At 36.9% G+C, this 136,459-nt stretch overlaps 25 protein-coding genes, 1 long non-coding RNA gene, 6 other non-coding genes and 1 pseudogene across 34 annotated transcripts in view; 21 read left to right on the top strand and 12 right to left on the bottom strand.

Moving 5' to 3' along the window:
- Nucleotides 1-1,272, top strand: part of LOC111811276 (wax ester synthase/diacylglycerol acyltransferase 11) — a 5,056-nt gene extending 3,784 nt beyond the window's left edge. Inside the window, exons 2-6 of the mRNA XM_023698045.2 lie at nt 42-114; nt 309-376; nt 465-677; nt 775-912; nt 995-1,272. Of these exons, the coding sequence (XP_023553813.2) occupies nt 42-114; nt 309-376; nt 465-677; nt 775-912; nt 995-1,150 (648 nt within the window). The 3' untranslated portion in view covers nt 1,151-1,272. The remainder of the gene's footprint in view (nt 1-41; nt 115-308; nt 377-464; nt 678-774; nt 913-994) is intronic.
- Nucleotides 1,273-1,716: 444 nt separating this feature from the next.
- On the top strand, nt 1,717-6,985 carry LOC111811318 (putative E3 ubiquitin ligase SUD1). Its single transcript, XM_087118145.1, has 9 exons — nt 1,717-2,186; nt 2,776-3,465; nt 3,709-4,476; nt 4,568-4,779; nt 4,889-5,251; nt 5,524-5,684; nt 5,777-5,940; nt 6,060-6,206; nt 6,310-6,985. Exons 1-9 carry the CDS (start codon nt 1,872-1,874, stop codon nt 6,793-6,795), a joined length of 3,306 nt encoding a protein of 1,101 aa, XP_086974271.1. The 5' UTR covers nt 1,717-1,871; the 3' UTR covers nt 6,796-6,985.
- A 375-nt stretch (nt 6,986-7,360) lies between these two features.
- LOC111811258 (polyadenylate-binding protein 2) lies at nt 7,361-11,349 on the bottom strand. The gene is made up of 9 exons (XM_023698021.2): nt 10,663-11,349; nt 9,995-10,113; nt 9,252-9,908; nt 9,091-9,168; nt 8,883-8,972; nt 8,608-8,748; nt 8,293-8,466; nt 7,993-8,196; nt 7,361-7,832 (listed from the first exon to the last, which is right to left on the bottom strand). Exons 1-9 carry the CDS (start codon nt 10,907-10,909, stop codon nt 7,590-7,592), a joined length of 1,953 nt encoding a protein of 650 aa, XP_023553789.2. The 5' UTR covers nt 10,910-11,349; the 3' UTR covers nt 7,361-7,589.
- Nucleotides 11,350-16,060: 4,711 nt separating this feature from the next.
- Nucleotides 16,061-17,558, top strand: LOC111811270 (scopoletin glucosyltransferase-like). Its single transcript, XM_023698039.2, has one exon. It carries the CDS (start codon nt 16,102-16,104, stop codon nt 17,542-17,544), a length of 1,443 nt encoding a protein of 480 aa, XP_023553807.2. The 5' UTR covers nt 16,061-16,101; the 3' UTR covers nt 17,545-17,558.
- A 2,861-nt stretch (nt 17,559-20,419) lies between these two features.
- Nucleotides 20,420-21,929, top strand: LOC147789307 (putative UDP-glucosyl transferase 73B6). Its single transcript, XM_087117928.1, has one exon. It carries the CDS (start codon nt 20,430-20,432, stop codon nt 21,927-21,929), a length of 1,500 nt encoding a protein of 499 aa, XP_086974054.1. The 5' UTR covers nt 20,420-20,429.
- A 2,502-nt stretch (nt 21,930-24,431) lies between these two features.
- On the top strand, nt 24,432-25,912 carry LOC111811271 (scopoletin glucosyltransferase). Its single transcript, XM_023698040.2, has one exon. The coding sequence runs from the start codon at nt 24,464-24,466 to the stop codon at nt 25,904-25,906; it is 1,443 nt and encodes a 480-aa protein (XP_023553808.2). The 5' UTR covers nt 24,432-24,463; the 3' UTR covers nt 25,907-25,912.
- Nucleotides 25,913-30,323: 4,411 nt separating this feature from the next.
- Nucleotides 30,324-35,336, top strand: LOC111811269 (putative UDP-glucosyl transferase 73B6). The gene is made up of 2 exons (XM_087118083.1): nt 30,324-31,410; nt 34,776-35,336. The coding sequence occupies exons 1-2, from the start codon at nt 30,395-30,397 to the stop codon at nt 35,203-35,205; spliced, it is 1,446 nt and encodes a 481-aa protein (XP_086974209.1). The 5' UTR covers nt 30,324-30,394; the 3' UTR covers nt 35,206-35,336.
- A 740-nt stretch (nt 35,337-36,076) lies between these two features.
- LOC111811287 (putative UDP-glucosyl transferase 73B6) lies at nt 36,077-37,711 on the bottom strand. The gene has a single exon (XM_023698061.2). The coding sequence runs from the start codon at nt 37,645-37,647 to the stop codon at nt 36,208-36,210; it is 1,440 nt and encodes a 479-aa protein (XP_023553829.2). The 5' UTR covers nt 37,648-37,711; the 3' UTR covers nt 36,077-36,207.
- Nucleotides 37,712-38,520: 809 nt separating this feature from the next.
- Nucleotides 38,521-38,809, bottom strand: LOC147789306 (RNase MRP). The gene has a single exon (XR_015412021.1).
- Nucleotides 38,810-43,282: 4,473 nt separating this feature from the next.
- Nucleotides 43,283-44,475, top strand: LOC111811288 (protein IRREGULAR XYLEM 15). Its single transcript, XM_023698062.2, has one exon. The coding sequence runs from the start codon at nt 43,381-43,383 to the stop codon at nt 44,335-44,337; it is 957 nt and encodes a 318-aa protein (XP_023553830.1). The 5' UTR covers nt 43,283-43,380; the 3' UTR covers nt 44,338-44,475.
- A 4,549-nt stretch (nt 44,476-49,024) lies between these two features.
- On the bottom strand, nt 49,025-51,844 carry LOC111811264 (uncharacterized protein At4g06744). The gene is made up of 2 exons (XM_087117839.1): nt 50,828-51,844; nt 49,025-49,834 (listed from the first exon to the last, which is right to left on the bottom strand). Exons 1-2 carry the CDS (start codon nt 51,808-51,810, stop codon nt 49,240-49,242), a joined length of 1,578 nt encoding a protein of 525 aa, XP_086973965.1. The 5' UTR covers nt 51,811-51,844; the 3' UTR covers nt 49,025-49,239.
- A 1,318-nt stretch (nt 51,845-53,162) lies between these two features.
- Nucleotides 53,163-55,271, bottom strand: LOC111811274 (uncharacterized protein At4g06744). The gene is made up of 2 exons (XM_023698042.2): nt 54,425-55,271; nt 53,163-53,908 (listed from the first exon to the last, which is right to left on the bottom strand). Exons 1-2 carry the CDS (start codon nt 55,246-55,248, stop codon nt 53,314-53,316), a joined length of 1,419 nt encoding a protein of 472 aa, XP_023553810.2. The 5' UTR covers nt 55,249-55,271; the 3' UTR covers nt 53,163-53,313.
- Nucleotides 55,272-59,153: 3,882 nt separating this feature from the next.
- LOC111776405 (cysteine proteinase mucunain-like) lies at nt 59,154-68,096 on the top strand. Its single transcript, XM_087117927.1, has 4 exons — nt 59,154-59,728; nt 66,510-66,751; nt 66,839-66,979; nt 67,881-68,096. The coding sequence occupies exons 1-4, from the start codon at nt 59,239-59,241 to the stop codon at nt 68,094-68,096; spliced, it is 1,089 nt and encodes a 362-aa protein (XP_086974053.1). The 5' UTR covers nt 59,154-59,238.
- On the top strand, nt 60,022-61,997 carry LOC111776406 (putative cysteine protease RD21B). The gene is made up of 3 exons (XM_087118230.1): nt 60,022-60,493; nt 60,544-60,684; nt 61,533-61,997. The coding sequence occupies exons 1-3, from the start codon at nt 60,314-60,316 to the stop codon at nt 61,929-61,931; spliced, it is 720 nt and encodes a 239-aa protein (XP_086974356.1). The 5' UTR covers nt 60,022-60,313; the 3' UTR covers nt 61,932-61,997.
- On the top strand, nt 65,401-66,286 carry LOC147789305 (cysteine proteinase mucunain pseudogene; annotated as a pseudogene).
- Nucleotides 68,097-69,067: 971 nt separating the features above from the next.
- Nucleotides 69,068-74,172, top strand: LOC111811262 (phosphatidylinositol 3,4,5-trisphosphate 3-phosphatase and protein-tyrosine-phosphatase PTEN2A). Its single transcript, XM_023698029.2, has 13 exons — nt 69,068-69,257; nt 69,565-70,097; nt 70,284-70,385; nt 70,461-70,517; nt 70,680-70,745; nt 71,397-71,573; nt 71,687-71,773; nt 71,856-71,920; nt 72,017-72,093; nt 72,269-72,315; nt 72,465-72,595; nt 72,695-72,764; nt 73,444-74,172. The coding sequence occupies exons 2-13, from the start codon at nt 69,657-69,659 to the stop codon at nt 73,894-73,896; spliced, it is 1,773 nt and encodes a 590-aa protein (XP_023553797.2). The 5' UTR covers nt 69,068-69,257; nt 69,565-69,656; the 3' UTR covers nt 73,897-74,172.
- Nucleotides 74,173-75,749: 1,577 nt separating this feature from the next.
- LOC111811297 (uncharacterized) lies at nt 75,750-78,845 on the top strand. Its single transcript, XM_023698075.2, has 7 exons — nt 75,750-76,085; nt 76,166-76,270; nt 76,357-76,483; nt 76,560-76,631; nt 77,875-77,920; nt 77,991-78,297; nt 78,389-78,845. The coding sequence occupies exons 1-7, from the start codon at nt 76,043-76,045 to the stop codon at nt 78,424-78,426; spliced, it is 738 nt and encodes a 245-aa protein (XP_023553843.2). The 5' UTR covers nt 75,750-76,042; the 3' UTR covers nt 78,427-78,845.
- A 1,489-nt stretch (nt 78,846-80,334) lies between these two features.
- Nucleotides 80,335-82,841, top strand: LOC111811284 (cyclin-D3-3). The gene is made up of 4 exons (XM_023698057.2): nt 80,335-81,055; nt 81,150-81,357; nt 81,467-81,600; nt 82,350-82,841. Exons 1-4 carry the CDS (start codon nt 80,564-80,566, stop codon nt 82,614-82,616), a joined length of 1,101 nt encoding a protein of 366 aa, XP_023553825.2. The 5' UTR covers nt 80,335-80,563; the 3' UTR covers nt 82,617-82,841.
- A 243-nt stretch (nt 82,842-83,084) lies between these two features.
- On the bottom strand, nt 83,085-83,189 carry LOC111776526 (U6 spliceosomal RNA). The gene has a single exon (XR_002812262.2). It is a non-coding gene; the product is annotated as a U6 spliceosomal RNA (small nuclear RNA).
- A 4,762-nt stretch (nt 83,190-87,951) lies between these two features.
- On the bottom strand, nt 87,952-90,087 carry LOC111776404 (late embryogenesis abundant protein-related / LEA protein-like protein). The gene is made up of 2 exons (XM_023655842.2): nt 88,948-90,087; nt 87,952-88,817 (listed from the first exon to the last, which is right to left on the bottom strand). Exons 1-2 carry the CDS (start codon nt 90,083-90,085, stop codon nt 88,090-88,092), a joined length of 1,866 nt encoding a protein of 621 aa, XP_023511610.2. The 5' UTR covers nt 90,086-90,087; the 3' UTR covers nt 87,952-88,089.
- A 3,036-nt stretch (nt 90,088-93,123) lies between these two features.
- On the top strand, nt 93,124-94,654 carry LOC111811280 (uncharacterized). Its single transcript, XM_023698051.2, has one exon. It carries the CDS (start codon nt 93,328-93,330, stop codon nt 94,501-94,503), a length of 1,176 nt encoding a protein of 391 aa, XP_023553819.2. The 5' UTR covers nt 93,124-93,327; the 3' UTR covers nt 94,504-94,654.
- A 3,123-nt stretch (nt 94,655-97,777) lies between these two features.
- TRNAI-AAU (transfer RNA isoleucine (anticodon AAU)) lies at nt 97,778-97,851 on the top strand. Its single transcript has one exon. It is a non-coding gene; the product is annotated as a tRNA-Ile (tRNA).
- Nucleotides 97,852-98,079: 228 nt separating this feature from the next.
- Nucleotides 98,080-98,153, top strand: TRNAI-AAU (transfer RNA isoleucine (anticodon AAU)). The gene has a single exon. It is a non-coding gene; the product is annotated as a tRNA-Ile (tRNA).
- A 132-nt stretch (nt 98,154-98,285) lies between these two features.
- Nucleotides 98,286-98,359, top strand: TRNAI-AAU (transfer RNA isoleucine (anticodon AAU)). The gene has a single exon. It is a non-coding gene; the product is annotated as a tRNA-Ile (tRNA).
- A 461-nt stretch (nt 98,360-98,820) lies between these two features.
- LOC111811312 (ADP-ribosylation factor 1-like) lies at nt 98,821-101,737 on the bottom strand. Of its 3 annotated transcripts, none has more exons than XM_023698093.2 (6): nt 101,572-101,737; nt 101,282-101,430; nt 100,648-100,718; nt 99,832-99,951; nt 99,625-99,743; nt 98,821-99,134 (listed from the first exon to the last, which is right to left on the bottom strand). In XM_023698093.2, exons 2-6 carry the CDS (start codon nt 101,427-101,429, stop codon nt 99,041-99,043), a joined length of 552 nt encoding a protein of 183 aa, XP_023553861.2. In that variant the 5' UTR covers nt 101,430; nt 101,572-101,737; the 3' UTR covers nt 98,821-99,040. The 3 variants fall into 3 exon arrangements, 1 of the variants encoding a protein (XP_023553861.2); XR_015411960.1 differs by having other exon boundaries at nt 99,004-99,134; nt 99,625-99,759; XR_015411961.1 differs by having other exon boundaries at nt 99,004-99,134; nt 99,625-99,753.
- A 155-nt stretch (nt 101,738-101,892) lies between these two features.
- On the bottom strand, nt 101,893-103,835 carry LOC111811313 (stress enhanced protein 1, chloroplastic-like). Its single transcript, XM_023698094.2, has 4 exons — nt 103,677-103,835; nt 103,474-103,581; nt 102,858-103,036; nt 101,893-102,212 (listed from the first exon to the last, which is right to left on the bottom strand). The coding sequence occupies exons 1-4, from the start codon at nt 103,720-103,722 to the stop codon at nt 102,108-102,110; spliced, it is 438 nt and encodes a 145-aa protein (XP_023553862.2). The 5' UTR covers nt 103,723-103,835; the 3' UTR covers nt 101,893-102,107.
- Nucleotides 103,836-104,676: 841 nt separating this feature from the next.
- Nucleotides 104,677-107,310, bottom strand: LOC111811293 (carbohydrate esterase, putative (DUF303)). Its single transcript, XM_023698069.2, has 2 exons — nt 106,616-107,310; nt 104,677-105,248 (listed from the first exon to the last, which is right to left on the bottom strand). Exons 1-2 carry the CDS (start codon nt 107,180-107,182, stop codon nt 105,030-105,032), a joined length of 786 nt encoding a protein of 261 aa, XP_023553837.1. The 5' UTR covers nt 107,183-107,310; the 3' UTR covers nt 104,677-105,029.
- Nucleotides 107,311-109,071: 1,761 nt separating this feature from the next.
- Nucleotides 109,072-114,373, top strand: TIC21 (translocon at inner membrane of chloroplasts 21). Its single transcript, XM_023698067.2, has 4 exons — nt 109,072-109,485; nt 112,245-112,502; nt 112,893-113,096; nt 113,927-114,373. Exons 1-4 carry the CDS (start codon nt 109,165-109,167, stop codon nt 114,038-114,040), a joined length of 897 nt encoding a protein of 298 aa, XP_023553835.2. The 5' UTR covers nt 109,072-109,164; the 3' UTR covers nt 114,041-114,373.
- Nucleotides 114,374-115,670: 1,297 nt separating this feature from the next.
- LOC111811295 (uncharacterized) lies at nt 115,671-121,246 on the top strand. Its single transcript, XM_023698073.2, has 10 exons — nt 115,671-115,963; nt 116,668-116,735; nt 116,864-116,889; nt 118,086-118,176; nt 118,567-118,662; nt 119,384-119,452; nt 119,692-119,750; nt 119,830-119,952; nt 120,705-120,776; nt 120,860-121,246. Exons 1-10 carry the CDS (start codon nt 115,874-115,876, stop codon nt 120,922-120,924), a joined length of 759 nt encoding a protein of 252 aa, XP_023553841.1. The 5' UTR covers nt 115,671-115,873; the 3' UTR covers nt 120,925-121,246.
- LOC147789301 (uncharacterized) lies at nt 116,896-117,825 on the top strand. The gene is made up of 2 exons (XR_015412011.1): nt 116,896-117,109; nt 117,147-117,825. It is a non-coding gene; the product is annotated as an uncharacterized LOC147789301 (long non-coding RNA).
- A 1,141-nt stretch (nt 121,247-122,387) lies between the features above and the next one.
- On the bottom strand, nt 122,388-126,706 carry LOC111811275 (Pseudouridine synthase family protein). The gene is made up of 10 exons (XM_023698043.2): nt 126,299-126,706; nt 126,026-126,094; nt 125,717-125,854; nt 125,565-125,612; nt 125,393-125,473; nt 125,028-125,141; nt 124,794-124,901; nt 124,561-124,672; nt 123,539-123,585; nt 122,388-123,437 (listed from the first exon to the last, which is right to left on the bottom strand). Exons 1-10 carry the CDS (start codon nt 126,659-126,661, stop codon nt 123,099-123,101), a joined length of 1,419 nt encoding a protein of 472 aa, XP_023553811.2. The 5' UTR covers nt 126,662-126,706; the 3' UTR covers nt 122,388-123,098.
- Nucleotides 126,707-126,923: 217 nt separating this feature from the next.
- On the top strand, nt 126,924-127,120 carry LOC111776541 (U2 spliceosomal RNA). Its single transcript, XR_002812274.2, has one exon. It is a non-coding gene; the product is annotated as a U2 spliceosomal RNA (small nuclear RNA).
- Nucleotides 127,121-130,694: 3,574 nt separating this feature from the next.
- Nucleotides 130,695-132,572, bottom strand: LOC111811266 (putative UDP-glucose glucosyltransferase). Its single transcript, XM_023698034.2, has one exon. It carries the CDS (start codon nt 132,440-132,442, stop codon nt 130,964-130,966), a length of 1,479 nt encoding a protein of 492 aa, XP_023553802.2. The 5' UTR covers nt 132,443-132,572; the 3' UTR covers nt 130,695-130,963.
- Nucleotides 132,573-136,459: the final 3,887 nt, after the last annotated feature.

Below are 136,459 nucleotides of genomic sequence, written 5' to 3'. Positions count from 1 at the left end.
AAAAGGAAATTGCGTATGACGAGTTGAAGTTGTGGTTGCAGACAATGAACGATGTTCTTTTCAGCGTGATCGGAACAGGCTTATCGAGGTACTTGGAGCATAGGCAACCCAAGGGTAAGTTTCTCTTTGTCCTTCAAACTCCACAATTTTGCTCAAACTATTTAAACTCAACTATAATCATCGGTCTCCTATATGTTTAGTTAATTTTGTAACTTTTAAATTTGCCTCTGTTAAAATCTGAGTTTATAAAATATGGTTGCAATGATTAATTATCATCAAACAAGTTTGGGCAACTTTTACCTTTGTAGGTTTGAAAGAAGGGCTTCAGTTAACTGGAGTAGCTATGGTTAACCTTCGAGAACAACGGGGATTACAGGTTATGTAAAATATTTGTTAAAACTTCTTTCTAGGAAGATTTTCTATTCTTTCATAATTGTTAACTCGTTCTAATGTATATGATGTAGGAATTGACTCAAATGATGAAAGGAAATAGGGGATTTGGATGGGGTAATAAGTTAGGGATTCTTCTCCTTCCGGTGAACTACGAGAAGAAAACACTTGATCCTCTTCAATGTGTCATGAGAACAAAGAAGATGCTTGATCGAAAAAAACGTAGTTTTGAAGCTCATTTTTCATATGGAGTTGGCAAGCTCATAATGTCATGTTTGGGACCAAAAGTATGATCGTACGGATTAACTCGAAGAAACTTAGATTTCGTTACTATTATTTTGAATTATTTTGAGATGTTTAATTAAATGTATACAAATTTTGCAGGTAGCTTGCATCCTTAATTATAGGATTGTTTGCAATACAAGTTTCACCATCTCCAATGTGATTGGCCCAAGAGAAGAGATTACCATTGGAGGCAATCCCATTACATACATTAGAAGCACTTCAACAAGCTTGCCCCATGTACTAGCCCTTTATTTGGCTTGTTTTAATGGAAAAAAAAGTGTTTTCGAAGGGCTTAAAAACTCATTTTTTCTTGATGCAGACGATAACGATGCATATGGTGAGCTATGCTGGAAGAGCTGAAATGCAAATTCTAGTGGCTAAAGATATCATTCCCGATCCTGAATTTCTTGCTGAATGCCTTGAGAATGCCTTGCTCGAAATGAAAACAGCAGCGACAACGTTTGATACGAAATAGTATATGATAGTTGACTATTGACTATATTTAATTTTGTATTAATCGTTTCCTAAATGTCGGTGATTAATTATTTGATTTTGAAATCATGAGACTAATTTAATAAAATTACACATCTTAGGCACCCGAAGAATTTAATTTATTCTCATTTATATAGATATAGATTGAAACGAAAATGGCTTGAATACAATTAAATGGATATTATAAATAAATTTTAATTTTTTTTTTTTTTTTTTTTTTTTGGATAAAATGAATAATAATATAATTTAGTAATACCTTAATTTTTATTAATTTTTATATATTTTTTAGAATCATTTCAAATTAATAAAAAAAAGTAACAAAATTTAAAATTAGAAATTAAAAATTAAATGGTTTCAAAGAATAAGAACATCTAAAAAATTTATATAATTAAAACTAAAATTTTCTGTCTCTTGGCTTTTGGTCTTGGGTCTGACCATCTAAACGACGTAGTTTTACTCAACCGACCTTGTCTGAAATTAAATAAGTGAAGCAGGGGTAAAAGAGTAATAAAATCCTTTATTATGAGGGCAAGATTGGAATAAAGCAACCTTCACTTCTTCGAGACTTTCTTCTTCTCCCTTTCGGCGAGGCCCTGCGGAATACGGGGGAAGAAGTACGTCATCGGCTCCGACGACTTTTAAGCTGCCTTATTTCGGCGACTCGCGGTGGTCCTTCGTGCCTTCGTTTACACCGTCACCTAGCAATGGAGATTGCGCCGGTGGCCGCGTCTTCGATCGACAGAGATGCTGTTAACGATGCCGCCTCTGTTGATGCAGTTCAAGCATCGTCTTCGTCGCCGGATTCTGTACCAGGGAAAGAGGCAAACTTGTCCACGTCTTTTCCCGGACCTAAGTATGACGATGATGAAGAGGAAGAGGACGTCTGCCGGATCTGTAGGAACCCTAGAGATGCGGATAATCCGCTAAGTTATCCCTGCGCTTGCAGCGGCAGCATCAAGTTTGTTCACCAGGATTGTCTCCTTCAATGGCTGAATCACAGCAACGCTCGTCAGTGCGAGGTTCGTTTTCTTTTCTTCATGCCTGTTTCTTGTTTGGTTAGTTATTGGATTCAGTGACGTTTTTTGGGTGAGTTTTAGGGACCTTTCGAATTATCTATGTGGAGAAACCTTTGGGACTTCTTATATGGGAGCGATATTGGGGATGACATTAACGAGTTACTGAATGAACTTGGAACAGATTTAGACCTGTGGAAATTCGACCTGAATCTCTTAAACAAAGTTATTTGATCGTGGGTGAAAGAGTGATTTGTGAACTGTTTATAGATGGGTATATATGTTCTCCCAAAAGACTAAAAAAATTGTGCCCCTTTTATGGTTCATTTTCTGGAAAAATATGTGCTTAGTAGTTAGTGCTCCCTTCGCTAGGACTTCTAAGATGAAAAATACATCTGGAACTTTAATTGTTGTTTGATAATGTTTTGCCATAGAGTGATATGGGCTTAGTAGATAGCTGATTTTTGTGAGGTATTCATTTTTCTTTTGCATATTTTGTATCATACTAACTGTTGTTCTCGGTTTATATGATTCAAGAATAAGTTTTATATCTGCCTTTCTCATGGCAGTTTACATATATTTTCACATGTGGCAGGTTTGCAAACATGCATTTTCCTTCTCCCCTGTTTATGCTGAGAATGCTCCATCAAGGCTACCTTTTCAGGAATTTATTTTTGGAATAGCAATGAAAGCTTGCCATGTCCTGCAATTCTTTTTACGTCTCAGTTTTGTGCTTTCTGTTTGGCTCCTCATCATACCTTTCATTACGTTTTGGATATGGCGGCTGGCTTTCGTGAGGAGTTTTGGGGAAGCCCAGAGATTATTCTTGAGTCACTTGTCTGCTACCGTTGTTCTTACTGATTGTCTTCATGGCTTCCTACTTTCTGCTAGCATTGTATTTATATTCCTTGGAGCTACCTCCTTGAGAGATTACTTCAGGCATTTACGGGAGCTTGGAGGTCCGGAGGGAGAGCGAGAAGATGATGCAGATAGAAATGGAGCTCGTGCTGTAAGAAGACCTCCGGGACAAGCTAATAGAAATTTTGCTGGTGATGCAAATGGTGAAGATGAGGGTGGAGGCCAAGTCCTTGCTGGAGCAGGTCAAATAATTAGGAGGAATGCGGAAAATGTTGCTGCTCGGTGGGAGATGCAAGCTGCTCGTCTTGAGGCTCATGTCGAACAGATTTTTGATGTGGATGATGCTGATGGTGCAGAAGATGTGCCTTTCGATGAGCTTGTTGGCATGCAGGGTCCTGTGTTTCATTTAGTTGAGAACGCATTCACAGTTAAGTGTGCTGCAACATTTTTCTTTGGATCATTGGACAGTGAACGGTTATGTTTAAGTATTATTTCATATGTATATTTGTTCTCAACTCATGGTAACTACATGCATATTGGTTTTTTTCAGAGGTGATATCTTGTCCTTCTCGTTCAGAGAAATTAAAACATCATTCATTTCTCTCATATTTTTTCATTGACTTAAAACATTATCGAGTTGTAATATCTAATTGGTTCCACTTCTTTGCAGGTTTTAGCCAGCAATATGATATTTCTTGGTGTTGTTATCTTTGTGCCCTTTACATTAGGTCGGATCATACTTCATTACATATCATGGCTTTTCTCTTCAGCCAGTGGTCCAGTTTTCTCGACGGTGATGCCACTTACAGAGTCAGCTCTCTCCTTGGCAAATATCACTTTGAAAAATGCATTGACAGCTGTTGCAAATTTGTCATCAGATGGTAAAGAAAGTGGTATACTTGATCAGGTTGCAGAAATGTTGAAAGTCAACTCCAGTACACTAAACAATGTCTCAAACAACATAACTGCTCCACTTTCGGTGGATCTTTTGGAACGGGCAGCTACTGGAACATCGAGGCTTTCTGATGTTACAACTCTTGCTGTAGGCTACATATTTATATTTTCTTTAGTTTTCTTCTATCTTGGGACTATTGCTTTGATTCGATACACTCGAGGAGAGCCTTTGACTATGGGAAGGTTGTATGGCATTGCGTCTGTAGCCGAAGCCATCCCCTCTCTCCTTAGGCAGTTCATGGCAGCGATGAGGCATTTGATGACCATGGTTAAGGTTGCTTTCCTTTTGGTCATAGAACTTGGGGTATTCCCCTTGATGTGTGGTTGGTGGCTTGACATTTGTACTGTTAGGATGTTTGGGAAGTCAATGGCTCAGCGCGTTCAGTTCTTTTCAATTTCTCCTCTAGCAAGCTCATTGGTTCACTGGGCTGTTGGCATTGTATATATGCTACAAATAAGCATATTTGTCAATCTTCTTCGAGGGGTATTTATATCTTTTGTTCTTCTAATTTTGGTTATTTGTTCATCAATAATGGTTATGTCAGTTACTCATTATCTTGTGAACAATTTTATAGGTTTTGCGAAGTGGAGTTTTGTATTTTCTTCGTGATCCAGCTGATCCAAATTATAATCCTTTCCGAGATTTAATTGATGATCCAATGCACAAGCATGCTCGCAGGGTTCTTCTATCTGTTGCAGTGTATGGAAGTTTAATTGTAATGCTGGTGTTCTTACCTGTCAAACTTGCTATGAGGATGGTGCCCTCCATTTTTCCACTTGATATATCGTAAGATTATTGTAATACTTGAGCAATGCTTATTTGTAAGCTGCAGTTTTACGTTGTAACTTGGAATCTGTTGGCAGTTATCTTATTTTCATGACCATTTTCGTGGCAGGGTATCGGACCCCTTCACAGAGATTCCAGCTGACATGCTGCTCTTTCAAATCTGCATTCCTTTTGCTATTGAGCATTTTAAATTGAGAACAACAATCAAATCCCTTCTCCACTGCTGGTTTACTGTGGTTGGTTGGGCCCTTGGATTAACAGATTATTTACTTCCCAGAACTGAAGAAAACGTTGGCCAGGAAAATGGGAATGGAGAGCCTGGGTTGCAAGAAGAACTGCAGGTGGTACGTCTAGGTGCCCTGGAACAGGCTTTGGTGGCCCATGCCGCAGCTAACCAGCCAAACCAAGTTGTTCCTCCATCTGGGAACTTGACTAATGAGGAGTATGATAACGAAGAGCAGTCTGATTCAGAGTAAGTTAAAGTTCTTTGCTCCAAGCATGAACATTATAATTGTAGGAGAGCTGGGCACTGTGATTGCAGTCTTGCTCATTTTTCTCTCTCCTGTTTGTTGCATGGGCTTTTCATTTCTACTTAAAACCATGGTGAATCCATTGTCATAATTTAGTTTACTTCTTTTGAACCATTTCTTGTGCTTGATTTTTATATGCTGTTTTGCACATTTAGTTATTATCAGGTATATTCGTATTTCTAAGATTTAGTTATTTAACTTGTTTGGATTTTAGGAGGTATAGCTTCGCTCTCCGCATTGTCCTTTTGTTGGTTGTGGCATGGATGACTCTTCTTGTCTTCAACTCAGCATTGATAGTAGTACCAACATCACTTGGACGGGCACTTTTCAACGCCATTCCGCTTCTTCCCATCACACATGGCATCAAGTGCAATGGTGCGATTACCTACCGTTATTTTCCACGTTATGTTAATTACTAATCCTTTCAGGGGAAATTCTGACTTGTTGTATGTCTTTCCTTTACATAGATATGTATGCTTTTGTCATCGGGAGCTACGTTATTTGGACGGTGATAGCTGGTGCCAGATATTCCATTGAATATGTTAAAGCAAGGAGGGTGACTGTTTTATTGGGCCAGATATGGAAATGGTTTGCCATTGTCGTCAAGAGTTCTGCACTTCTGTCAATTTGGGTGAGATTGGCAGTAATATATACACGGAAAATGCAGAAAAAGATTGCTTTTATATCAATTTTGCTTGAACTTGTAAGGATTTCTTGATTCCATGAATCTGACATACTTGTGGTTTTCAGATCTTTCTCATTCCAGTATTGATTGGCTTGTTATTTGAGCTTCTGGTCATTGTGCCTATGCGAGTTCCAGTGGATGAAAGCCCAGTTTTCCTCTTGTATCAGGACTGGGCATTGGGCTTAATTTTTCTTAAGATCTGGACTAGACTGGTAAGGACCCCCAAGAACACAGAACGATACATGAAAATTTCTGTTCCGTCATTTTGATCCTACAAATATGTGCATTACAATTCCACTTCCCCTTCTTGAACAGGTAATGTTAGATCATATGATACCTCTGGTGGATGATAGTTGGAGAGTGAAGTTTGAAAGAGTTAGAGAAGATGGCTTCTCCAGGCTGCAAGGATTCTGGGTTTTGCGGGAAATAGTTGTTCCAATCATAATGAAGCTACTGACAGCACTATGCGTACCATACGTACTAGCTAGAGGAGTATTTCCCGTGCTCGGCTACCCGCTGATTGTCAACTCAGCTGTTTATCGATTTGCTTGGATTGGATGTCTTTGTGTTAGCATGTTGTGTTTTTGTGCCAAGAGATTTCATGTATGGTTCACCAACCTTCACAATTCCATTCGGGACGATCGCTATCTCATTGGTCGTCGACTCCATAACTTCGGTGAAGACTCTGGAGAGAAGCAAAGAGATGTGGGGACTTCGTCCGAGACACAAGATGTTCTGCTGGGCACTGTCCATGCAGCAGCAGCTGGGGAAGGATTGCGGCAGAGACATGTTGCTAACTGACACAATGTATATTTATTTCAATGTCTCGGCTGTGTTAGATGGTTTTGAGGCCCCAAATTGGGCTATAGTCAGTTTTTTGGTATGTGCATATGCTATCTCTCTTAAGATCCACACATTTCCATTCATTCGCCTTTCTAGCTACACGATGTTATGTCTATGAAATTTCGAATACAGGGCTTTCTATGACTTACGAGGGAGTGAAAGATGTAAATCTTTTAGAAAAGGCATATATATATTTTATGTTACATAAACTATGCCATTAAGAAGCTCACTACTATCCGATGTTGTATGTTTTGGTTTGCTGCATATTGTCGTCACAATTTTAAAACGTGTCTTAAAAATTTGGAGGGAGAGATCATTGTTAGCATCTTAATTACTTAGAAGAAAGGGTCAAAAGAAAGTCCAAAAGGAACAATAACTAAGACTTAGAACTACGACCATATTCTATATTTCTTTCATTTAATGAAATTATTAATTTAAAGACTATATAACTCAATCAACAACTTACACATAATATTATAATCATAAGAGTAAGATTTGAAGCATTCAATTCAAACGAAACTCATAAAAGGTAAGTTTGAACTTCCATAGTGCATTTGAAGTGTTAATGAAAGCAACATGCTTCATCATATCAAAACTTAGCAGCATAGGTTCCACAATCATTGCCAGCAGTAATAGAAATCACTCGGTTCGAACAAAAATAGTTGGAACTTCCCATCTCAAAGTCAATAATAAAAGCACCAAGTAGAAGAAAGGTTTGCAGCTCATTAAAAAACACAAGGGCAACATTCAGTTTAGGAATCAAGGTTGTCAGTCAGGGATAATGAAGCCAACTGATCAGCAGCTGCATTGCCCGTCTGCTGAGCAACAGTTCTTAAAACCTCCATGGCCTCGGCAACCTTCGCCTTCAGAGCTTCCGGTGACTCGAGCAAGTGCAGAACCTCAGTTTGGTCCATTTCCAATAGCATGCCTGTTACCTTGGCCGCATTATCAGGCTCTAGCTGTTCCACAAGTGGATAAAGGTTTTCCCCAAGCATCTGGAAACCAGCCAAACCAAGCATGTTATGACATGAAACACAACAGAGACCAGCCAACAGGATCAGAAAGTGGCTAAGTTATATAATTTCCATCTTAGACCCATATCTGTAGTTTCTACGTTCATGTGTTTAGTAGCGAGTGCATCGAAAGCAAAATTACCGTTCTCTGTTGGTCTGGAGTTGCATTTGCAAGGGCAGAAGCCAAAGCGCCAACAGGAACTGGTTGAGGGTGGACAGCATCCCGAGGTGGCATTCCACCCATCTCATATGGAACAGAGAACATACCTCCAGCAACACCAGGCATGGGAAGATCAGGCAGTCCACGCCCAGGAGGATAACGGTAGACACGTCCTCTTGGTAGCATCTTTTAGGTAAACAAACATACGCCATTAGTGACTTGATTAGAACAAGCAATCATGGTCATGAGGGGAAAAAATAAGGCAGAAAAAACAACACCAACCTGCTGCTGCATCATTGGAACAGGCTGCTGGGTTTGCTGAATAGCACCAGCCCGCCTTCCACCAGATCTTTGCCCTTGCTGGCCCTGCTGAACCATTGGTACAAAGAAATTTGGCATCGGACCTCCACCAGGCCTCATTCCAGGCATGAGTTGCTGCTGATAACCAAAGCCAGGCTGAAAGAATTCAAAGAATGATTAATATGCAGTCACAATTTACAACCCCTTCAACCGAACAAGACATATGACGAAGAAAATAATAGTTTTAATGCAAACCACAACGATCTAGGTTTCTTTTTGGAGAAAAAAATAAGTTACCTGTGATGAAATAATAGTAGGTGGAGCTTGTCCATAAAATATTTGTTGTCCGATACCTGGACCACCTGGAGGATACATTGGCATGCCACGAGGAGCAACTGAAGATGCCATTGCCATTGGCTGCATTTGGGAAAACTGTGCCTGAGGATGCACATAGATAAAGTACGGACAATGTCAACGGATAAATAAACATAGGCAAACGTCTTAATGTTTCGAAAATGAAAAAGAACAGCACTATTTCACACTTTAAAACAAAATAATTAGTACAGACATACCTGCAACCTAGCTCTTCTATCTTCCTTCCTCTGTGCAAGTGCCACATAAAGAGGTTTGCTCACAATCATTCTTCCATTCATCTCTCCAAGCTATCAGATGGCAGAAATCGATGAGAAGAATTTCGTGGATAATTAACAGTGATGCGACAGTCATCCATATATCAAGAATAATCTAAACAATATTCTTGTGCACAATAATGTAACTCACAGCTCTAGAAGCCTCTTCAGGAGTTGAGAACGCAACAAAGCCAGACCCTCTACTCAGTCCATTGGGATCACGCATAACCTGCAGGTACGTAAAGGATCAAGTCATTTCTTAACAGTCAACTGGAGGATTTAAGACTACAAAACATAGTTAGTCCTTACAACCTTGCATGAGGTAATGGTTCCAAACGCAGAGAATAACTCCTTCAGTTTATCATCGTCGATGGTATCATCTAAATTCTTAACATATAAGTTTGCACCTTGATACTTGTCAGCAGCTTCTTTTACACTCTGCTCAAATCGATTCTTCAGTTCAACTTCCCTTTCAGATTTCTTCTGGGCTTTTCCAACGTACCACTCTTTCCCATCAACCTTGTGTCCATTGAGAGCATCAACAGATCTAGCAGCATCGTCCGCATTTTCAAAGTTCACAAAGCCAAAGCATTTTGATTTTCCTTCCCCATCCCTCATGACCACAATGCTGGTAATTGGTCCAAACTCCCCAAACATATTCCTCAAATCTTCTTCAGATGTAGTTTCTGCTAAATTCTTAACAAAAACATTGTTAAATTTTGTTTTCTCACTGACACTTTCTCTTTCTTGCTTGCGAAGGAAAGGTCCCACGAACACCTGCTTGTCGTTGAGCAGCATACCATTCAACTTCTCTATAGCTTTTAAGGCAGCTTCCTCAGTATCAAATTGTACGAAACCAAAGCCTTTAGACTGCCCAGACGAATCTGTAGCAACCTTGCAGGAGAGAATGTTTCCAAATGCAGAGAATGTATCGTGCAACGCTTTGTGATCAATTGCCTTGTCCAAGTTCTATCATTTAAGAGTAGCATGTTGTCAAAACATCTAGCAACCATGCCATTGAGACAAGAAAACAAAGATCTTGCTACAGTACTTACCTTGATAAAAATATTTCCAGACCCACTCTTCCGCATGCTAGGGTCACGATGCGAATACATGACTCTAATAGGATTCCCATTCAAAGGGGTGAAGTTTAGCACATCCAATGCCCTTGAAGCTGACATGAAGTCGAGGAGGAAAGAAAAATGATACAATAACACATAATTCTTCAAATGATACAAGAGAAAACAAAACCAAGCAGAAGTTAAGAACGTGATAATATTGATTCAACCAAATAAACCAAAAAATCTTCTATTCCTTCAGCACCCAACATTACAATCAACATATCACAATAACTTCTGAATGATCCAAATTAAAAATCAAAGAAACGAGAAACAACAATTCAGATTCAACCACCATAGATCTCGCTAACAACAAGAATCCTGCAGCATCAATAATATGAAATTAAAGACTATTTACGAATTGTTTCCTCACATATGAATATAATTAAGACATCAACAAGCCAAGAAAAGCAGACATGCCGTGTTTTTCTCAAAATCAAGCAAGCAATAAGAGGTCATAATTCGTAAAATGTGGAGAAGGCTGTACAAAGAAGACTCCATAACAAAACAGAAAACGGGAACAAAGACCCAATATGTCAACACATATATTCAAAGGACAGAATGAACAACAATTAGGCAATACAGATTATAAGGCCATGACTAACCATCCACTGGGTTGCTGAAATTGACATAGCCATAACCAAGCGATCGACGGGTCGTCAAATCCCTGCAAACCCTAACAGAAACCACCTGCCCCACCTGATTAAAAAGATCATAAAGCTGGGAATCGGTGACGTTCACGTCAAGATCTCCGACATACAACGACGTCGTCACATGCTGATTTCCGCCTCCATTGGCAGCCGGGTCGGCGCCGGAGTTGGGAACTTGAGGTTGAGGTGGAACCTGAGCCATGCTGAGAAAACTTTTTCTATTCTTTTCTTGTTTATCAAATTTTTTTTAGAATTTTTTGATCATTGACTCGCTTCCCTCTCCTCTATTATTCAGAATCGAGCAGTAACACCAAGATTAAAGGAAAAAATGTAAGAACGGTGGTGGGATAATCCTACACGACAAGGAAAAGAAATTGATTTTGTAAGAAGAAGAAGAAGAACAATGTTTTTGTAAGAATTTTTGTGGGGGTAAAATACCTAACAACAACAACAACAACAACAACAACAAGAATTTGTTTTTGGGGTTTGTTGCGAAGGCGAAATGATAGTGGAGGAGAGGGAAGGTTAAAGAAGGGATAGATGGTCGGAGTCCGCGATCCGACGGCGGAGAACAAGACCGAGATTGGTATCAGAGGGTTCCGATTTGGAGGGCAGCTGAAACTGCACTGAAGAATGGAAAATGGATTTCGATGCTTCTGCGCTTTATATACCTCCGGTCCCTGTCCGTAAAAACCCTAAATCGGCGTCTTCATTTTCAAGCTCATCGCCACCGTACATCGTTTTTCTTTTTTTCTTCTGGTTTTTTCAATTCATCGGGCCGGCTCACCCCGGTCCAACTCTAAAAAACCTGAAACTCCAACCCCCAAATTCAGCGGCCTGTTTGGACCTGAATTGACTAAATTTTAATAAATTAAATTTTAAACATTTAAATTTATTACATTCTAATAAATGTAATAATAAATCTAATAATATTTCATAAAAATATATATTTTTACATAATTACTACAAAATTAAATTTTAATATTACCATACACTTTTTCATACTTAAAAAGTATATTTATTTATTAAATAAGTAAAAAAAATAAGAAATAAATAATTATATCTTAATTTTGATATATATGCACGTATATATTTATATCTATATATTATAAAAAATAAAAAAGAGGCCCATATCAATCATGATCCTCATTCCCATAAGCAACGTTGCATCTCAGTCATGATCCTGATTCCAAACAACATGGCCTACCTATCGTGATGACATTCTAAGTCTGGAGATGACTTCGACCATTGTAGCTTGCTTAGACGTGTCTATCGAGAATCGGCCAATGTATCAATATATCGACACACTTATGTCGTCCGACACTGTCCTCGAAAAATTCAATCAAAAGAAATCACTTGAGATCCCATTGCAATGCTCGCCCACATTGTGACGCATATGTGCCACAGGATAGCCCACTTGAGCCATAGCGCCCACGAATGTTGGAGAGATGACACCATGTCTCTCTCATACTACATTATAAGACATTTTTTTGTGTGGCAGGAGTAGACATGATTTGGGCTCATACAGTCTTGTGGAACATCCGTACAGTGTCCAATTGACACCAAATTTGACGAGCTTCCATCTTTCATATGGACGGACTTAACTCAAGAGCCGCATGTCCAAACTCCTTCCAGAACCCCAACTTTCGAGGTTAAGGCACAGGACCCTACCCAACCCTCATCAAGCCTATCTTTGACCTTCTTGTCTACTTGTTGCCTCCATATTGCTTATACCTTATCTTGGCTTCAATGCACGTTTTTCTTGGTGATGCATTGTCCTTCTCGATTGCATCATCACACTTGTCTATCATGACCCTCACTAGACTAAATGGGCACCACTTGACCGTCTCCACCTTATCTATAAACATGTGAAGGTCACAACCTACTCTCTTTTTAGTATGCTTGTGACATTTTCCCTAATTTAAACTAGTCATCGTCTTCGATAATTTTTTCGAGGACACAATCGCACCATGGATTATGACACACAGCAAATCGAACAAATTTTTGTCTTCTTCCTCTTTTCGAGTTCCTTTATATGTTTAAGAATCTCTGTGCTTTTATAAGAATATTAGAAAAATGAAGCTTTAAAAGAGTGGCATATGAATTCTACTATGAAGAATATGATTCTTCTCATAAGTTTTATAGGAATTATATTATATCTTTAAAAATTATAAACGTGAAAATAATTAACAAATTTATTTATTTTCATGTGTATATTTTAAAATTTTATAACAAAATGTTAAATGTATTATATATATATCAACAATAAACCAACGGCAAATACTATTTTTAAGGCCTCCAAACTGGGCCGAGTTGACCTAAAATGCAGGCCCATGGGTTTAGATGAGTGACCCAATCTCTAGAAATTAGGCCCATGGCCCAACACATGAACTTGGGTTGAGGTGGACGGACTTCAGCATGGCCCATGACAATTATTTATTTATTATTTTTTCTTTTTTGTAGTCTATTGACTTTTTTAAACTTTTTTTTTTTCCATTAATTTAATTTAATTTAATTTTAATAAATAAATTTATATTTACTTTTTTAGAATATTGTATGATTATTTTAGAGAAAAAAAAATTGGGTATTGTTTCTATTAAAACCAAAAAGTAATATTATTATTACTTTGGAGTTTAGGAGAAATGGTTATTTTTAATTGATTTTGATTATATTAAAATTTAATTGTCTACCCGTGGATCAACTCCTAAATTAGCCCACGTGGGACTCCTTCTCAACAACCCCTCCCCTCAAACAAAGTACATTATAGAGCCTCTCTTGAGGCATATGGAGACCTCGAACAGCCTCCTCTTAATTGAGGCTCGACTCCTTTCTCTAGAGCCATTGAACAAAGTACACACTTTGTTCGACACTTAGTCACTTTTGATTACGCTTTCGAGGCTCACAATTTTTATTGACATGGCTAAGTTTATGGCATGTGACTTTTATCACGACAGTCTAATCTTAACTTTTATCCCTAATATCCCTTACAAATAAAAATAACACAAGAAATTATTTGTACAAAAAAAAAAAGCTTTTATGTGTATTAATCACATAATTATCAATTAACTTATATGTTAATTATATATAATTACACGTAATTACTCATTAAGTTATTCAATTTTTTATATATTATAATTATTTTTTAACCACTATTTTATTTAATATTTGTTTATTTGCTATATATATATTTCCACTTCCCTCTACCTCTCTTCTCCATCTACTTCTTCTTCTGCAACTTTTCCTCTTCATTTCTATAGGCACCAAAATGGACTCTCAGCTCCACATGTTCTTATTCCCTTTCATGGAGCGCGGACACATGATTCCCATGGTCGACATAGCCAAGCTGCTCGCAGCTCGTGGCGTTAAGGTCACCATCGTCACGACCCTTTCCAGTTCCATTTCCAGATCCCTCTCGGCTTCGAACATTCACCTTCTCACCCTAGTGGGTATGCCAGAAAAAAGTTTGTCGAAAGCAATGTGTAATCTTTAAACATGGAGATGAAGGAGAAATGAGATGCCGAGGTAATATGTGTCATAGAGGAAGAAGAACTAGCGCTTAAGGCAATGACGAGAGAACATATCTAATACGAGGACGACTGGATCATTGTTTTAGGATGCTCAAACCTCATGATTGACGATCAGAGTGACGCAATGGAAGCTGGGTGGCTCTTGGAGAAAGAAGTATCATCAAACTTTGCTAACATTGAAGAAATTCTACCATAGAAAGCGGGGAACAAATTGTACACATTTTCTTAAGTGTTGATGCGCCTAAAGATCCAAGTGACACTGATGTTGGTGAACAAGTAGTGATTCAATCAAGTGAAGCTAACCTAGTGAAAAGCAAGTGTCAAGACCATGAGATATCAAATCCATATTTTGCAAGTGGATTTACAAAATAAGGTGTACCCCGGATGGATCAATCGTGAGATACTAAGCTCGGACTGTAGCTCCAAGGTTCTCTCGACAATATGAACTAGACTATGATGAAACATTTAGTTCAGTGGCGAAGATCATTATCGTGCAAGTTCCTCCAATCTTGTGGTAAATAAAGATTTGTAATTATGGCAGATGGATATGAAGAATGTTTTCTTGCATGGAGAGTTGGACCGAGAGATCTACATGAACCAACCAAATGGATTTTTGAAAATGAAGTAGAGGTCATTAGTCAATACATACAAAGTTCAAAGAAGCTTCATTTAGATGCGACTCGACAGATCTTGCGATTTGTCAAAAGTACAATCAATTATGATCTTTTGTACAAAAGAAGTAAGACTACAAGCTAGTTGGATATCGTGATGCTGACTATGCAGGATATCACGATACCTGAAGGTCAAGCACTCGGTATGTGTTCAAGCTCAGTTTGAGAACAATTTTTTGATGTAGCAAAAGACAACCAACAATATCATAATTTCTAACATGCTTACATCTTAAATGCATTCACGGTTGCTATGGTATAAATCCGTTCACGTATGTCTATTATCCGAGCTCCTAATCACATGCTTCATATATATATATATATATATATATTGGATCTACTTAATTACGAGTCCACCGAATTTTAAAAAAATTAGGTATCTTGTCAAATAAATTATTATTATTATTATTATTTATATAATGTATAAAACTTGGGATGACGCGTCCGTGGTCCTCAAGTTTTGGATTTTCAACTTTATTTGTCAACTGCTCTACTCCAAACACCTCAGCATCTGACAGCCTGCGTGGCTGGTGACGCAATCGCTTACGTCATTACATTTGACATTTAATAAAATAATAATGTTGGCTTTTCAATAACTAAATAAATAAAAAATAATGATAAGGAATTTTCTTTTTTTAATATTTCACCAAATTGACTAACATAAACGTACTTCCATTCTATTTATTTTTTAATTATCGTTTAAATTATATTCATCTTGGTAAATTATGTTTCTTATATATTATATGATTAATTTTTTATAATATAACAAAAACGTAGATTTAATGTGAGATAATTGTATTGGAGTTTTAGTTCCATTTTAATTATTGATTATTTTTTAATTATCATTAGAATTAATCAAATAATTATCATTTTTCTACTTTCATTTAACTTATATCCAATTTTTCTATATTATAGTTATTTTTTAACCACTATTTTATATAATGAGTGTTGTTACCCTATATAAATCCAAATTTCAATATTAAATGTTTGTTTTTGTAAAAAAAAAAAATAATAATAATAAACATAAAAATCACGTGGATGTAATAGAAAATAATAAGAATTTTTTTTTTTTTTTTCAGTTTCTTAATTTTTTAAAGGAAAGCTATGACATCAGTTATATATATATATATATATTATATATATACTCCATCTACCTTCTTCTTCTACAACTTTTCCTCTTCATTTCTACGGGCGACAAAATGGGCACTCAGCTCCAAATGTTCTTATTCCCTTTCATGGCGCGCGGACACATGATTCCCATGGTCGACATGGCCAAGTTGCTTGCAGCTCGGGGCGTCAAGGTCACCGTCATCACGACCCCTCTTAATTCCATCGCCATCTCTAACTCAATCCACACTTCCAAATCCCTCTCTGTTTCAAACATTCATCTTCTCATCCTCAAATTCCCCACTGCCGAAGTGGGTCTGCCGGAAGGTTGTGAAAATGGCGACTCCGTTATCGCTCCCGCCATGTTTCCCAAATTCATCAAAGCTTTGAATTTGCTTCAAACCCAATTTGAAGAGGCTGTAATGGAACACCGCCCCCATTGCATTGTCGCCGATATTCTCTTCCCTTGGGTCAACGATGTCGCTGCTAAATTTGGCATCCCCAAGCTGAGCTTCCATGGTACTTGTTTTTTCTCGTTCTGTGCTATGGAGTTCGTGAGGATTCACCAGCCTTATAACCAAGTTTCGTCCGATACGGAGCCTTTTCAAATTCCTTATCTTCCCGGGGAGATTTCTTTCACGAAATTGAAACTCCCCGACTTCATGCGGGAGGATATCAAAAGTGATGTAACAGATTTTTTTAAGAGAGCCCAAGAGTCTGATTCAACGTCTTATGGAGCTGTTATGAACAGTTTTTATGAGCTGGAAGCAGAGTATGCTGATTGCTATAGAAATGTGTTGGGAAGAAAGGCGTGGCATATTGGTCCACTTTCGTTGTGCAATCAGGAAACAAAAGAAAAAGCTCATAGAGGAAAGGAATCCGCCATTGATGAGAACGAGTGCTTGAAATGGCTCGACTCCAAAAAACCCAATTCGGTTGTGTATGTGTGTTTTGGAAGTATGGCGAAATTCAGCTCCGATCAGCTGAAGGAGATTGCAAATGGGCTTGAAGCTTCTGGGAAAGATTTCATATGGGTTGTCCGGAAAGTGAACGGAGAAGAGAAGGAAGAGGATCAAAATTGGCTGCCGGAGGGGTTCGAACAGAGGATGGAAGGAAAAGGGTTGATTATAAGAGGATGGGCGCCGCAAGTTCTGATATTGGATCATCCGGCGGTGGGTGGATTTGTGACACACTGCGGGTGGAATTCGACGCTGGAAGGGATAGCCGGTGGTGTTCCGATGGTGACGTGGCCGGTGGCAGGGGAGCAGTTTTACAACGAGAAATTAGTGACAGAGGTGTTGAGAATTGGAGTTGGGGTTGGGGTTGAGAAATGGGTGAGGATTTTGGGGGATTTCATCAAAGGGGAAGCTGTGGGGAAGGCGATAAGGAGAGTAATGGTGGGTGAAGAAGCAGAGGAGATGAGAAACAGAGTTAGAGAATTGGGAGAGATGGCGAGGAGAGCTGTTCTTGAAAATGGATCGTCGTATTCGGACTTAGATGCTTTGATTATGGAATTGAAATCCAAGTTTATTTAGTATGGTTATTAAGGGTTTGGCTGCTTGTCGAGTCATTGTTGGTGTTAGGAGTCCCGACTCTCATGGTATGATATTGTACACTCTGAGCAAAAGCTCTAATGACTGTGATGTATTATTTTAATTATAAAACTGATGATCATTTTACAAATTAACTAGCGTGCGACTCACCCACAGTGCTGTTGAACCGTTGCAATTGGTAAGATTTTTATTATAGGGAGATGACTCGTATGTGGCTCTCAAATTTAAGATTTTCCAAAAATATTTTCAAAAATTATAAGAATATGTTAAATATATATATATATATAAAGAATATGTTATTTTTTAAGGCCTCTGGGCTATTTGTTTGGGTTATTTATCCACACAGAAAGTATTTGAACAATGGACTAAACGACTGGGTCGAGTTGACCAAAATAGAGCAGGCCCAAAACACTTTTTGGGTTTAGATGAGTGGCCCAATCTCTAGAAGTAAGGCCCTATGGCCCAACATGTGAAGTTGGGTTGAGGTGGACGGACTTTGGCCCATGACAATTATTATTATTATTATTACTATTTTAATTTTTTTTTATTAATTTAATTTAATTTTGATTTTTTTATTAAATTTATATTTACTTTTATAAAATGATTTTTTAGAGAAAAAAACATTTATACCCAAAAATTTTGGAATAGTTTCTATTAAAATAAAAAAAGTAATATTATTACCCAAAAATATTATTACAAAAGTTATTATAGGCTAATGTTGATAGAAGTCAAAACTTGGAACAAACAGCATTCGAAACATGTGATTCACTCCACTTTCTCACACTCCTTCAACCTCGATACCGTCTTAAATTTCAGATCTTTTTCATTATTTTCTTCCATGTCCTTACATGATAACTCAAGTTAGGGTCCATATTTAATGAGTCGAACGGGACGAACCGGAACGCGAAATATACTCCTTACTCCACTTGTGCACGCTTCTTCAACCTCCTCAATACAACTTGAAATTTCATATATATATATATATATATATTTATTTATTTCCTTCCATGTCCTGATAACTCAAGTTAGGGTCCATATTTAATGAGTTGAACGGGACGAACCGGAACTCGAAACATGCTAGTCACTCCACTTGCACACGCTTCTTCAACCTCCTTGAGACAACCTGAAATTTCATATCTTTTTCATTATTTCCTTCGATGTCCCTTACATGATAACTCAACCTCGAGATAGCTTGAAATTCTAGATCTTTTCCATTATCTGCTTTCATGTCCCTTACATGATAACTCAAGTTAGGGTCGATATTTAAGGTGTCGAACAGGACAAACTACTCAAGTTAGGATCGATATTTAAGGTGTCGAATAGGACGGACTACTCAAGTTAGGGTCGATATTTAAGGTGTTGAACAGGACGGACTGGAACTCGAAACATGCGCCTCACTATACTTCTCACACTTCTTCAACCTCAAGACAGCCTAAAATTCCAGATCTTTTTCATTATTTCCTTCTATGTCAGTTACATGATAACTCAAAACTAGAGACAACTTGAAATTTCAGATCTTTTTATTATTTCTTCCATGTCCATAACTCAAAACTCGAGACAACTTGAAATTTCAGATTTTTTTAATTATTTCTCCATATGTCTCTTACATGATAACTCAAATTTTTTCCATTATTTCTTTCAATGTCCCTTACATGATAACCCAACCTCGAGACAGCTTGAAATTTCCTTTCATTGTCCGTTACAGCCTAACCTTAACTTTTACCATTATTTCCTTCCATGTCTCTTACATGATAACTCAAATTAGGGTTGATATTTAAGGAGTCAAAAACAGACAAAATGGAGCTTGAAACATGCGCTTCACTCCACTTCTCACGCTTCTTCAACCTCGAGACAACTTGAAATTTAAGATCTTTTTCATTATTTATTTTCATATCCCTTCATGATAAAACTCAAGTTAGGGTCGATTGCCTCACTCCACTTTCTCATGTTTCTTCAACCCGAGACAACTTGAAATTCCAGTTCTTTTCCATCATTTTCTTCCATTGTCTCTTACACAACAACTCAAATCTTTTCCATTATTTCGGTCCCTTGCATGATACACAATTAATTTCATTGATTCCTACGGATTGGATCAAAAACAATTCTTGAATGAGGTATTCAACTCCAGGGATGAATCGAAAAAGAAATATTGATTGGTTCTACCTCCTATTTTTTATTATGAAGAGAATGAATCTTTTTATCGAAGGATCAGAAAAAAATGGGTTCGGACCTCCCCGTGAATGAGATGTTCTTACAGTCCAATCTTAACTTTTTCCATTATTTTCTTTCACTCCAGTTACACCATCTTTTAACTTTTGCCATTTTTACTCCCATGATAACAAAACTGGAGACAAACTAAAATTTCTCCCTTACAACCTAATATTACCTTTTTACCATTATTCCCTTACAGGTCAATTACAGACTAATCTTTTAACTTTTTCCATGTCCATTACATGGTAACACAGTTTGGAGACAACCTAAAATTTCCTTTCATGTTCCTGCCTAATCTTAACTTTTATCATTATTTCCTTCCATGTCCGTTACATGATAACTCCATTATTTTCTATTATTTACTTCCATGTCCATTATGTTGAAGATTATTGAGAGTGAGTCTCACATGGATTAATTTAGTGGAAGATCATGATTTATAAGTGAGGAATACTATCTCCATCTATTTCCATCAGATTTGACAATATCATACTCTCGTTGAGATCCGTGATTCCTAACACATCATGGTAACACAATCTCGAGACACCTAAAATTTCCTTCCATGTCACTTATATATACATCTCCACTTCCCTCAACCTTTCCTCTCCTTTTACCTTCTTCTTCTACAACTTTCCCTCTTCATTTCTACAAGCAACAAAATGGGCACTCAGCTCCACATGTTCTTATTCCCTCTCATGGCGCGCGGACACATGATTCCCATGGTCGACATGGCCAAGTTGCTAGCATCTCGCGGTGTCAAGGTCACCGTCGTCACGACCCCTCTCAATTCCATCGCCATCTCTAACTCAATCCACACTTCCAAAGCCCTCTCTGTTTCAAACATTCACCTTCTCATCCTCAAATTCCCCACTGCCGAAGTTGGCCTACCAGCAGGTTGTGAAAATGGCGACTCCATTACCAGTCCCCCCATGCTTCCCAAATTCATCAAAGCTTTGAATTTGCTTCAAACCCAATTTGAGGGGGCTGTAATAGAACACCGCCCCCATTGCATTGTCGCCGATATTATCTTCCCTTGGGTCAACAATGTCGCTTCTAAATTTGGCATCCCCAAGCTGAGCTTCCATGCCACTTCTTTTTTCTCCTTCTGTGCAATGGAGTTCGTGAGGATTCACAAGCCTCATAACCATGTTTCCTCCGATACAGAGCCTTTTCTCATTCCTTATCTTCCCGGGGAGATTTCTTTCACGAAATCGAAACTCCCCGACTTCATACGGGACGATATCAAAAGTGATGTAACAGATTTTCTTAAGACGGCCCTAGAGTCGGATTCAACGTCTTATGGAGCTGTCATGAACAGTTTTTACGAGCTGGAAGCAGAGTATGCTGATTGCTATAGAAATGTGTTGGGAAGAAAGGCGTGGCATATTGGTCCACTTTCGTTGTCCAATCAGGAAGCTGAAGAAAAATCTCATAGAGGAAAGGAATCCGCCATTGATGAGACCGAGTGCTTGAAATGGCTCGACTCCAAAAAACCCAATTCGGTTGTTTATGTGTGTTTTGGAAGTATGGCGAAATTCAGCTCCGATCAGCTGAGGGAGATTGCAAATGGGCTTGAAGCTTCTGGGAAAGATTTCATATGGGTTGTCCGGAAAGTGAACGGAGAAGAGAAGGAAGAGGATCAAAAATGGCTGCCGGAGGGGTTCGAACAGAGGATGGAAGGAAAAAGGTTGATTATAAGAGGATGGGCGCCGCAGGTTCTGATATTGGATCATCCGGCAGTGGGTGGATTTGTGACACACTGCGGGTGGAATTCGACGCTGGAAGGGATAGCCGCCGGCGTTCCGATGGTGACATGGCCGGTGGCCGGCGAGCAGTTTTCGAACGAGAAACTAGTGACAGAGGTGTTGAAAATAGGAGCTGGTGTCGGGGTTGAGAAATGGGTGAGGATTTTGGGGGATTTCATCGAAGGGGAAGCTGTGGAGAAGGCGATAAGGAGAGTAATGGAGGGGGAAGAAGCAGAGGAGATGAGAAACAGAGCTAAAGAACTGGGAGAGATGGCGAAGAGAGCCGTTGCTGAAAATGGATCGTCGTATTCCGATGTAGATGCTTTGATTATGGAATTGAAATTGTTGGATGATGGAAGTCCCACATCGACTAATTTAGGGAATGATCATGGGTTTATAAGTGAGGAATGCTAACTCCATTGGTATGAGGCCTTTTGGGAAGCCCAAAGCAAAGCCATGAGAGCTTATGCTCAAAGTGGACAATATCATACCATTGTGGAGAGTCGTGTTCGTCTAACATGGTATCAGAGCCATGCCCTAAACTTAGTCGTGCCAATAAATTGGTAAATCCTCAAATCCTCAAATATCGAACAAAGAACTCCTAAAGAAAAGGAGTCAAGCCCCTCCTCGAAGGCAGTCAAAAATGACTAAGACTCCAAAGGAGTCGAGCCTCGATTAAGGGGAGGCGCGCTTTGTTCGAGGGGAGGTGTTGGATGATGGAAGTCCAGGAGTCAAGCCCCTCCTCGAAGGCAGTCAAAAATGACTAAGACTCCAAAGGAGTCGAGCCTCGATTAAGGGGAGGCGCGCTTTGTTCGAGGGGAGGTGTTGGATGATGGAAGTCCCACATCGACTAATTTAGGGAATGATCATGGGTTTATAAGTGAGGAATGCTAACTCCATTGGTATGAGGCCTTTTGGGAAGCCCAAAGCAAAGCCATGAGAGCTTATGCTCAAAGTGGACAATATCATACCATTGTGGAGAGTCGTGTTCGTCTAACATGATAACACAACCTCGAGACAGCTTGAAATTTCCTTTCATTGTCCCTTAGCAGCCTGCAGCCTGAAATTCTAGATCTTTTCTATTATTTCCTTCCATGTTCTGATGACTCAAGTTAGGGTCGATATTTACTGAGTCAAATGAGACGAACCGGAACTCGAAACATGCGCCTCACTCCATTTGCACATGTTTCTTCAACCTCCTCGAGACAATTTGAAATTTTATATCTTTTTCATTATTTTCTTCCATGTCCCTTACATGATAATTCAACCTTAAGTTAGTCTGAAATTCTAGATTTTTTCCATTATTTTCTTTCACGTCCCTTACATGATAACTCAAGTTAGTGTCGATATTTAAAGAGTTGAACTGGACAGACCGGAACTCGAAACATGCGCCTCACTCTAATTGCTCACACTTCTTCAACCTCGAGACAACCTAAAATTCAAGATCTTTTTCATTATTTCCTTCCATGTATCTTGCATGATGACTCAAATTTTTTCGAGTAAACTTCCATGCCCCTTGCATAATTACACAACCTCGGGACAGCTTGAAATTTTCTTTCATTGTCTCTTCACTCTTACCATTATTTCCTTACATGTCTCTTACATTATAACTCAAGTTAGGGTCGATATTTAAAGAGTTGAATAGGACGGACTGGAATTAGAAACATGCGCCTCACTCTACTCGTTCACACTTTTTCAACCTCAGTCTAAAATTACAGAATTTTTCATTATTTCCTTCCATGTTCCTTGCATGATAACTCATCGAGACAACCTGAAATTCCAAATCTTTTTCATTATTTGCTTTCATGTCTCTTGCATGATAACTTAAATCTTTTCCATTATTTACTTCCATGTCCCTTACATGATAACACAACCTCGAGACAGCTCGAAATTTCCTTTCATTGTCCCTTACCGTCTAACCTTACCTTTTACCATCATTTCTTTCCATGTCTCATACATGATAACTCAAGTTAGGGTTCATATTTAATAGTCGAATAGGACATAATGGAACTCAAAACATGCGCCTCACTCCACTTGCTTCTTCAACCTCGAGACAACTTGAAATTCAAGATTTTCTCGTTATTTATTTCCATGTCCCTTCATGATAAAACTCAAGTTAGGGTCGATATTTAAGAAGTCGAACAGGACGAACCGAAACTCCAAACATGTGTCTCACTCCACTTGCTCATGCTTGTTCAACCTCGAGACAACTTGAAATTCCAGTTCTTTTCCAATATTTTCTTCCAATGTCCTTACAAATAACTCAAATCTTTTCCATTATTCTTCTTTTTCCATATTCCTTACCTAATAACTCGAAACTTTTCCATTATTTACTTCCATGGTTCCTTACCTAATAACTCAAATTTTTTCTATTATTTCCTTCCAAGGTCCCTTACACGATAACACAATCAATTTCCTTACACGTCTTTTACCTAACCTTTCATGTCCCTAATCTAAACTTTTACCATTATTTCCTTCCATGTCAACGACAGCCTAATCTTTTAACTTTTACCATTATTTACTTTTACGTCCCTTACATAGTAACATAATCTCTAGACAACCTAAAATTTACTTTCATATCCCTGCTTAATTTTTACTTTTTACCATAATTTCCTTACATGGCAGTTACAGCTTAATCTTTTAACTTTTACCATTATTTACTAGTACCATGGTAACACATTCTCGAGACAACCTAAAATTTCCTTTCATGTCGGCCTAATTAACTTTTACCATTATTTACTTCCATATCCCTTACATGATAACTCAATTCTTTTCCATTGTTTACTCCACGTCCATTACATGGTAACACAATCTCGGCCTAAAATTTCCTTACATGCCCCTTGTATATAATCTCCACTTCCCTCTACCCTTCTTCTCCATCAACCTTCTTCTTCTCCAACAACTTTCTTCTTCTCCAACTTTTCCTCTTCATTTCTACAGGCAACAAAATGGACACTCAGCTCCACATGTTCTTGTTCCCTTTCATGGAGAGCGGACACATGATTCCCATGGTCGACATGGCCAAGTTGCTTGCATCTCGCGGCGTCAAGGTCACCGTCATCACGACCACTCTCAATTCCATAGCCATCTCTAACTCAATCCACACTTCCAAATCCCCCTCTGCTTCCAATATTCATCTTCTCAACCTCGAATTCCCCTCTGCCGAAGTGGGTATGCCAGAAGGGTTTGAAAAAGGCGACTCCATTGTCAGTCCCGCTATGTTTCCCAAATTTATCTCTGCTTCGAATTTGCTTCAAACCCCATTTGAGGAGGCTGTAATGGAACACCACCCCCATTGCATCATCGCCGATATTTTCTTCACTTGGGTCAATGACGTTGCTACTAAATTTGGCATCCCCAAGCTGAATTTCCATGGTACTTGTTTTTTCTCCTTCTGTGCTATGGAGTTATTGAGGATTCACAAGCCTTATAACCAGGTTTCCACCGATACAGAGCCGTTTGTCATTCCTCATCTTCCCGGGGAGATTACTTACACGAAATCTAAAATCCCCGTGTTCATACGGGACGATGTCAAAAATGATATAACAGAGTTTTTTAAGAGGGCCCAAGAGTCGGATTCCACGTCTTATGGGGTTGTTGTGAACAGTTTTTACGAGCTGGAAGCAGAGTATGCTGATTGCTATAGGAATGTGTTGGGAAGAAAGGCGTGGCATATTGGTCCACTTTCGTTGTGCAATCAGGAAATTGAAGAAAAAACTCAGAGAGGAAAGGAATCCGCCATTGATGAACACGAGTGCTTGAAATGGCTTGACTCCAAAAAACCCAATTCGGTTGTGTATGCGTGTTTTGGAAGTATGACGAAATTCAGCTCCGATCAGCTGAGGGAGATTGCAAATGGGCTTGAAGCTTCTGGGAAAGATTTCATATGGGTTGTCCCGAAATTGGACGGAGAAGACAAGGAAGAGAATCAAAATTGGCTGCCGGAGGGGTTCGAACAGAGGATGGAAGGAAAAGGGTTGATTATAAGAGGATGGGCGCCGCAAGTTCTGATATTGGATCATCCGGCGATGGGTGGATTTGTGACACACTGCGGGTGGAATTCGACGCTGGAAGGGGTAGCCGCCGGCGTTCCGATGGTGACATGGCCGGTGGCCGGTGAGCAGTTTTCGAACGAGAAACTAGTGACAGATGTGTTGAAAATAGGAGTTGGTGTTGGGGTTCAGAATTGGGTGAGAAGTTTGGGGGATCTCATCAAATGTGAAGCTGTGGAGAAGGCAATTAGGAGAGTAATGGAGGGGGAAGAAGCAGAGGAGATGAGAAACAGAGCTAAGGAATTGGGAGAGATGGCTAAGAGAGCCGTTGCTGAAAATGGATCGTCTTATTCCGATTTAGATGCTTTGATAAAGGAAATGAAATCGTTGGCGTTTTGAAGTTTATTTATTACCCTGTTTCCATTGAATACTTGTTGTGTCAGTCTTGCTTACGTCTTGTCTTGGCTTCAATGCACTTTTTTTAGTGTGTTATATGAAGCATCGTCCTCCTAGTTTCATCACAACGCTCGTCTACTTGACCCTCACATGGCCGGATGTGTACCAGAAGGTCTCCGTCATGCCTATTGACATATGAGGGTCACAACCTACTATTTTCTTAGTATACTTATGAATTACTCCCTCAATTAAATTAGTCATGGTTTTCGATAACTTGTTTAGGGACAAAATTGCGCCATAGATTGTGACGAATAGCCTATGGAAGCGAAGATTCATAATATTTATTTTAAAGCTTTTTCCATCCCTTGTTTTTTTTACTTGGCTATCGGAATATTTCTTGAATAACTAAACATATATAAAATCAACAAGGTCAAACTTAATAAATTGTATGAGTCTATCAGAGCGAGGTTGGTGTAGGTTGTCTGATCTTTTGGAATTCTTAGTATGCTTTGTGGTTGCAGCGCTGTCTGATCTTCCACGTTAGAAATGATTTCTTGAGATTATTAGTGAGAGAGTTCATTTGTGTTGTGAGTAGTCGGTTACTCTCCAAATTTTGTGTAAAAAAGGCTTGTTTGGTATTATTGAGGTCTTACCAACACGATGGGTGATTTCCAAATTGTTGGAGAAATTAAGAAACTCAACAACAACAACTACAATAAGTGAACAACATGCACGATGTCTTATTTACAAAAACATGACATTTGGGAGATCGTTGGCAGGAGTGAAACTACGCCGCTAGAGGAAGATTCTAACAGAGAATCAAATTAGACAAAACAATGTTTGCCTTGAAAACCACAATTGAAGAAGAGTTGTTAGAGTACATTTAAGATGACAAGATGCCAAAAGAAACATGGGACACGTTCGTGATGTTATTCTCAAGGAAAAATGATACGAGGCTACAACTTCTGAAGAACGAGTTGTAATCAATTGTACAACATAACATGACAATTGCTCAATACTTTCACAGGGTTAAGTCAATCTGCTGAGAGATTACTGAACTAGATTCAAGGTCCGCAATTGGAGAAGCTTGAATGAAGAGGATCATTATCCACGGATTGCAGCCAGAATATAGAAGCTTCGTATTACTATACAAGGATCATCAGATCAACCATCACTTGTTAAGTTTGAAAATTTGTTAACGATGTAATTTGTTAGTAAGTCAAGAAGTCGTGGCTAAACAAATGGGAGGAATCACAAGCCATGACTAAACAAACGGGAGGAATTACATTACAGAGTGAATAAGAAGCAAGTGAAAGAGCACCAATAAGTCATCTACCAAATGTAGATACAAAAATGGTGACATATGAATAAACCATTAAGGAACTATACGACCAGGTAGAGTTCATCCTCTAACATGGAGATGGAGGAGGAATGAGATGTAGAGGCAATATGTGTCATATAAGAAGATGTACTAGTGCTCGTGACAATGATGGAAGAACATATTGATTACGAGGATGACTATATTATTGTTTCAGGATGCTCAAACTACATGAAAATGACCCGCCGAAGGAGATTGCAAATGAGCTTGAAGCTTCTCGGAAAGATTTCATATGGATCGTAAAGAAACCAAAAGGGTAAGAAGAGGACCAAAAGTGTGTACCAGAAGGACTCGAACAGAGGATGGAAGGAAAAGGGCTGGTTATAATATGATAAACGTCACAAGTTCTGATATTGGATCATCTAGTAGTGGATGGATTTGTAACACACTCTCGGTGGAATTCGACGCTGGAAGGGATAGCCAACGTTCTAATGGTAAAGTGGCATGATACGTAATAAAGTGTTTTAATTATGTCATGGATGATTTAGATTAAAGAAGATTTTATTGTATTTTTAAAGTTATTTGTCTGTAATTTAGTTAGAATGAGTTAATCCTTATGACCATTTTAGTTAACTATAGTTTATTTTCAAGCTATAAATAATAATTTATATTATTGTTTTAGTATCACATGCGAATTCAAAAAAAATAGAATTTCTATTTTAGCTTTCTTGAGCTAAGCTTGTAATTTAAAAATTCTTGTATTTAGAACTTGCATTTAAAATTATTTAACTATAAAATAGAATTTGGATACTGTATACACCTCAAAATATGGAATTCTGATCAATTATATATATATAACTCGGAATGACACATACGTGGCTCCCACGTTTAAGATTTTTCAAATTTTTTTTGTATCACTACTCTACTTTCAAGACCTCAGTCATTGGCCAGCCTACGTGGCGTGACCAAATTGCTTACGTCATCACATTTAACCTTTACTAAAATTAATTTTATATTTATGTCTTTGATTAATATGTCTTATTTCAATAACTCAAAATAATAATAATAAAAGGGAAAAAAATAATATACATATATATATATATATATATACATACGTATATAACTTGGAGTTGACGAATACGTGGCTCTCAAGTTTAAGATTTTTCAAATTTATTTATTCACTCCTCTACTTCCAAGACCTCAGTCATTGGTCAGCCTACTTGGCGTGACATAATTGCTTACGTCATCAAATTTGACCTTTACTCAAATTAATTTTATATTTATATCTTTGGTTAACACAGTCAGTCAACTCAAAATAATAATAATAATAAAAGAAAATATATATATATATAGATAATTGAATTCTAATTTATTAATTTTAGTAAAATAAAGTTTAGACACAGACAAATTGATATAAACCAAGAGATATCAATTATACAATGTACTTTAATAAAAATGTAAAGAAAATAGTGTTAAAATTATCAAAAAAAAATATTTTAATTCATGCAGTTTCATGTTAATTGTATTTTATTAATGTATTTTAAGACTCTTTATTTACTTTTAAGTTATAGTTACATAATAGTTAATTATGGTCATTAAGTATGAATGTAACAATTATTAAAATGTCTTTAATAGTTTCATTTTGAGGCTATATAAAGTTATGTACGTTGTATTTGTAAAAGCATTTGTACTTTCTTTAGCTAATGACTAAGTTTCTTTGCAATTCAATGTAGTTTAGGTTGCATGTAGAATCATTCAAGCTTGACATGATCAATCTTATTTGTGGAGTGATTTGAATCTCAAACAATGTTCTTGTCTTAAAATATTCTATCAACAAACTAATCTGAATCTTACTCCCCTTAGTGTGATTTTCACATATCACAAATAAATTTAATTAATGAATAAATAAATGGTTGAATAAATTTACCAGAATTCACAAATGTAAAATATATATATATATATATAGAATAATGTATTATTGGCTCATTTAAATAATATTAGAATTTAGACCCAACAATATGTTGATCAATTCAAGAGTGGTCCTACGTTAAAGTAAATTAGGTTAATGTTGATGATTTTAATTTGGGGAGACAATTGATGTTTAACCTAACCAAAGATTAATCTAAATACGATGATTAATTATAAATATAGATAATTTCAAATTTTAAAATATCAATAATATATAGACTTTGAATTAAAAAGGCTATGACATCAAAGACAAAATAATTTTGTATAGCTTATTTAGATGCTTTGAATTGTGACATTAAAAATTAATAATGTCATAAAATTCTAAAATTTATTATTTCGTCTAGACCAAGGGACAATATCACGTGTCTTAGTCGGCTATTTCAACCATTTTTGTTCTAAAAATATTATATTATAAAACAACCTTAAATAAATACATATATTTTTACAATTTGATAATTATATCATATTTATACAAATTTTAATATTTGCCCATACACTAATCGATGAGAAATTAAAGAACAAATTAGTGGGATACACGTGTAAGTTAATGACATGAGGTTAAAATGAATTTTGCTGCGACACAGGTGTACCGGTAATGTGCCAGCCCATGTGTCGGAGGTTGGATTTTGCACCCACTATTCGATACGGTATATGTAAATGACATGATATGGGCATGGAAGGGATGGATGGATGGATGTTCGTGATGTCTCGAGATTATGAAGGACACGTGGACCTATTTTTTATAGCATGACTGAGTAGACATGGGATGACGTTAAGATATATGGGTCATGCTGATAGGAAACTAAGATGATGTTGGATGCAAGGCACTGAGTAGAGACAAGATTGAGTTGGATGACTTAGTCTAGTGGAGAAGCAAGTTGGTTGTATTGTAGATGATTGAACAAGCACGCAAGTAGAGAGTGTGTGGCCAAACAAGCTTGGGTTCTGCACAAGTGATGTTCAGTTGGACAAGACTAATATTGTAAAAGGTCCGTTGAAGCTACAAACTTGGTATTTCCTTAAGGCGGGTTGTTCAGGACGCAACACGATTAAGAAAATAGAATATCTCTATTATTATTAATAAGAGAAAAAAAAGAAAAAAGGAAGAACATCACGATCATAGCTTCAATATATATGTCCACTTTCCTCTTCATTTTTTTCTGCAACTTTTCCTCTTCATTTCTATCATTTCCACAGGCATCAAAATGGGTACTCAGCTCCACATGTTCTTGTTCCCTTTGATGGCTAGCGGACACATGATTCCCATGGTCGACATGGCCAAGTTGCTTGCAGCTCGCGGCGTCAAGGTCACCGTCGTCACGACCCCTCTTAATTCCATCGTCATCTCTAACTCAATCCACACTTCCAAATCCCTCTCTGTTTCAAACATTCATCTTCTCATCCTCAAATTCCCCTCTGCCGAAGTGGGTCTGCCGGAAGGTTGTGAAAATGGCGACTCTGTTATCGGTCCCGCCATATTACCCAAATTCATCTCTGCTTTGAATTTGCTCCAAACCCCATTTGAGGAGGCTGTAATGGAACACCGCCCCCATTGCATCGTCGCCGATATTTTCTTCCCTTGGGTCAACAATGTCGCTGCTAAATTTGGCATCCCCAAGCTGGGCTTCCATGGCATTGGTTTTTTCCCGTTCTGTGCTATGGAGTTCGTGAGGATTCACCAGCCTCATAACCATGTTTCGTCCGATACAGAGCCTTTTCTCATTCCTCATCTCCCCGGGGAGATTTCTTTCACGAAATTGAAACTCCACGAGACCATGCGAGAGGATATCAAAAATGATTCAAGCGATTTTTTGAAAAGGGCTCAAGAGGCAGAGTCCACGTCTTATGGGGTTGTTATGAACAGTTTTTACGAGCTGGAAGCAGAGTATGCTGATTGCTATAGAAATGTGTTGGGACGAAAGGCGTGGCATATTGGTCCACTTTCGTTGTGCAATCAGGAAATTGAAGAAAAATCTCACAGAGGAAAGGAATCCGCCATTGATGAACACGAGTGCTTGAAATGGCTTGACTCCAAAAAACCCAATTCGGTTGTTTATGTGTGTTTTGGAAGTATGACGAAATTCAGCTCCGATCAGCTGAAGGAGATCGCAAATGGGCTTGAAGCTTCTAGGAAATATTTCATATGGGTTGTCCGGAAAGTGAACGGAGAAGACAAGGAAGAGGATCAAAAATGGCTGCCGGAGGGGTTCGAACAGAGGATGTGTTGAGATATGATTCAAAGTATTCAAAATCAAGATATGATTTAGAGTAGTTAGATATGATTCAAATATTCAAACTAACAAGATTTTAGGAGATTGTTATTAGATTTGAGTTTATCTAGATTTCTATGATTTACTATTTCTGGTCCACTGTATTAGCTATAAATACGGGAATTGTGTAACCCTCTAAGCATCAAGTCAGTAGACATTAATAAAGCACTGCAGCTTCTATCTATTCTCATCTATTCCTATCTCTTTCACTATCCCTCTTTCCAACAATTTTGGTATCAGAGCCAGGTTCGTTCGACACGAGGGCGAGTGATTATTTTCTTTCACAAAACAAAAATGGCAGTAGCTGGTTTTTCTTCCTCTGCACCGTTGTTACCAATATTTAATGGTGAGAAATACGAGTGGTGGAGCATCAAGATGAAGACCTTGCTCAGATCGCAGGAGCTATGGGACTTGGTGGAGCACGGGTTTGCTGATGTATTAGAACCCACAATAGAAGAAAAGGAGAGACTAAGAGAAACCAAGAAAAACGATGCCAAGGCTCTATTCATTATTCAGCAAGCAGTTCATGAGACTATTTTTTCACGAATTGCAGCAGCAACCACATCAAAGCAGGCATGGTCAATTCTACAGAAGGAGTTTCTAGGAGACTCAAAGGTCATGACAGTGAAATTGCAATCTCTAAGACGTGATTTTGAAACTCTACTCATGACGAATGGCGAATCAATTGCTGATTTTTTGTCAAGATCAATGGCAATAGTCAGTCAGATGCGTACCTATGGAGAGAAAATTTCAAACGAAACAATTGTTGCAAAGGTGTTGAGAAGCTTGACTCCAAAGTTTGACCATGTGGTGGCCGCCATAGAAGAAGCTAAGGATCTATCCATACTCTCCGTTGATGAACTGATGGGCTCGCTTCAGGCTCATGAGGCAAGAATCAATAGAGCATCAGAAAGAAACGAAGAAAAGGCACTACAAGTGAAGGAGACAACCAATAACGAAAGAGAAAATATTCATTTAGCAGGTAGAAGTCGTGGAAGAGGAGGATTTCGCAACTTCCATGGTGGTCGTGATAACAGGTGGAGAAGTGATGGACAGAGACAATTTAATGAACAAAGGAATGTCATACAATGTTACCATTGTAGAAGGTATGGTCACACAAAATCTGATTGTTGGTATAAAAATCAACGAATGAATTTTGCAGCAGAGAATGAAGAAGAAGAAGAAAAGTTGTTTGTGGCGTGCATGGATACTAATCCAGAAAAAGGTAACTTATGGTTTGTTGATAGCGGATGCTCGAACCATATGACAGGCACCAAATCCTTATTCAAAGAGCTTGATGAGACGCAAAAGATTAAGGTGCAACTTGGAAATACAAAAGAGATGCAAGTTGAAGGAAAAGGTACAGTGAAAGTCGAAACCAGTCACGGTAAGATAAAACAATTAGATAATGTTCAATTTGTACCTGATTTAGGGTACAATTTATTGAGTGTTGGACAATTGATGACCAGAGGACACTCAGTTCTATTTGATGATAACACATGTGTCATCACAGATAAGAAATCAGGCCATAAAGTTGAAATTGCCATGACTTCAAATAAGATGTTTCCACTTGATGTTTCTAACATGGAGGATTTTGCTCTTACTGCTAGCATGAAAGATGATTCAACATTATGGCATCTCAGATATGGACATCTTCATATGAACGGCCTGAAAATACTCAGGGATAAAGGTATGGTTTTCGGATTACCAAGAATTGACTCAACTAATTTATGTGAAGGATGCATTTATGGCAAGCAGACTAGGAAGTTCTTTCCTGTTGGAAAAGCTAAAAGAGCTTCACATTATCTAGAACTAATTCATGCTGATTTATGTGGGCCAATGCAAACGAAGTCCTTGGGTGGAAGTATATACTTTTTACTATTCGTTGATGACTATAGTCGCATGAGCTGGGTTTACTTCCTACAACATAAGTCAGAAACTTTTCAGAAGTTCCAGATTTTTAAAGCTATGGTAGAGAACCAAAGTGGCTGTCACATTAAAGTTCTTCGCACAGACAGAGGTGGCGAGTTCGTATCTAAAGATTTCAATCTCTTTTGTGAAGAAGAGGGCATCCAAAGGGAATTAACAGCTCCCTACACTCCAGAACAGAATGGAATCGCTGAACGAAAAAATCGAACTATTGTGGAGATGGCAAGAAGTATGTTACAAGCAAGGAGACTTCCAAACCAATTTTGGGCCGAAGCCGTAGCAACATCTGTTTATCTATTAAACATCTCACCAACAAAGGCGGTTATGAATCGAACTCCTTATGAAGCATGGCATGGAAGGAAACCATCTGTAAGTCATTTACGAATCTTTGGTTGTGTTGCTTATGCTTTGAAACATCCTCAAACTCGTCAAAAGCTTGATGAAAAATCTGAAAAATGCATTTTCATTGGCTATTGTACTCAATCAAAGGCATATAAACTATACAACCCCGTTAGTGAAAAGATTTTAGTTAGAAGGGATGTAATATTTAATGAAAACGTGAGTTGGGATTGGAGTAAAGAACAGGAGCAGCAAAAGATTACAGTTGAAGTTTCCCCAAATGAAGAGACAAGGGTCAACTCCAGTGCATCTCCCAGTGCATCCACTGCAACACAAAGTGTGTCAAATTCATCATCTTCAGAATCACTTAACAGCAATTCCTCTCTTGAAGAACTTTCAGATGAGACACCTCCAAGGAAGTATAAATCTTTAGCTGACATATATGCATCATGTCAATTTGCTCTTACTGTTTCAGACCCTATGAATTATGAAGAAGCAACTGAAGACGGGAAGAAAGCCATGACAGTAGAGATGCAGTCCTTTAAGAAAGATGAAACATGGGATATGGTTTACCTACCAAACGAAAAGTTTTATGGAGATTTACAAGAAGAGGTTTATGTAAGACCGCCAGAGGGATTCATAAAGGAAGACAAAGAAACAAAGGTATACAAGCTGAGACAGACAATGTACGGGTTAAAGCAGACATACTTACGAAGGTCTTGTCAGAAGAAAAGCTCTGTACTTACATCTGCAACTTTGAATCATGGGGGAGTGTTGAGATATGATTCAAAGTATTCAAAATCAAGATATGATTTAGAGTAGTTAGATATGATTCAAATATTCAAACTAACAAGATTTTAGGAGATTGTTATTAGATTTGAGTTTATCTAGATTTCTATGATTTACTATTTCTGGTCCACTGTATTAGCTATAAATACGGGAATTGTGTAACCCTCTAAGCATCAAGTCAGTAGACATTAATAAAGCACTGCAGCTTCTATCTATTCTCATCTATTCCTATCTCTTTCACTATCCCTCTTTCCAACAGGATGGAAGGAAAAGGGTTGATTATAAGAGGATGGGCGCCGCAAGTTCTGATATTGGATCATCCGGCGGTGGGTGGATTCGTGACACACTCCGGGTGGAATTCGACGCTGGAAGGGGTGGCTGCCGGCGTTCCGATGGTGACGTGGCCGGTGGCGGGGGAGCAGTTTTACAACGAGAAATTAGTAACAGAGGTGTTGAAAATTGGAGTGGCTGTTGGGACTCAGAAATGGGTGAGAATTGTGGGAGATTTCGTTAATGGAGAAGCTGTGGAGAAGGCAATAAGGAGAGTAATGGAGGGGGAAGAAGCAGAGAAGATGAGAAACAGAGCTAAAGAACTGGGAGAGATGGCGAAGAGAGCCGTTGCAGAGAATGGATCGTCCTATTCCGATTTAGATGCTTTGATTAAAGAATTGAAATCATTGGCTTTTTGAACTTCACTCTGCTTGCTTGTTCATTGGAGTTCCAAAGCCTTTAAATTTTCTATTTTAAATAAAGAAAAAAAAAAGAAAAAAAAAATGTAATAGTTTGATTGCATATTTAATATTATAAATTATCTTATTAATATTCTCATGTAACTTAGGAGATGACAAATTTAAAGATATTGAACCTTCAAGCTCCAAAGGTAGAGGGTGAGGAAGAAACAGAAGTTGTAGAAGAGGTGGTCCAAAAAGTAGAGATGTTAGCAGGTCATTAGATTTAGTTATAGACGATTATGACAACCACTTCACCTCAATGCATTTTAGGGAGAACCAACTAATTCGGGTTCGAGTGGCATTTCACCCTCTAATATTCTTCGTCCTAATCTCCTACATTCAATCCTACTAAATTTTCACCCCGCCTACTATTATAAATAAATAGTGATAAAATTATGGGACAAAATGATATGTTTTGTCATTATCTAGAAACATGTATTCACTCGTTGTAAATGAGTTTCAAGTACTCGTGAATTAGAACTACTTTATTTGTGTCCATGTTCGTGATAGACATTGTTCCTCTCCGATGTACTTTTTTCCCGTGATTTATTTTTTTATTTCAACCAAAAAAAACTAATACAATTAAAAATATTTTTTTTTCTAAGGTAAATACCAATTGTCTTTAAATAATCATATTTTAATTGACTTAGTCAATACATGTGTTCTTAGGGTCCATCTTTCTAGTGGCAATTGTCATGTCCCTTTTTTGTTTGTTCTTTTTAATGTTTTTTTTCCTTTTTTTTTAAAAAAAAAAAAATATTTTTAATTTATAAATCTAATTTTATCAATTTATTTTCAACTAAAAATTGAGAATTTTAAAATATTAAAATAGGCAGACAAAAATATTATCCATTCAAATGAAAAAGTACAATAAGAAAATCTAGACCAACTAATGGGGGATGACATGAACACGGCCGTCGCCGTCGCCGTCGCCGTCGGCCGTCATACTTGGAAACGAATCTAAAACGCCAACGATTTCAGCTCCTCAATCAACGCATCCAGATTCCGGTACGATGATCCGTCGTTCCCGACGGCCTTCTTCGCCTTCTCTGCATTCTCTGCTGCTCTGTTTCTCATCTCTACACCTTCTTCATCGTCCATTACTCTCCTTATCGCCTTCTCCACAGCTTCCCCTCCGATGAAATCTCCGACACCAGGCACCCATTTCTGAACCCCGACAGCGACCCCTGTTTTCAGCACCTCTGTCACTAATATCTCATTGTAAAACTGCTCCGCCGATACCGGCCATGTCACCATCGGAACGCCGGCGGCAACCCCTTCCAGCGTCGAATTCCACCCGCAGTGTGTTACAAATCCACCCACCGCCGGGTGATTCAATATCAGAACTTGCGGCGCCCATCCTCTTATAATCAGCCCTTTTCCTTCCATCCTCTGTTCGAACCCCTCCGGCAGCCAATTTTGATCCTCTTCCTTGTCTTCTCCGTTCACTTTCCGGACAACCCATATGAAGCTTTTCCCAGAAGCCTCAAGCCCAATAGCTATCTCCTTGAGCTGAGCAGAGTTGAATTTCGCCAAACTTCCAAAACAGACATACACAACCGAATTGGGTTTCTGGGAATCGAGCCATTTCAAGCACTCGTGTTCATCAATGGCGGATTCTTTTCCTCTCGGCGCAATTTCACGAGCTCCATTGTTGCATAATGAAAGTGGACCAATAGGCCATGCCTTTCGTCGCAACACATCTCTGTAACAATCAACATACTCTGTTTCCAGCTCGTAAAAACTATTCACAACAACCCCATAGCAATTCGATTCCGATTCTTTAACCTTGTTGAAGAATTTACTAAATTCAGTCTCGGTATCTTCCCGAAAGTTTGAAGGGAGTTTCATTTTCGTTATCTTAATATCTCCGGGGAGATAAGGAATGAGAAAAGGCTCTGTTTCCGACGAAACATTCTTTTCAGGCTTGTGAAGTCTCATGAAATCAGAAGCACAAAGCGAAAAAGCACCAGTCCCATGAAAAATCAACCTGGGGATACCAATTTTCGCGGCGAGATCATTAGTCCAAGGGAAGAACATGTCAGCAACGAGGCAATCAGGGCGGCTCTGAAGCAGAGCCTGCTCAAAAGGGGCTTGAAGTAAGGTGGAAGCTCCGAAGAATTTGGGGAGATAATCCGGACTTGGAAGGGAATCGGCGTTTTCGCAAGTATCCGGAAGGCCCACTTCAGCAGCAGGGAATTTGAGGACAATCAGCTCAATCTGTGAAGTGAAATTTTGAAGGGATTTGGAGATGGAGATGGAGTTGAGAGGGGTGGTGACAATAGTGATCTTGACGCCACGAGATACGAATAGCTTGGCCATATCGACGAAGGGGATGATGTGGCCGTGAGCCATGAAGGGGAACAAGAAGATATGGAGCTGTCGAGGTTCGCTTCCCATGGCGGATAAAGAGTTGCAGAAACAGAGGATGAAAACAGAGGATGAAGATAAAGATGAAGAACAGAGTGGGGATTTGGGAGAATTTATAATGGGGAAATAGAAGCGAAAGATGAATGGAATTCTTCGGTCCCATAATTCTATATAATTTATAATTGTGGTTAATGTTAGTATCTGGATGGAACTCAAACTGATCTTAATGAAATCCAATATTGTAAACAGAAACAGAGTATAATTTTTTTTATTTGTAAACAAGGTCTGAGGAAGGTTCGTAAAATTCAATCACCACATTTGAAGAGTAATAAGAATAATGGAGGAAAAGAGTAAGCAGTTGCGTCATCAAATTCAATCACCACATTTTGGCTTCTAAATACTTGGACTTATTATGCTGACGAACGCGCTTTCGACTTCTACAACAAAACCTCCACGCATGTGCTTTTACCCAATATACCTCCTTTTTCTTCTTCCCAATTTGATTTAAAATTCGTATTGGATCTCATTTTCATTTCTCCATTAGGGTTTTTCTTTCTTCTTCTCACCCTTTCTGCATTTCTTTTAGATATGAATCTCTTTTTTATTAGGAATCACCTATGGTGATGTGATATTGTCTATGTTGAATATGAGCACCTATGGCTTTATTTACAAATTCATGATTATCCTCCACACTCTTCATCCTTTTGTTATAAAAAAAAAATTTATAAATTTTTTTTTTTTCATTTATAATGAGTTATAAATGATGTCTAGGATTATAATGTTCCTTTGCACCTTTTTGTATTTGGGCGTGTCTCATATTGATTGGAGAGACAACATTATTTATAAGTCTGGAAATCTCTCGAAATAAACCCGTTGATTTATTAAATAAACATTAAAAAAAATTGCCGTGGAAGCGTAAGCCCCGTTCTGTTAACACCCCAGGGGTAAGGGGCGAGTGAGTGAATATCTGTGAAACGCGGCCAGTTATTATTCGGTGCCAATATAGGCTCTGAGGCTCCACACATGCTCCACACATGTCTCAGCCTCTCGCTATGTGCATTGCGATGGCCCATTGGGCTCCCGAAAGTAACCCGTTTCCGGGTCTGCATCTCTGCAGTGGATGGCCCGGGGACTTTCCTGAGCCTTAAGATACAATTGGATCAATTAGCCCTATCACTCCGTTCCGCGGCTTGGTGACAATCCGTTTGAAATTACGATTTATATTAAAGCGCACGTTGCATAAACTTTTCGATGTGGGTCAAAAAACACTTGCGTTCCAAAGCAATAATTTAATCTCTTAATTTGTTAAGGGTTTAGTATTTGTATTTTGAATTTTATAACAAATTTAATCTCTCAACTCCCTCTTTAATTTAAAATTTATAACTTATGGATCAATAAACTAATAAACGATTAAATGCGATCATAAGTTATAAAAATTAGTATTTAATTTTAATGAAAATTTCACCATACAAATTAAAAAATTAAATTATAACATAAAACTAAATTTGTAAATACTAAATTAAAGAAATAAATTTTATGAATTTAAAAAGATTAATTTGTTTCACTTAATTAAATAAATATTAAACGAACTAAAATTAATCCAATCAAACTGATCTTAAAATCTTGGGTCTAGGCGTTCGATTAAATCGACCCATTTAACAAAAATGAAACGTGATTGAGGTCGAGTTAAAAGGTAAATGCTTAAACTATTAAATCTTAAACTATGATTAAAAGGGGTGGTTTGAAAATTAATAACATGACAAACCATAATTAAAGAGACATGAAAGTGATTGAGTTGAATGGCCAATTAATGTCCAGCAAGCATGGAGCATTATGATGAGCAAAACCCAATGAAATTAGGATGGGAAATGAATGCAAATGGCTCCCAAAAGATACTCGTCGATATTAAATTAAATTAATAAAAATACATTTAAATTTTGCATTCGATAGCAGACTCAGATGACTCTGATACCATGTTAGGAATCACGGATCTCCACAATGGTATGATATTGTCCACTTTGAGCATAAGCTTCTAATACTATGTTAGGAATCACGGATCTCCACGATAGTATAATATTATCCACTTTGAATATAAGCTCTCATGGTTTTGCAGAGATATATATATATATATATATCATTGAAATGTCAAATTCATATGGGCAATGGGTCAATTTTTGTTTTTATTTTTTTGTTTTTTTTTTGTCTTAAAACTTAAAGCTTTTGAATCTCGGTTCCTTTTAGGATAGATATGACATTACACATCTTTTAAAATATATATTTTAAATCACATCTGCATATTCTTATAATATCTATTTTTAAAAAAATATTTTAAAGTTTTCTATAAATTCCTTCCAGAGAAAAAATAATAATTTTTTAATCTAAAATTGTCGGAATATTTGGAGTATAGATTCATCATCTTAACCTCGAGAATACATGTTCAGATAATTTGTGGTTTAAAATAAGTTGGTATAGCGATACCCACAAATCTTAAACCTAACGAATGAAAGTGAGCGTGAATTTGGATCGTGGACTGCGAAAGGAAGGTTCGTCTCCATTTAAAAGGAATAGGAAAAAAACATGTGGAGTTCCCTACACCATTTAAAGTGAAATGAAAGATTGGAATCCAGCCCTATAAAAGGTTCATACTATTTTAGTTATTATTTGTTTATAATTAAAAGCCTAAATTATTATATATACCCATATGAAATTTATATATAAATAATTAAAGCTATTTATTTCTGTATTTCTTAATTACTAATGAATAATTGTGAAATGATTGGACTGTCTTGCCTCAATAATAATAATAATAATATTTATTATTATTATTTGTGTGTAAAATGTTTTTCCCATTTAATTCAGTTTAAGTCGATGAATATTCAAAATGTGTCGGTTCCTTTTTTTTTTTTTTTTTTATATTCAACTTTTATCATTTTCCACTAAATTAATAAAAATAATCTTAAAAATATATATTTGATTTTAAAAAAAAGCTTTAAAATTTTAATTAAAAAATACCCATAAAATTTTAAAACTAACATTAACATTCTTACCCTATATAAATTTTTTTTTACCGTGTTTGGTACTATAAAAATTTTTAAAATATTTTTGAAACATTATCCAACAGTAGATATATATTTGAAGTTTTTAAAAAAATGGAAGAGTATTAACCAAACTTCATAAATTCACGAGTATTTCTTTTATACAATTTTTAACTGTAACTGTATTTTTTATTTTTTAGCGGTATATTTTAAACTTTTTTTCGAAATAAAGGTTTTTTTTTTTTTTTTTTTCATTTTGAAATGTATTTGAAAATTAAAAAGTGTTTTAAAAAGTAATAAAAAAATAGAAAATGAGAGAGAGAGAAAAAAAAGAAAGAATTATTTAAAATGGAATAAAAAAGAAAGAAACGTGAGGACATTAGTGAAGATTTGAATAATAAAAGCAGAATCAAACAGATTTAATGCGAATAATAGCGTATCACATGACACTAAAATTTTGATGTGTTATTTGGACGGGACACCGGTGCGGCCGGTAAATGCGCTGTTCTTTAACTATAATTTCATTATTATAACTACCTTGTTTGTCTCCTTGCCCCTCTTAAATTAGAAAACAATATCATTTATAATATTATTTAAATATAAATTAATGTGTAAAAACTAGAAAAAAAAAATAAATAGTTGTAACCATCTTGATTTTAATATATATATATGTTTTCTATATATTAATTTTAAAATAAAATTTAATATTAAAATATATTTAAAAAATAAAAGTGAAAGTTTATTTATTATAATTATTATTTTGGAGTAAAATATAACCATTTAACAAAAGCAAAAAAGAGAGCGAAAAGTTAATTCAAATTATTCAAATTATTCAAATTATAACCTTTTAGACGAGACAAAGGGCAGGAAAGGTCAAATCACATCACGTTCCTTCCAGTCCTCTATCCGTATCTAAGAATCAAAAGGTAATATTTGAAAGTGAATTCCCCAAAATACCCTCCCACCTTAAACTCCTCCATTCCGCTACATTCTTTTGACTCCCACCAGAATTTCTTCCTAATTTTCCGCTTTTATTTATTTATTTATTATTATTATTTTTAATTGTTACCCCGTAACAAAATCCGCTACGACTAGTTCATTATATTCACGAACATATAACTCTACTCATCACGACATTTTAACTTCTTGCTACTGACATCTATAAAAGTATCACGGTCGTTACGTCGTTTATCAATGTCGTCTCTTCAAACTTTTTCTTACCAGTCATTGCTGATAACAACACCAAAGTCGATGAGAAAGACAAACGTCCATTTGGACTTACCTTTTTAGATTTGGTTCATAGGTGATTTAATTATCGACATATGTCGTATGTTATTAAAAAATAATGTAATAAAATATCATCATTCAAACAAGTGGCTTGAAAACATATATATAATCTACGCTTGGGAATGAGTCAATAAGGTTTAATTATTTTAATTATATATTTATTTACTTTTACTCCAACTTCGTCAATTGTTAATTACCACTATAAACGTTTGACATAATAAAATTTTGTATTTGATTTACATATCCGGTTAAATTAATGAAAAATACTTTAATTTTTTTTAATATAGTTAAAAAATATTCGTAAACTTTTAATTATTTTTTAAATATATTATTATTCTTAGTTTTGAATAGAAATGGTGACTAATATGTTTTAAAATGTCATTCAACTTTTAATAATAATTCAAAAATATCGTATAATTATTAAAAAGTTATGTTAATAGCCCTCAATATTAATATATATATATATATATATATATATATATATATAAAATACCCTTACCATTACTATTATGTTTAAAAAATAATTATGAAATTAAAAAAATAGCATTTAACAATAAATAAAAAAAATAAAATAAAATTTTCTTAATAAATGGTTACTTTTCAAAAATTTAATACTTTCGGGAAGGGTATTTTTTATTTTTTATTTTTAAAGTTTTTGAAGTATTTAAAAAAGTTTTAATGTTAATAATGAAAATTTTAAAAACTTAAAGGATATTTTTTATTCCCTTCGAAAATTACATGATTTAAAAAAAATAAATTATATTTGTATATGTTCAACCGTTATTTTAAATATTCTCAGTTTACTTTTATTTTTTTTCATAAATTATCTGTATTTGATTTATATATAATATTGAAACGCATGAGTTATGAAGGCAATAAAACCTATATTTTTAGGTAATTAATTAAAAATGCTGTTCAAAATTATATATAATTGTTAAAATAAATATTGAGCAATTAATGACAAGGACATTTTATTGACTTATTTTATTTTAATTTTTTTACTTCATTAATATGAATTTCCATGCTTTATACTTGATGTCGTATTTTGCTTGTCACACGAGCCTAGAATATTTTTAAACTAATTAATTTTTTAAAATAAGCAAAAATAATCGATTATTTTTTAAATTCCATGATTAAATCTCTCTTATAAAACTTATTCTCTTTAAAATAATATAATAATGAGGAAAAACCCTTTTCATGTGAAAAATTAAATTCAATCATTTAATATATATTTTAAAATTTAAAAAAACGGCCATTTATCACCTCTCGTACCTTCACTTCTTTTAAAAAATAAAAAAATAATAAAAAAAATTCGTCGTCTGAGACTCACGCGCCTCCCCAGTCCGTGATTCCTCCACCTTAAGAATACAAATCGAAACTTCTTTTCTCCGTCCATTTCCCATTTCTTCTTCGTTCCAAAACCAAACCAAACTCCACCGCCATGAAATCCGCCGCCAACGCCAAGCTCATCCTCCTCCACCCCTCCATCCACAAACAAGGCCTCGCCGCCCCCACCGCCGCTACCGGCGGAGCAGCACTCACCCCTCGCCGCTGGCTCTTCTCCTTCCTCACCTTCTTCACTCTCGTCTTCACTCTAACCCTCATTAACTCCACCTTCTCCGCCGCCGACCGTCGCCGCTCTGTCGGCGGCCCCGCCGACTCCCCTGTTCTCCCCCAACCGATTTCCGCAGCCCTCATCCACTACGCCGCCGTCGATACAAACTCCACTAAGCCCCACATGACCACCGCCGAGCTTTCCTCCATCGCCGCCGCGCTTTCCCCTTGCTCACCGGCGTGTAATTTCTTAATCTTCGGTTTAACCCACGAATCCCTCCTCTGGCGCGCACTCAACCACGGCGGCGTCACCGTCTTCCTCGACGAAAACGAGTTCCATGTCTCCAAATTCGAGCAATCCAACCCCGGAATCGAAGCGTACGATGTTCAATACACAACGAAAGTGAGCCAGATGAAGGAGCTTCTAATTCAAGCTCAATCGCACGCCGACAACGAGTGCAAACCCGTTCAAAACCTCTTATTCTCCGAATGCAAACTCGGCATCAACGATTTGCCTAACCACATTTACCAAGTCCCATGGGACGTGATTCTCGTCGACGGGCCACGTGGGTACAGCCCCACATCGCCGGGAAGAATGTCGGCGATCTTCACCGCCGGAGTTTTGGCTAGAAGCAAATGTGGGAAACGGAATTCGAAAACCCATGTGTTCGTTCACGAAATGGGGCGGGAGGTTGAGAGGATTTACAGCGAGGAGTTTCTTTGCCGGGAAAATTTGTCGGAATCAGTGGATTCATTGGGGCATTTCGTGGTGGAGAAGAGAATGCAGGGAAATGGCGGAAGATTCTGTAAGAATTCATCTTCTAGTTCGTCGATTTTAAGGTAATTTAGATGTGCGTATGGATCTGTAAGCGTATGTTCATCCAAATCTGCGTATGTTTGTGTTTGGTTCCCGAGAAAGAGCGAGAAAATGTACAGATAATGAAAGGAAACTAATTCCTCTGCTTTCTTTCTACTGTTTTAACTTCGGTTTCCCCTCTTTCCTCTTTCCTTCTCATGGGTCAAACAATTATATTTATATTAATTTTTATTATATATTCTTTTAAGAAAAGTTACATTTTGTTATATATATATATATATAACTATATCCTAAATTAAATTCTCTAATCTCACTCTTATTTAAAATTTTATTATATTTTCCGGTTCAATATCTCGTAAGATTCAGATATGAACAATACGGTCCCACTCTCTTATTGGTAGAAGAGAAACTTGATTTATGATTGGATTATTGTTTTATTAAAAAATTAGTGATACTCAAGAAAAAAAAGGTAATTACAGGAATAAAATTAACTTTTAACCTAGTTGTAATTATGAACCTAAAGTATAGTCATTATAATGATTATATCGCATAACAGTGGAAATGTATGTCTATAATAGAGTATAAAATACAATTTAATTAATTATTTTTATATATCGGAGATTATAATATATAGGTCCATAAAATACATACGAAGTTTGAAAAAATAAAATTATGTATGTTTCTTTAAAACATTAATGAAATATTGTAATTTTTGCATAATTTTTTAATTTAACTAAAAATAAATTTATATTTAGATCTCAAGACATAAATGTAATTTAAAAAAAAAAACGAGGAAGGGGTAAAATGGTAATTTTAGGTAAAAAGGCAGAGCTGTGCTTAAAATCCGGATCGGTAGCTGTCGGTGATGGAGAGGGACGGTGTGCGTGGAGGAACATGACGTTAATTTTCTTTTTAAAAAGAATTCCATCATCTCACGCGACTCGAGGTCGACAAAACGAAACGCGCTCGGTGATTGGTTGTGGATTACACGTGGGAGCACGGAATTGGTAGTTGATGTTCACGAGGTGAGTTAGTTAGGAATTCGAATTGGAAGAATGGTACGGTCAGGAGAGAGAAAGAGAAAGGTGTCGGTGAGAGAATTAGAAAGAGTCCGTAACGGAATTCACGTTTTGTTTAAATTAATAAGGTCCACGTCGAAGTGGACCGCCCTTTTTCATTTTTTTCCCACTTACAATTTTTAAAATATACGTAGACTTTAAATTAAAATTTTATTAATATTTCAAAAATACTTTAAAACATTATAAAATTTTATTAATACCATTAAATTTATTAAAAAATACTTATAAAATTAAAAAAATATATTAAAATCATTTACGTTAATACAAAAATTAAAAAAAAAAATCTTGACATCAATAATATGAACAAAGACGGTACCGAATTTTTATTTTATCTCTTTTTATTTTTTTTAATTAAAAAAACTTTATTCCTTCCTTTTCCATTATATTGACCACTTGACTTTATATTTATTTATTCATTTTGATTAAGAGTTTTTTTTTTTTTTTTGCGAAGTGTCCACCTAACATTCCATCAATCATTCTTCATAAGTGAAAATGAAAATATAATTAAAGAAAGGCCTTATTGAATTTAATTTGGGCCGACACATTCGCTGTTTATTGTACATGAAAGGCCCAAGCCCAATATCATTCTCCATTTATCACCACTTTATGCCTTGAAATTTTTTTTTGGAGTAATTTGTTAACAAACTTTTAATTTCGTTATATAATAGAATTCTAATATATTTCTAAAAAAAAAAAATTAAATTAATTAATCTATACCATATAAACAAAAATTTTATATTTTATAAAACTCAAACTTTCAATTTTATTAAGTAGATTTGAGTAGGTTTTAGGGTTTAAGGTCTCTAAACCCTAAACCCTATTTTATAAAATTCAAAACTTTCCAAAATTTTCTATTTTTATCAAGTAGACTTTAGGGTTTAGGATTTAGGGTCTAAACCTTAAACCCTATTTTATAAAACTCAAAACTTTCCACTTTCCATTTTTATTGACTAGATTTTAGGGTTTAGGGTAAATACCCAAACCCTAAATTCTAAACTCTTATTTTATAAAACTCAAAACTTTCAATTAAACCCTAAACTCTAAAATCTACTATCCTAAACCCTAAATTCTACCCTCTATTTTATAAAACTCAAAATATTCAATAAAAATTTTTATTGGGTAGATTTTAGGGTTTAGGGTCTACCCTAAACCCTAAATCCTGAACCCTATTTCATAAAACTCGAAACTTTCCATTTTTATTCCGTAGATTCTTGGGTTATACAAAAAAAAAATTGAATAATTTAAGAACTTATCATACATAAAATTAAAATTTGAGAGATCTAAAAGACACAAAATTAAAAATTTATGTATCAGCTAAATATTAAAAAAAAAAATTAGAGATCTATTATATACCCAACTATTAAATACATAATTTTTTTTTTTTTTTTTTTTTTGAACAGATGAACATAAACCTAAAAGTTTAGAAATTAAACTCAAATCTCTTAAATTTTTCATAGAGAATCTCCCCTCTAAATCTCGTGAAATTTAAGGAAAAGTTTCATAAGAACGGGACGGGATGAGATATTTTATTTTATTATTACATTTGAAAAATACTTAAAAAAAAAAAAAAAAAAAAAAACCAATAATCGCGAAAGGTTGCGTGCAGCAGAAGCAATAAAGTAATAGTGGCATTTAATACTAACTTATAAATATTTAAAATCTTTTATACATTTTATTTTCCAATTTTATCCCTATTATTTAAAATGTTACGTTTTATTTTTCTTCAAATATTCACTAATTTTCAATATTATTCACCCTCAATAACTTATAAAAGAAACTAAAAATGAGTTAAATTACAAAATATATATATCTTCGAAATGATAATAATATATTATAATGTTGTTTAGACCTCAAACTTTGATATGGATGACTTAAAATAGTGCAACTGTATATGAGTTCTTATTTTTATTTTGTTATTGCCATTATAAATTCTTGGATAGTTTGAGAGTATACATGGGTTGAGTAAGGTAGGGTTGAAAAAATCCTTCGAATTAATCCAAAATTTCGGGTTGGTTGGTATAGTGATCTAAACAACGCATCATATACAATGTTTACGGGTCACAACGCATCACTAACATCGGTTACAAACGTTTTATATCTCTAATCTTTTTTAAAAGTAGGATTAGGTTGAGCGTAACCCTATTTTCAGTTGACCCGATAAAAAAAAAGTCAACTCACAAACCAAACCCAATTTTCAGTTTTTCAAAAAAAAAAAAAAAAAACATCTCAACCGAAACTGAAAAAAAATTAACTCAATCCAACTTTTATCGGTTCAATTCAGTAGTCCGAGTTTAAAAAAAAAAAAAAAAAACGACAAAAATTTATGGGAAGTTTTTATAATTTAGCAAAAGAAGAAAAGAAACAATCATTGTCATAGGGGGTCACCTCGTAGTTAAGTAACATGGCATGGTTTTGCATATTAATTTCAACCAATTTAGGTACCTACTTTGGCTTACAACTCCAACATTCATTATATTTGATATCTACTGTGATAGATCTTTTATTAAAACAAAAACCATTGCATACATTTATGTTCATCTACCCAATCTTCAATGTTGCCACAAACACAATTAATGATTGAAGATGCCAGCCCGAACATACTCACCCGGTTAAAGAAAATATCATCACTAAAAAGTTCAAATCTCCATCTTTACATGTCGCTAAACTTCCTAACATTATTACGTTGTTCAATATTCAAATTTTGTTTTCGAGCATTCAGACCTCTCATATGTATCGTAATATTAGCTCAACTAGTTGAGATGTGTTTAAATTTATCAATTTTTTGAGTATATTGCAGATACGAGAAGTGGAAATTCAAAGTTATAACGATCAAGATAATGGGTACAACTCAAAGAAAGTATATGTTCGAGTTCTGTTATTATAACTCAACTAGTCGAGCTAAGTTTAAAATTATAATTTTTCATTAAACTTATGAGAATATAGCAAATCTGAGAAGTGAGAATTCAAAATCATAGCAGTAGAGATAATGGGTACAACTCGAGCAACGTATATACTCGAGTTTTGCTATTATAATATTTAAATTTAAATTTATGGGCTTTCAGTGAGATTTCAAGTATATTACAAACTTGAAAATTGAGAATTCAGATAAGGGATACAACTCGAGCTCGAGCTAAGTATAAGCTCGAGTTTTGCTATTATAATATTAACTTAACTAGTTGAGTTAAATTTAAATTTATGGGTTTTCATTGAGATTTCAAGTATACTACAGACATGAAAATTGAGAATTTAGGGATACAACTCGAGCTCGAGCTAAGTATAAGCTTGGATTTTGCTATTATAATATTAACTTAACTAGTTGAGCTAAATTTAAATTTATGGATTTTGAGTGAGATTTCACATATATTACAGACATGAAACTTTAGAATTCAGATAAGGGATACAACTCGAGCTCGAGTTTTGCTATTATAATATTAACTTAATTAGTTGAGCTAAATTCAAATTTATGGGTTTTCAGTGAGATTTCACGTATATTACAGACATGAAACTTGAGAATTCAGATAAGGGATACAACTCGAGCTCGAGTTTTGCTATTATAATATTAACTTAACTAGTTGAACTAAATTTAAATTTACGGGTTTTCAGTGAGGTTTCGAGTATATTACAGACATGAAAAGTGAGAATTCAAAGTAATAACCGTCGATATAATAGATACAACTCGAGCTCGAGCTAAGTACATACCCGAGTTTTGGTATTATACATTAGGGTTTAATACAAATGATAGTTACTATTACATTCAAATCTTTATTGATCTCTTTAGACCCACAAACAATGAAACACACAAAGGGAAGAAGAAAAGTAACATTGCCGACCAAACCACAATAAATGCAATTTAATGCGGGACAAGAGCCCCGTAAGTTCTCATCTCCGTCGCCTTCCTCGCCGGCCGACGGAGCGCGGCGGCCGGATCTTCATTCAAGTACCAAACCCCTTTACAAGGAATGTACTTCATTGACTTCTCATCAGGGCAGTACTGAACATGGCTGAAGAAATGGGTACATTCCTCCTTAGATTTCTGGTCCGGCAGCCCGAGAATGCAGTTCCCCGAAACGTCGATAATCTTTTTTACGATCAAGCTCCGGCAGACGGGGCCGACTTGGGTGAAGTAGTTGTTGCGAAGGGTGAAGTTTTGGAGGTGGGGTAACTGGCAGACCATCTCCGGAATGGCGCCGTAGAGGCGGTTGTCGGCGAAGTTGAGAACTTCCATTTTGGCTAAGCAGCCGAAGGAGTAGGGGATCGGGCCGGTGAGGGTGTTCTTGCTTGCGTCGAAGAGAATTGTGTTCTCTAAAACCCCAATCTCCATCGGTAAGCACCCGGAGAGCTTGTTGTCGGAGAAGAGAACCTCGATTAGGGTTTTCTTTGTCTTTCCGGTTCCGATGCTTTTTGGGATTGGCCCGCAAAACTCGTTGCTCGTAAAAGTGAGGTAACTTTTGAAAAAAAAAAAAAAGAAGATATTTAGTTCTGGGATGTGACCCTCGATCAAAATATGTCTGCAAAATAACAACTTGAGGGGAGAAATCTTTTAGAACCGAGAAACCTTAATCACTTAACATCCATTTGATGAGTATTTATAGCGGGAAAACACTAACTACCTTCCTAAACTTTCTACTCAAGTTAATAACCACTAACAACGTTACATATTAAAGCACAAAACTCAGTTACTGATGTTAGACGAACACGACTCTCCACAATGGTATGATATTGTCCACTTTGAGCATAAGCTCTCATGGCTTTGCTTTGGGCTTCCCCAAAAGGCCTCATACCAATGGAGTTAGTATTCCTCACTTATAAACCCATGATCATTCCCTAAATTAGTCGATGTGGGACTTCCATCATCCAACACCTCCCCTCGAACAAAGTGCGCCTCCCCTTAATCGAGGCTCGACTCCTTTGGAGTCTTAGTCATTTTTGACTGCCTTCGAGGAGGGGCTTGGCTCCTTTTCTTTAGGAGTTCTTTGTTCGATATTTGAGGATTTGAGGATTTATCAATCTATTGGCACGACTAAGTTTAGGGCATGGCTCTGATACCATGTTAGACGAACACGACTCTCCACAATGGTATGATATTGTCCACTTTGAGCATAAGCTCTCATGGCTTTGCTTTGGGCTTCCCCAAAAGGCCTCATACCAATGGAGTTAGTATTCCTCACTTATAAACCCATGATCATTCCCTAAATTAGTCGATGTGGGACTTCCATCATCCAACAACTGATTATTAATATGTTATTAAAGTCATGCCCTTAGACTAGCTCTGTTAATAAAATCCTCGAATGTCGTATTAAAGCACGGACTAACTTCTTAAATTTTCTAACCATCTTCACGAAATTTAGTTCCGGATTACTAACATGTATTAGAGTAATGCCCTAAAATGAGTCGTGTCAATAGAATCTAAAAATATCGAATGAGACAGGGCGACATACCGAGCAGGGGTGTTGCCGAGGTTGGGCGGAATGAAATGGTTAAACTTGTTGTTGTTAAGGAAGATGGCGGAGATAATGTCCATATCGAAGAGCTTGGGGGGGACGGGACCGGAGAAGTCGTTGAACCGGATATCCAAGAAGGTGAGATTGGTGGCGTCAAGGACTTGGTTAGGGAAGGCGCCGGAGAATTTGTTGTTGCTGAGATCGAGCTCGTAGAAGTATCGGAGATCGGAGATGAGTTCGGGGACGATGCCGGAGAAGTTGTTGGAGTTTGCATGGAAGAAAGTAATGTCGGGCAAACGGTCGATGAAGCCATTGAGAATCAGGTTAGAACCACCGAATCCGAAGTTGTTAAAGCTAACTCCGGCCAAGGCGGTGGTTTTGTAATCGGGGACTTTGTCGCAGATGAATCCTTTGTATTTACAAACGTCTTTTCCTACCCATGAATTTGTTATGTTCAATGGGTCATCTTCAATTCTGGATTTGAAATCTTTTATGGTTTCGTAAGCAATTTTGATTCTTGGGCTTATGGATGGCGGCGGCGGCGACGGTCGGGGCGGTGGGCGGAATTTTTTTTTAGGTGGCGGAGGTGGGTGCACTTTTGGTTTGGGTGGTGGCGGCGGCGGCGGCGGAGGTGGCGGCGGAGGAGGCGGCGGTGGTGGGTGGACTTTTGGTTTAGGTGGTGGTGGTGATGGAGTGGCACAGTAAGGTTTTTGAGGCGGAGGCGGAGGTGGTGGAGGTGGAGGAGGAGGCGGAGGTGGTGGAGGTGGAGGTGGTAGCGGAGGCGGAGGAGGAGGATATTCTGGAGGCGGAGGAGGAGGATATTCTGGAGGCGGGGGAGGAGTATGCCAGGGGAAGAAAAAGAAAGTGAGGGGATGTTTTACTTGAGGATCGGCAGTAGGCGGCGGAACGTGTAGGGCAATCGCCGCCGTGGAGAAGATGGAAAAAAGGAAGAGAAGGGGAAGAGGAGAGGGCTTGGCCATGTTCCCCTCTCTGGCATACAATTTATTTTCGGATGTCATTGAAATTATATAGACAAAAATAATAAATAAAAGAAAAAATAGAGTAAAAACATTAAAATTATAATGTTAAAAAGTCAAATTTATGAATAATAAATGAAATATAGAAAAAAAAATATATGGACGAAGCTGAACAATATTAATATTTTTAAATTTAAATTAAAATTTTTAAAATTGTACGAGCGTTTTTAAAATTTTTATGAATTTAGCGATTTTTTTTAATTGTTATATTATTTAACTCATAAATTTACTTAATATAATATAAACTATTTATGTGGCATGCATGAGATAGGGATAAGATATTAAAACATATCATATCAAATTCCCATTTATTGCTTTTACCAACCAAGGCGATCCATTTTCATGGCTTTTATAATTTCGATTTTTAAAAATTAAATAAATACAAAATATAGCGGAATATTTGGCCTATAGCACTGCGTGTGAAATATTTTAGTTTATTTTTATAGAGATCGAAGCGGAGATTGAATTTTCTGTGAAGAATTTGTCTTCGTATATTGAAAAAATATCATTTTAAAGAAATTTTTTTAATGTATAATTTTTTAAAATATCATTTTTTTTAATGTATAATTTTTAATGTATAGTTTTATAAAGGGAGTGAACCATCTCATTAAATTATTATTTGTTGATAATATGATTTTTAATTTTAAGAAAATATCCAAAAAAAAATTATTAATTTTTTTTTATTAATAAATTAATGGTTTAAATTAAGGCTATGAATTTGACAAGGATTAACAATACTCAATAGTGGATACTATTTCTATGCATTGGAATGCTTTTTATTTATTTATTTATTTATTTATTTACACTCGACATAAACTAAAGTCATCTATTAAAATAAATACGTTTAATGTGTCGGAAATGAAATAGCCGGTATAGCTCAATTGGTAGAGTAGAGGACTGAAAATGTTCGTGTCACCGGTTCAAATTTGCTATTGATAATACGTCTAATGTGTCGGAAATGGCTTGTATTGCTTAGTTGGTAGAGCAGAGGATTGAAAATCTTCGTGTCACTGGTTCAAATTTGCTATTGAAAATACGTCTAATGTGTCGGAAACAACTATTATTGCTTAGTTGGTAGAGCAGAGGACTGAAAATTTTTGTGTCACTAGTCTGTATATACGGACTTGGAAATAGAATTTAAACAGTCTCATTTTAGGACGAGGACATGATATATAATTTCCATCTCCAACCCTATTTATCTAATGGGGGGAAATTCTACCCGTTCACTCTCTATCTCATTCTCCATCTAAACGAAGAATCTCTGCTTGAGATCGGGTCATCACGGGACTTCGACCTTACAAATTAAATATACATCTCTAAATTTTATACGCTTTTATAATAAAATAAAATGTTTTTAGTAATTACAATTATTTAAAAACATAATATTTGAAAATTAAATTTGGAATTGAAGAGAATTAAAAGTAAACACATACATCAAAGTAAAAATCAATTGGGGACAAGAGCGGCATAAGTTCTCATCTCCGTCATTTTCCTCGGCGGCGGAAGTGGGCCGGCGGTGGGATCGCCGTACAAGTATTTATTCGCCGTACAAGGAATATACTTCATGGACTTCTCATCGGAACACGAATGAACCTTGCTGAAGAAATAAGAACATTCCTTCTCCGATCTCTGTCCCGGCAGCCCCAAAATGCAGTTTCCAGAGACGTCGAGGATTTTCCTTCCGATCAAGCTCCGGCAAACGGGGCCGACTTGGGTCAAGAAGTTGTTGTAAAGGGTGAAGTTTTGGAGGTTCGGTAACTTGCAGACCGCCTCCGGAACGGCGCCGTATAGACGGTTGTTGGCGAAGTTGAGAACCTCCATTTTGGCCAAGCAAGCAAAGGAGTATGGGATCGGGCCGGTGAGGGTGTTCTTGCTCGCGTCGAAGAGAATGGTGTTTTCTAATTGCCCGATCTCCATCGGTAAGCAGCCGGAGAGCTTGTTGTCGGAGAAGAGGACCTCGATTAGGGTTTTCCTTGTCTTTCCTGTTCCGATGCTTTTTGGGATTTCACCGGTGAACTCGTTGCTCGTGAACGTCAGGTACCTTCGGGCCAAAAAAGTAAAAAAAATGTTACTTTCCAGATACCCAATTTTTGTAGTGGAAGCTGAAGTAAGATCGATAGCACTCACACACCCACAAACAGAAATTAAACAAAGAGACACAAAGATTTACGTGGTGGTACCCAATTATTATAACCTAAGTATATTTCTCACCATTTCACCCTTTAAAGTCTCTCTTACCAAATTCCTCTCAATTGTCCCGGGACAAATACAAAATGACAATGACTTTCCACTTCAAAACAATGCTAGACAAGTCTGTATACAGATATAATAATGCAAATTCTCGTATATGAATCATAGCAATATTACTGCTCATATATGAATTAAGATGATTCATAAACCAAAAAATAAATAAGAGTTATGAATTAAAATAAATGACAATACATGACTCATATATGTAAGAACCTATTCCTCATAACAACTTACATCAGTAAGATAAACCATTCTCATCCAATAATTAAAAATGAAAAAAAGCAAAAAGTTCGAGGTAATACAGTACCGAGCAGGCGTGTTGCCGACGTTAGCCGGGATGCTCTGATTAAACTTATTATTGTTGAGGAAGATGGCCGCAATAATGTCCATATCAAAGAGCCTCGGGTTGACCGGACCGCAATAGTAATTGAATCGGAGGTCCAAAAACGTGAGATTGATGGCGCCGAGGACTTCATTAGGGAACGACCCCTTAAATTTATTGTTGCTAAGATCGAGCTCGTACAAGAACTTGACCATGGCAATGAGTTTGGGTATGGTGCCAAAGAAAAAGTTGGAATTGGCATGGAAGTATGCGATGTCCGACAACTTGTCGGCCAGCCCATCGAGAGTGAGCTTAGAGCCACTAAAGTTGAAATTATTGAAGCTAAGCCCCGACACCGCCCTCTTGTTTTCAGCATCCGGATATTTGTCGCACCTAAATCCTTTGTAGCTGCAAACATCGGTCCCATTCCATGTAGCCATGACCTTCAATGGGTCGTTCTCGATTCTACTTTTGTAGTTTTGAATCACTCTATAAGCAATTTCGATTCTCTTGCTCTCAAATCTTAGCGTCGGTGGCCGTGGTGGACTTCGTTTCGGTGAACGATGTTTCGGGGAGGTCGCTGGTGCTGGCTTCGATGGCAACGGCGGAGGTGGAGACGGAGGCCGTGGTGGAGGAGGAGGAGGAGGAGGAGTGTTACAATCGGGAGATGTCGATGGCGGAGGAGAGTTGCTGCCACCGCCAATGCCGATGCCGATGCCGATGCCGATGTCGAGGGCGAGGGCGGAAAAGGAAGAGAAGAGGAGGAGATTAAAGATGGATAAAGAAGCAAAAGCAGAGATTTTGGCCATTTTAGTGTCTTTTATTTATTTACTTTTTCTTGCATGAAGAAATTATATAGAATGAGAAACATGGAAGAAGACAATAACAACTTTATTGAAAAGTCAAACTTATAGGGTATTTGCATTCACGTGAAAGACTATGAAACTTACCTAGGATAAATTATGTTAAAATTAGGGTCGTTACATTACCAATATTTTCATGTCTCGAGGCTGAGAAGAACGAAATGAAGTTTGTAAGAGGTTGAACGAGACAAAATGAACATACAGATCGAAGAGAATTGAACAGATATGAAAGTTTCAAATTTATAAATCGTTTAGGGTTTATGGGTTCAATTCGATACAAATACATAAATGATATTAACGGATCGGGATCGAGATCGAGACATGTGTGAGATTAAAAAGTTGGTTTAAAATTGAGATTAGAATGTAGCTAGTAAGAGGTTAATAATTAGCAAATCCAATTGGTAAGAAACTCACGGGACCGACAAAGCATGTCACTCAATGCTGCCCATTGCCATGTGAGTTGCCTGTCCCACTCTCGACGTTGGTGCGCTTTGACATGACAACCAAATTTTGGTTCATTCACAAATTCCGCTCACTCCACCACTCATGCTTTTAACGACTCGATCGAACCGCCTTAAATGTTCTAGGATGTAACAACGAATTACGAAGTTACGATGAACTTACGTTTTACGGAGTTGTAATAATGTATATATAGGTTTGTTTAGATTATGAAGAGCGTTAATCTTGAGCTCAAGTTACCTTGTTCTTCACATATTCTAAATTCTTCTGTAGCGCACGTAAATATTGTAGTAACAACCTAAACTCAGTAGAGTAAAATGGAAATAAAGAACTCTCGGACGCATGCCACATTCATTTATGTTGTAAAGTATTATGATGATCCCAAGTTTTGAATAGATTTCTGAGCTCTCGTGATTATCCTCTGGCTCTCTCAAGACTGAGTAGGAAAGATTGAATATAATAGAAAATTTAATTATGATTTTGAGACGTTAGAACAACAGTGTCGAGAAACACTACACGATTAAAAAATTATAAACAAATAATAAATCGTTCGTTATCGGATGACTCCTTTTACTAAAAGCACGAACCCATAGCTCGAGGGGAAAATCTTGATGGCCTAAACTAAAAAAATCACATAATTAATTTAATATTTTCATTTTTACAAATATCAATTAAGAAAAAGTAAAAAATAAAAAATAAAATAATAATTATAAAATAATGCAGGAAACAAACAAAAAGGAAAATTATTAATGAGCTGGAATTTCTTTTTGTTTTCTATATATATTTGTTTTTTGAGGAAAAAACAAGAGAAAAGAAAAAAACCAGACCAATACCAAATGACCCACGTGCCAATTTCAGAATTTTATTAAAAAAAAATGAAAAAGGAAGATAATATAATTTATGATTTTTTACATTTTTTTTATTACATTTTAAATTATTATATTTTTGTCCATAAATTTTTAAAATATTTATTTTTTATTTCCAAAACTTTTAAAACTATATCGTCCTTATTTTTATATATTTTTTAAAATTTAGTGACATTAACTTTAAATATGTATTATTAACCACGAGTGATTTAAAGTCATATATATTATAGATAGAATATTATTAGATAAGCTAAAAGACGACCGAGAGAGGAACAAGGACAAAAAAGTAGAAGAAGAGAGATAGAAAGGGAGAGGACGTGATGATACGAGAGAACAAGAAAATATTAATAAATTTTTTAAAAATAATTATTAATCTATTCAATGAAATCAAGTAATAACTACCGAATATAAAATTGAGGTATTTATATTTGTCCAAAGGTTAAAAATTGTTTGCAATATGCATCTAGCATCTGTTTAGAGTTTAATGTAAAGCATCTGTTTTGAGAGTTAATCGAGCTTGTTGATTGATCATGGATCAATTTTGTAATGTGAAAAATCGACCATGATCGACATATATGTTGAAATCGTTGATTCAAAGCCAAAATTTGGAACAAAAAATAAGAAATATTCGAACATTGGCGTCTTTGACATTGCCTCTCAAGCCGCCCTCGATTGTTGGTTGGAGTTGGATGATCCTAGGAACTAACCTTATTTAGGGGCGAAGTTGTAATAGTTAATATGAAAATTAAATTATTTAAAAAGATAGAAATTAAAATAGAATAAAAGGGAAAATTAGAAAAGAGAGTCTAACGTAAAGTTGTCATTTTTGTTTGCTATAATTTATTGTGCGCTTCCTATTACCTCTTTCTCACGTCTCATTAAAAAAAAAAAAAAAAATTCATTTTTCATTTTTTTTTCATTTTTTTTTTGGCACGAAGTTAAAACAGTAAAATAGACCTGTTTTCGGGTTGGGTTGTCGAGTTGTTAACTTTTTTAAAAAAGTTTTATTTAAAAAAAACAACCACAACAGTCAAATTGTAACATCTTAACGTAGTTCAACTTGTCATAGAACTAAACACAACTAAATACGACACTTATTGAAATTCGGTTACATTAAAAATAAGGAAAGTATAATGATACATCATAAAATTAAAAAACCTTATAAATAATAATGTTACACGGTAAAGATAATAAATATATTAAAATTTAGAATTACCGCTAGATTTTAACAAAATTTTCAAATCTATTCGAATTAATTTTTTATCCATCAATTTTGTGTCAATAACCTAATATAAACCATAATAAGGTAATAAAAAAGAGAAACTAAACAAAATATTCAACTGGAGTTGAACCGGCACGTGGTGGAGTTGTAGTAAGTCTACATTAACCACTTATTTTAAACTTTTTTCAGTTGGATCAATCCAAGTATTTGTGCTATGAATCCAAAACCTAACCGAGTTAATTCGAGTTCAGAAAAAATAACTTAATCCAACTCGAAATACTAATCTAACCTCGATTATTCCGTTGGATTGTTGTGTGTTGTCCAATTAAATATATACACCCAGTAAATATTAAGGAGAAAACGTGTCGGAAAAGAGAATAGAAAAGATCGTAAAAGGAATGATTTGTTTATTTATTTATACCCGTTTTCTTCAACTTTGAGACGCAAGCGATGTGGGACAAGGACAACTGCCTCCACCGCCAAACTCCCTACTCTTTTTTTTTTCTCCTAATTTTCTTTTTCTCTTTTTATTTTATCATTATTTCAATTTTTTTAATAAATATATTTGAATTAACTTATATAATTTATTATTATTAAATTCCTTATACGATAATTTTATTACATAATATCAAATTATATAAGTATTTATTATTCTTTTGTTGATATTATTAAATAATGTATTCAAAATATTTATTTATTCACTAGAGGAAAAAAAGTGGCATTAAATAAAGAAGCTGAAAAACAAATAAAGATAATAATACTTTAAATTAAAGAAAATTTAAAAAATATATAAAAATTTTCACTATCGACTTGGCTATCGTCCCCATCTCCCACCATCACCGTGCAGTCGTCCCATCTCTTGTCTCGCCTCATTTGGGCTAGGAACGTCCTCGTTGTTCTTAAACATGATGTTTCTATTACTTCAATTATATGTAAGGATGTCTTTGTTTCACTCGATATTAATCACATTATTGTGAGAGACGAATGGTTTTCTGGACGATAAGATGATGGAGGAGGATCGTGTCTTTTAAAAATTGTTACGCCTGCTAGACGAACACGATTCTCCGCAATGGTATAATATTGTCCACTTTGAGCATAAGCTCTCATGGCTTTGCTTAGGGTTTCCCCAGAAAGTCTCAAACCAATAGAGTTAGTATTCCTCACTTATAAACTCATGATCATTCTCTACATAGGCGGAGGTGGGACTTTCATCATCCAACAACGCCAACATCTTCATTATCTATTTAATGAAGTCGTTAATTTAAGGACTAAATTGATATGTTTTATAAACGTTAAGAATTTGAGTCACTTTTTACTATATGTTGGAAGCTCAGACAACTTCTTTGTTACACGTTTGAGTATTCTATTAATAGGATTAAGTTAAAGGGCATGGTTCTGATACCAATGTTATTGTCTACTAGCTTAGCCCTTTTCCTCTGTTTTCCCTCATTTTCTGCGGCTTCCGATTCATCCATCTTCTCCATCATCGATGAGAACGCAAAGCACCACATGGGTAACCCTTACCGGACCCACGACGAGGTCGCGGCTCTGTACGAGTCGTGGTTGGTCCATCATGGAAAAGCGTACAACGCTATCGGCGAGAAAGAGCGGCGGTTTGAGATTTTCAAGGATAATCTCAGGTTCATCGATGAACATAACCGGGAATCGCGGAGTTATAAGGTTGGATTGACTCGTTTCGCTGATCTCACCAATGATGAGTATCGGGCCATGTTTTTGGGCGGCCGATTCTCCCCAATGCCTCGCCTATCCGCCGCTAAGAGCAGTAGGTACGCGACGGCTGTCGGCGATGATCTTCCGGATGATGTCGATTGGAGAAAGAAGGGCGCTGTTACGGCTGTTAAAGATCAAGGACAGTGTGGTGAGTTCTGTTTTCCTCTTATTTTGCAGCATTTTTGTTTAACTGATCCGATGGATTCTGTATTCTCATTTAGTCTTTGATCTTTTGACTCTTGCAAACCACCCGTGGTTATCGATTTGCGTTTGTTTGAGTTTATAAGTAGGGAATACATCTCTGTTGTAATGAGGTCTTTTGGTAAAACAAAAAACAAAGACACGAGAGCTTATGATCAAAGTAGAGAATATCGTACCATAGTGGAGAGTAGTAATTTCTAACATGATATTAGAGTCATGCTCTTAATTTAATCATGTCAATGGAATTCTCAAATGTCGAACAAAGAAGTTGTGAACTTCGAAGGTATAGTCAAAAGTGATTCAATTGTCGAACGAAGGGTGTATTTTGTTCGAGGCCTCTAAGAAGGAGTGGAGCCTCGATTAAGGGGAGGCTGTTTGAGGGCTCCAAAGAAGTTGTGAACCTTGAAAGTGTAGTCAAAAGTGGTGACTCAAGTGTCGAACGAAGGGTGTATTTTGTTCGAGGGCTCCATAGGTCTCAGAAGAGGCTCTATGATGTAATTTGTTCGAGTGGAGGCTTGTTAGGAGAGGTCTTATGGACTATGATAGAACATATAACATGGGTTGCAATGGTGGTCTTATGGACTATGCTTTCCACTTCATCATTGACAATGGTGGAATCGACACCGAGAAAGATTACCCTTACAAGGCCCGTGATGACACTTGTGATCCCGACCGCGTTCGTGTCGATCGACCTACTAAATTCGATTCATTTGTTGTTTCTGACATCTTCATTTGACTTGGCTGCTAATGTTTTGTCAACAGAAACATATTAAGGTTGTTGAAATAGATGGGCATGAAGATGTTCCTGAGATTAATGAGAGGTTGTTGAAGACGGCTATGGCAGGTCAACCAGTTAGTGTTGCCATTGAAGCTGGTGGCAGAGCCTTCCAACTTTACCAATCGGTAATCTTTTCAACTTTTGAACATTTCCTGAATGTTGTTTCACAAAGCTAAGGTTTTGAATGCATGTTCGAGAATATCCTGTTGTGTGTGTGTGTTTGGAAGACCGCCCATGTCTATGGATATGTGCATTTAAAGATCCTACATTGGTGGGAGAGGGGAATGAAGCATTTTTGGTAAAGGTGTGGAAACATCTCTCTTGCATACGCGTTTTAAAACCGTGAGGCTGACAGTGGTATGTAATGGGTCAAAGCGGACAATATCGGCTAGCAGTATGTTTGGGCTTTTACAAATGGTACCAGAGTTAGAAGAGGCTAAGCTCCGAAGGGGGTGGACATGAGGGGGTGTGATAGAAAGAAAAGTGAGCCACAAAGAGGGTGGGGGTCCCACATTGATTGGAGAGAGGACAAGTGTCAGCGAAGACGTTGGGTCCTTAGGAGGTTGATTGTGAGATCCCACGTCGGTTGTAGGGGGGAATGATCATTCTCTATAAGGGTATGAAAACCTCTCCCTATCTGACGCTTTTTAAAACAGTGAGGCTGATGACGATACGTAACGGGTCAAAGTGGATAATATTTGCTAGCGGTGAATTTGAGCTGTTACAAATGATATCAGAGCCAGAAGAGGCTAAACCTTGAAAAGGGTGGACACGAGGCGGTGCACCAGAAAGGTGACTGGCCTCAAAGGGGGTGGATTGGGGGTTACTTCGATTGGAGAGAGAACTTGTGCCAGCAAGGACGCTGAGCACCAAAGGGGGTGGATTGTGAGATCCCACATCTTTATAAGGGTGTGGGAACATCTCCCTAGTAGACGCTTTTTAAAACTATGAGATTGACGGTGATACATAATGGGCCAAAACGGACAATATCTGTGTACTTACGCTGTTACAATGCATCATCATTCGTGGTGTTTTTTTTTTTCTCCTCTCGTTGTGTGTTGAAGACATTCTATGTTTATGCATCATTCCGGGTGTCTTCACTGGGCGTTGTGGAATCGATCTGGATCACGGTGTTCTTGCTGTTGGGTACGGTAGAGAAGACGATTTAGACTACTGGATTGTAAAGAATTCGTGGGGAGAAAAATGGGAAGAGGACGGTTATAGCAAGATGGAGAGAAATGTGGCAAACACTACCTCAAGTAAGTGTGGTATAGCCTTACATGCATCATACCCCATCAAGACCGGAAAGAACCCTCCAAAAGATATGAGAAGTGTATGCTCAATGAGAACCCGCTCGATCATTGAACTATGATTGTAGATTTAAACACGAATCTTAAAATATAATCTCACGAGATGAAATTCACTTGGAGCAAGTAGGTTCACTCATTCCCGTATAGGATAAGTAAATACATAGTTTTACTTGAACATTATCCATATATTATAGATCCTTTAAATTATTGCTGGAACATTATCCATATCTGTGTGTTGAATTTTTTATACCATAATTAATATTAAATTATGAATAAAATAATTAAAATTATTATTAAAAACAATTAATTATAAGAGGGTAGAATGTACGAGGAAGGCAGGATGCCAGCGCATGACATCAGCAATGATGCCAACATGCGTTGGCATCATTCCTTATGCCTAACCATCTTTCTAGTCCATTTTTCGAGCGATATTCTCTCGACTTACGTTAGGATCTCTTTGAGAAATTTTGAGAGATTTAGAATTTTTTTTAAAGGCCTAAATTGATTCTGAGATGTTGATCGAACGAGTATCTAACCATTTAGATTTTTTTAGCAAGAAATACTTGTAGGAATTGAGTATGACTCGAGCACATCGACTGTTAGCATGATTTATGAATGAATTGAGCACGAAAATGGATAGCTAATCCTAGAATTATAGATTATTGAATGACTTAGCTCGTTTCACACAATAGAATTTTTGAAATACCAAATTTTTCTATAATGAATTTGAATGCTCGTTGGGACTTTGACATGATATGATTGACCGTACTTTTCTTGATATGCATATACTTTGTCAAATATGTATGATTTTATGATTTAATGCTATTTATTTCTAGAAGCGTGTTATGAGGTTGAAATACCTATTTGTCCTAATTTATGTATAGACTAGATGTTACGTGACCTAGAGGATATGATGCAACACCTATTAGAGAGTCTTACTCTACAATTTGTCTTTTCTTGGTCCTCGAGCCACGTTTAGAGCTCATTGTGAGAATATGGGTCGACTAGGGCTATGTAGGAATTGTTAGGGCGCAACCCCTGATCGTGAACTCACCTCAGCTGGTAAGGGTCTATCTTGCATACAATAATGCGATGTCACCTACTTAGGGCCCGTGACACATCAGAAGGTACTAGTGAGGGAGTTTCAATTGTGTTTAGTGGGGAGCCTGTCTTACGCTATTTAAAAGCTTGGAATGATGAGCGAATAGGGAGCTTCTAGCAAGCACTCAATAGTAGATACCTATGGAGATACAGGGAGACTCGAAGGTTACTAACAGCAAGTGGCGACTCCTCCATACCTATTAAACTTCCCTAGATCCCGAGACAGATGAGAGCATCCCGACTTATGCGCAGGAAGTATGATAACTAGATGGACCATGAAGAGTAAAATTACTAATAACGACAAAAAAAAATGGGCCCTTGTATTCTGTCGTTTCTATACTGTTACTAATAACTACAAGCGTATGGAAAAATTTAAAAGGCGAAAAATAAGAATCGCATAATTAATTTAATAAGGAATTATTTTTAAAAAAAAAATATAAGATAATGTAGGAAACAAACAAATAAAATTATTAATGAGCTGGAATCTCTATTTTTATTTCATATATTTTTTATTTATTATATTTTTGAAATATTTATATTAATCTCTAAATTTTTAAAAAATCTATCATTTTAGTTATTTATTTATTCTATTTTAATTTTTCAAACAAATTAATGACAATTTTAAAAACGTTTAGAAATCCTAAAGGAAGAGAGAAAGGAAAGGAGAGGAAAGGACACTCTTATAAGGAATAAAATGATAAATAATTATTACTCTTTTTTTCTTAACAAATTATTTATCGAAACGTGTGTACCGTGCATTATTATAATATAGATTCGACTTATTATTTTATTTTTTTTAATTTAATGGTGGAAAATTGTCGACAATTTTAAATTTAATGTTGTTCATCTCATTGGACGACTCGAGGAACTAACCAACTTCGATAATTTTGCACACATACTCATCATTAGTTAATGTGGTCCAAAATGAAAATGTGATCAGCTTGCATAAATATAGTCTGCTTGTAGACTTAATCGATTTTATGTTATAGAGTGCAAAATATTTACGTTGAACCATGATGTCATACCAAATTTAGGAGCAATTTTGACGGTGATAATATGTTTGGACCAATATGTTTCGAACCATATGCTGAAACAATTTCAGACACGATCACTATCGAGAAGGACATGCTGAATTTTTAAAATAAACCATAATAATAGGAATAGGGTGTTACCTAGGATAACACTAATTGATTTTTAACGAGAAACACGACTAATAAAAAATATTAAAATTTGTTGGTAAGATTTTGGACGCGGCCAAACCTTAAAAAACATATAAGGTAATTTACTCTTAACATAATAAAGCAAAATAATAATGATACAAATTTATAAAGTCAATTAGGATAATAATTTGTGATGCTCAATTATGGGTAACGTTCATCGTTGGTCTAAAATCTTTTATGAAAAAGTTTTATTTATATATAATTTATAATTTGACTTATTTTGTGATGTCCCACGTCAGTTGGAGAGGAGAACTAATCACCCTTTATAAGAGTGTGAAAACCTTCTCACAGCAGACACGTTTTAAAGCCTTGAGGGAAAGCCCGAGAGGGAAAGCGGACAATATCTGATAGCGGTGGATCTAAGCCATATATATATATATAATTCATAATTAATCTATTAAATATAAATTTAAAATTTAAAAAAGTATATATATAGTCAGTAATCTATTAGATATAAAATAAAATAAAAAATTAAACATTTATTTAAAACAAATAACCAGAGCTAGATGTAAATAGAGACGTGTTACTTATGGTCGCATGATAGATGTCCTAGTCTTGCTTATTTGAGTCGGTTGACAAAGACGTCAACCAATTGAGTGTGGGAAGATGTCACGGTCATGCATATCCAAGGCATGTTGTCAATAACCACATGACAAATATCCTGATCTTGCTTGTCCAGAACGTGTTGTCCATGGTTGCATGTCTATTCCAACCTCTTTTACATGCTTTCATCCTAGATAGTTCTTTGCCATTTCATATTAGGTCAGTATGAGAATGTATGACCGTTCACACAAATCGTGTCTACACCTGCCTGCAAGGGCTAAAATGCCCCCAAAATGTCATATAGGGGATATGACTAGTTGTCAATTTCTCCCTTACCTATATGCAGTAAGCTGTTGTTGCTGCTTTTTGCTTACATTCTCGTATAACACCAATTTCAATCTCTCAAATCTTGCTTTCAAAACTCTCTTTCGAAATCTCTACCCGTTTTCTAAAATTTTGTTAGTAGAAAATATATGACGAAGCATGGAGAGAGAATGGAAAACATTTTTTCATTAGTAAATGGGGTCGGAGACGAGGTTATCTCTGCCTCATTTCATTTCAATAACAATGGAGCTTCACAGGTTCAAAGGTGCAGATATTTTTCTGAAATTCGCCTATATAATGCACCAATTCCTTCACTTCCTCTTCACACCCAACTCCACCAAACATGGCGGTTTCCACCACTTTCTCCTTCCCCGCCGCCGCTCTTCTAGCCATTTTCCTCTGTTTTCCCTCATTTTCTTCCGCTTCAGCTTCCGATTCCGATTCCAATTCACCCACCTTCTCCATCATCGACGAGAATGCAAAACACCACATGGGTATCCCTCATACTCCCGGCGGCTTCCCTCACCGGACCGACGACGAAATTGCGGCTCTGTTCGAGTCGTGGTTGGTCCATCATGGTAAAGCTTACAATGCTCTCGGCGAGAAGGAGCGGCGGTTTGAGATTTTCAAGGATAATCTCAATTTCATCGATGAACACAACCGGGTGCCAAGGAGTTATAAGGTTGGATTGACCTGTTTCGCTGATCTCACCAATGATGAGTACAGGGCTCTGTTTTTGGGTGCCCGATTCTCCCCATTGCCTCACCTATCCGCCGCGGATAGTGGTAGGTACGCGACGGCTCGCGGCGATGATCTGCCGGATCATGTCGATTGGAGGAAGAAGGGCGCCGTTACTGCTGTTAGAGATCAAGGAGATTGCCGTGAGAATAAATTAATAAAAATATTCTTAAACTTTATAATTTTATCTATAAAAAAAATAACCTTAAATTTTTTAAAATTTCAATAATAACTTATTATTATTTATTATTAATTTTAGATGGAAACTTGACTACTTGTTCTAAAAATAAATTTTAATATAGTTTCAAAAATATTCTTAAATTTTAAAAAGTTTTTTTTAATACATTTTAAAAGTAATATTAATACTATTATCCTTTACAAATAAAAATTCAAAAAAGGTTTTTTTACTGTCAATATATGGACAGAAATAGTTTATCAACACCTCATAGATTTTTTTTTTCTTTTTTTTCTTTTTAATTTAAGGGTATTAATGAAATTCTGAATAACTCGATACTATTTTTTGAAATAAAGTTGGAGGGTATTTTTAAACTTTTTCTATTAATTTGGGGACAAAATGAAATTAAACATGAATTTCTCCGTTTGAATCAAAATCGAGAGACCGGAGTGGTTAATTAGTCCAAAACACATGGTTTTAGTGGTGGGTTTTGATGGATGATTAACTTTAACTTAAAGTGGATTATGTTTTGAATGAAGGGAGCTGCTGGGCTTTCTCAGCGGTGGCTGCAGTGGAAGGAATAAACCAAATCGTCACCGGTGAATTAATCTCTCTGTCGGAGCAGGAACTTGTGGACTGCGGTCGATCTAAGTTTCTCAGCGGTTGCAACGGTGGTTATATGGACAAAGCTTTCCGATTCATCGTTGACAATGGTGGCATTGACACCGAGGAAGATTACCCTTACAAGGCCCTTGATAATTACACTTGCGATCCCGACCGGGTTCGTGTCGGTCGACCTACTTCATTCAATTCATTCAATCGTATCTGATGTCTTAATCTCACTCGGTTTCTAATGTGTTATCAACAGATAAATATAAATGTTGTCTCCATAAATGGGTATGTAAATGTTCCTCCGGGGAATGAGAGGTTGTTGAAAATGGCTGTGGCTGGTCAACCAGTTAGTGTTGCCATTGACGCTCATTCCGAAGCCTTACAACTTTACAAATCGGTAATCTCTTCAACTTCCAACATTTCCTTAATGTTGTTTCACAAAGCTAAGGTTTTGACATGTTTAAATGATTTGTGTTTACGAGAGAGAGGTTTCTACCTCCTTATAAAAAATGCTTCGTTCTCTTCCCTACCCTCTTTCGGGTCGAGGGTCTTTGCTGCTACACCGCTTCATGTCCACCTCCCTCGGAGCTCAACCTCCTCGCTGGTAGGGAGAGATTTCCACACTCTTATAAAGAATGTTTCGTTCTCCTCCCAACCTATGTGGGATCTCATAATCCACTCCCCTTCCGTGTCAAGTGTCTCGTTCGCACTTGTTCTCTTCTCCAATCGATGTGGGACCCCTCAATGCGTCTCTAAGGCCCAGTGTCCTTGTTGGCACACCAACCGTGAGATCTCACAATCTATCCCTTCAAGGCCCAGTGTCTCGCTGGCACTTGTTCCCTCCTCCAATCGATGTGGGACCCCCCAATCTACTCTTTTGAGGCTCAGTGTTCTTGTTGGCACACCGCCTTGTGTCCACCCCCTTCAGAACTCTGCCTCTTTGCTGATACATCGTCCTGTGTCTGGCTCTAATATCATTTGTAATAGCCTAAACTCACCCAACACAAATATTGTCCTCTCTGGGTTTTCCCTCGAGATTTTTAAAACGCGTCTTCTAGGGATATGTTTCCACACCCTTATAAAGAATGTTTTGTTCTCCTCCCCAACCGATATGAGATCTCACAATCGGTTGGAGAGGAGAACAAAACATTCTTTATAAGAGGGTGGGAATCTCCTCTAGCCCACAACTTTTTAAAAATTTTGAGAGGAAGTCCAACAAGAAAACCCTAAAAAGACAATATCAGCTTAGGAAATTGTGTGTTTTATAGACCGCCGTTATTTATGCATCATTCATTCAGGGTGTCTTCACCGGAGACTGCGGAACCGAGCTGGACCACGGTGTTGTTGCTGTTGGGTATGGCACAGAAGATGGTTTAGACTACTGGATCATTAAGAATTCGTGGAGTGAAAATTGGGGAGAGAAGGGTTATATGAAGTTGGAGAGAAATGTGGCAAGCACTACCTTAGGCAAGTGTGGTATAACCCTAATGGCTTCATACCCCATCAAGCTTTGAAAGAACCCTCCGAAGCCTGATGCTGCTTCTCCACTCGAGCCCCTGGCTGTATGCGTAACCAACCATTAGAACACAGGTGCAGTGTACACAAAGCTACGAGATGTGGAAGCTAAGCTTGATGATACCCTGCTCTTGAGTATTCAACCATGCTTGTGTTGTGTTATAGTCCCCTTGCTTTGAAATAAATTGCACGTGTCTATCGTTATTTCCGTTTGGATATGGTTGAACTTATCAAATGTTTAAAACCTAATAATATTGTTTGTGTGTTTGTTTGTGATTCTAGTTTCTTAAATTGTACGTGGTTGATATACGACAACATTATATTCAAGTAATAACTTAAAAAGAGTGTATTATAATGGTAATTGTGAGATTTCACATCGATTGGGGAGGAGAAGTAATGGTATGGAAACTTTTTAGTAGAAGACACATTTTAAAAACCTTAACGGGAAACCCGAAAGGGAAAACTTAAAGAAAATAATATCTACTAGCGGTGGGCTTGGGCGGTGACAAATAGTATCTATTAGTAGTACGCTGTTATAAATGGTATTAGAAGTAGACACCAGACAATGTGCTAGCAAGGATGCTGAGGCATGAAGGGGGTGGATCACTCTCATCGATTGGAGAGAGGATCGAGTACGAATGTCCTTGGGGAGAGAGGTGAATTATGAGATCCCACTATTACCGAGGAGAATAAAAGATTTTTTTATAAGGTATGAAAATTTTTACGTAGCAAATATTTAAAAAAAAATTCAAATAGAACAATAACAGCTCAAAAGGGTCTCCTTAAAAAAAAACCTTAAAATACTCGAAAAAAAAAATCGCAAAATGGAAACGAAAACGCCAATGGGTCAAAGTTATCAACGGTTGAAATAATCAGTAATCTAATCCAACGGTTGTAATTGTATCATCCTCAACCGTCCGATTTATCGATTCTCGTCAAGGCCAAATTGTGAGCACACGATGCATTGACTGGGCGACCGAATCGGAAACGAAATGACTCTTTCACCCGTTCCTGCAAAACAACGGCGATGTTTAGTTCCACCGCTCCATCTCCCTCTCCGTTCCCCCATTTCACGTTTGAAACCCTAACTAGACAGCCCTCATTGAAAATTTCGCACCATTTTTCGCTTGGATTGTTCAGCCATCGTTGTTTTTCTCCGGGTGAGATTGAATTCTCTTTGCTGGAGTCTAATGATTCATTTCAGTATTTTACTTGTTCACTCTGTCAGTGTTTTTGATTTGGTTCGGTTTTGAGATGGTATTGTAAATCGGTTCTTCCTCTGTTTATAGTTTTAAGGTAACGATCACAGCGGCAGCGTAGCTTAATTGTGGCTCTCTTTAAGAAAACGATATGAATTGTTTAATTGAGAGTGTTCTTGATCCTCGAATTTTATGGCATTTCTATGCTTGATATCCATTTCTTTCTTGCTCCTAGATGATCATTTTGAAATGCCTCTATTTTCTGCAGTTTGGATATTTAGATTGTTCTGAAGAGGTAATGCTTATGTGGGGTTCTTGACACTAATTCCAGTGTTCATCTGGCATATCTCTAGTAATATAATGGATCCAAATTCTACTGATTCCCCAACATCACCTACTGTTAGTTCCTTGGAAACTAAACCACCAGAAGCACAGCCTCAGGCTTCTGCTACCATTGGAATGAATAATGTAGCCCCTGATTCACCATCGAAGCGATCTCCCAGTGGCATAACTTCATGGACCAAAAGCTTGAGAATTACTCAATCACAGTCAGCTTCACAAGATGGCACGTCTGAGAATGCTGAGAAGTCAGCATTTGCACGTTTTACTAGTGGTTTAGGTTTGAATTTGTCTCCGAAATCCGCTGCACCTAATGATTCCTCTGATGGAACCTCTAAACCTGCCCAACCCGGTTTTGTGGGATCAATTACAAGAGGGTTGGTTGATTCTTCTAAGAGTGCTGTAAAGGCTGTACAAGTTAAAGCTCGTCACGTTGTCTCCCAAAATAAGCGACGATACCAGGTTTGTTGCCCAAACCATCAGCTTCGTTCTTATGCAATCATTTTATAAGATTAATTATATATGTATACACTATTTTCTTGTGACATAAAAGATTGAGTTTTGCACTACGTATGTCTGATCCTAATTTGTTAAATGGATTTGATTTGGTTTTATATTATTATGATTATATGGTTGCTCTTTTTCCAGGAAGGTGGATTTGATTTGGATATGACTTATATTACTGAAAACATCATTGCCATGGGTTTTCCTGCTGGTGACATGAGCTCAGGGTTTTTCGGATATGTTGAGGTTATTAACTGATACTCATTTTGTATGACTCGACTCAGATGAATAATACTCTAATATTTATGAGTTGCGGGGCAGGGTTTCTACAGGAATCATATGGAAGAAGTCATCAAGTTCTTCGAAACACATCACAAGGTTTGTATGGATTTGTCCATGATATGCATGTTTACTTTAAACTTTCTCAAAGATGTTTACTATTTGGACTCTGTTGCAGTTTATCATCTTTCCATGATTGATATGCATTGTAGATTTGCCATTTCATGTTTTCATGTTTTGTATTCTCGTTTTTATCTGCAGGGAAAATACAAAGTATATAATCTTTGTTCCGAGAGGCTATATGATGCTTCGTTATTTGAAGGAAAGGTTCGTGGTGATCTCTTATTATCATTAATATTTTGAGGTTTCTTCGGAGGTGGGGTGGCAAATTTAGTGTGAGATCTCACGTCGGTTGGGGAGGAGGACGAAGCATTTTTTATAAGGGTGTGAAAGCCTCTCTCTAGTAGATGGATTTTAAAAACCTTGAGGGGAAGCTCAAAAGGGAAAGCCCAAAGAGGACAATATCTGTTAGCGGTGGGCTTGGCTTGTTACAAATGGTATCAAAGCCACACATCAAGCGATGTGCCAGCTAGGAGGTTGAGCTCTGAAGGGAGGTGGACACGAGGCGGTGTGCCAGCAAGGACGTTGGGCCCCAAAGAGGTGTGGATTGAGAGGTCCCACATTGATTGGAGAAGGGAACGAGTGCCCGCGAGGACGCTGGGCCCTAAAGGGGGGTGGATTGTGAGATTCCACATCGGTTGGGGAGGAGAACGAAACATTTTTTTAAGTGTGTGGAAACCTCTCCTTAGCAGACACGTTTTAAAAACCTTGAAGAGAAGCCCGAAAAGGAAAGTCCAAAGAGGACACTATTTGCTAGCGGTGAACTTGGGTTGTTACATTAAGTGTATCATGATTTCAAGAGGATCCTTTTAATTGATACTTTCAAGCATATATGTCTACGGTTTTTTTCTTCTCCAGGTGGCTTGTTTTCCTTTTGATGACCATAACTGTCCCCCAGTTCAACTCATAATATCATTTTGCCGAAGTGCTTATTCATGGCTGAAGGATGATATTGAAAATGTAGTGGTTGTGCATTGCAAGGCAGGAATGGCCAGGACCGGCTTGATGATTTCCAGTCTTCTTCTGTTTCTGAAGGTTTGCGTTTATTGTCTTGATCTGAAATTTTTTTGACGTTCTCAAAAATGTTCCTCAAAACTTCTCCCTTAATTTTATTGTCATTTTTTTTCACTTGCTTGCTTCTTTTGCAGTTCTTTCCAACCGCTGACGAATCCATCGAATACTACAACCAGAGAAGGTGTTTCGATGGCAAGGGCCTGGTTTTACCAAGTCAGATTGTAAGTGAAAATTACCTAAAGAGGATTTTATATCTGAATTTTTTTAATGCTTCTAAAATAGTATCGTTTTCTATCTTTCTAGAGGTACGTCAAGTATTTTGAGCGTGTTTTAACATACTTCAATGGAGAAAATCCTCCCAACCGCAGGTATCGTTCTTTCTATATAACTCTAGTATCATTCCTATTTCTCAGTTAGTCATGTTTTCCTTTACATGTAGTGTGTTTGAATTAAATTTTCTGCAGGTGCGTGCTTAGAGGGTTTCGTCTCCACCGATGCCCATATTGGATCAGGCCTTCCATTACGGTATCTGACCATAATGGTATATCTCCAATTCTTCTTTCTACCAAGGAGTTTGCTATTACGATTAATAATTTATGATGTCATATTTGTCCGTCATGTCGTTAAACATAAATTGAAACTATCGTTCGGGTTTAGAATATCTAGAATCCAAATAATGCTTATAGTTTGCTCTAATTCTTTCCCTAATCTGGCAGGTGTTCTGTTCTCCACTAAAATGCATCCAAGAATCAAGAGTCTCTCGGTATGTATTTGATTAGTTTAAAAAGTAGGGAACTGAGAATGGCCTCACTTGCATACAGTAATGGATCTAGTTTAAGATTTTTGAGACCATCGGTTAGGGATTTTTCCGTCTTTCTAGCATCCGAGTTCTAACGTAGTTTATATCTGTAGCCAGAAGATTTTTGGTTTACTGCACCAAAGAAGGGGGTAATGGTTTTCGCCTTGCCAGGGGAGCCTGGTCTAGCTGAGTTGTGTGGGGACTTCAAGGTTCATTTTCATGACCGCCAAGGAGACTTTTATTGGTATATGATCTGAATCTTGACTCCCAGATAGCTTCTTGTGCTTCTTTTAAGTAGTGTAAAGGAGTTCAGTTGAGTTTACCTGGTCTGTTTTATTTTCAGTTGGCTAAACACAACCATGACTGAAGATCGGAAAATGCTCTATACAAATGATCTTGATGGGTTTGATAAGGCGAGTACCAAAGTTTGTTGTCTTGTGTAATATGATGACCGATTGTATTTCTGTGAGATCTCACATCGGTTGGGGAGAACGAAACATTCTTTATAAGGGTATGAAAACTTCTTCTTAGAAGGCATGTTTTAATGGCCCCAAAGGGGGTTGATTGTGAGATCCCACATCGATTGGAGAGGGGAAACGAGTGCTAGTGAGGACGCTGGGCCTTGAAGGGGGGTGGATTGTGAGATCCCACGTTGGGGAGAGGATAATGAAGCATACTTTATATGGGTGTGGAAACCTCTCCCTAATAGAAGCTGACACTTGTTTCCTTCTCCAATCGACGTGGGGCCTCCAATCCACCCCCCTCGAGGCCCAGCGTCTTTGCTGGCACACCTCCTCGTGTCCACCCTCCTTCGGGGTTCAGCCTTCTCGTTGGCACATTGTTCGATGTCTGGCTCTGATACCATTTGTAATAGTCCAAGCTAACCGCTAGTAGATATTGTTATCTCTAGGCTTGCCCTTTCAGGCTTCCCCTCAAAGTTTTTAAAACGCCTGCTAGGGAGAGATTTCCACACCCTTATAAATAATGCTTTGTTCTCCTCCCCAACCATTGCGGATCTCACAATTACACTTACTTACCAAGAGTCATTACCAGTTTTAACTTTCTAAAAGATATGTATTTGGCTTTCTGTAGAGAACACTGCCTTCCCCTGGATTTCAGGTGGAGGTTGTTCTAGTAGATACCTCGCCGAACAAGGACAATACTACCAAGAAGTTGGATGAAGGCTCAGGGTCAAAACCTTCTACAGTTCATGAGAGTGAAGTTTCTGAGAACCAAAACAGAAAACCAGGAACTAATGATAAAGATGATGTATTTTCTGATAGTGAATCAGAAGGTGGTTCTTCAAAGAGCAAGGAGGCAACTGCAGGATCAGCTATCAAGACGACATCCAAATCTCAAACGACTGCGACTTCATCAGACGACGTTGCAAGTTCATCACATGCAACGAAGCAAGCTTCCCTGAGAGATGGTAGAGCGAAACAGACTGCTCTCACAGAAGTTCCGAACTCGGAAAGTGAATTCAAGGCAATGGCTGCTGATGCTTCTGTTTTCACATTCGGCGATGACGACGAGGAGATTGAGTAAATGACAAGGCACCGTGTTTGTTGTTCTCCTCCAAGCCACAGCCTGCTGTCTGTACATAAGAACCGTGCTGCAGGTGTGCATTGAGATTCATTCATTTGAGTTGTAAATTCAAAGTCTGTCTCAGAAGCTGGTTTATTACAGAAATGAGATTTTAGCATGAAACTAGAAAACATGTAAAAAGAAATGGTTATTTAAGTTCTTTTGAAGATGATACTGTTCTATGAAGTTCAATAAGGCTGGGTTCAATAAGACTGTTTGACATTGTTTTTTGAGTCTCTTAGTCTTGTAATTTGCAATCAGCTCGTCTTATTTTGTGGAGTGTCGTATTTGAATCTCTTAGGTTGTACTTTCCATTCCGTTTATCGAGAAGCCCGATTCACGCTACTGAAACATAATTTACATAGAAGTACATACAATGTAAAAATATCCACACTCTAAACAAGTTTTCAAGACCGAACATAAAGTAAATGCAACTAGAATAGACTTTAGGTTTTGTTCTTGTGAGATTCCACATCGGTTGGAGAGACGAGCGAACCTCTCCCTCGCAGACGCATTTTAAAATTGTGAGGCTCGTAACGGGTCAAAACTGACAATATTTACTTGCGGTGGGTTTGGACCTCTCCCTCGCAGACGCATTTTAAAATTGTGAGGCTCGTAACGGGTCAAAACTGACAATATTTACTTGCGGTGGGTTTGGACTGTTACAAATGGTAATAGGTAATAGAGCTAGACATGGGGATGTGTGGGTTTGGACTGTTACAAATGGTAATAGAGCTAGACATGGGGATGTGTGGGTTTGGACTGTTACAAATGGTAATAGAGCTATACATGGGGATGTGTGCCAACAATGACGGTGACCCCCTAATATTTACTTGCAGTGGGTTTGGACTGTATCAAATGGTAATAGAGCCAGACATGGGGATGTGTGCCAACAATGACGCCGACCCCTAAGGGGGTGGATTGTGAGATCCTATATCGACCGGAGAGGGGAACACGATCAGAGACTACAAATAGGTGGTTTAGTATAACTTTTATACTCATCCCTATTTTCCTTTCCTTTTCATGGGTGCGCAAACTGTCGATTGAGGTAGAGGAGCATTCAAGAGCTGTGCAGTCACAGAGAGGGTCGTTCCGGAGCGTCAGTCCATTTTTACATTTCAGAGTCGGTTTCAAAATATTTAAGCTAATGCTTGCACCACCATGAAACAATTAATTTCAAATGCAACAATTTTATATGTTCTAGATGTTAAATTAATTAAAATGAATATATGAATTCAATACTAGTTTTTGTAAGTCAAATATTGAAACAGTCAAATGTAAAATAATGGAATCTATTTAAATATTAATATTAAAAGTCAATAATTGATTATTAGATGTTATTCCCTAAATCATTAAATTTATTTAAATATTAATATTTAAAGTAATTTTCCTAATAAACACCTTATTAATTTAAAATATAAATATATGATTTGGTTCAGTCTCCATCATCTGACATAGATTAGAATGATTCTTATTTTTTAAAAAAAATATATTTTATTTCATAAAATTTATATATAAGATTAAAATTCTAAAAACACGATAAGAATTTGATTTTGTCTCGTGATAAATAAATAAATCAATAAATAAATAGTCAAATATTAATTTATTTAACTCAAAATTTACAACTTCAAATTACATAAATTCACACATACAAATTTTAAATAATTAATATCGGTTCTAAAAAAAAGTCAAAATAAACAATCTCATTGACCAAGTCAAAGTCAATGCAAAAAATCAAATTCAACTGAAATAATTAAAAAGAAAAATAGAAATTTATAATTTAATAAAATAAATTTATGAACTAAGTAGCTTGAATTGAAGACGTTTCTGGTGAGGTCAATAACCTCGCGTAGCGCCCAACGATTTCTCTTCCTCTTTCTATCTCTGTTTCTTGGAAGAACCCATCGACGCGCCCCCAACGCCGCCTCCCTGTTTCTTATACACGACGTAAAAAGCCCTTTATCTTTCTCGGTTATCTCTTGATTTCGCAGTTTTCTGTTCGTGGGTTACAATACTCTTTTGAATATTCTATTCTGGTTCTGTGATTCGAGGGTTTGAACAAAAGGGGAAGCGTTTTTCAGGAAACAGAACAGGTTCTGATTCGTCTATGTCGACATATTCCATTCAGGGCCAACCTCTTGAAGCCACCGGTATGTCTATTTAACTAAGAACCAAGAAGAAAAAGTTGATTTCGTTTCTGGGTTTTGATTCTTTTGTTGTTTTGATTCAGTTGTTGGATGCACAAAATTGAAGGATACAGAATGGATATCAAGGCAGGATCCGTATGTGTGCCTTGAATATGGGAGTACAAAGTTCCGCACCACCACTTGCACTGGTTTGATCTTGATGATCCTTGTTCTGTTTTTTAGATCTGAGTAGATGATCTTGAACTGAATGTGAAATTTGATTGGGTTTGTGTAGATGGTGGAAGAAATCCCACGTTTCAACAGAAATTTGTGTTCTCTCTAATTGAAGGGCTTAGAGAGATTAATGTTACAGTTTGGAACAGCAACACTGTTACTTATGATGACTTCATTGGCACTGGAAAGTAAGATTGATGTCCTGTCTTGTTCCTTTTGGTTTTTGATGTGTGGCTGCTCAGTTTGGAGTTTACTGTTTTGTAGAATCCAATTAGCAAAAGTTCTATCAGAAGGGTATGATGATAGCTCCTGGTCACTTCAAACTAAAACTGGCAGGTATGGTACCTTTGACTTGCAAGCAGATTACCATTCATAAACTAGTTTTTGCTCGATGTTTTGTTTGCTTTTAGCTCGTTTTTGTGTAGGACTTGGTTTTAGAACAATTGATTTGAAGTGTATGCTAATACGAACGTTGCGAATCGTGAGATCGTAGTTTGGACCCCTTGATGATTTCTTGCCCGTAAAGTATTTTCAGGCAATGAAGTCTATCGTTGGTCATGATCACGGGTTAGTTTTTTACGTCGTGGAGTTGGTCATGGGTAGTGTAGCTATTCCCCACCTAAAATACGAAAATGTGTATGTCCTGATAGTGATAGTGTGAGATTCCACATGGGTTGGAGAGGAGAACGAAGCATTCCTTATAATGGTGTGGAAATCTCTCCTTGGTAGACGCGTTTTAAAGCTTTGAAGGGAAGCTCGGAAGGGAAGGCCCAAAGAAGACAATATCTAACGGTGGGTTTGGGCTGTTACAAATGGTATCAGAGCCAAACATTGGGTAGTGTGCCGGTGAGGACGTAGGCTCCCAAGGGGGGTGGATTGTGAGATTTCACATCAGTTGTAGAGGGAAACGAAGCATTTTTTATAAGGGTGTGGAAACCTCTCCCTAACAGACGTGTCTTAAGAACCTTGAGGGGAAGCCCAAAAGGGAAAGCTCAAAGAGAACAATATATGCTAGCGGTGGGCTTGGGCTGTTACAAAAGGTATCAAAGTCAGTCACCGGACGGTGCGAGACACTGTCGGAGAAGAGCTAGACCCTTTACATAGTAGACGCGTTTTAAAACCGTGAGGCTAATAGCAATACGTAACGGGCCAAAGCGGACAATATCTACTATCGGTGGGTTTGGGCTCTCACAAATAGTGTACCATGGATCTTCCATACTTAAAAGGTTAGGATATTAGTAGAACCATCGAGTTCGGTTCATCCGCTCTGTCGTACGAAAGAACTGCTCCCATATAAGCTAGTATTATCCAACTTTCGGATGAATGCACGACTCAGTAACCTTCATTTGACAAGAAACCCCTACTGGGTTTGATTTCTTTACTTGTAAGTGACTTCTGCTTGAGATTCACATTGTTCTTTCTTTGTGCTTGAAGGTTCATTGTTATTTGTGATCTGTCTGGATCATCTTGGAAGTTAGACTTTTCGTTCTCGTTATCGTTATCGTTATCGTTATCGTTATGATGTGATATCTCGACAAACATCAGTATAATTCTAACCTTCACTTTCACCTCACTGCAGACATGCTGGGGAAGTACGTCTGATTCTCCACTTTGCAAATGCCAAAGTAAGTAGCTTTCATTACTATTTGTATAAGATTCATGAGCAAAGAGATGACCTATTGGTTTCGATTGCAGAGACCATCGTCAAGTTTTGCGCCCTCGGCACCTCCATTTCAAGCACCTGCTCCACCCCAAGTTCCCGTGTACGCAACGATGCCACCGACACACCCGACAGCCTACGCTCATCCTACTCCTACACCATATGCATCATATCAATCTCCCTATCCTTCTTACCCACCCAGCTCGGTAGCATATCAAACATCCATGTATTCCTCCCCATATCCATCTGGGTATCCTCCCACATCGTACCCGCCGCCTCCCTCGGCTTATCCTCCCAATCCTTACCCGCCACATCCACAAGCCTCACCCGTCTATCCTCCAAGTAGGTTTATGTCGAATCGAACACTTTAAAAGTTGTCTTATATGAAATCACAATGCCATTAAAACTTGTTTCTCCATCTGTTCTTGCTCAGGTCCTTACCATGGAGTTTATCCACCACCACCGTATTGAAATCTCAAGGTTGGCTCTGAATGATCTCTCCATAAGTTGTAAAGAGCTCCACTTCTGCTAATGGGGTTTGCTTAGTTTGTTTGGAACTTGACTGTAATGTATTGAGGTTGCTGTTCTTTTTTCGTTTCTATTCAAATTCAGCAACAATGATGAACAAATTTAAGTTCAAAGCCTATCCATGGAGTACTTGGATTCTACAGAAAAGCTAGGCAGATCTCATTTCTTTTTTAGGTTGTTTGTTTGTTTGTTTTTTGTTTTTTGTTTCTATTCAAATTCAGCAACAATGATGAACTCGAATAAGTTCAAAACCTATCCATGATCACGATGATCACGTTATTTACTTGTTCTCATCGACCAATACAAACCTTTTTAACATGTATATTGATTCACTCATATACCATTTCTTTACTCGGCCTTAACGTTATGGGTCACTATTTTTTTTCTTGTTTTTTTAGTTTGACAAGCTGAATCTTCCACCTTAAGAGAAGGAAAATGGTCGGTTATTGTTGAACTATACTACTTACGAACTATCGGACCAAATTTGATTCCTTAATATCATACTCACCACAGTATTGAAATCTAGTCTAACCCTGAGTTTGGGTTGTTGGGTTGTTTTTTTTATAATTATTGGGTTGTTTTTTTTATAATTATTTTTAAAAATCATATGTATCGACTATATATGTTACATTAATAACTAAAATTTCATAAAATTAAAAAATTATTCTTAATTTATCTAACTTAATGTTTTAATTAATTAATTTTTCTTTTAAAAAAAACAAAAAATTAAGCATATTAGAGAAAAAGCTCAAGCTGTTATGGAATATCTACGTACACAGAAAAAAGATCTTCATATCTATTACTTTTTTTTCTTTTTTCCTTTTTAAGTCTCCAATCATAGTTCAATAAAAAATAATTTAGAAAAAAAAATGTATTTAAATAAAATAAAATAAAATTTTATTGTTGGGAGATTATTTGATTTTATTATTAACAATTATATATATATATATACATATTAAATATTGCAATTTGTATATAGTTCATTTTTTGGTTAATTTAATTATTAATTTTAACAAATTTTGAGTATTTTAATACGAAAATAATTTTAATAATTCATTAAAAAGTTTAAATTTCAATTATTAGTTATTTATTAATATCAAAATTCATATAAGGACTAAAATTGTTATTTCCTTAAAAGTTTTTTAAGAGTTTCGAGGTAAAATTTAAATCCTTTTGAACAGAAATTATAATTTTTCACTTTTTGAGAAATTAAAAAAAAAAAAAAAAAAAAAACCGAAGATTGTGCCACGTTGTGACTTTCCCTGGCTACTTCTGGAGGTGGACGTAAAAGTCACCCTGTTTGCGCTTCCTGACTTCCCCACTCGCCTTTTCTTCGCGTGTATTACACTCCTTCTCCTCCCTCCAATTTTCTTTTAGAGAACAACTTCAAATTTTACTTCGATTCGATTAATTTCAAATTGGGTTGGGTTAGTTTGTTTGTCGGTTCTTACTGATCTGTAATACATAATACACATTAAGATAATACACGTTAAGTTAATAAGGTAGAGCAAAGTTGAATTGTAACTCTATTTTCAGCTCCCCACAAAAAAAAATGTCAATTAAGAAATCTAACACAATTTTCAATTTTTTAAAAAATCAATCTAACCGAAATCGAATTTGTGTTGGGCAGTCGAGTTTAATCAGGTTATTGGGTCCTATGAACACCCTTATTGAAACCTATATTCTTGTTCGAGATGCAAATAACGTCTCACACCAACTAGGTATGATCTATGATATGGAGATAAAGTTGTTTTTGTAACATAGGGGCCCTCTTAATTTTTATTTTTTATTTTTATATTATATGATATGATAATATACTTATTTAAACCAAGTTACTTGAAGATCTAGGTAGAATCATAGACTTAAAATTTTGGTTGCTTTCTTTTGTCTTTTCCACATTTTGAATTGAAGAGGAGGCTAAAAAGACAACCTTGTCACCCATTGCGCTAAGAACTCATCCCATCTCTCTCCCCTGTTCTTCCTCCATCCCATCCCACAAAACAACAACAACAACACCAATAACCAGACGAAAAAAGCAAAGAAATGGCGCAAATGGGGTTTCTCTTCTCCTCCCTGTAAGATGGCTCTGCACCCAAATAAACACAGAATCAAACTCCACCATAGCTCGCTCTTCTTCCTGGACTTCCTTTACTGCACTGAAGAACAACAGCTTGAAACAGAGGATAACAATGGCGGCGGCTCCAACGACTTCCCTCTTAGGGAAGAGACGACCCATTTTCTTGTTTGTGAAGACGAGGAGCTCGATCGTTTGCTGTCCAAAGAACAGGACCAGAATCTTCAATACGGTGCTGTTCTGGAGGACTTGGTTAAAACAGAGGGTGCTCTGTTTTTGGCTAGAACAGAGGCCGTCGAATGGTTGCTTAAAGTTAATGCCTTTTATGGCTTCTCCTCTCTCACAGCTCTCTTAGCCATTAACTACCTTGATAGAGTCCTCACCGGCCGCTATTTTCAGAGAGATAAGCCATGGATGCTTCAGCTTCTTGCCGTAACTTGCATTTCTTTAGCTGCCAAAGTCGAAGAAGTTCGTGTCCCTGTTCTTCAAGATCTCCAGGTAAAAACAAAAACCCACGAAAACAAATCGATTTTCTCAAGAACCCATCAAAACAAATCGATTTTGAAACAAACCCATTTGATAATTTTTGCAGGTGGAAGATTCAAAGTTCATTTTCGAAGCGAAAACGATACAGAGAATGGAGCTTTTAGTGCTCAGTGCTCTTCAATGGAAGATGCACGCAGTGACCCCTGTTTCATTTCTTGGCATTATAACAAAAGGGCTTGGATTAAAGAAGAATCAGTACTTTCAGAAAGAGTTTCTGAGACGCTTTGAGCGTATTCTTCTCTCTCTCATCACTGGTAAACCAAATCCGCCATTGTTGTCCCTGTAAAAAAGCTCGTTTTTCTGGGTTTTGGGGTTAATCTTAGTTATTTGAAGCTCTGTTTTTGTTTTGGTGGGGTTTAACAGATTCAAGATCGGTGGGGTTTCTTCCTTCTGTAATGGCGGTATCAGCAATGGTGAGCGTTGTTGAAGAGATGGGGAGCTGTAAGCCATTGGAGGAGTTTCAGGATCAGATTCTTAATGCCCTCAAAATAAACAAGGTTTCTATTTTTACCCCATTTTTATGTTTTTTTTTTTTTTTTTAATTTTATTTCAGACATTTAAGAACTTTGTCCCATGTTATTTTAGAAGTTTATAAGTAATTATCCAGTAATTGAGAAACAATTAATATGAAAAATTTACTAAAAATAGTAAAAAAATAATAATTTAGATTTGTTTGATTTTGATTGTTTAATTTTTATATTAAAAAGTAAGTACTTTTGTTTCAAAAAAATTTGAAAATGTATTTTTGTCATTCAACTTTTAAAAAGTAATAGTTTTTTACTTTTTGCTATTATTTTGTCATATGTGATTATTTTTAAAACATTGGTTCAATTATTTGGGACAAAATTAGGTGATATAATAGGTTGAATTAGGTTGGTGACCCGAGTACAACTCAACCTTACCCTCTATTGTCAGGTTGGGTTGGATTATCAAATTGTTTTTTTAAATTATCTAAAATATTATAGTTATTCGGGATTAATTTTATCAAAATTCACAATGCATCATTGAATTATAAACGTTCATAATAAATTTTAAAGTAGTATTCGACTAGGTTAAGTTTGGGTTAAATTGTAACCCTATTTTCGGGTTGGTCAAGTTTATGGAATTGACCCGACAAAAATATATCAATTTGTGAACCGACCCAAATTTTCGTTTCTCCAAAAATTCAACCCAACCCAAGACAAGATTTTAGTAAACGTCCACGAAACTGAAAAGCTTAAATGGAGATTTGATTGGATGAACACAGGGAAGAGTGAAGGAGTGCTGCAAGGTGATAATGGAGGTATCAAAAGGGCAGGCGAAAGCAAAGGTATCAGGGAAGAGGAAGCATGTGGAGGAGGAGGAGGAAGCAGAAGCAGAAGCAGAAGCAGAATCAGAAGGTGAAGCAGGGAGCCCAAATGGAGTAATAGAGGCCAATTTCAGCTGTGGAAGCTCCAACCATTCGTGGGGCATGGGGTCGCCTCTGTCACCACACACGCCTTCTTCTTCCAAAAGAATCACACCCACTCCATGAACCAACCTATTAAACATGCCTTTCCCTCTCTCTCTCTCTTTCCACCTTATACTCCATTTCATCGTCTTCTTCCTCTTATACGTGTTAAACTTTTGTTGACGTATCGACGTTTTTACATGTTCGTTAGTGACATTCATAATTACTCTCCACATGAGTTTAGTTTAACCGTAATTGACATGTACTCGTTCTCTTGAAGTTAGATGTCAGAGTCCAATTCCACCACTAGCAGATATTGTTCTCTTCTAGCTTTCTCTTTTGGATTTTCTCTTAAGATTTTTAGAACGCGTATGATAGGAAGAGATTTTCACACCCTTTTAGGGTTTAGAGTCCTTGTGGCCACTCGTGCCCTTCTCCAATCGATGTGGGACCCCCCATCCTTCCCTTCGGGGTCCAGTGTCTTTGCTAGCAAGCACACCACCTCATGTCTACCCCCTTTGAGGCTTAGCCTCCTCACTGGCAAATCGTGTCAGGTTTTGATACAATTTCTTGATTTGCACATGTCATCCTTGCACAAGGGCCATGTTAATATCTCTGTATCGTTCCAATTTTATTTGATGTCCCTGAAGATAAAGCTTAAAGGGGATAATATTTGTGAGCAGTGGACTTGAACGTTACATTAGAATTCACATTTGTTGTACTAAAATAAGAGAGAAATCGTGAACAACCTGAACATAACTCAATCGGTTAAGACATTTCTTTTGTACAAAATATCAAAAGTTTGACGAGACCTGAATTAGATTGGCCTACGAGACTCCGAAAAAGAGAAAGCAAGAAGAAAAAGGAAACCCCATGATGAATATAGCCTTTGTCTCTCCTTTGCATGTTGTTCTATAATCTTCTCTCCTTTGACTTAGACTCACAATGAAATGATTTAAACTTCAAATCCCACATTCTAAATATTTCCCTCTTTCTTTGTCTCTCTCTTCCTCTTTTTCTCTTTGCTCCCTCTCACACAGCCTGTAAAGTTCAAAGGACACCATATGGACCATTTTCCTTCCTATCCTCTCTCTCTCTAAAACTCATCTAATTTCGAATCCCGGGAAAGAGAAACTCCATCCATGGGTACAGCTCAAGCCCACCGCTAGTAGATATTGTCTCTTTTCAACTTTCTCTTTCGAGCTTTCCCTCAAGGTTTTAAAAATGTATCAGTGAGAGGTTTCCATGCCCTTATAAAAAAAAAAATGTTTCATTCCCCACTCCAATAAACGTGGGATCTCACAATCCACTCCCTTCAGGGCCCAACGTCCTCCCTAGCACTCGTTTCTCACTCTAATCTACGTGGGATCTCACAATTAATCTGTATGGTTGAAATAGGATACGAGAACGCGATGGAGAGGGCTTCCCTATCTCCACCACGTCCTACTGCATGGACATCTCTACCATCAACTTAAACTTTGAGTTGATTCTAGCCATGCGTTTAAACTTTCTATAACGTCATTTCTTCTTCGAAGTGTATTAACTTTACGGTATCATACGAGCGGTAAAAAGGGTAAATGTGTGTGTGGAGTACAATAATTTAAAAAGGGATAGCTAAGATTTTGACAAAATGAGGTGAAAAAAGTGGGAAGGAAAAAGGAAGATGAAAGAAACTTGACATTAAGTAAATTTGAATACAAAGGAACATAGGGAAATGGCCTATCACAAGTTTTAGTGAAAGCTGCCCTTCTCATGTCCTTCCTGTGTGTATTGATATCATCAAATAAAGCTGTAATGGGTACTCATAAATATGTTTTCAACCTCTCATCTATGGGACCCCTTCAAGAACAGATATCAATTTTCACAAAAGGCAAAACATAGCATATTCATCTATTACTACACACCGGAAAAAGTATGGTGGTTGGTAAAATGTTATTTTCTCTAACCTTTCTAACTTAATATTTATCGTTAAATCGTTTATAGATTGTCGATGAAATTCGAAATTTCGATTTTTATTTTTGTCGAGTACTTGTTTATATGCATGTGACTCATCGTATCTAGAAGAGTCACATGGTATGGTATCGATTTTTGAAAATAATTGATTGAATTATCTCTGAAATTTGAAATTGATATAGATATATGTGACAAAGTAAATGAGGGGTACATGAATGATTCGAGACCACATTCGAATGAGAGTGATCGTGAGAATAGAACCAACTTGGTTCACCTTCCTTTAAGATGACTTAATCATAGGAGCTACGTGGTTAAGCGTGCTTTACTTGGATGACCTCCTATGAATTTTCCTGGGATGTATGAGAGTGAGGACCATATATGCTTCAAGGACTCGTGTTGGTCTGTGGGGATAGTTTTCACTCTTAAGAAGTGAAGAGTAGGTAACGTGACCATGTCGTAGGAGATGCAGGAAAATGTCGGAGTCATTAGGTGTCGAATTCAGATTTTCTTTTGCATACTTAAAACTGTTTCTCATGACTAATTTCTCATTACAACGTTCTCGACTATAAGACTTGGCCTGAGGGACCAACTCGATGGCTCTTACCTTTCTACATCACATCAGAGAAGTAGTCTAACCTAGTTGCGTGAAGCTCCTAATGGAAAAGTACTCTCATTCAAGCGTGATAATATATCATTTTTCTCAATGTTCAACGCTCTCATCGAACTAATATCCAAAGATTCTTTGAAACATAGGGGTTTGAAATGATAGTTTATTACAAATTTTGGTGGCATATATAGGATGATCGTACAAATTAGTCAGAACATGGATAACGTAGTGGTTCATGCCAGCCAAGAACACGAGTTTAAAAGACTAAATGATTATTGAACGAAACGAAATTGTGTGGGAACAAAGGTATTTATGGACACTGCAGCTTCAACATGGCTTTGTACCAAAAGTTCTTCTTCTTACTGTCTTTGACCCTTCTCTGCATTTGATAGTTAATGATTTGATGATTGACAAAAATGGCATCCAATGTTTTCTTCATAATCCCTTATCCAAAAACCCTTCTCAATTCCAAGTTATATTCTTCATATCTGTTCAGTAGTTTCGTAACGTTGTTTGTAACAGACCAAACCTAGCTACTACCGGTAGATATTGTTCTATTTGGGTTTTTCCTCAAAGTTTTCAAAACGCATCGGTTAGGGAGAGGTTTAGACACCCTTACAAAAATGTTTCATTCTCCTCCCCACCGATGTTGGTCTCACAATCTACTCCTCTTCAGGGCCCAGTGTCCTCGGTGACACTCGTTTCCCTCTTCAATCAATGTGGGATCTCACAATTTACCTCCTTCGGGGCCAGCGTCCTCGGTGACACTCGTTTCACTCTTCAATCAATGTGAGATCTCACAATTCACTCCCTTCGGGGCCAGCATCCTCGGTGGCACTCGTTTCCCTCTTCAATCAATGTGGGATCTCACAATCCATCCCCTTCGGGGCCAGCATCCTCGGTGGCACTCGTTTCCTTCTTCAATCAATGTGGGATCTCACAATCCACCCCCTTCGGGGCCAGCATCCTCAGTGGCACTCGTTTCCCTCTTCAATCAATGTAGGATTTCACAATTCACCCCCTTCAAGGCCAGTGTCCTCGGTGGCACTCGTTTCCCTCTTCAATCAATGTGGGATCTCACAATCGGGGCTAGCATCCTCGGTGGCACTCGTTTTCCTCTTCAATCAATGTGGGATCTCACAATCCACCCTCTTCGGGGCCAACGTCCTCGGTGGCACTCGTTTCCCTCTTCAATCAATGTGGGATCTCACAATCGCCCCCCTTCGAGGCCAGCGTCCTCGGTGGCACTCGTTTCCCTGTTCAATCAATGTGGTCTCACAGTCCACCCCCTTCGGAGCCAGAATCCTCGGTGGCACCCGTTTCCCTTTTCAATCAATATGGGATCTCACAATCCACTCCCTTCGGAGCCAGCGTCCTCGCTGACACTCGTTTTCTTCTTCAATCAATGTGGGATCTCACATTCTTCATGAGTCATCATGAGTCAGTGATTTTAAAGCATTCTAAACAATGATTTGAGTGTTCTTCACATCATCAAAATTGATTACCAAGCATTAAAGAATCCATGAAAGAGAAAATGTTATGAGAGGAAGCCATGTCCCATAAACCCTTCGTTCATTATATCTCAGATACATTCAAAGAATCTAAGGCTATTTTGGTGTTAAAAAAAGAATGGAAGTTCATTAATTTCCTCAACAGCTGCTGATGTTAAAGAAAGAGAGATTAAAGCCAATTGTTGCATTTCAAGAACAGCAACAAATTTATTGTTGTGGAAACAAAACGTACAATTCAATGATATCAAAAGCTTCAAAAGGTTAGTGCCATAAATTAAAAGGCTATGATATAGCAAATACGATGGCCTTTGCCAATACTCATTGGTGTCCTCGATGATACCACCCCCAACTCATTGCTCATTTAAGTCTTCTTTTCATATCCATTTTCTTTCTTAAATAAGGGGAAGACACCTAAATTTCGTGTCAAAAACAGAAAATGAAAAATGAAATCATTATCAAACGAGACTATATTTTTTTGACGTGTTTTTGACGGGGTTGCACCTCTTCTTCTATTCTAACTTAAAAGCAATTGCTAGATTGTTACTCGTCTCTTATTTCTAAGACTCGAACAAAACAAGAAAGTTATATGTTTTTTCTGTCAGACCACACTCGTCGACCTCCGATCGAGCTACGAGCATGAGTAGCTAGGCGGCTAGAAGGGTTCAAAAAAGAAAAAGATAACTTAAACCCTTGTTTGATTTCTATACCTGCATCATACCGTATGATGGGAGGGTTTCGTACCTCTTTTAGATATCTTGAGCCCCCGTGTTCCTCGAGCTAGAACGAGAGCTGCCGTGGAATCTGCGCTCACATATGAGTACCTCACCTTCCAAAAAAAAGCATATGCTAATTGGCACTATAATAGCTCGAGAGACTAGATGCGTAAATTCCTTGGTCACAGCCTGGTACCTCAACTCAGCCTAGAAGGATATACAAAGCTCGATCTCGAGATGTAACCTTTAAGTTCATAAACAGAATAAAATGGGAATTTGAACCTCTAACATTTAAAAGACTAATTGGTTATCAAGTCTTGCTCAAATTTGATATTATGACCTACGTATTCAATGCATGCATACATATATCAATATTATATATATAGATTCGAACTTTTAATCTAGCTATACATACATTTAATTTGAGGTCACGTTACTTAAGTTAAACCGTTAGTGACAAGTACGAAGAATGATTAAAATTGTTCATTTTCGAAGATAGAAGTTAAAACTTTGAAGAGGTGAGACGGTGTCGACCTAACCCGTAAATATTTAAGAATCTAAATCCAAAAGGGTAATTTAAGCAATGAAAAGTATAGTATATAGTATTATATATTACTTGTAATTAAATTGGCATTTCCATTGGAGGATCTTAAACACACACTTCCCTCCCATGCCTTTATTCATACAACAATAGAACTCCGACTTCTAATTTCCAATTTTCAAGCCATCAAAAGCCAAAACATCTTATTCTCATCCTCTTCAAATTCAAACCCTCAAGCTACCTCTTCATGGCCATTGCCGTCGTCGTCGCCGCCGTCGCCGCCAAATCTAGCAACAGCGCAATCGGCCGCAAACAAGCTGGAAGTTTCAAACTCCTTCTCCCTACCCATCACCGGCATAGCCGCCTTCAAATTCACGTTGCTCACATACCCGGCGCCATAAGTCTGCCCCAAAACGCCGTTCACTCCGCTGCTCAACTCGAAAAACTTAAACCCTACGTCCAAATGTGCAAAGGAATCCCCTTCACTAATTCCATAGCTATGAACCCTCGAGTCCTCTTCTGTTATTGGCACCACCTTGGCTGTGATTCTGAACAGCCCTTTGGCTTCCACCATCACGTGGTTGGCTGCACCGAGCCGGACGATGACGAGGGTAGGGTTTTCTGTAGGGTGTTGCCATTGGCTGCCTTCAGATTCCGGGAGAGCCACCGGGACGTCGTCGAGAGCAATTGTGAGACGGTCAATAGAATCGTCCCATACGGCGGTTTTTTGCGCGGCGATTAAGAGCCGATGAGTGTTGAAGAGGATACCGAGGGATTGGACCCAAGTGAAGTCTCGTGTTAAGGACGGGTTTCGTTTTCCGATGAAATGGGCGTTGATGTGGAGATTGGGATCGGAGACAAGACAGAAATCTTTGTCTTTTTGGCCGTGGAAGTAGAAGGTTATGCCGTCGCCGCCGATGAAACGTGGGTCTTGGCATACTGCTCCTGGTCTGTCGCAATCTGTCAATTGCAATCCAAAATTAAGAATTTCAAATCTTAAAATATTTTAAAAGTTATTGGAAAAAAAAAAATTCAATCTAAAAGTTCGGATATTTTAAGGTGGGCGTTTGAGTGATGATAGTATGCTTACGGCAGACGGGTTTGCAAGTGACGCAATCAACTTGACATCCATTAGGGCAAGCGCTAGGACATGTGTGGATCATGTTGTAACATTGAGGGTAATTTGCGTTTTTGCATCTTACTCTCTTGGCTGCGCCGGTTGAGGAAGATGGTGGAGGTGTTGATGGAGGGTTGGGATTCCCCGGAGGATAGGAATGCGTCGGAGGTGTCGATGGAGTAGATGGCGTTGGAGGGTTGGGGCTCGTCGGGGGTGTTGATGGAGGGTTAGGGTTTGATGGAGGATTGGGATTTTCCGGTGGGTTGGAATGTGGCGGAGGGTTAGGGTTTGACGGAGGGTTTTGATTCCCGGGAGGATAGGAATGTGTCGGAGGTGTTGACGGAGGGTTAGGGTTTGATGGAGTAGATGGTGTTGGAGGGTTGGGGCTCGTCGGAGGTGTTGATGGAGGGTTTTCATTCCCGGGAGGATAGGAATGCGTCGGAGGGTTAGGGTTTGACGGAGGCGTCGATGGAGTAGATGGTGTTGGAGGATTAGGGCTCGTCGGAGGTGATGATGGAGGGTTTTGATTCTCGGGAGGATAGGAATGCGTTGGAGGTGTTGACGGAGGGTTAGGGCTCGCCGGAGGTGTCGATGGAGTAGATGGTGTTGGAGGATTAGGGCTCGTCGGAGGTGATGATGGAGGGTTTTGATTCTCCGGAGGATAGGAATGCGTTGGAGGTGTTGACGGAGGGGTAGGGTTTGTCGGAGGCGAAGGCGAAGGAGTTACTGGTGTCGGTGAAGGCAAGGGCGGGGAATATGAAGGAGTAGGTTCTGAAGGAGGAGGGCTCGGAGTTACGACCACCGGAGGTGGAGGCGAGTAATAATTTTCCGACGGAGGAGACGGGGTAGCCGGAGTGGGATCATCCTCAGGCGGAGGATTAGCATCACCACCACAAATAGGCTTACAAGATGCACATTCCACAGTACATTGATCAGGGCAAAACTTAGGACAAACATGATCCAAATTATAACAATGTTTATACTTCTTAATCTTGCACGAAGCATGGCTCGGGTTCTTAGCGATCCCGGGCGGCGTCGCATCCGCCATCACCACCACCATTACCGCCACAACAAGCGGCACAAGAACCCGAAATGTCGAACGAGAAGCCATTGGAGAACAAGAAGCAAAAGAAAGGAAGTTCTTCACGAGATATGAGCATACCCAAAACCCATATCCAATTTATACACATAATTGTAAGCACCCACATGCCAAATCCTTGGAACTTCGCAACAATTTAGGTAAAAGCATCCAAAATTGTTGGCTTCTAAAATGAAAAAAGAGGGCTTTCCCACATCGTAGAAGCTTTGCCAAAGAAGAACAATCAAGATGAGAGTAACTTAAGGTAGAAGGTTGCTTTCTAGGAAATTATTCAATTGAATTTCAACTATATAGCTTGGAAATAAAGGGAGAAATTTGAATAATTGGATATTGTTTATAGTTTCATATGGTTTATTTAATCATAATTCATACATTCAACGAACAATTCACGAGTTCATGACATGATTCCTTTTGATTATAGTCAATTTATAGAAAGTGATCCACTTTTTGTTGCGAGGAATGCAATATTCTTTCCTCATAGTGATAAGTGGTGCGGTTTTTAAACGTTAACACGCCCAAACCAACCGCTAGTAGATATTGTCTTTTTTTAGCTCTCTCTTACGGACTTCCCAACGAGGCTTTAAAATGGTTTCCGCACGCTTATAAAAGGTGTTTCGTTCTCCTTCCCAACCAATGTGGGACTCTCACGAGGAATGAACCTCTTCTATTCGTTTATTGCTCATTAAAACATCTCGAATCAAAGATTTTCCTTCTTGAACTAAACTTTAGGAGAGAGAATCCGTTTGAGTTTTGTAAAATGTTGAACTAAACTTTACGTTGAATTTGAAAATACGAATACTCGAATCGACCCAACTAGAATCACAAGGGTCGTGTTGGGTTAGATACCATTTTGGGATGGATTGGGTTGGTTTTTTTTTTTTTTTTTGAATCGATCCGATTTGGTTTAGGTCATTTTTTCAACCCAATCTAATCCATGCATGGATGCCTATAAAATTTGATTTTAATTTGATCTCCATTTCTAAAAAGTTGATGGGTTGAAAAAGTATATATTTAAAAATGATATTCTCCCTCCTCTCTCTTCCTTCTCACTCCTCCCCACCACCTTTTCACTCCTCCATCCATGGCTACCACGGCGGTGCCCTTCGTTTGCCGGAAAGGAAGAGCATCCCTTTCGTTTCCAGCAACAATGAGCAAAGGGCTTGGGCGGGCTAGAACCGACCTCTTTGTTCTTGTCCTTCTTGGAGCTTTATCAGTTTTGTAATGATTCAAGTCCACCGCTAGTAGATATGATTCTCCTTCGTCCTTCCTTTTCGTCCTTCGAGATCCAGCGTCCTTACTAACACACCACCTCGTGTCTACCCTCCTTCGAGGCTCAGTCTCCTCGTTGGCACATCGTTCGGCCCAAGCCCACCGCTAACAAATATTATCCTTTTTAGATTTTCCCTTTCGGACTTCCACTCAAGATTTTTAAAATGTGTTTGCTAAGATGAAATTTTCACACCCTTATAAATAATATTTCGTTCTTTTCCTCAACTGATGTGAGATCTCACAATTCGTTCATATCAAGCATACTCATTGTGTTCTTTTCGATTTACATGTATGTTAAAATATCATCATTCACGTGAGTCATTATATATTTATTTTAGGAAATAAAAATATTAAATATTTTAAGAAAATGATTTAGCTATTTTAAAAATAAATATGTTTACCTTTTTATTTACTATATTTCTCTAATTATTTTTATCATATACATTCTAAGCTCGTAGTTTAAGATTCACTCTCGGCCATCTCCAACTTATTAACTACATTCTTCGACATCTTGAAATAGCGTACAAAACAATATCAAGCATACTTATGACCCTAACTTAACACTTAGTGCATGGATCAAGTGGATCTACGAGGCCTTGTAGACTACATGGTTAGGTATTACCGTGGCCTATCAAACTGTCAACATATATTGTACACATGTTAACCCATATTTCTCGGGACAAATTCATTATGAGAGTCTACATAACATTTCTCTGATAGACTCGGGTAATACAACTTTATTAAGAGTATTTTTTAAACAAACGATAAAATTAATAGGTATTTATCATAATTTAACCTACCATAAAAGATGAAAATTGACATGATAGTTTATTTTTATGAATTAAAGATATACACAATGTTATTTATAGATACATTGAAGATTAAGATTATTGTTGGCATCTGGTTAATGATGTCATTTATGCCTTCCAGCTTTTACACCAAAATTTAGTAGTTTCTTTTTACTGTCAATCCGAGCAATCTTATCACTATCCCAAATATCGATAATTTGTCTCCCATTAGCTTCAACTCAAAAGAAAAACAAAAACCTAAATTGTACGGCCCAAGTCCAAGCCCAATGCTATCTCCCATCCTTTCCACTAAGGAATCAATCCACCCTTGGGGCCCAAGGTCTCGTTGGGGCACCATAGTTTGTCCCTCATCAACTTGAACTCGAAAGAAAAATAAAAACCTAAACGGTAGTTGATAGATGAACACGACTCTCCACAATGATATCATATTGTCCACTTTGAGCGTAAGCTCTCGTGACTTTGTTTTGGGCTTCCCCTAAAATGCCTCATTTCCTTGATTATAAACCAGAAATAATGCCTCACACAACGGAAAAGAGTATTCCTTGATTATAAACACACTATCATTTCCTCAATGGAGAGAGTATTCCTAGATTATAAACACAAAATCATTCCCTAAATTAGCTGTGGACTTTCATCATCCATCATCCATCAGAAGTAACCCAAGCATTTCCACTAAGAAATCAATCCCCTTGGAGTCCAACATCCTCGCCGGCGCACCATAGTTTGTCTCCCATCATTTCCAAACCCTTATAAGAAATCAATCCACCTTCTTAGAAGCCAGCGTACTCGCTAGCACTGACACGCCGCTCAGTGGCCAGATACTATTTGTAACAGCTCAAGTCCACCTTTATATTGTCCGCTTCGACTCGTAACATATCATCGTCAGTCTCACGATCTTAAAACGCGTCTATTAGTAAAAGATCTCCACACCCTTGAAACGAATGTTTCATTTTCCTTTACAACCGATCTCACGTAAACTTACCCGAACATAAATTAATATAGTGTGCAGTTCTTTTAATATGTAAAAATAAAAAAGGAAGACTGAACTTGTTTTGCGGATCAGTGGACGGATATGTGTGAGCAGCTAATAAAAAAATCCTCCTCAACTTCCATTCCCAAGAAGCTCCATTAAAATCTCTCCCCCCAAAACCTCTCCGCCACAACAATCTCTCCGCCATGAAAACCCCTTCCAACTCCCTTTCTCTCCTCCTCTTCCTCCTCTCTCTCTCCTCCCTTGTTCAATCTCTCACCTCCCCCTCCGACATCTCCGCCCTCAAGGCCTTCAAATCCGCCGTCAAACCCTCCTCCATCACCCCTTGGTCCTGTTTAGCCTCCTGGAATTTCTCCGTCGATCCCTGTGCTCTCCCTCGCCGCACCTTCTTCTCCTGCGGCCTCCTTTGCAACTCCGCCGCCACTCGCATCACCCAACTCACCCTCGATCCCGCCGGCTACTCCGGCACCCTCTCTCCGCTCCTCTCTCGCCTCACTCAGTTAACCATTCTCGACATCTCTGATAATTCCTTCTCCGGCTTAATCCCCTCTGTAATTTTCTCTCTCCCCAATCTCCAAATCCTCACTCTCCGATCAAATTCCTTCACCGGATCCATTCCCCCTTCGATTTCCAACCTTAAATCCCTCGAATCGTTGGATTTCTCCCACAATTCCCTCGCCGGAAATCTCCCCAAATCTCTGCATTTCCTCTCTGTTTTAAGACGCCTCGATCTCAGCTTCAATCGATTCACTGGTTCCATTCCTAAACTCCCACCAAACTTGCTCGAATTAGCTTTAAAACGAAATTCAATTTCTGGGTATTTGGTTAAATCGTCCTTCTCCGACTCCACTCAGTTGGAGGTGATCGAACTCAGTGAGAACTCGCTCGCCGGAACCTTGCCGACCTGGTTCTTCCTCCTCCCTTCCCTCCAGCAGATCAACCTGGCTAATAACAGCCTAACACGTCTCGAGATCTCCCCTGTCGCAGCCTCCGGCAGCGATCTTGTAGCCGTCGATTTGGGATTCAACAGAATTGAAGGGAATTTGCCGGTGAATTTCGCGAGCTATCCGGCGCTGTCATCGTTGTCGCTTCGGTACAATCGGCTACGTGGCGCGATCCCATTGGAGTTCAGTAAGAAGAAGACGATTAAGAGGTTGTACTTGGACGGGAACTTTTTGACTGGGAAACCGCCGGCGGCGTTCTTCACTAGCGGCGATGATCTGGTTTCCGGTAGCTTGGGGAATAATTGTCTGCAGGGATGTCCAGTGTCGTCTCAGCTGTGCGCTCCGTCGCAGAAACCGAACGCTGTTTGCAAGGAAATGTACGGAAGCGGGAAGGGAAAAGGAAAACCGATGACCTGAAACCCGACATGTCGGTCAATGAATTAATTATATAGCTTTTTGTTTCTTTTTTTTATTATTATTTTTAGGATGAATCTCGAGGATTATGCAATTTTGTATATATATAGTTTTTAAAATTTAATAATCAAATAAACCAAATTCCTAGTGTCAATTTAGTCTCCAGAATTTTAAATTACATTTCAATCGAGCTACGAGCTTATTTGAACTTTGTGAAATCTCATATCAATTAGAGAACAGAACAGAACGAAACATTTTTTATAAGGGTGTGGAAACCTCTCTCTAATAAAATCTTAAGGTTGATGAATTGGACAATATCTATTAATGGTGGGCTTCAACGGTTACAAATGGTATCACAGGGCGACATTTAATGGTGTGCTAACTAGGACGCTAGCCCTCTAATGGGCTTGGACTCTTACAAATGGTATAAGAGGCCGACATTGGGTGGGTGGGTGGTGTGCTAACTAGGACGTTGGCTTGGTGGTGTGCTAACTAGGACGCTGGCCCTCTGGTGGGCTTGGACTGTTACAAATGGTATAAGATGCAGACATTGGGTGATGTGCTAACTAGGACGTTGGCCCTATAAGAGAGGTGGATTGTGAAATCTCATTTCTCCCCATAGATGCGTCTTAAAACTGTGAGGCTAACAACAATACGTAACCAGCCAAAGCGAACAATATCTACTAGTGATGGGCTTAGATTATTACAAATGGTATCAGAGCTAGACACTGGACGATGTGCTAGTGAGGATGCTAGCCCTCAAAGGGGGTGGATTAGATTATTACAAATGGTATCAGCCAGACACTAGGCAGTGTGCCAGTGAGAACGCTAGCCCTCAAAGAGGGTGATTGTCAGATCCACATTAGTTAGAGAGGGAAACGAAACACTTTTTTATAGAGGTGTGAAAATATCTTCCTAATAGACGCGTTTTAAAATCGTAAACCTAGACGACCATACTTAACAAGACGAAGCAGACAATACCTATTATTAGTGGGCTCGGGCTCTTACAAACCTCTAGTAATTGAAAGCTCCTTTCCCTAGTGAAATACGTCAGAAGGGACTTGACTAAACTCGACAACGGTGAAGCACAACGTTGAACCGTAATAGTGGCATCAAATGTTCGTTAATAGTTTAAGGACCATTTAAAATTATTATTCAAAGCTCGAGTCGAAACTAACTTAAACGAAGAGAAAATTGCCTTTCTTTTCTTTTAACTAATAATAATAATAAATTTAATTTGAAGTAATATAAAATAGGATAAACAAGTAGTGTAATCGTGATGTGCACCACCAGAAAGTGGGGTTGAAGAAGGGGTGTGAACACGCGCCATTGGACGAGAGTGGGGTTGAAGAAGGGGTGTGAACACGCGCCATTGGACGAGAGTGGTGGTAGAAATGATTAGCTTTGCTTTTTTTAATGGCTTTGGGTACTTCACTACTGTCTGTCGGTCACAATGTCAGTCTTCACAAGACTTTTACTTCCGATGTGGGAGATCCATCCAATTCAAATATTGCATAATTTAATCGATAATTTTTTATTTAAAAAAAAAAAGAAAAAAGAAAAAAAGAGATTTATATATATTATTTAAATAGGATAGAGATTTAAAATTTTAAAAATGATAGTGGTAGAGTATTATATTTATATTTTTGTTTATGAAATATTATTAAATTTATTTAGAATTTTAAAAATATAAAAAATTAGGAAATAATTAAAAAATAAATTAATTTTCACTCTTAATTTTAAAATCAAAATAAAAATTATAATATTTATTTAGAGTTTAATTTTGATAAAATTAAAAGATTTTTTTTTAATCTAAAATAATTAAAAAGATTCCAGAAAATAAGTAAATAAATAAATGGGAACTTTTTAAAAAGATGGAATACTCCAGCTGGAGCTTCGAATATATTTATTTATGAATGGCTTAATGTTTAAGGAAGTAATTAAGTTGAATAATAAATTCATAATTTTTTTTAATTGTAGGTAAGAAAGGTAATTAATTATATTATTAAACCATTTAATTAATTTAATTATATGGACACAACACCTCGTGTGTAGTAGTTTTCTATCTAAGACAGAGAATTTTAACCGTAACTTCAATAAATAACTCTCAATAATCTTGTCAGTAGTTTATTCGTAATGGTTAACAGCTTCACAAAAGTTCAGAATTCTTTTATATTAATTTCATTATAAATTAATCAAGCATGCATTGACTACACAATGTAATGCATCAAAGTAACTCAACTATTTACGTAAACCATAAACATCGAACATAATATGCTTCCAAACAATCCAAATATATGAATAAAACATAATTTAAAACTACCTAGATATATGCTAAACACAACAACAAAAATTTAGAAAGAAAGGTTTAATTTGGTTACTTTCTTTAGTTAGTTGAGGGTGCATTTGTGGCCATGTGCGAACAAGAGCTTGATGGGAGCTGACACGTACAGTATACTCGGGCTACTACCTACTAACTGTGAGCGGTGGGCCGACGTGTACTATAAGAAGAACTTGGGTTTGGCCATGACGTTTGGCCTAGGCTCTTTCAAAAAGGTCTCACTCTTTTTTTCTTTTTCTTTTTTTAATTTAATCGGGTTGGGTCGAGTTGATCTAATTCTTTGTACACTGAACCTATATCTAACCTGAACCGAGTTGGGGCTTAAAGATACAACTCAACCAAACTTGAAATGCTACTAACCCAACCCAATCCTTATAATTTGGGTTAGGTCAATTTTGGTTCACTGATTACATGTATACATTGCACATCCTAAATGTCCTAACCAGAGTTATGTCAATGTTATAGTAATCAATGTTTTATTAGATCGATTGGTTTGAGCTCATAGTTATGTCAATGTTTTAGTAATCAATGGTCTATTAGCTTAGTTGGTTAAAGTGTTGTGCTAGTAGTACGAAGGTTGCACATTTGAAACCTTGCATGGGCCACAATTTTGTGCGAGGATCAAACTTTAAGGTCTTGTACCAATTATCTAATCTATGTTTGAAATGTTATGTTCAGAGTTACGTCTTTGTTTTATTAATCAATGGCCTATTAGCTCAGTTGATTAGAGCATTGTGCTAAAAATGTGAAGGTTGCAGGTTCAAAATCCACATGTGCCACCATTTCGTAGGTCTTGTACCAATTGTCTAATCTAAGCTTGGATTGCGCGTTCAGAATGTTGTGCCCAGAGTTATGTCTTTGTTTTATTAAATAATCAACTGTCTATTAGCTTAGTTGGTTAGCACTCAGAGTTATGTCAATTCTTTTGTAATGAATGGCCTATTAGCTCAGTTGGTTAGAGCGTCGTGCTAATAACGCGAAGGTCGCAGGTTCGAAACCTGCATGGGCCACCATTTTGTATGAGGACGATACGCAAGCTAAGCTTGGATTGCGCAGTTATGTCTTTGTTTTATTAAATAATCAACTGTCTATTAGCTCAGTTGGTTAGCGCTCAGAGTTATGTCAATACTTTTGTAATGAATGGCCTATTAGCTCAGTTGGTTAGAGCGTCGTGCTAATAACGCGAAGTCGCTTAGTTTGTTAGCACTCAGAGTTATGTCAATTCTTTTGTAATGAATGGCCTATTAGCTTAGTTGGTTAGAGCGTCGTGCTAATAACGCGAAAGTCGCAGGTTCAAAACCTGCATGGGCCACCATTTTGTATGAGGACGATACGCAAGCTAAGCTTGGATTGCGCAGTTATGTCTTTGTTTTATTAAATAATCAACTGTCTATTAGCTCAGTTGGTTAGCGCTCAGAGTTATGTCATTACTTTTGTAATGAATGGCCTATTAGCTCATTTGGTTAGAGCGTCGTGCTAATAACGCGAAGGTCGCAGGTTCGAAACCTGCATGGGCCACCATTTTGTAAGAAGATGATGCTTATGGGTCTTGTACCAATTGTCTAATCTAAGCTTGGAGTTGTGCTCAGAGTTATGTCTTTGTTTTATTAATTAAACAATCAAATAGTTAGTTAGAGTGTCGTGCTAATAACGCGAAGGTCATAGGTTTGAAACCTGCATGGGCCACTATTTCGTACGAAGATGATGCTTATGGGTTTTGTACCAATTGTCTATTAGCTCAATTGGTTAGTGCTGAGAGTTATGTCAATGTTTTGGTTAGTGCTGAGAGAGTTATGTCAATATCAGTTGGTTAGTGCTAATAACGAGAAGGTCGCATGTTTGAAACCTAAAACCTGCATGGTCCACCATTCTGTACGAGGACAATCTTTTACCTTATTCAATAATCAATTGTCTATTAGCTCAGTTGGTTAGAGCGTCGTACTAATAACGCGAAAGTCTAATACCAGCTACAAACATACTAATAGAAAAAGAAATTATTTTATTTCAAAAGGCACTAAACACACTAAACCTCAAGAATATACTACAACGATGAACTGAAAAACCTCAACAGTTTCTATGATTTTGATTTGATCTTCTAAAAAATACTCATTGATAAAGTGATATTTTAACATATATTCATCACCTCTTAATGAATTGGAGAATTCAAAGTAATATTACTAGTAAAGTATATATAAAGCATCATGGAGAGTCTTTGATGATAATGTTGTTGCATAGCCAATCAAAACCCTCATACAGCCCTTGCCCAGAAGTTGCAGACGTACCTTGTATGTACCTTTAAAAAAGCAAATATATACATATATATATATATATTAATCTTCATTTTTTAATTACAGATTTAGTCATTAACTTTAATTATATCTAATAAATTCTTAAAATTTAAAAAATATTCGATAAATTCTTAAACTTTTAGTAAAAAAAACTAGGATTTATTTATCTAATCCTAAAATACTATCATGCTAAAAATTCAAGATAAAAATGGAGGAAAGTACGTACAAAATTAAGCTAAGCTAAAGCTGAATTTTTTTTTCTAAAATTGACGTTTGTAAAATATAATCTCAAAATAAATTAGACACAAAATTAAAAATTCAATGGGTACACAAAAGATTTAACCAAATTAAAACATTTTGAAAAATTCAAAAACGAAAAAACTTATATATTCTTTTAACAAAAAGAAAATTGTTGTAAACCATGATTTCAGAACAGATTCAAAAGTTCATATTCATCCCAGATATTTTTCAACAGAACAAAAATAAGTTGCGTACCATCTTCTTTGAGAGAGGCTGTGGAGGCCAAGTTTAGTTGCAATTTCAGACACAGCCATTGATTGTGGAAGATCTTGCTTGTTAGCAAACACAAGCACAGCTACATTCCTTAGCTCTGGCTGTCATTTTCTTTTTCTTTTCGCATCTTAAAATCATCTCAAAAAGCATAAGAATATACCTAAACATAGTGAAGGTTGAGTGCTATACCTCACTGAGAATGCGATGCAACTCATTCCTGGCTTCGCAGATTCTCCCTCTGTCACCGCTGTCCACAACATATACAAGTCCTTGTGTGTTCTGGAAGTAATGTCTCCACAATGGCCTTATCTGTTTGGTTCAAAACAAATTAAATGTTTTGTTTCCCAGTTTTATCACCATAACCAAGTAAATAATCAAACTAACATGGAGCATGGTTGAGTTGGATAAAGACTCAAATTAACATGGAGCATGGTTGAGCTGGATAAAGACTCAACTCTTTGAACTTCTGCAATAATTATTAAATAACGAACTCAACTCAATCCAATCACTAAATATTAGATTGTATTTGAAAACAAAAAAATTTAGGAATGGAAAAAATAATTACATAGTTCAAATTTTGAAGAATTATAAATCCATCCGACCAATAAAATTTTTATTTATTTGAACTTAACCATAAGTTGATAATTCAACTCAAATGGCTCTTCTCTCACTGCCTCACTGCAATAAGCAAAGCCTTCGGCCCCAAGATGAGATTCAAAGTATTTTTACAACTAAAACTAATTGGAAATATATCTAGATAAGTTATCCTCACCTTATTTATTTTGTTAATTTCAAACCACTTGTACAACAAACATCAAAGAAATATTTTTGCAGGGTTATTTGAAATGTTATGTTCTAGTTTTAGAACTTTCACGAGCATATGTTTTGACCATTATTGTTACAGTTTCATTAACATAAATTTTGAAGCAGATGTTCTTTAGTTTTTCAGATCGCAATCGAAGTGAAGTATTAGCAGAAGCAGAGTGAGAGGGTGTGATTTCAAACCTTATCTTGTCCTCCAACGTCCCAGACAGAGCAGCTAATGTTTTTGTATTCTAATGTTTCCACATTGAACCCTGGATCATAAAATGCAACTATAAAACTGTCCAACAATTATTTTGCCGAAGTCTTCTTTTCAATTTCACACACTCCAGGTTGATAGTAGTAGAATACTTGAAAAAAAAAATTTAAAAACAAAAATTCTCAAGAAAACAATTAGTAGAAATGGTAATATTACAAATTGCTAGTAAACAAACTATTTTGCACAAATAAAATAATTGAAAATTATTATTATCAAGATTAAGTAATTATTAATATATATAAAGGGTAAAATGAGGAAGATACTCCATAAAGTTGTAATATGTAGCTAAAGAATAAAAACAAAAGTATATATTCTACATTTTGTCCAAGACATGCACATTATCGAACCAAATTTCAAAAGAGAAAAAGCAGGATCAAAATTTTCTAATAAAACTATTCTTGAAAATAATTTTAAGAAAAAACTAAATAATAACACGGGCTAATATCCATTTTATCTCAAAACAATTTATTTGTCAAAAAATGTGGGGAAATAAAGATGGGTTTTCAGAGTAAAATCCTATCCAGAATATATAAATAAATAAATGATCAAAGAACATACCAATAGTTGGTACGGTCATAACAACTTCACCAAGTTTTAGTTTGTACAAAATGGTTGTCTTCCCCGATGCATCAAGACCGACCATCAGGATTCTCACTTCACGGTTCTGGAAGAGTCGCTTCCTCAACCTGGTTATCACTGCACCCATGCTGCAGTATACAAGGAATATAAGAAGATGGCAAAATTTTCAGTGCAAGTGCACCAGATCTTAGTTCTGTGGGAGAAAGTAAGGCCAACTGAAAAAGACAAAGCCAAAGCATCAGTTTACAGGGAGATGGCATGAGAGATACCTTGTCTTCCAAGTGAATATTAGACCAAAAACTTCTACATGTAAAGGCTGAAAGAGAATTGATTCTTTGGGACAGAAGGCAATAAAGCTCTTTGTCTCTCCTTCAAGTATATTTGTTTGCCAGAGTGAATGAACTTACTTAGACTGATGGAGAAGCTTCTTCATATCTGAAAGGAATATATTGAACTACTTTAGAAAGCAATATAAAGCACTTATCTTCTACTGAAACACAAACTGTGGCCCAGCTCTTTAAACAAAGACACGTGATATATTGATCTTGGGCAACAAAGGGTCTCCTCCAAGTAGCCATTGACTCATAATATTATGCACAAGAATGATGGCCTTTTCATTACAGGAAACCTGAAAACAGTCATTGACTCATTGATGTTGGTAGGAGACATTTTCGTGAAAGAAGTTTCTATTGGTTGCCCGTTGTTCGCACTCAAGCATATTACAACGATTGAAGATGAATATCAATGAAATAATCTTTTAGGATTACAAACTATACAGATAAAGTGTGAAAAAATCTAGATATGTTCAGTTTTTGGTAGCTGATTGGAAGATGAAAACTGCTGTAAGTATGCCAACCAATGCGGTAACTGCCAAGGCCACACTTGGCAGAGGAGTCGTTACTCCAAAATTCTGCATCATGAAAACAGTGATTCTGGTAAGGTTTCAGTTAATTTAATGTGGTATCTCCTATGAAACTTGTCTGGCAATGACACTGGGAATTCCACTAACTGGACAAAATAAACAAATGGGAAGATCAAACACAGTGCTAAAGAATTAGGCACATACAACGACCAGCCTAGATTAACTAAGCAGTCGCTTTTATATCAGGCCAAAATCAATCAGGCAGATGCCGCACATCCAATGACCAGCCTAGAATAATTCAATGGTCACTTTTATATCAAGCCAAAATCAGCGAGACAAGTGTGTGAGAATAAAAATGGCAGAGTGACGAAAAAAAGCCATAGGAATACAATCTAGACACGTTTCAGGGGCCATCATTAGAGCAACCCAACACTTCAAACGGAATACTCAAAGTGGTACAAAGGATACTTTTGTATAAATAAATATGGAGAATATAATTTTTTGAACAGAAAATGTGGCCTGATATCAATGTGCTGTGGAGCTAGTATCTTATTAGTCATAAACAGTAAGATCTTTAGAAAAAACTTGGCAAAATTCAAGCTTCCAAAAGCTAAGAAATTCCTAAACAATGTCTATCAGCTATCAGAAATATAAGTAACGATGACCCATTTGATGTAATTAGAAAGGCCATACCTCTAAAAGTCCCTTGCCTGTTGCTATTTCAACACTAATTGCAATTGCAAATCCAACCATCGCAAGCCGCCCAAGCCAAACATCCAGAATATTACTCTCTTGGCTGCTTTGCTCACATCGTATAGAAACAGAATTTGGTTTCACTGTATGCTTCTTTTGACCAGTTGGCTTGCTTAACACTGGGAACAAGAGTAACCATTAGCTAATACTCATAAAATCAAGTGGAATCTATTGCTTCCTTTGCCAAAATCCACGAAGAACTAAAAAATTGCAATTACCATACTATTTTTCAAATGGCTCCAGCTCCAATTTCCTAATATTCCAATTAATCTAACAGTAACCATAAAACTCTCTACGTCAGAATGAAAGTTGCATTAGATCACTTAGACTGGAACTTCTGCAATATTTCTTTCTCAACACCGTATCCAGATTTTATTTAGATGTTAGGGCAGTTCAATGTTCATTACCAGAATTCGTAATATACACCACTGTATACTTGAAATTGCAACTCCAACATAAAATTGAACGGAAGAACTCGTCAAATGATAGAAATCATCAATAAATCAAGCAGAAACATTCGAACTAGACGAATAATAGAAATAATAAGAATCAGTACCGAGTGGAGAGCCAGTAGCAAACGTCGTTCCAAGTCGGTATAAATTCGGAAGGGAGCCTCTGTGGAGAGGAAAGACTTCTGGTGCTCTTCTTCTTGCGAAGGAAGCATCTGAAACATTGTTTTGGTTTATCAATGGTTTGGATAATCAACAATCACATAACCAAAGAGATAGACGGAGAAGCTGTGAGAGAGATAGAGAGTACCGCGTACGGGGAGAGAGAGGGAGGCCGAAGCATGAAGAGCCGCCATTTTAAGATCTCGATTGACGCCGGAGAAATCCTGAGCACTTTCCTGAAATTCCTTATCCCTTCTTCTTCAATGACCAAATACACGGATACCAGCGGTTGACGATGGCCGTTTTCTTCCGCATTTTGCTATTTGAGGAATACCAGACTGCCACGTGTCTCACGTTTTATTTTTTTTTAAATTACTCGTTTAATGAAAATACTTTTATAGTTTTGTAGTTTAGAAAATACCCTTTAATTTTTTTAACTTAATATATTTTTTTTTTAGAAAAATTCAAAAACTCATTTAAACTTTTTTAAAAAAGTTAATATAAAACAACTTTTATAATATAATTAATTCCCGTTCCCATATTAATTCAGAGACCTTTTTAAATTTTTTTTTAATGATATTTTTAACTTTAGAACATATATTATTTCGTCATTTCAACTGTCATTCCTGATTTATCCACTAGGTTTGTCTGGTTGGTTATTTGCGCCAAACTTCTCCTTAGGAGGATAGATGGGTCGATTCAGATAAGATCAGTAGATCCAGCGTTCTATTCACTCGTGGGATCAGGGATACTAGCAGGGAAGAGGAGGGCGTTAAGTAATCTTATGAATTGAATATACATTTTAAACTTTTTTAATACCCTCAATTTCTTACCATTAGTACAGTACCTTCGGTTTCTTGTCATTAGTACCTTTGAACTTTTTTAGTACCCTTAGTTTCTTACCATTAGCCCTTTTGAACCTTTTTAGTACTCTCGATATCTTACCATTAGTATCTTTGAACTTTTTTAGTACCCTCGATTTTTAAACATTAGTACATTCACCATAATCAAGAAACTCATTCGGGAAACTCATTCGGTTAAGTTTACACTAATTCGTGGGTCACATTCTATTATCATTCACTTCATTACCACAACCGCCAAAGATACCACCAACCCATGAGAACCCCTCTAAATGTAAACACTCACAATAATCAAACAGGATAACACATACAATACATATACGACTTACAAAAGCACAAATAAGCCTTATTTAAATGATAATTCCAGCAAAGAAACCGAACCAGATTTATAATACGTCATTCCATAATCATTTAGTTTTTAGTTATGAACGGAGGCCAAGTGGTGCAGCAAAGTGGGTGAGATAGGCATCGGTCAGCATTTGACCAAGAATGACTCGAGCATGTGTTGTGTGAGGTAGAGGTCGTGTTCTTCGAGTTCCAATCCCTCAAACAACAAGACAAAGCATCAGACAATCAGATAAGATTTATAAGGTGTCGTTCAATAACCATTTAATTTATAGTTGTGAACCGAGACGAGGTATTTAGGTCGAGGGCTTCGATTTGAGTGGTGGAGCAAAGTGGGTGAGGTAGGCATCGGCCAGCATTTGACCAAGAATGACCTGAGCCTGTGTGGTGAGATGGAGGTTGTCTTCTTGAAGTTCCAATCCCTTTGCATCCACACACACCACATTCTCCACTCTCATTCCCAATTGAGCCTCCCTCACTTTTTCAATATACTTGACTCCTGATGCCAATGCTACCTGTTTTCAGCAACAATATTTTTAGTCAAATTTTTCAAATCCATGTCCTCCAAATCTTCATCACTCATGTCAAACTTCTTACAACATTTGTTCGAGCGAGCTCGACTCCACTCGACCATAATCACCAAGTAAGTTTTCAAAAGCACCACGGTTCGATCTTCACTTTAAGACCTTGTTTGACTCAAAATCAACACGTCCTTGACTTTCACTTACCATAGCCAAAGTTAATCCTCTATCAATTTTTTTTTACGTCAAGCTTTAATGGACTCATAGAGTGAAAGAGACCCGTATTACTCACCGAACCATCGAACCACAGTTCGTTTCAAGAAAATTTTCTAATGTGGAAGTGCAGACAATAATGCAACCATTCAAAGAAACTACGAACTTAAAGCTCTTATATGGGAGAAAAAACATCTCACTCTTAAGCTCTTATATGGGAGAAAAAACATCTCACTCTTAACGTACGAATAAGTAGAAAAATAACTGATAAATGAAAAGACAACAAAAAATAAGAAAATGAGAATTTACGTAAAGGAACTCCACAATGTGAAAATTTGTTCCAGTCACGGAATTCTCTCTCGACTCTAATTACCCAAAAAACTCTCAAATCTTTATACCACTCACGTAACTAGAATTAGTGCACTAGACTACAAATATTACTAATTGGGATGAGTTGAAACTTGTAACGACCTAGATACACCGCTAGCAGATATTGTCCTCTTTGGAGTTTCCCTTTCGGGCTCGCCCTCAAGGCTTTAAAACGCGTCTGCTAGGGGAAGGTTTCCACACCCTTATAAATGGTGGTTTGTTCTCCTCCTCCCCAACCCAACCAATGTGGACATCACAAAACTTATATGCTCCTATTATAGTATTTGGAGCTCTATTATAGTATGTGGAGCTCTGTCACTTTCTTGTACCTTTCCGCTCTGAGATTCCCACTTTTGGATAAATATTAGAAGAGTGGTATTCGTACATTTAAAAGATACAAGAAAGTGATGAGCTTCAAGTAAGAACTCGTGACTTCAGTTTCAAATTATAACTAAAAATATTTTATACAAGATCCCACGTTGATTGAGGAAGAGAAGAAGCATTCTTTATAAGGTTATGGAAACCTCTCCCTAGTAAACAAGTTATATTAGTATGGTTTTTTCAATGAGTTGTGATTTTTCTCCGTTTTGATCGTAAACTTTTTTATATCTTATTTTTGTTACTTCCTTTTAATTTTAAATTTTTTTCCTAAAGTAGAAGTGGGAGTTTTTTTTTTTTTTTTTTTTTTTTTTTTTTTAATAAGGTTTCTAAATTCCAATATGAAAATATTAATAAATAGTCAGAAAAATAAAATAAAATAAATGTAATAAAAATATCACCTGAATAATTGGGAGAGAAGGCAAGGCCAAATCCCGGCGCACATTAGCAACAAACGCCTCCATATTCCCCTGGTACGCATCAGCATCATGTTCAGTAGAGGTGTCACTCTCTCCTTGAAACCACAGAATTGCCCTAATTTCCCCGCCGTCCTTCACGCTATGTCTCGCCCTCTTCACCATATCCTCATACAGCTTCTCTCCACGCGCCCACTCTTTGATGGCGGTGCCTCCAACAGCGCACGGCACCAGCGCTACCGTCCCTACTCGCTCTCTCACGCCGTTCGCGAACGCCATTCCTGGCCCCACTCCGCACGTCTTCTTCGTGTCGATGTCGGCGTGCAGTGGCTCATGCGCTACCTCCCAATGTAACTTCGCGCTCAGACGGAATATCGACGGATGCGGCTGCGCTTCTGGTGGAACCACGCCGTCCCACCGGTGGAGCTTCTTTAAGACGCCGCCTCGCCCGGCCATGTTGCTCTGGCCAGAGAGGATGAAGATCTGCTTGTTTGGTGGTGGATTGGGAGTCGCATTTGTCTGGATCGGATCTAAATCGGTCGTCGCAGCCATGATCTGAATGATTGATGGCTGTAGCGGTGGTGGATTTTTATGCTTCCGTCGTGATGATTGGCTGTTAGCGTGCGTCTTGGCCTTTTGTGAGCTCTTAAAAAGGAAGCGGGCAGAGATATATACTATTTGACTTATAAAAATCGTTTGAACTAATATGGTTCACAATTCTAATAGATTTACTTTTAGGTTATTTTTTATTTAGTAACTAAAATTTCTTAAATATCAAACATTTATATATCTCGATATCATTAGATCAAATATTTGATTCCAATTCAATCGAGTTCATATCCATTTTTTTCGTGACAGAACCCAACCTTTATGGTTTGATTTGGGTTCGGTAGCAGAGAGTGATATAAACACCTTTAAAAGCTATGTCGAAGTTTGTCAAAAACTCTGTGATGTCCCACGTTAGTTTGGGAAGGGAATAAAACACCATTTATAAGGATGTTGAAACCTTCCTCTAGCATACGCCTTTTAAAGCCTTGAGGGGAAGCCCGAAAGGAAAAGCCCCAAAGAGGACAATATCGGCTAGCAGTGAGTTTGGGCCGTTACAGTTGATATTAGAGCTAGACACCGGTCGATGTGTCAACCTTCTCGTTGTTCGAAGGAGGGTAGACACGAGGCGGTGTGTTAGTAAGGACGGTGGGGCCCAAAGAGGGGTAGATTTAGTGGCGGTCCCATATCGATTGGAGAAAGGAACAAGTGCCAGCGAGGACACTGGGCCCCGAATGGAGTAGATTGTGATGTCCCACATTAGTTGGGGAGGAGAACAAAACACCACGGTGTGGAAACTTTCCCCTAGCATATGCCTTTTAAAGCCTTGACGGGAAGCCCGAAAGGGAAAGCTCAAAAAGGACAATATCAGATAGCGGTGGACTTGGGCCGTTACAAACTCACTCTTATCTCAAAGATCAAACGAAGAATTGCAATCTATGTCACGTTGTTGACTCTTTGAGGGAAGAAAAGCGTTATCTTCGACGTGATCATAAATATTGAGGTCTTTTTTATTAGGTGATGAAATATATATATATATATATATATATCAATATATATTTGAAAAAAAAATGTTAAATAAAATATTATTGTATTATTCCATTTTAATGAAAAATACTTTGTGACACCCGAGTAAATAGTTAAGCAAAAAATTGAAAGTTGCTACCTATGTCAATAAAGTGCATTTTTGTTTTCAATAAAGTGTACTTTTGTTTTCGATCATAGGAATTAAGTGAAGACAAAGCTTGCTAGAACTCGTTTTGGTTTATAGGGATAGTCTTTACTCTTCGAGAAGCGAAAAATGAGTATCGTGACCATGTTGCATGGAATACTGAGAATGACAAAACATGCTAGAATAACTCGTGCTAGTCTGTGGGAATAGTTTCTACTCTTTAAAAGGAATGAGTATCGTGACCATGTTGCATGCGACTCTTTGATGCCCATTTGATCCTTGATTGACCTAAATGTATGTGACTCCAACGTCGCTTGTTGAAACTCCGATGCAGCTCTCTCTTCTTATGTTGTGGCCCGAGGCCAATCTAACCCCACCCAACTGAGATTATTAATGATGCCATTGACGCCATTACCGCTTCAATCTTGCTTATACGTTCAATGACTTTCTCATGAATATTCTCTTGATGTGTTAGGTGATGCACTATCCTTCTTAATCACGTTATACTACTTCTTTCGTTGAGACAGGTGACACTACTAGATTGATTTTGCCATATTCTTTAATTTATTATTATTATGATTTTGAGTTCAACCATTTACATAAGGGTAGATTCGAACTTCTAACCTCTTTATATAATGCATAGTATTTAAATTATTAAAGTGTATTTATAATTATAATTAAAAAAAATAATATATATATATATATATATATATTGATAATTAGAACTCATCCCCAAAACCCAGAAATTCGCCTTCTGTAACATCCACTGTAGGCTCTCTGCCTGCAGCGCTATCGAAGGTTTATTCGATCATCAATAATGCAGTCGCTACTCTCGCCGGTCGGTCGCGGCGGTCCCTTCCCGTCCGCCGCAGTTTATACATCGGAGTTGCACCCCAGCTGTTTCAATCGTCGACCTTTCTCTGTCCGATACGCATCCAATCTCAAATCTCCTCATAATTCCCTCCCTTCATTTAGTGCAATTCGACCTCCTTCTTCTTTTTCGTTGTTGCTTTTGAAGAATTTTGGTTCTCTGGAGCATAGAAGAGGACAGTTTTGCTCGGATACACGCGCTTCTTCTAGTCCCATTTCGCCGACGGTTCCCCCAAACGATGAGGCTGAAAAGGCAAAACTGGCTCAGGTTCTCTTTCTTCCAAGTCTTTATGTTCTTTTCTACTAACGTTTTTGATATGGCCAGGAAATGTAGTATTGAAACTTAGGCTGACCTTGCTTTAATTTCTTGAGTGAAACCCCAAAAGGATTTTAGATGAATCGTCTTGTTTACTAGTTTCTTGAAGTTCTGCTTTATCTAATTTGATTGACTCTGGACGTTTTCTTACATTCCTACGAAGATTTTCGCTTTGTAACTTTTTATCTCCTTCCCGATAAACCAGAATAACGAAACAAATAAATCATATTTAAGCTAGGGTAGATTAGATATTGAGCACAAGCAATAGATTAGATATTGAGCACAAGCAATTCCGCATAAAAATTAAGCAACTAGAGCTAGTGGAGATTCCTAAAAGAATGCATACAGAACCTTTGATACCGAAAATGAAGGGGGAGTTACAAGGGGAGCCTGTTATTCTCCTAATAGATTGTGATGCAATGTACAACTTCATTGCAGGTAAGGTGGTGGATGAGCTTCATTTAATCCAATCTGGAACAGATGAGTATGGGACTCCACTGGGTTTAGATTATGCAATTAAGGGAAAAGAGTTTGCCTGAGAGTTCCACTCCTCCAAATTTGGAGGAAATCGAGGATTTTCTTCTTTTTGAGGTAGGTAAGTCTAATATTATAGTTGCAACCGTGGTTAAGCATTCGTGGAAGCCTGCAAATGAACTAAACGACTCAAGATGAGGTTATGAAGGGGAACAAAGATGGTTGTTCTAGAAGGGGTTCCTTTCCTAAGCCATTCCCTAGTTTCACTAAAAGCTATGGTCAAGGATTTCGTAACGGGGTTGGGATTGTTACTAGAATGATGATGATCGTATCTCAAGGGAAGAACCAATCCCATCCTAGCTAAGTTACAAGTGCTTAATGAGTGTGAAAAGGTGTTCACCGTGCCTCCGAGTTTACCCACTATCAACAGTTATGATCGTGTAGTAATCTTAATGATACCTCCTCCAAGTCTAGAAGAACAAGATTGAGTGGTGGTGGGGAAATTCTAGCTGACAACATAATTGAGCCGAACCACAGTCTCTATTCTAGTCCTCTATTTTGGTAAAAATGAAGAGATGTTTGCAACTTACTGTAGACTTCAAAGCACTGAACCATGAGGTTGTCCTTAATAACTCTCATTCACTCGTAGTGGTTTTTAACCTAACCCTTTTGATATGTTTAATTTATGAGATTAGTTCTCGTCCTTTCAATCATTTAGGTTTTCCTTTAGTAATAACTTTGTGTCTCCTTTTGGAATCCAGCGATTGAAAAGATTCAAAAGTGTCTTGCTTCTTTAAAAAAAAAAAAAAAAAAAAAAATCTAAAAAGGTGAGAGAGGTACTCTCATTTAGTTGGTTCTGAGTGGGATCCCAATTTATTTCGTGTCCCGTTTTAAGATCTTCCCTTTGGTGGGTTCTAGGATCAAGAAGATGTTAAGAGATTTCTTGTGAGAAGGGATCCAAGAAGGGTGGAGACTTTCATCTTGTCGGATGGGAGATTGTGTCCAAGCCAATTTCTTTAGGAGGATTAGGGATAGGAAATCTGAATCTTCGGAAAAAGGCCTTGCTTTTTAAATGGCATTGGCGCTTCGCTTTGGAAGTCCACGCTTTATGGGATAGGAACGTTGTGACCATGCATTGGTTTCTACCTTCTAATTGGGTCTCTAATCCTAGGATCAAAGGAACTTTCAGGAATACGCGGAGCTATGGAATACACAAAATTCTCAAGCTCAGTTAGGTTCATCGTTGGGGATAGATTGTCAGTTTTCTTCTGGGAGGATTGCTGGCTGGGGGATAGGCCCCATTGCTGCTGCTTTCCTCATCTTTATCATCATTCCTTGCAAGTTTTCAACTTTTGTAAAGGTAGCCTCTTCTTAACTTTTATATGGTAGTGTGATAAGAGTGGAAAGGCGCCAGTGCATTTAACATATTTAGGGCGAATTAGCATTAGTCTAAGTAGAGAAGTTGAAGTGATTTTGTACAAGAGAAGAGGTTACGTGAGCAGAGAGCAGGTGAGAAAGTGATGGAACTGTGAGTATGCAAATGTGTAAACTTGCGTTCCGAAGGAGGTTCCAAATTGGGCCTTATCTCCCTCAGTTTACTGCCTTTGTTTGAAGCACGAGGAAGCACTAGACCACCTTTTCCTCCATTGTTCTTATACCTTTAACGGTTGGATGTGTTGGAGGTATCTCTCTCAAAACATAGCAAGGATTTTGGGTTACTGTGCTATTAGAGCCTTTGTCTGGATCTTATGGAAAGAAAGAAACCAGAGATCGTTTGAAAACAAGGATATTAGAGAGAGTTTTTATTTTTATTATTTTTTAGGAATATACAGTGTACGGCTTCATGGTGGTGTTCAAATCACAACAAATCCTTTTGTAATTATAGCCCCACTTTAATTTTGGCTTGATTGGAAGGCTTTTCTTTAGTGCTTTTGGGAGGTAGACAAGTGGGGGAGTACATTTATGGAAAAAGTATAAACAGTAAGAGGGGACACAAATAACAAGCATCACTGAGAATATCATCGAAGTTTGGATTCAATTCCTTTGTCTAATATGTATGTATTATGAAATGGGAAGCCATGGTGGGATATTATGATGCTTGAACTATGTCCAAAACTATCTCACTGCATAACCTCTTCAATTCCAAAATTTGTTACGATTTTTCTTGAAAGGTTCCTAGACTGGCATCACTATCATTATTGCTATCAATAATGAACTAAGTTGCTTTGATGGTTTAGGTGGCAAAGAGATTAGAGAAGACATCAAGGTATTTCAAGAGGTTGGGTAATCTCGGATTTTGGGGACAGTTGGTGTGCACGATTGTCGCTGCCGTTATTCTTTCATTCTCTGTTGTCGTCACCGGGAAAATTACATCACCTGCCACTTTTTATGCTACTGCTGGTGGTATTGTGGCAGCTTTCATTTCTGTATTTTGGTCCTTCGGGTACATTCGGCTTTCTGATAAACTTCAACGGACTGCAAATCAACCCTCCAAGGTATTATAATTTCTGAGTCTCTGTGTTTTCTGATTGCTCGAGATTACTGGAAGGTCAAAAATCGATTTATTTGTTCTTTCAGCCTTCTAAACCACAGAACCAAGTCGGCTAATTTAATCTAACAATAAATAGGATTTCTTTGCTATAAACAAATAGATTTGTTATGAGATTTATCTATTTGAAAATGAGAAAGATAACCTGTACACCACCTCTTGGAATACAATAGGTTATATATCCCAGCTTTTGGCATGCTTCCTTCTTTCCCCCATTAGTTTTGCAAAACTACCTCCAATAGACTATTTTAGCTGCTAAATACGAGCATGTGCAAAATAAAGTAGAATTTTGACTGAACTCATGCTTCCTCTTTTTATTAATTGATCCTAATTTCAGGCTCCTCCCCGAGCCGATGTCGTGAATAGCTTAAAAAATGGAATAGTAGTGAACCTACTGGGCATGGGTGCTGCCATTCTGGGGATGCAAGCGACCGTAGGATTGTTAGTTGCTAAGGCTCTTACTTCCTCAGCAATTCCATATTACCAGGGAGCCTCCCCTGGAAATAGCCCTGTTCTTGCTTTGGATGTATTCTTAGTACAGGTACGTTTTTTCTTTCCTCTTCTCAATGGTTATTTTGTTGAAAAATATAAAAGATCTTCAGATTTTGGATGTGAATATAATATTAGATGCTGTATTGACTGCTAGAGCATATCAATCTACTTCTCCGATAAGTATTGACTATCGTGAGAGTATAAAGAATATACGTTCTTTTGAAAGGAACAATAGGAGCATGGCTGTTAGGATAGGTGAAGACTGGGAGAGACGCAAAACAAGAAAGGTGTGAGATCCCACATTGGTTGGAGGGGGAACGAAACATTCTTTATGAGGATGTGGAAATCTCTCCCTAGTAGATGCGTTTTAAAACCTTGAGGGAAAGCCTAGATGGGAAAGCCCAAAGAGGACAATATCTGCTAGTGGTGGGTTTGAGCCGTTACAAATGGTATCAGAACCAGACACCAAGCGATGAGGTTGAGCCCCAAAGGGGGTGGACACGACGCGGTGTGCCAGCAAGGACGCTAGGCTCCAAAGGGGGGTGGATTGGGGGGTCCCACATCGATTGGAGAAGGGAAGGAATGCCAGCGAGTACGTTGGGCCTTGAAGGGGAGTGGATTGTGAGATCCTACATCGGTTGGAGAGGGGAACAAACATTCTTTATAAGGATGTGGAAACCTCTCCCTAGTAGACGTGTTTTAAAACCTTGAGGGAAAGTCTAAAAAGGACAATATCTGCTAGCGGTGAGCTTGGACCATTACAAAAGCTCACTCGAGCATATAATGAACCCAACTTGTATAAGGCATATCAAAATGTGCATTGATTCTGATGAGATAGCCGTGTGCCATTTCATGACTCCTTAACTTTCCTTCTTGCAGGCTTCTGCAAACACTATTCTCTCTCATTTCCTGGGGCTCGTTTTCTCGTTGGAGCTACTGCGCTCGGTGACATTGCCTGCTACTGAGAGCATTCCTATACCCCGAATGGCATAATCTCCACCGTCGCCCTTCTAGTTGCTTAGATTCGACATCAAAGGCGACACGATATGAATTGATCACGCGTTCAGTGTCCATTTTCAAGTATCGTTTGTATTTTTGTTGCGAGCGTTCTCGTCCATCTGATCAGGGCGCTCTATTTTCTGGTATGGGTGGGGATCAAAAGCCGCTGTTGGTAGGGAACTTGAATAGTTGCAGAGGTCCTTGAAGGTGTTTTCTGGGGATAGCTTCAATTGTATTAGAAGACTGTATCGGCCATGTCAAACTCTACTATCAAAATGTAGATTCAAATATGGTTCTTTGAGTTTTAAGCTCTGTTCCATTTTAATATTTACTTTGTTTTTCTTTTTCTTTAATGAAAAGTATTTACATGGTTGGAACTTCATCTAACCTATTACAAAATTTATTAAAATGTAATCAGGTAATTTTAGTTTTTAGGGGTTTATTAATTTCATTTTGAATAATAATAATAGTTAGTACTATATTCTTAAACTTTCTCTTCAAAAGTTTTAAATTTAAAAAAAAAAATACCTTGAAATTTAAAAAAAAAAATTAAAAAAAAAAAAAAACTTTAATTTTAGATAAAAAAATTATTAATATTTTGTTTAAAAAAAAAAGAAAGAATTTAAAAAATAATTACTTAATTTTCAAAACTTTCATTAATATTCATATAAAAATGTTAGAAACTTCAAATTTATAATTACATTTAAAAAAAAAAAACACTTTTATACCATATTTTAAAAATACTCATAAACTTTAATAAATGACATTAAAAAATTTGGAGATAATCTATAAGATGTCTTTTCGTCTATATAAATTGGCAAAAAATACTCAAACTTTCATAAATGATATTAAAAAATTTGGAGATAATCTATAAGATGTGTTTTCGTCTATGTAAATTGGCAAAAAATACTCATAAACTTTCATAAATGACATTAAAAAATTTGGAGATAATCTATGAGATGTCTTTTCGTCTATATAAATTGACAAAAAATACTCATAAACGACATTAAAAAATTTGTAGATAATCTATAAGATGTCTTTTCGTCTATATAAATTGACAAAAAATACTCATAAACTTTCATAAATGACATTAAAAAATTTGGAGATAATCTATAAAATGTCTTTTCGTCTATAACAATTTTTGTGAACTTTTTTTATAAAGGTGTCAATGGTACTTCAAAATTTTTATGGGTATTTTTTAAACCTCCTTACAAAACTATTAAAAATTTAGTATTTTTTGAAATAAACGACCTTCCATCCAAAATGGATGGTAATGATATTTTTCAAACTTATTTTGTAGTATTATTAAAAGAATTTAAAAATTTAGAAATATTTTTTTAGACCAAAGTCATAGGTACTTTTATTTTTTTATCATTTTTTTAATTCAATATTACGACGATAAATTAAGCATAATTCATCTAGTTAAAATTTATTAATAGGTCAAAAAATTGAAACCTTACGTTTAGTAAAGCCAAAATTTAACTAATTATCTTTAGAATATAATAAAAAAAAAAACATTTTATTTGATAAAAATGTTCAATTAATTAGATAACGAATAATGTACTTATTTTAAAGTATGCTTATAAACTTGGGCTAAAATCATTTTTAATGCAACATTTGAAGAGAGAGAAAGAGAGAGAGAGAGAGAGAGAGAGAGAGAGAGAGAGAGATAATTTCCATCTTCCTCGCTCGCTTTCTGAAACTCGTCGACGGAGAAGAGAACAGATCGTCTGTTCGGAAAATTCGCAGATCTCATTGCAAAGAAGTGACTGCAGCAATTCAACTGTCGCAGGAGAAAGAAGGACGCGCAATTTGAAGCTATTAGAGATGTTGCCTACAGCTTCCAGAGGGCGTTCTTCGGCCTCTACATCTCGAGCTAATTCCATGTATCCACAGTACCTCCGTCGAATTGTCAAGGTTATCTCACTCCTTCATATTATGTCTACTCTCCATTTCTAGCAGATCCGTTCCATATGTTAATCAAACTGCTACTTTTCGCATCTAATTTGTAAACGATTCATCTTCACGGATATGGCTGATGAAGTCTGTATAAAATCATTTGATTTTGTATTATTGTTATTTGAGGAATTTGTGTGCCTTTATTCTTTTTTTCTTTTTTTCTTCTTTCTCTCAGTGTAGACATTGGAACAGTGTTGTTATAGTTCGTTCTGAAATTTTGTTCTTATTTTGTATTTTAGTTGCGATTCTTCCTACCTGCTTTGTTTTGGTTGGATCATTTGTTGTTCCGTTATTCCTGATTTACTTCACGCTGTTCAAGCACTGTTTGATCCTTGATGTGTTGGGTGTGGTGCCACGTGGAGTCTTGGATCTTGTGAATCCAAGCAGTAATAGTTGGATAGTTCAGAGCTTGGTCGTGTTTGATGAGAACAAGTTTCAGTTGCCCTCTGGATTTGTAATGTAGTTTATTGCATTCTCAACATGCTTTAGCTAGTTCTGTTCTTTTGCAGTTCTTGAAATTTTGTCTTATTCTTGGTTACAAATAAATTGTTGGAAATTGGCCACAAAATGAAGCTAATGTTCTTTCAATTTCCTTCTTATGTGATGTTGCTTGCTGGATGCCATTAATTTCATAAGTCATCACTTTATTTGGCTAATTGCAGTGGCAACAAATGGACATCGAATATACATTCTGGCAAATGCTTCATCTATGCACTTCACCAAAAGTTGTGTACGTATTGGTTCTTATTGGCTATTGTCACTCACTAACAGCTGTAGCGTACTCTGTTTCAAGTTTGTTTTTGCCCTTTTTTAATCGTTGCTATTTGGACTTTTGGTGGAATTTTGCTTTGGATGCAGCTATCAGCATACCAAGTATCACAAGCGTAAGTACATCTCCCATCAAAGAGTCCTGTTTTGTTTGTTTGTTTGATTGTTCGTGCTGATTGTAATGGTGCTGAAGAACCCATAATTGTACTCACGATTTACGGTTATATGTAATCCAGTTTACAAGCTGTTTAGATATTTTCCAATATACACTTTTCCCTTTAACATTGTGTTGATTTCCTCTCATATTTAATCACTACCAACGTAATATGCTACCAGGTGAAGAAAGTGAATTTTCAACGTAATATGCTACCAGGTGAAGAAAGTGAATTTTTGTCTAAACCCAAAACAATTTCTTTTTCTTAAAAGATTGCAGGGCTTTATACTCGGATTGATACACATGTATTGGATTAGCATGTGTACTTCCGAGGGGAAGTTTATTTCAATTTTTTTTAAAAAAATGTCTGAAGTCATTGGTGAAATAAGTGGATGGAGACATCGGGGTGTATTGTTAAATTTTGGGAGACTGTTGCTTAGGCCTCTTACTCTTGCTTGTTAGGATTACCCTTTGGGTGAAGTTATCATCCATCCTAGAACACAAGTTTTAAATTAGTATTTGAAGTTAATATCTAATCTTATTCTAATGGTTAAATTACAAGTTTAGTCTCTAGACTTTCAGATTTAGATCTATTTAGCCCCTGAACTCTCTAGTTGGGATGGAGTCAAAGATCTCTCCAACATTGTTATGAGGGAAACAAAATTGACTATATAGGCTATTACATGGGGGTCATATCTAGTGTAGTGTTTAAACCCAAGATCAATATCTTTTCTTTTTAAATGTGATTTTGTCACTATTTTATTTCATATGCACAAAAGTTTATGGGATGTCTATTTTCATCTGGAAATTACAAAAGAAAAAAAAAAGATCGGTTAGCAATCTTGTTTTACTGGCTTAAAGGGATCAATATTACCTTTGAAAGAAAGGATAGAAACCTTATTTATCTTTATGATCTTATCTTGTATACAGAAGCCACATAGAGTAAGCTACATAATTTTTTTGGAACTATTTTTATAACCTTCATTAGCCTTAGTCGTCTTCTTCCTTTTGTTATATTTCATGGCATTAATGAAGTTTGTTTCCCTTTCCAAAAGAAAAAAAAAATGTATCTTAACGATAGATGTAATATGTGTAGTATAAAGGCTTTTCATCTGTTAGAACTCAAATGAAAAGTTGTTTGCTATTTTCTTGTGTCAGAAACTAAGAATCAATGGGCACGTGATGATCCTGCTTTTGTTGTGATCTGCAGTCTTCTTTTGGCAATCGCAACTTTGGCTTACTGTGCTGCGTAAGTGTAGCCAATGCTTCTATGTAGTATCTCATCTCTTTGTTGGTTTATTTTTTAATGAAGCACATGTTCATTAAAGTAGGTCATTTTCTAAATATTTGTGTGTCTGTTTGTTTGTGTGTGAGTGAGAGAATCTTGAGGTGTACCAGCCTCTTCGTCTCTCCCACAAAGAACATATAGGCATACACTCGCACAAACACCAAAACAGGGATAAATTGGAAGAAACATGTACACCTATACACTTTATGTGATAATTGTTTTCTTCTCTCTCGATTGGTTATAATAGGAGTTTTATTTATATATATTATTATAAAGTTGTCTATTAAAAAATTCAGCTAATTTATGCCTTAGTTGTGTTTTCTGATTGTCAAATTTTGTTAATAATTTCAGATATGATCATAGTGCAGCACATGCCACTTTTGTAGTTATTTCAGTACTGCTCTTCCATTTGCTAATAACTGGCGCGATTTTGGCTACTGGTTGTTGGTAAGCTATTTCCCTGCTGTGAGTGCATGTTGCTAAATCATTTTGCCAACAAATTATTTTTCTTTGTCCAAGAAATATTCATCATTTGCTATAATTTCGAATGGATCTTATATTCTAGATACGATTATTTGTTCTCTTGGCTGTCTTCATTTGTACTTGGGACTTTGCTCCTCTTAATTAGACGTGCCTTGTTTAAAACTTCCTTGACTTTAATTTCAGATATTTGTTTCTGCACTGAATGAAATAGGCACATGTACAATATGAATGAAAGTTAGGAAACATTTTGGTGGATCATATCTTCTGGATAATGGTTGACATCAGCACTAAGGACACGAGCCACTCTAATTTTTAGAATAGTAGATCTATAGTTTTCCTGTTACGCGTGTTGGGCATGAGTTTGGTGCGTTTCTTTATCAGCTAAAGAGATGATGTAGCTTCAAACAAAGAATAGGAAATCTAGATCTTTTCTTTTTTTCCTTTCTGAGGTCCTCTGTATTCTGATGCAATTTCCTTTCAGATGTCTATGTAAAATTATGTTGAAGTCCCACGTGTAGTTCCTGTCCGTTAACAACCTGTTAATGCTGAATTATCATCACAGTTGACCTCTTGTGCATTTGTATGAAAAATTTCACATTCCTTCAATCTTTATTGTTCAAAATGTTTTTATTACATGCCGATATAATTTATAGTGATCAATTTCATCATTCAAATGTACTTTCAGGTTATTAACAAATTCTTACCTTCGGGAAGAGACACCGGGCAGTCATGTAGTTGAGCAACGGGTTGAGTGGTAAGATCTTTAACTCTCAATTTTAGCTATACTCAGGATTGCTTATGGCTTATTTCAACTTCTGTTAAACATCAGTTTTTAGGACCAAATTATTTTGATGCATCGTTTAGTTTTGTGTTTCTGGTGGCCTTTTGGGTTTTAATATTCTATTATATTTACGCAATGTCTTCCCTTTGTTCCCTAAAAATTAGTGTATTGACATATGGTTTATTTGTTTGTTTATTTTTCACTGGTTCAAGGCTCTATGCATTTGATGTGCACTGCAATTCTTTCTTCCCAATGTTTGTTTTGCTTTACGGTGAGTATGATAATAGCTTTTGTTTATGTTTTGTTTTCAAGCATTTAATTGCGGCTCTGAAGTCCTGGTTTCGTTGCAGTGATCCATTATTTTATATCACCGCTTCTGGTGGCCCATGGCTTCATTCCGTTATTGCTATCAAATTTGCTTTTCATGATTGGGGCTTCGTATTACCACTACGTCAACTTTTTAGGTTATGATGGTAAGCAATATTTTCTTTCATGTTCCTATCAGATCTATATATTTTGTGTCGATTGCATTAATAATTTTATGGATTACTGAACCATAGAGGTCAGAGCCTTTTTCTCTTCATGGCTAGAACTTTTGGTTCTTTTAGAAATTTCAGTTAGGTGCCATTTAGGAAGTCGTGCTTTGGATTTTAATCTAAAGGTTATTGTATCTACAATATTGAGGTGAGATTAAGTGTGGTTTAGAATGGCTCCTGAGGACTTCTCTTCTTAAAAAACAATGATAAAACTTTGTAGAAGTACTTTTAGGAGAAGCATTATTTAAGTGCTTGTGCCTTTTTGGAGAGTAAAATACTTCTATAATCATATTTCCAAACACTATAAACATTTGAAAATGGACACTTTAACTATTAAAAGTACTTCCCACCAGTGAATCGCCTCAAACTCGTTCGATAATCTAATGAGTTAAGGGCGTGGTTGAAGCGTGGGGTGGAGTTAGAAGACAGATTTTAATTCGACAAATGGCCTGTGAATGAGTAGAGTGTAGGCTAAAACTTTTCAGTTTGCAATTGGTGGAGGTGAGAGGAAGTGCTTGTTCCCAACTTCTAGCTCTTCTTAGTCCATAATGGACTCAGTTGAAAGTTTTGTTCAACTTATGTCATATATATTTGGTACGAGAGAAGGTGCATGATTTAGCTACTAATCAATGACACATGTGTTCTAATAAAACAATCCATAAACTGAGAGACCGTGTGCCCCAATGCAGTACTGCCATTTTTGGAGAAAACCACCGTCTTCCTCTATCCAATCGGCGTGGTCTTTGTCCTTACTCCGATCTGTAAGTCATAACGAAACCTCGAACTCCCATTTTCAGAGCTCTTGTGCTTCAATCACATCTCATTTCCCTTTTTTTGCCTGCAGTTATCCTGATTGGCTTCAACCCTTCAAGATACTTCATGAATATGTACTTTAGTCAGAACTTATAATCTCTCGATTTACGGATTCGGCTACAGCTTACCTTGAGGCAGGAGGATTAATAGATCAATGATTTCATCCACGCAAGTCACTAATGACTGCATTTGTTTAGAAATGAGGAAGAGTCCGCGGTGGTTACAGCCTCAGTTGCTAATGAGTGATATCAGGAACTGTAGGGGGTAGGAACTTGGTATCTTGTGCTTTCACAGTTGCAAGTGAGGTGACGCGGCTGATTTTTTGATGAAATAGATCTGTTGAATATATTATAATGATTTTTACCTGATACACTTTGTTTGCAGTTTACATAAAATTCACACTTGAAACATTTATTTAGATCTCTTTCCAGTTGACAAGAAACAACCGTGTTCCCTTTGCGGATGTCTTGTGAAGTACAGATGATAAACAGGTAAATTAGTTACAGACATGACCCAACCCTACTTTTTCTTATGGAATATGATAATGTCTCGGAATTTTCCTCAGTTTTAAATCACAAGGACAAGGAATGGTAAAGGAATCATTATTTTGTTAGATTTTGTTTGATCTTATTTTGATTTTTACTGGGAATGGCTATGGGATTGGAGTATTGCCCTTTACTCCTATGAATTCGGGAACTGGGAAGTTTCAAGTTTGTGTCTATTTTGTCTATAAACTTGAATTTGAGGAAGAGATGGCGAAGGGTGAAGCCTATGAATAAGGAGAAAGTAGTGAAGATATGGCGATTTTACCTACCAGAGAGAAATCCCTGAACGTAGGCTAAATTAATATATCTCTTGTTATCTGTGTCAACGATACAAAATTTTCAAAAGTTATTATAATTTTCTTAAATTTTTAAGAAAATTAAAAATTATATATAAAGAATAGTTCTACAAGTTTCATTAATACTTTTAAAAAAATTTAAAAATTTAACAATATTCTAAAACTTCTTTTTTTAAAAAATAAAAAAAAATATTCTTATCAAAAAAATATCTATGAACTTAAAAAAAAAAAAAAATTAACTTTTTTAGGTTTTTATGCTATTAACAAATTTGCACATCTACTCAATGATATTTTTAAGTTACAATTTTATTTTTAAAAAAAAGTTAGTAGGGATAAAATTTTAAAAGTTCTGTTAAACAATTTAAGAGTGTTTTCTAAATAAAATATTAATAATTCCTATGATAAAGATATTCTAAAGTAATATTAAATTATCATATTCTAAAGTAATATTAAAATTTTTGAAAGTTTAAGCGAGGACCGAAAAGAACGCACCTCTAATGTACCAATTATAGTGCACACAATAAACTGTGAGAGTAATATTGAAATTTTTTAGAAATATTTTTAGATTGGCACAAATTTTAATTTTGTATTAATTTAACCTAAACTTATTAACATAATTATTTTCTCCAACTCCGTCGATTAATACCTGCTCTATCACGTGCAATCCATATACATCTTAACTAGTTGACATAGGCTCCTATGGAAAGTAGCACCGTGCTATAATAAACATGCATAAATTAGTTATTAGAATCAACTCGAGCATATAACTAGAATGATAAATATTCAATTCTCCTTTACACCGACTCATTGAGCTCAAAAAATAAAAAATAAAATCACAACTTAGATTTGGCAGTGCCTAGACAGTCATGGGGTTACTTCTTGCTCGGAAGTTTTCCCTTCTTGCTTTCATACCTTATAAAGGGACTCCGACCGAATACAGCAGAACACAGCTATAATGAGTGGCATCGTGTACCTAATAACTTTGGTTAAACTTGCACTGTAGAGCGTTGAAGAATCTACAGCCCCAAATAACATGTTTAAAAGATTAAACATCCAGAAACAACCTCAAAAGTATTATTCTGATTGGACGAGACGAGTCATCCAGACTTCTCGAGGCAAAGAACGGGGCTGGCTAAAGAGAATAGTTTCTCGATGATGACAATGGATCCTATGCTACAGGTCTAATGGATATGTAAACTTTCAATTTTGTATCTAATAGATCGTGCTTCGGTATCACACAGCCTCTTTGGATTTACGAGGGCGAAAGAGCATCCAACCCAACTCAAGCCATCCCGTCCCTGAAGAGTCATAATCTAGATAACGATTTGCAGTGATCGGGTAAAAGCAATTGCTAAAGGGGAAGGTTTGGGCAGGCAGGGTTGTTGAAAGGATGAAAAAGTGGTTGGTCCAGAAAATTTGATGGCAAACTCTAATTATTTATGATATCCCAACTTCTTTGCATGTATGAAGGCAAAGGAGCATCCAACTCCAGACGTTCCAATCTTGAGCAGTCATGATCTAGAGAATCATTATGCAGTGCGCAAGAGACATCTGGTAAAGTCAGATGCTTACAATGAAGGTGTAGGCGAGGGTTGTTTTCTGCAATACTTCCACTTTCAAAGTCAAGACCAAAAGGAAGGGATTGTTTCTTTCCTTGATTCTTGTGGGAATTATGAGGAAATGGTTTCCAGTTTCTATGTGCTTGCCATCCATATTTGTAGTCTCCAACTATAGGCGTTCCTAATACCTCGGCACAATGAACACGAAGCTGCATTAGACACACACAAGACGAGGTATATTCAGCTAAGAATATGTAGAAAACGAGACTAGAACTTATCGTAATTGGAGCAATGGGGTTTGGGACGGTACCTGATGTTTTCTTCCAGTGAGGGGACACAACTCCAACCAAGTGTATCCTGCACAATTTCCTTGTAATAAATGAACATAATCTGATATTTAAATGAAAGGTTTGTTTAAAACTATTAATTCTCTTAATCAAAATAACCTAGTGCAAAGTGCTTTTTCCTTTACATGCGAAACATTCTTTCCTACGTGTGAGACATTCTTTCCAAAGTCAGGCAAGTAGAATATATCCAACTACTTGAGCATTACGTATCGACATCAGCCTCACGATTTTAACGCGTCTACTAGTAAGAGGTTTCCACAACCTTACATGGAATGTTTCGTTTTTCTCTCTAACCGATGTGGGATCTCACAATCCACCCCCTTGGGGGCACAACTTCCTTGCTGGCACACCACCTGATGTCTGGCTATGATTAACGCGTCTACTAGTGAGAAGTTTCCACACCCTTACAAGGAATGCTTCGTTTCCCTCTCCAACCGATGTGGGATCTCACACCTACCCTCTTGATTATAAAAAGACCCTTCGCTTCCCAGTCAAATGATCAGATGCAAGCTTTATTAGAAACAAGATCAAGTGATGATCTCATATGCATAATACAAACAACCCAAGTATTCTAAAGAATGAAAAAACTAGCAAGTTCATTCTTTTTATGCATGTTCGTGTGATGTTGATAGGCCTCAGCCTCAATTTTATTTATCAACAATCTCAGGTGAAGATTCGAGGGCTTCCCGGTCTCCCTCTTTTCTCATAAGAGGACTCGATTTCAATGAAATTAGCAAAAATATATCTGCCCCACTCAACTAAACAGCTTACATACTTCTCACTGCACCCCCACCCCCCTCCTAACTAGCAACATTCCTTAGGACCCACACACACAATTTAATATTTCTCATGTGTAAGCTTTTGTAATTGGGGTCTAACAGATATTCCAGTATGCCTTCACTATTCGGATTAAAAATATGTCTACTGCTTGGAAAATCATATGTGAAACTTTAAATGCTTCATGTCAAAAGGGTGAAGTGCAAACCATGATGAGATTTGATCACTTTATATGTAGTAATTGCGTGCTGAAAAGGCATAATAGATTCAGCATTGTCAACGACCATAATTTGCTCAGATCTTCCATCGTCCAACACCATCTGAAACCATTAGAAGCATACATAAATTTCAAGACAACATATAAGGAAAGAAACAGATAGCACAAAGAAACCAATGCAAGTGTATGATTACTCAGTATAAGATAAGACTTTATACACAAACCTTTACAAGTGGGGCTGTAATCAATCCCTTTGTACGTCTTGGAGAACCAATTACAAGTGCCCAATACCTCTTTTGCAAAATCTTTTTCTCCCTATCAACATGATTCGCCTTCAACGCAATGAAAAAGTAAAATAATTTATCATGTCAGTTTGAATGATAGCAATACTTTATTCGCGTCTTTATCTCTATCAGATTTATGTTTCTTAAGAACAGTATAGGTACAGAGAAAAATACATGTTTCGATGCCCCGAGAGTTTTCTCACGGAAGATAGAATGAAGAACTGAAGTACTTGTGGAAGTCCTGCCCATTATCAAGATGCCACTGCTGTCCCTGTCAAGCCTGTGTACCTAGCAATAAGCAAAGCCCATATCTTTGTTTGTAACAAGATAAGGATTTTCAAGTTCAAACTAGAAAGACACCAGCGTCGAAGTTCATCATTTAAAGGTCAAGTTCAAACACCACCAATTAACACCAAGCACAAAGTACAATACTTCTGACTGAATTCAACATAAAGAAGCAAAACTCTAAAGAATTGGGAAAAAAAAATTGATGCTTATGGTTTTTATAACAAAATCTAATATTTCGAAGAAAAACTTACTAGCCGAGGTGGCTCTGAGTAGTCATAACTTAAACAACTGGCAGCCAATTCATCTAAACTTCTTTTGACGCCAATACCTCCCTGCATAAACATTTTATTTGCTAGAATTTCGTAAATTTGAAGACCATGACTACTCAAAACGATCAATCAATGGTACGAGTTGAATGCATACCTGTACGGGCAAGCCAGGAGGTTTATTGATAGCAAGTATAGCTGGATCCTGACACAATAAAAAAGCGTCACAAGCAGCAGAAGGAACTAACAGTTCTTAATTGCAACAATCGGGCAACAACAGAGAGGGAAAAAACAGTGAAAAGTGAAAACCTTATATAAAACTAGACTATGTATGAATTTCTTTTCTTCTTTATTGCAACAATCCGGAGCTCTCTCTGTGGGAAATACTTGAACGGAGATGGGTAGACAAAGTTTATCACCTATGTTCAGAATGTCATTGGCTGCCACCTTGCAATAACTTTAAAATGTTAGTAACAAACTAAGGAAGTTTTCTTCCATGTGGAAAGCACGATAATAACCATCTTCAATGCATAGTAGCGTACATAATGAAATGTTCACAAAATCAGAATATAAACATAGCAATTAATATCAATCGAAGTAGAGAAAATAACTGCTCACTCTTTTAAGTTGGTCTCGAGCTTCCAAATTACATTCAGAATTTTCAATCATAGAAGACCCTCTTCGAACCTGAAAGATATCAAAAGGAAAAGATTCATAAACTGAGGAACATGCTAAAATTTAACAATGAACACGAAATCTGACAATGCTAATTACCACATTAACATTCAGTTGCATGCATTAATGAAATCTCGAGGTATTATTTCATCTAGCTAGACTGATCATTCAATTGCAAGAATTTAACATAGGATTAAGTGAAATTGAGGATGAAACCTTTCTTAGTCGAAATAGCTTCTGCACAAGGCTCCTCGGTAGCTCCGGGCAGCAACGGAACACCCATTTCACAGCGGTGATTGCCGTGGTGGACGTTTCTGCTTCGGCTTGAGCTCCTCCGTTCATTATGCGATTACCTAAAGCCGAACCGTTTACAGTCGCAGTAAATGGAGGCAACGTGAACCATCTATTGCTTCCTTTTTCATTTTTCTGTTCGGATACTGTTTCGGTGGCGTTACTCAAGGCGAAGGTGGACTTCCGCTCACAAAAAATTGAGAAATGGAGGCTTTCGCCGCCGGGAGCGGCGGAAGATGGGAAAGAACGTCGGATAACAGTGCGACGGAGGACTGCCGGAAGTACCATGGCGGGGGGCGTCAAAGGAGGAGGAAACGAACAAACCAAACAAGGGGTTTCATATTTAGACTGAAAACAAGAAAAATGGGCCGAAGATATATTGCCTACAAGGCCCATCTTGACGTTACTGGGCCGAAGGCATAAATTTTTAGGCCCACATTGGAAGTGTGCTTGAAGAGAATAATTTAAAAGTTTGTCCCACATCGGAAAGCGTCGTTGAAGCGTGTACCATATGGCACTATAAATTGAGCCCTCAACCATGAAATAAAGCATACCTTTCTCGGCCTTTTGGCTAAGATCAAGTGTAGTATCTGTTCTTATCAGTTTAATATCTGATACGTGGGCCATCGGCCCACATGATATTAAATTAATTTTTTATGGGTGAAGGCCCATCACGGTAGCTTGCTGCCTGGGGTCTTTGAGCGTCGCCCTTGTGTTGCACTACAGCATGGGCCAGGCGCACCCCTCCAAGCCCAAGGTCAAATATTGTATGCCCCTTATTTCTATTTAATATTTGTGATTGGTGCATTAAAGAGGTATCTTAGTTGCTGCAATGTTTACAGTATCCATAATAATTATGATGTTCGTATCTTTACATAAACTCAAATGCTTTATTCATTGGCCCGACTTCAGTTGGACGGTCTCGGTCTCCGTGCGACTTGTCTTCATAGCTCGACTTGCAGTCTCTGTGCGACTTGTCGACTCTTGTACCGGGTTTTGTGTCTCTTTATGAACTCACTTGTCGACTCTTGTATCGGGTTTTGTGTCTCTTTATGAACTCACTCAATTGGGTTTTGTCTTTTTATGAACTCACTCAACCAACCACCTGTGACAATATCTAGTGGTTTGAACTAAATCAAAGAATATTAGTGGTGGTGGATTTGGTCGGGTTTAGATTGGGTTAGTGGTTAGATTGGGTTAGTGGTAGTTTGGCTTTAGACGGGCCAAAAGGTAAAAAATAGACTAGCAAACAATATTAGTGGTGGTTTGGGTTTGGACTAGGTCAAAGCGATTAGTGATGGTTTGAGTTTGGTTTGAGTTTCGATGCGTGATGGTTTGAGTTTCGACTGTAGTGGTGGTTTGAGTTTGGACTGGATATTAAATATTAGTGGTGGTTTGAGCTGTTTGAGTTTGGACTGGATATTAAATAATAGTTGTGGTTTGAGCTATTACAAATAGATAGACACTAGGAAATGGATAGACACTAGGCAATGCTAGTGGTGGTTTGAGCTATTACAAATAGATAGACACTTGGAAATGGATAGACACTGGGCAATGCTAGTGGTGGTTTGAGTTTGTTTGAGTTTGGATTGGGTCAAAGCAATATTAAATATTAGTGGTGGTTTGAGCTATTACAAATTGATAGATACTGCAGTATGCCATCAAGTTACAAATAGTATTAAAGTCAGACACTGAGCGTTGACACAGGGCAGTGTGCCAGCAAGTTACAAATAATATCAGAGCCAAACACCAAACGTTGACACTAGGCAGTGTGCCAGCAAGTTACAAATAGTATCAGAGTCAGACAGCAAACGGAATGTCAGTGAGAACGCTGGACCATCGCCAATGGGCGGTGTACCAACAAGTTACAAATAGTATCAAAACCAGACAACAAGCGGTGTGTCAGTGAGAACGCTGGACCCCCAACGGGGGTAAATTGTGAGATCCTACATCGGTTGGAGAGGAGAACGTAACATTTTTTATAAGAGTGTAGAAACATCTCTCTAGCAAACACCTTTTAAAACTACAAAACCAATGACGATACTTAACAGACAATATCTACTGGCTCTTGTTTATTGTTTAGTATCACTCAGACCCAAATACAACTCAAATTCTGGTCCTATACTCGTGATTATCTCTGTTTCCATGTTCTTATCTCTCTCATATCTTATCAACTTCATTAGCCTCTGCCACCTTTCATGCACGCTGCCCAACACTATTCAGAAACAGTCCAAATATTTTCATTTATTTCAATCAAATAAAGTTTTATTTACAAATTTATTTCAACAATGTACAAATTAATAACTGAATAATAACTTTGATACCCATTATTTTTAGAAATTTATCAATTTTGTACATTTATTTTATAATTTATTGAGCATAAGAAAAAAAAATAATGATATTTGGTGCGAGAATTTACTGAAGAGTTAAATTACGACGTTTGAAAATTAATAGTTTAAGAATGAATTTTTTTCGGTCCTAAATCGACTTTTATGCTATAAATCTTTTATATCTTTTATGTTAATATATCGTATAGTTTATAATATATTATACTAAACATATCCTAATTTAGAAAAAAATTTATGTTACGTTCATTTACTTACGTGAATATCATAAAATTACGAGAAGAATACATTGTTAAAGAAAATACAAAAGAAAACAAAGAACTCGTACGCATTGTAGTAATAAAATCATTCCTAGAGCGAGAGTAATAAATTCATTCCGACAAAGATATATTCCATCACACTTTTTACCATTATTACTCGATCACCTATATTTAATGCAAACGAGGTAGATCATGTTCGTTTAAAATGTGAATAAAGGAGAGAACGGGGAGAATTTTTCCCGTTAAATAAATAGAGACGGCGACAAAAAAAAAATATATGCATTTAATTTTTTCAGCTCTAAGTACATAGTACTATAATGTACTATAACATTATGTTTTTTTCCGTTGAATTTATTAAAAAATATATTTTTTTTATAGAAATTAGATTCAAAAATAAAAATGGTCCATTAAAAAGATTCTTTAAAATAAATAATTTTTTTAAAATAAAAATTATTATGAGTGGGTCAAGATGGAAATGGAAAAGATTTCTTCGTCTCGGTGCAATGAATATCTCTAGCTTCAAACCATTTATTTAAAAATATTTAAAAATAGGTCTCTATCTTGAAAAGAAGCTATTATCCATTATTGCCTTCGTTCATATTAAAACGCTTTCTCCTAAATTCTTTAAATTGTTTTATCCATTATCGATATACTTATAAATAAGAGAGTTTGATATCGATATTAAGAATTATTCAATATCTCAAATATTTTTAATAAATGACGGATTAAAATATTCATTTTTATATTGATATAAATTTATAATAAAAAATAGTTGAAATGTAAGAAAGAAAAAATTAATATTCTTATTTACTTCCCCAGTGTAAAAATAATTACAAAATATTAATAAATAATTTATTGAAACAAATAAAAATTCTAAATTTTTATCTAAAATAAAATATATGTTTTATTAATTTACACTGGGGAAATAAATAAGACTATTAATTTTTATCTTAAATAAATATAAATTCTAAATTTTAAATATTTAAAAGGGTAGAAGCTAAAATGAATCTCAAATTGCAATAAATATTTTAACAAATATAAATATGAGTTTTGGAATCATATTTCTTTAAAAATTTGAAAATAAAACAACAAAAAATACAAATATTATCAAATAATTTCTCTATATTTTTTTAATATTTATTATTGTGTCTAATAAAATTTTAAATTATAAAAAGAATTAAAGATTTTAATTCTTAGTCTTTTTTATTTTTTATTTATTATTTTTTTTTTATCAAAGCTAATAAAACTAATGGTGATTTGATTTTTAAAAATATAAAATAATTAAATTTATTCTAATTAAAATCAAATTTTATATTTAATATAACATTACACTTTCCATTTAAGTTAATACATACAAAATTAATAATTTAAATATTTATCTACGCAATAAAAAAATTTAGCTTATCGAACAAACAACCCAAATAATTAGTTGGTTAATAGCCCGAACAACTCAAATAAAATTCATGAACATCCCAATTTAACCCTCTATTTTCATATCGAATGAAGGTGTAAATTGTTTTTTTAATTTTTTTATTTTTTTACTATTTTTTATTTTTTTATTTTTTTGTTGTTCTCAATTGACTCGACCAAAAAATGTTAACCTGCAAGTCAACTCAAATTTCAACCGACTACTTTATAATTTGAGTTAATTAGGTTATTAAAAAAATAAAAAAAGTTCAAAATTTTAATTCAAGTTTAATTCAAAAGATATATATATTATTAACTTCCCAAACAATTATGTATATAATTATTTTTTATCGCTAATTTTAAACTTAAAAAATTTAAAATATATACTAAATTTGAGTTATATATCTTAATAAAATTTCGAAAAAAATATATATTTTTGAGATAACCTTTACCTTTATTAAAAACAAAAATTAAATAAATTATCTAAAAAAAAAAAGTTTTGCGATAATTATATATATATTTTTAATAAACTAATTTATTGTGTGCCAAAAAAATGGCAACTAAAAATAACACACAATTCAAAAGTCAGTACGAACGGAACGACTTGCCTGTGACTTGATAACGTTACCAGATCGCTTCCTGATCTCGCCGACGAGCTCATCGATACGAGTCTCCGAGGAGCCGCCCTCCGCCGCCGCCCTCTCCGCCGCCTTCTTCCACTTCAAGGCGTTTTCCCGAAGCTCCTCCGCCTTAGGCCCAACAATGGCGTCCCTTAAACACTTCTCAAACTCATCTCTCAGAACCAATCTCTTCTCCATCACGCCACGTGTCAGCCGGAGTCCAACCCCAAGCTGTTCCACCAAGAACTTAGCGTTAGTCACCTGATCTCCCCACTGCGGCAGCACCACCATAGGCACGCCGGAGCTCAGAGCTTCCACCGACGAGTTCCATCCACAGTGAGTAACAAAACAAGCAATGGAAGGATGAAATAGAACCCTCTGCTGTGGACTCCATTTCACAATCTTAGCTCTCTCCCCTGCTTTCTCCAAAAACCCATCTGGAAGAACATGCGATTTCAGCCCCAAACAATCCGCCATGTCCTTCGTCAATGGCTTCATTACCCACAAGAATGAAAACCCAGAATTACAGAGCGCGTGAGCCATTTCCTCGACTTGGGTTTGGCTCAAATGAACAATGCTTCCAAACGAGATATAAACAACCGATTTCTCTGGCTTTGAATCGAGCCACTCGAAGCAATCGTCCGCTTTCAAGAAATCGCCGGAGAGAGACCCTTTTTCGTCGGAGAGTTTTAGCGTCTGAAACAGAGGACCAATCGGAATAACAGAGCATATCGTCGAGATATGATCGATGACGTCTTTTTCAAGTTCCTCGAAAGTATCCATCAAAATACAAAATGGGACAGAGACGTTTCGAAATTGCTGCAAAATAGACCGACCAATGGCCTTATACTCGCCATATGGGTGCAAAAAGCTCGGGATTTCATCGTGTTTCAGCAGAGGCAGAGAGGGTATTTCAACATCACAGAATGGATCAGATTCAGAAGGGAAATTCAGGGTTTTACGACAAAAATGATAATAAATGGAGAAAACAGAGCAAGATTGAACCCAGAGAACAGAACAGGGGATTCCAAACTCATTAGCCACATCGCAAACCCACGGAACAAATGGGTTTCCGATGAGACAAGAAACCGGCCGATTCTCAGCGGCACGGTCATTGAGCGTTTGCGACAGCGCCGTCTTGCCGGTGAGCTCGAGCTGCGGCAGATAAATGTCCAAGTCTCTGCGTCGGAGGTCATCGTTCTCCCAGCCGTCGTTCCAAAAATGGAAGTCGATGAAACCGGCGCCAAAGGGGTAACGGTGGTCGGCGATGCTTCCGGCGTTTCTGAGGCTGTCGCCGAAGTCGAGGGTGGTGGAGATGGTGATGTGAAGGCCTTTGGAAGCGAGTTTTTTGGCGAGGCGGAGCGTGGGGTTCATGTGGCCTTGGCCGGGGAAGGTGACCATGAGGACATGGCAAGGGGGTTGGGTCTCGGCGGGCATTTTCGTGAGCTGAAACAATGGTCAGTAGATGAGGCGAAGAGGAAGGCTGTCAGTGTGGTGTTTTATAAGCCCCCGTTCACCACACTGTTCCATACCTACTCACTTTCTTCCAAACCCTAACCATTTTATCGGTTTTGTTTGACGATGGAAGTCCCACATCTACTAATTTAGGAAATGATCGTGTGTTTATAAGCGAGGAATACTAACTCCATTGGTATCAAGCCTTTCGGTGAGTCAAAAGCATAAGCAACTCAAAGTGAACAATATCATATCACTGTGTAGAATCGTCTTTGTCTAACATAATTATTATTTACTAGAACTAAGGCCTCGTAAAAGGTATCAAGCCTTTTGGTTGCATTAAAGGGATGCACGTAAGGGAGTTCTACGTGCATAAAAGTGATAACGGTACGTATGAAATTGATTCATATCATCCGTAAAAGTGATGCACGTTTCCATAGGAAAAAAAAGATGTAGAACCTTAGACCTGATTTTTCAAAAAAAAAAATTTCTGATAAAAATATATTAGGTAACTATTTGTATCTAATACGAGGCTATGGAATAGTTATGGTAGACTTTGATAATGCATTAGTTTTCTATTTCGTATTCCGACCGTCTTAGGCAATCAAGTTTTAAGATAGTTAAAGAAGGGTAAGTTTTTAATAAAACAAAGAAAATAAAGTATCATGAATGCATCTACGGACCGTGATGTCTACAATCATATAGGAGTGTCTTACATTTACCTGAAAAATAAGAGTAACACGTGGTTTGAGTATTTCAAGAAATATTCAGTAAGTAACGTCATTATTATGATCGGAAAATACACATACAAATAGTTATGGAGGTCTGTTCTTTCATAAAAACATTTCATAGCCTTGAACTCTATTTTATGGTTCGGGATAAAATTATATATTTATGATTTACGCATACACATGTGTAAACTTTTTAAATATTTTTTCTCTAACGGTCTAATATATATATAAAAGAAAAATTAAATTGAACGACAACCAAACCCAAAAATAGAAGGTTGGATTCCGTCGAGTTGTGAAACAATTTCGGGTTACTTGTGTTACCAACTCATTTAGCTCGAAATTTTGAGTTGGTTTAAAAAATTTCAATTCGATGATCCGAAAAACTTCATCTATATGGTTTGGGTTTGATAATGAACTTATTTGGATTGAGTTAGTAAACCGGTTTCGTCCACCCTAGTTTATTGTTAATTTTAAACTAAATGGATTTCCACACAAAATATGTGTATTATAATAGCATAAAGACTCGCTCATCTGTCCGAATTGTCGATCACGATCAACAAAAGCACGATTGCACCCAGAGAATAGAACTGGGGATTCCGTCACAGACCCAAAAAATAAAACAAGACAAGGAAGTTGTTATTTACTAAAGACCAAAAAACATGTGAGATCGCGCGGAGAGGGTTTCTTACAAAGGTATGAAAATCTTTCTCTAGTAGACTAGTTTTAAAATCTTGAGACGAAACCCAGAAGGAAAAACCCAAATAAGACAATATCTACTAGCGGTGGGCTTAGACTATTACAAATAATATTAGAGCTAGACACCAGGAACTGTACTAGCGAGAACGCAGAACTCCAGGGAGAGGGTAGATTGTGAGATCCCACATCAGTTAGAGATGAGAACGAAGCATGATGTAAAAACTTCTCCTTAGTAGAAACGTTTTAAAACCAAGGCTAAAGCGGAGAATATCTACTAACGATGAACATGAGCTATTACACAATAGTTCTTTCATATTAGTTATGTTAATAGAGACGTATTAGATCACTATTAATAACGTTTAAGTACCCATAGTTCATAAAAATTTCCGGTGTTAAATTCAAATGGTATCGTAGAATTTTGAATACGCGTGAATAACGTTTAAAGTTGTTTAATATCCGGGATGGAGTAGGTATGAGATATGGCCACGAATGAGCCACATCCCATCGACCACTTTCATCATGTATTTCACACTTTTCGTCCTTTCAACACTCCTTCGTTATTTCACCACCAATCACTTCTCTTTATTCATACATCAAAAGTTCTTTAATTTCTATCATCAAAACCTTTAATTTAACACTATTTATATATATATATAAAAAGCATCCAGATCATGCAATATAAACTTTTAAAAAAATGAATTTTATTTATTTTTAGATAGTTAAAAAAATTGGATAAATGATAATCTAAAGTTACCGTGTTTCACTAATATATTTTAAGATTTTTTATTTACTTTAATGTTACATTTATACGATGAACTAATTATGGTTATAAAATATGAATGTTACAACTTTTAAAATGTCTCCGGAAAGATTAAAGGTTTTATTTTAAGGTTTTATCAAGTCATATATAAAAAATGCGGTAAAAAAAACCATATAGTACTTTCTTTTAACTAAAGGTTAAGTTTCTTTGCAATTATATGTAGTCTACGTTGCATATTTAAAATCATTCAAGCTTGACATGATCCATTTTGTTTGTGGAGTGATTTAAATTTAAAAGAAGTTTTACGAGAGTTTTTAGATCTAATTGGCTAAGATTATTATATCAAAAATAAATTTAATATTATTTTAAAACAATATTTGATTTTAGATAGGAAAATTATATTTCTTTTTTAAAAAATTAATAATAATAAGAGGAGAAGTTTTTCTTTGGGAATATTATAAAATGTTTTGTATCATTTAACCAATAATTTGGGGTGTAGCTCATATGGTAGAGCGCTTGTTTCGCATGCAAGAGGCACGGGGTTCGATTCCCCGCACCTCCATTAAAAGATGGTTAGATTGTGGAATGATAATTTTGTTTATGATCGTGCCTGTTATGGAGAGGTTTCTATGGACTTTCGGACTTTCGTAACAATACCCATCACTAATAGATATTTTCTGCTTTGGCTCGTACCACCATCAGCCTCGCACTTGTTAGGTGTTAGGGAGGTACCCATCATTAACAGATATTTTCTGCTTTGGCTCGTATCGTCGTCAGCCTTGCATTTGTTAGGTGTTAGGGAGAGTTTCCATGGACTTTCGTAACAATACCTATCACTAATAGATATTATCTGCTTTGGCTCGTACCGCCATCAGCCTCGCACTTGTTAGGTGTTAGGGAGAGGTTTCCACATCCTTGAACCCACCGCTAGCATTGTCAGGTATTATCAATTCATACCTTAATAATTTTCATTTCGAGACATAAATAATAGATTTTGTTTATGTATTTGGTTTGAAAACCAAATTGGGAAAAAGCAAAGCACAAAGAGGACATTAACACGGAGACGTCATTCCTATGTCCAAACATAGACACACCATTTTATCTCCACAACACTTTTGTCTCTATACAAAAACACCTTTTTCGAGGCATTGAGGACTAAAACTTAAATTTATACACTCACTCCGTCAATTCGAGCCGCTCAACCGACATAAAATGACTTCATTATCATTTTAAAGATCAATGACTCAATTCCACTTCTATAATTGTTGAAGAACACGAAAAATAAAAGAGAGAAGACGTAAGGAGAAATATGTATGGTAACACCGAGATAGTTAACTCCACAGTGGTTAGGAGTTTATATTGATGATTTCAAGTGACCGAGAATCCTTCTCAAACAATCCATTTTAAAAACTAAATATATAAGAATTTATTACTTCACCCATAAGTAAATATCGAACTTCACAACCTAACGTTACTCGTAACTCATTTTCTTGTCTTTAGTTTAGACATTCAAAGTTCTATTGTGAGATCCACGTCGGTTAAAGAGTAGAACGAAGCATTTCTTACAAGAATATAGAAACCTCTCTCTAGTAAATGCGTTTTAAAACCGTGAGACTGATAACAATACGTAACGGACCAAAACGGATAATATCTACTAGCGGTAGACTTGAGCTGTCACATGATAATCGAAGTGATGCTGCTCTTGAGGCTATAAGTTTGCCATTTGTTGGCATCGTATAGAACTTTGGATAAGATTTGACGTTTCCAATATATTTTTACCTTAATCACAAAAGGGTTCGTCTTGCTCTTTGT

The sequence above is a fragment of the Cucurbita pepo genome, chromosome 15 (assembly GCF_057944985.1).
Source record: "Cucurbita pepo subsp. pepo isolate OVF chromosome 15, ASM5794498v1, whole genome shotgun sequence".
NCBI lineage: Eukaryota > Viridiplantae > Streptophyta > Magnoliopsida > Cucurbitales > Cucurbitaceae > Cucurbita > Cucurbita pepo.
This window is presented reverse-complemented; position numbering and strand designations above follow the sequence as displayed.

Coding starts and splice junctions, on each gene's coding strand:
- LOC111811318 (XM_087118145.1), top strand. CDS start 1,872: ATGGAGATTGCGCCGGTGGCCGCGTCTTCGATCGACAGAGATGCTGTT. Junction 2,187..2,775: donor GCAACGCTCGTCAGTGCGAG/GTTCGTTTTCTT, acceptor CACATGTGGCAG/GTTTGCAAACATGCATTTTC. Junction 5,252..5,523: donor GAAGAGCAGTCTGATTCAGA/GTAAGTTAAAGT, acceptor TTTGGATTTTAG/GAGGTATAGCTTCGCTCTCC.
- LOC111811258 (XM_023698021.2), bottom strand. CDS start 10,909: ATGGCTCAGGTTCCACCTCAACCTCAAGTTCCCAACTCCGGCGCCGAC. Junction 8,467..8,607: donor CTACTATTATTTCATCACAG/GTAACTTATTTT, acceptor GAATTCTTTCAG/CCTGGCTTTGGTTATCAGCA. Junction 7,833..7,992: donor CTCCAGACCAACAGAGAACG/GTAATTTTGCTT, acceptor GCTGGTTTCCAG/ATGCTTGGGGAAAACCTTTA.
- LOC111811270 (XM_023698039.2), top strand. CDS start 16,102: ATGGGCACTCAGCTCCAAATGTTCTTATTCCCTTTCATGGCGCGCGGA.
- LOC147789307 (XM_087117928.1), top strand. CDS start 20,430: ATGGGCACTCAGCTCCACATGTTCTTATTCCCTCTCATGGCGCGCGGA.
- LOC111811271 (XM_023698040.2), top strand. CDS start 24,464: ATGGACACTCAGCTCCACATGTTCTTGTTCCCTTTCATGGAGAGCGGA.
- LOC111811269 (XM_087118083.1), top strand. CDS start 30,395: ATGGGTACTCAGCTCCACATGTTCTTGTTCCCTTTGATGGCTAGCGGA. Junction 31,411..34,775: donor GAGGGGTTCGAACAGAGGAT/GTGTTGAGATAT, acceptor TCTTTCCAACAG/GATGGAAGGAAAAGGGTTGA.
- LOC111811287 (XM_023698061.2), bottom strand. CDS start 37,647: ATGGGAAGCGAACCTCGACAGCTCCATATCTTCTTGTTCCCCTTCATG.
- LOC111811288 (XM_023698062.2), top strand. CDS start 43,381: ATGAAATCCGCCGCCAACGCCAAGCTCATCCTCCTCCACCCCTCCATC.
- LOC111811264 (XM_087117839.1), bottom strand. CDS start 51,810: ATGGCCAAGCCCTCTCCTCTTCCCCTTCTCTTCCTTTTTTCCATCTTC. Junction 49,835..50,827: donor CTCGGCAACACCCCTGCTCG/GTATGTCGCCCT, acceptor TTTTTTCAAAAG/TTACCTCACTTTTACGAGCA.
- LOC111811274 (XM_023698042.2), bottom strand. CDS start 55,248: ATGGCCAAAATCTCTGCTTTTGCTTCTTTATCCATCTTTAATCTCCTC. Junction 53,909..54,424: donor GTCGGCAACACGCCTGCTCG/GTACTGTATTAC, acceptor TTTGGCCCGAAG/GTACCTGACGTTCACGAGCA.
- LOC111776405 (XM_087117927.1), top strand. CDS start 59,239: ATGGTTCTGATACCAATGTTATTGTCTACTAGCTTAGCCCTTTTCCTC. Junction 59,729..66,509: donor TAAAGATCAAGGACAGTGTG/GTGAGTTCTGTT, acceptor TTTTGAATGAAG/GGAGCTGCTGGGCTTTCTCA. Junction 66,752..66,838: donor ACACTTGCGATCCCGACCGG/GTTCGTGTCGGT, acceptor TGTTATCAACAG/ATAAATATAAATGTTGTCTC.
- LOC111776406 (XM_087118230.1), top strand. CDS start 60,314: ATGGACTATGATAGAACATATAACATGGGTTGCAATGGTGGTCTTATG. Junction 60,494..60,543: donor CTACTAAATTCGATTCATTT/GTTGTTTCTGAC, acceptor TTTTGTCAACAG/AAACATATTAAGGTTGTTGA. Junction 60,685..61,532: donor CCTTCCAACTTTACCAATCG/GTAATCTTTTCA, acceptor GATACATAATGG/GCCAAAACGGACAATATCTG.
- LOC111811262 (XM_023698029.2), top strand. CDS start 69,657: ATGGATCCAAATTCTACTGATTCCCCAACATCACCTACTGTTAGTTCC. Junction 72,094..72,268: donor TACGGTATCTGACCATAATG/GTATATCTCCAA, acceptor CTAATCTGGCAG/GTGTTCTGTTCTCCACTAAA. Junction 72,316..72,464: donor CAAGAATCAAGAGTCTCTCG/GTATGTATTTGA, acceptor TTATATCTGTAG/CCAGAAGATTTTTGGTTTAC.
- LOC111811297 (XM_023698075.2), top strand. CDS start 76,043: ATGTCGACATATTCCATTCAGGGCCAACCTCTTGAAGCCACCG. Junction 76,086..76,165: donor CCAACCTCTTGAAGCCACCG/GTATGTCTATTT, acceptor GTTTTGATTCAG/TTGTTGGATGCACAAAATTG. Junction 76,484..76,559: donor GACTTCATTGGCACTGGAAA/GTAAGATTGATG, acceptor ACTGTTTTGTAG/AATCCAATTAGCAAAAGTTC.
- LOC111811284 (XM_023698057.2), top strand. CDS start 80,564: ATGGCTCTGCACCCAAATAAACACAGAATCAAACTCCACCATAGCTCG. Junction 81,056..81,149: donor CTGTTCTTCAAGATCTCCAG/GTAAAAACAAAA, acceptor TAATTTTTGCAG/GTGGAAGATTCAAAGTTCAT. Junction 81,358..81,466: donor TCTTCTCTCTCTCATCACTG/GTAAACCAAATC, acceptor GGGGTTTAACAG/ATTCAAGATCGGTGGGGTTT.
- LOC111776404 (XM_023655842.2), bottom strand. CDS start 90,085: ATGGCTTCTCGTTCGACATTTCGGGTTCTTGTGCCGCTTGTTGTGGCG. Junction 88,818..88,947: donor CACTTGCAAACCCGTCTGCC/GTAAGCATACTA, acceptor TGCAATTGACAG/ATTGCGACAGACCAGGAGCA.
- LOC111811280 (XM_023698051.2), top strand. CDS start 93,328: ATGAAAACCCCTTCCAACTCCCTTTCTCTCCTCCTCTTCCTCCTCTCT.
- LOC111811312 (XM_023698093.2), bottom strand. CDS start 101,429: ATGGGTGCAGTGATAACCAGGTTGAGGAAGCGACTCTTCCAGAACCGT. Junction 99,952..100,647: donor ACGTTGGAGGACAAGATAAG/GTTTGAAATCAC, acceptor TGAACCAAACAG/ATAAGGCCATTGTGGAGACA. Junction 99,744..99,831: donor TGCATCGCATTCTCAGTGAG/GTATAGCACTCA, acceptor AGAAAATGACAG/CCAGAGCTAAGGAATGTAGC.
- LOC111811313 (XM_023698094.2), bottom strand. CDS start 103,722: ATGGCGGCTCTTCATGCTTCGGCCTCCCTCTCTCTCCCCGTACGCG. Junction 103,037..103,473: donor TGCTACTGGCTCTCCACTCG/GTACTGATTCTT, acceptor TCTTGTTCCCAG/TGTTAAGCAAGCCAACTGGT. Junction 102,213..102,857: donor CAGGCAAGGGACTTTTAGAG/GTATGGCCTTTC, acceptor TTCATGATGCAG/AATTTTGGAGTAACGACTCC.
- LOC111811293 (XM_023698069.2), bottom strand. CDS start 107,182: ATGGCTGCGACGACCGATTTAGATCCGATCCAGACAAATGCGACTCCC. Junction 105,249..106,615: donor CTTCTCTCCCAATTATTCAG/GTGATATTTTTA, acceptor TGCTGAAAACAG/GTAGCATTGGCATCAGGAGT.
- TIC21 (XM_023698067.2), top strand. CDS start 109,165: ATGCAGTCGCTACTCTCGCCGGTCGGTCGCGGCGGTCCCTTCCCGTCC. Junction 109,486..112,244: donor AAAAGGCAAAACTGGCTCAG/GTTCTCTTTCTT, acceptor TTGATGGTTTAG/GTGGCAAAGAGATTAGAGAA. Junction 113,097..113,926: donor TGGATGTATTCTTAGTACAG/GTACGTTTTTTC, acceptor TCCTTCTTGCAG/GCTTCTGCAAACACTATTCT.
- LOC111811295 (XM_023698073.2), top strand. CDS start 115,874: ATGTTGCCTACAGCTTCCAGAGGGCGTTCTTCGGCCTCTACATCTCGA. Junction 115,964..116,667: donor ACCTCCGTCGAATTGTCAAG/GTTATCTCACTC, acceptor GGCTAATTGCAG/TGGCAACAAATGGACATCGA. Junction 116,736..116,863: donor TGCACTTCACCAAAAGTTGT/GTACGTATTGGT, acceptor CTTTGGATGCAG/CTATCAGCATACCAAGTATC.
- LOC111811275 (XM_023698043.2), bottom strand. CDS start 126,661: ATGGTACTTCCGGCAGTCCTCCGTCGCACTGTTATCCGACGTTCTTTC. Junction 125,142..125,392: donor ACTCAGAGCCACCTCGGCTA/GTAAGTTTTTCT, acceptor GCTTATTGCTAG/GTACACAGGCTTGACAGGGA. Junction 124,902..125,027: donor CTCTCGGGGCATCGAAACAT/GTATTTTTCTCT, acceptor ATTGCGTTGAAG/GCGAATCATGTTGATAGGGA.
- LOC111811266 (XM_023698034.2), bottom strand. CDS start 132,442: ATGCCCGCCGAGACCCAACCCCCTTGCCATGTCCTCATGGTCACCTTC.